This window comes from Hemibagrus wyckioides, linkage group LG13, assembly GCF_019097595.1.
Source record: "Hemibagrus wyckioides isolate EC202008001 linkage group LG13, SWU_Hwy_1.0, whole genome shotgun sequence".
In the NCBI taxonomy this organism is placed as follows: domain Eukaryota; kingdom Metazoa; phylum Chordata; class Actinopteri; order Siluriformes; family Bagridae; genus Hemibagrus; species Hemibagrus wyckioides.
The window spans coordinates 12,379,796-12,523,974 of NC_080722.1; the positions used below are offsets into that span (position 1 = coordinate 12,379,796).

At 37.9% G+C, this 144,179-nt stretch overlaps 7 protein-coding genes and 1 long non-coding RNA gene across 14 annotated transcripts in view; 3 read left to right on the top strand and 5 right to left on the bottom strand.

Moving 5' to 3' along the window:
- Positions 1 to 4,327: 4,327 nt before the first annotated feature.
- Positions 4,328 to 6,149, bottom strand: nog3 (noggin 3). Its single transcript, XM_058405618.1, has one exon. The coding sequence runs from the start codon at positions 5,685 to 5,687 to the stop codon at positions 5,007 to 5,009; it is 681 nt and encodes a 226-aa protein (XP_058261601.1). The 5' UTR covers positions 5,688 to 6,149; the 3' UTR covers positions 4,328 to 5,006.
- A 1,588-nt stretch (positions 6,150 to 7,737) lies between these two features.
- On the bottom strand, positions 7,738 to 71,949 carry ankfn1 (ankyrin repeat and fibronectin type III domain containing 1). Of its 4 annotated transcripts, none has more exons than XM_058406580.1 (24): positions 71,300 to 71,949; positions 70,197 to 70,321; positions 69,858 to 70,004; positions 67,401 to 67,633; positions 59,891 to 60,120; positions 46,445 to 46,482; positions 36,687 to 36,815; positions 35,092 to 35,284; positions 34,059 to 34,269; positions 28,606 to 28,800; positions 26,750 to 26,863; positions 26,412 to 26,509; positions 25,264 to 25,354; positions 23,783 to 23,890; positions 19,940 to 20,039; positions 19,695 to 19,827; positions 19,280 to 19,396; positions 18,659 to 18,874; positions 18,415 to 18,581; positions 16,201 to 16,351; positions 14,262 to 14,430; positions 13,368 to 13,534; positions 10,999 to 11,209; positions 7,738 to 10,504 (listed from the first exon to the last, which is right to left on the bottom strand). In XM_058406580.1, exons 1-24 carry the CDS (start codon positions 71,393 to 71,395, stop codon positions 9,795 to 9,797), a joined length of 4,149 nt encoding a protein of 1,382 aa, XP_058262563.1. In that variant the 5' UTR covers positions 71,396 to 71,949; the 3' UTR covers positions 7,738 to 9,794. The 4 variants fall into 4 exon arrangements, with proteins under 4 accessions (XP_058262563.1, XP_058262562.1, XP_058262566.1 ...); XM_058406579.1 differs by having other exon boundaries at positions 67,401 to 67,636; XM_058406583.1 differs by lacking the exon at positions 71,300 to 71,949 and adding an exon at positions 71,090 to 71,233 and having other exon boundaries at positions 67,401 to 67,636.
- A 10,101-nt stretch (positions 71,950 to 82,050) lies between these two features.
- Positions 82,051 to 86,175, bottom strand: LOC131363948 (kelch-like protein 10). Its single transcript, XM_058406950.1, has 7 exons — positions 86,027 to 86,175; positions 84,547 to 85,036; positions 83,340 to 83,954; positions 82,965 to 83,114; positions 82,658 to 82,774; positions 82,449 to 82,540; positions 82,051 to 82,245 (listed from the first exon to the last, which is right to left on the bottom strand). The coding sequence occupies exons 1-7, from the start codon at positions 86,164 to 86,166 to the stop codon at positions 82,140 to 82,142; spliced, it is 1,710 nt and encodes a 569-aa protein (XP_058262933.1). The 5' UTR covers positions 86,167 to 86,175; the 3' UTR covers positions 82,051 to 82,139.
- Positions 86,176 to 103,983: 17,808 nt separating this feature from the next.
- Positions 103,984 to 106,976, top strand: si:ch73-256g18.2 (small integral membrane protein 36). Its single transcript, XM_058405645.1, has 2 exons — positions 103,984 to 104,388; positions 106,799 to 106,976. Exon 1 carries the CDS (start codon positions 103,984 to 103,986, stop codon positions 104,284 to 104,286), a length of 303 nt encoding a protein of 100 aa, XP_058261628.1. The 3' UTR covers positions 104,287 to 104,388; positions 106,799 to 106,976.
- A 2,018-nt stretch (positions 106,977 to 108,994) lies between these two features.
- Positions 108,995 to 115,026, bottom strand: hlfb (HLF transcription factor, PAR bZIP family member b). The gene is made up of 4 exons (XM_058406547.1): positions 114,324 to 115,026; positions 113,631 to 113,936; positions 111,819 to 112,033; positions 108,995 to 110,868 (listed from the first exon to the last, which is right to left on the bottom strand). Exons 1-4 carry the CDS (start codon positions 114,430 to 114,432, stop codon positions 110,653 to 110,655), a joined length of 846 nt encoding a protein of 281 aa, XP_058262530.1. The 5' UTR covers positions 114,433 to 115,026; the 3' UTR covers positions 108,995 to 110,652.
- A 157-nt stretch (positions 115,027 to 115,183) lies between these two features.
- LOC131363722 (uncharacterized) lies at positions 115,184 to 128,297 on the top strand. Of its 2 annotated transcripts, none has more exons than XR_009206364.1 (3): positions 115,184 to 115,461; positions 118,159 to 118,273; positions 128,156 to 128,297. It is a non-coding gene; the product is annotated as an uncharacterized LOC131363722 (long non-coding RNA). The 2 variants fall into 2 exon arrangements; XR_009206365.1 differs by having other exon boundaries at positions 118,162 to 118,273.
- Positions 117,575 to 139,784, bottom strand: stxbp4 (syntaxin binding protein 4). 3 transcript variants are annotated; one of them, XM_058406546.1, is made up of 22 exons: positions 139,605 to 139,784; positions 138,439 to 138,512; positions 138,158 to 138,253; positions 138,007 to 138,076; positions 137,715 to 137,789; positions 136,391 to 136,482; positions 135,889 to 135,997; positions 135,406 to 135,538; positions 135,181 to 135,287; positions 134,865 to 135,093; positions 134,121 to 134,199; positions 133,028 to 133,122; positions 132,512 to 132,608; positions 132,258 to 132,370; positions 131,500 to 131,589; positions 131,223 to 131,288; positions 128,096 to 128,272; positions 126,769 to 126,879; positions 126,625 to 126,674; positions 120,879 to 121,021; positions 117,934 to 117,991; positions 117,575 to 117,715 (listed from the first exon to the last, which is right to left on the bottom strand). In XM_058406546.1, the coding sequence occupies exons 1-22, from the start codon at positions 139,664 to 139,666 to the stop codon at positions 117,607 to 117,609; spliced, it is 2,235 nt and encodes a 744-aa protein (XP_058262529.1). In that variant the 5' UTR covers positions 139,667 to 139,784; the 3' UTR covers positions 117,575 to 117,606. The 3 variants fall into 3 exon arrangements, 2 of the variants coding, with proteins under 2 accessions (XP_058262529.1, XP_058262528.1); XM_058406545.1 differs by having other exon boundaries at positions 126,769 to 126,882; positions 139,605 to 139,780; XR_009206363.1 differs by lacking the exons at positions 117,575 to 117,715; positions 117,934 to 117,991; positions 120,879 to 121,021 and adding an exon at positions 127,974 to 128,012 and having other exon boundaries at positions 126,651 to 126,674; positions 126,769 to 126,882.
- A 1,651-nt stretch (positions 139,785 to 141,435) lies between these two features.
- Positions 141,436 to 144,179, top strand: part of LOC131363818 (cytochrome c oxidase assembly protein COX11, mitochondrial) — a 5,142-nt gene continuing 2,398 nt past the window's right edge. Inside the window, exons 1-4 of the mRNA XM_058406721.1 lie at positions 141,436 to 141,555; positions 143,096 to 143,463; positions 143,583 to 143,738; positions 143,914 to 144,039. Of these exons, the coding sequence (XP_058262704.1) occupies positions 143,155 to 143,463; positions 143,583 to 143,738; positions 143,914 to 144,039 (591 nt within the window). The 5' untranslated portion in view covers positions 141,436 to 141,555; positions 143,096 to 143,154. The remainder of the gene's footprint in view (positions 141,556 to 143,095; positions 143,464 to 143,582; positions 143,739 to 143,913; positions 144,040 to 144,179) is intronic.

The window sequence follows — 144,179 nt, forward strand, 5'->3', positions numbered from 1 at the left end:
AATGAACGTCATGAAGAGAACAACAGCAAGCCTTTATTGGTATGCATTTCTTGTCTTTCATCAACAGGATTGTAATTCTTTTTTGACAAGTTTGGATCACTTGCACGAAGCGTATGCTGAGACATGTCAGAGGTGTCAGAGGGCTCCGAGTCAGGATTCCTGAGAGCCAAAGCTATTCTAGCAGCTAGACAAACCACAGAAACACTGAGCTGTCTTGTTTGATTGGTTTTGTTGGCTGTGAAAGACTTGGGGATGAAAAGGGGATTAAAAAGATATATTCTCTTTGAAAACTGTATAAGTAAATTTTATACTGTCTCAATCCATCAAACTGTGACACATGTTTACTTTGAAACACACACAACACAGACTCTACAAGCCAATATTCTTTATGACTGTTCTCTTCTTCCATTACGCCACATGCTGGAAAAGAGCACCGTTCCAGAATGTATAATCAGAAGTTTTCATATAAGGGCATTTTAGAAAGTGGTCTATCATTCTTGTTGAAACACCTAATTTTATACAATTGCAGAGAGACAGAAACTTTCATTTGCACCCACACCCACAATGCGTGCACTCTCTCTCTCTTTCTCTCTTTCTCTCTCTCTCTCTCTCTCTCTCTCTCTCTCTCGCTCTCTCTCTTTAATATAGTACAGACAGCAGATATGCGTGTACACACTTACACATAATACAGAAGTGGCGCCACAGTCTGCTGGGTGCATTTATTATGGATCAGCGCTGCCAATACTTTCAACACCAGTCCAGCCTTCTCCAAACAGCTACAAGCTGATACATGATGGATCTCATTCCACCACAGATGCCTGATGCAGACAGTTCCCATGTCTTCTCTGCCAATCCTGGAGTCCAGAAATCCTTACACTCCAATACCTGAATCATCCAAATGATGAATTCTGGACAGGGAACACAGCAAGTTGAGATTCAGACCTTAGACCCTGACCCAGAGCTTTGGTTTACTGCAGATTTCTCTCCTGAATAAACGTGATTTGTTCCACTACATTATAAATTAAGCTCATATGCCCTTCTCTGAAGTAACCATACATAACCGCTAAAAGCTGGATCTACGAGGCTCCATCCAACTTGCGTTTTAAAGCTTCTTCTGATAAAATGTCAAAAATGATTGTGCAGCAGACAGCTGGCGGCTCTGAGAAATGCTATGAGTGCAGTACAAAATCCGTTGCCAGTGCTGTAGAAATTATCCTAGTGGTACAAAAGGGATAGGTGGAATGATGGCATGCAGCCCACACAGGCCTGGCCATGGGGAGAAAATTACAGGGGGAAGCTGCCAGTTTCTGCTACAATAAGCCAGGCAGAACAAAAGGAGATGCAGCTTGTGGTTCGATTAAGCCAAATTGACTCAAGCAAAAGACGGGGTTTTTTTTATGTGTAGCATAGAAATGGAGAAGAATTCTTGAGTTGATGAAAAATAAATATCCATGATGACACTCTTGCAAAGAAATTTCAGACTGTTTCGTTTCTCTAGCTCGCTGATTGATGCGAAATGATGATGATCTTAATGGTGGCTCTAAGTACAAGTCTGATATGTTCTTTGCAGGTAGCTATGTCACAACATATTCAAACAGCATTAGCTATTTTCTGTGGTGGTTTTACAAAAATGTTTGGGAGAGTAAAATAGTCAGACCCTGTTACATAACTGAGTAAATGTTTTAGCTCTATTTATAAACCATCTTTCACTATGGTAGACATTCATGCCATAAAAAAAAAAAAAGAAAGAAAGAAAATGAAAACACTCTAGAAAAAAATGTTCATCTCTTCCAGCCATTATGAGCTGGGCAATTCAGCCTGGAGAAAACTGTCTTACAGATGAATCAGATGCAGTGTAATTTCATTCACTTCCGCACTGAGCAGTAGGAGATATTTGAGTGACAGAACCATTTTAACACCTGCACACTTCTCTGATTCACTGGAAGAAAATGATAACCTTGCACTTGACTTATCCAAACGGTGACTCACGCCAGTGCTGGTGAACAGGCAGATAAAGCATGTGTCACTGTCAATACAATTCGTCTTGACTGTCAATATAAACTTGTTCAATATAGTCCTACTTAACACATCTGTGCATTCTGGTTGACTGACATTCTGGTTGACATAAATGATTTTTAATAATGTGATTAGATAATAAAAAGCAACCATAACTATAAATACCTCAGTCATACTAATGTAAGTGGTACAAATGCATAAATAGCTCGTTATAAAGAATTGTTTATTATGATGGAGCAGAGTGCCTCTAATTTTTAATAAGAAGGAAAGTAGTTATTATACTAATACACAATAATAGAGGGCCTTATTGAAGCCCAGGAGGCATGCACTGTACACATGCTGCACATCAGTAGTTATTATAATAATCCAGTATTCTGGGTAAAGATCCTAGCTGTTTTAAAGACTCGGAACAGCTTATGTCAGCCTATAGCTTGTGTTGATGCATGTTTGTTCCCAAGACATGCATCAACGTACAGCCTATAATTACTATTTCTTTTTTCTTATTCACCACACAATGCTCTGAAAATGCGACAATTCCACTCTCATAAAGTTGCTGACAAATGAAAAGGCACAATGTTATATAAAAGTTCTGTTTTGCTGAAGCAATGATTTATTTATTTTTTTTTTTTTTGTGGTGTTGGTGGTGAAATTGTCTATTTTCTCCATTACTCAAATAAAAATGATACGTCAGACTAATGATGTAAAGCATGTGTTCTAATTGGCGCGATTTTCTTATTTGGCCAACTTGAAATCTACCCATGATGCAAATGCAAAAGTCGAGTTTCGTCCCAGGTTTATTACAGTTCATTGGTTTTATACAGATTTTGTAAAGGCTTGGCAAAAAGGTGTGAGCTTTGATATTTTAAAAGAAACAATAAAAGAAATAGCAGTCTTTCTCTGTTTTTTTTTTTTTTTTTTTTTTTTAGGCATCCACATTCTGGTATCCACATTCTAGTCTGAAAGATATTTAGTCTAGTTACTAAGCAACAAACACCAGCAATAAGAATCCGTTTTGTTGCCAAGGCGTGGCTGGAAAAATCCAGTGTGAAAGTTTAAAAGCAGTGATTTTTACCACTCTGGCATGGTGAAAGTGAAATTGTGGGTGGCCAAGCAAGCCCTCCTCATGGTTGAGGCCCTGACACCTGATTGTTAGTAATTCCAGATAAATGCCAGTGCCTGGGTGGCATGCTGTGGTTTAATGATACAGAGCTTTCTCTTATATCACCAGGAATGAGATGGTCTACGAGTGTGTGTGTGTGTGTGGGGGGGTGGGGGGTGTATGGTCTCTGAGAATCTATCAGCATTTAGCTTAAAGCTCTAGAACTTAATGATACCATTGTTCAAAGGGATTTTTAATGCTGCCTACTAATGTGGAACAGTGAAATTACAAATGACGAATCAGTAATAGCGCAGTGATCATCAGCAATGGGGAAAGGGGTGTGATTATAATATAACACGCTTATTAAACAGCAGACTGCAACCCTGTGATCTTATTACATGGAGTAGAAAGAAAGGGTGATATTTGTGATGCAGTAAGTGATGAAGAAGAAAAGACATTACAGCTAGTTCGAGCTCCTGATGAGGGCCAACATGCTTTTGCTCATTAATAAAATCAATTTAAAAATAATAATTATATCATATTGTTTATGATGCTAGATTTAGCTAAATATGTTTATAACCCATGAGGCCAGTGCACATTAGCCAGTTTTTTTTTTTTTTTAGGCATCATGTACACAAAGAGGGGCAGTGTTTCTCACTCTGCATGGGGGAAATTTAAAGTCTGTTTTGAAAACTGCCAAACACCCACAGCGCACTAGGCCGTGTAACATAGTCCCGAGCATGTTATGACTACCCTCTCAGACGACTATCAATATGTCAAACTTGCAACAAATCACTCAACAGCATAGTTTCATCACTTCTCAATCTGTAAGCATGGAAAAAAAATTAAGCTTATCATGAGACTAATATTATTTTTAGGCCTTACATTGTTTTGACAGTAATCCCCACTAATTTTGAAATAAAGTTTAACAACGGCATGGTAGCCTTCCTTCAGCTTGTCGAATAAGAATCTTTAAAGTTAATCGATAGAGAAAGAAACTTCAGTGTCTTCATTCTTCAGCAGGGTCAAGTTGTTATTTTCATGCCAGTAGACTTTAGGTTTCAGACAGAGCAAGAATGTTTTTACATGTGATCATTCATCCACTATGTGTTTCAGGCGCCACACAGATTAAATGAAAGAATCTGAAAATGAAGGTCTTTAACTTTTAATCCTTTTACAAAGACCCTTCAGACTGTCTGAGGACTGATGGCGTCTGTGGGGGGAAAAAAAACCCTGAAGTCACTGATATACTCCTTCTTAGGCGTAAGAATTACATCCTAACACCTAGACATATGTCACTTGCTCAGTAGCTTTGACATAATAGTTGAGCCAGGGTAAATAATATAAAAACTAGACATGAGATTTCACATGGCATTTACAGAAATGAACAAATGAACAGACAAAGAAACAAACAAACAAAACAAAAAAAAAAACAATAATGCAGTTTAAGTGGTTTTATTTCAAATGACTTTGGACTACATGGAAATAAAGAATAAATAGGTGTTTCTCTTAATTTACAGGTTTATGATTACTCTATTGCCACTTTATATTCACAGCTGTAACAATCAAGCTGTAACAATTACACCGTAATTCATACTTTATTTGAGGTCTATAAAAAAACTTATATATTTTTTCCGAATAATGGAAAAAAAAGCTTACAGTTCCTTCAGTAAAAATGTCCTTTAATTTTTCGCAGCGCGAAATTTTTCTCCACATAAATACATTAACCCAGAGTATGCTCAACAAATACAGTAGACGCTGGATATAAGTAAATACTGACCTCTTTTACAAGGTATAAACAAAAAAAATGTTAAAATAACACCACATATACATCGCAGAGACATTCCTACACTTCGGGCAGTGCTTGAGAGACAGGTTAAGAGAGACAGGTTCAGTTCGGACAGGAGCACTTGCACTCGGATATGACTGGGTACTGCACGGGGATCCATGTGCACTTGGATGGGCGCCGGGTAATGCAGTGCCAGCGCAGCAGCGTGAAGTGCACAGACTTGGAAGGTTTACACGTCATGCCCTCGGGCACTGAACACGAGCGCTTTGTCAAGCAGCTGCCCACTTTGATATAGCGCGGCCAGAAGCGGCTGCCCAAGTCCTGCCACGCGTACACCACCGGGCAAAAGGCGTACGACCACAGCCACAACTGGAGGCGTCTACGCAGCTTCTTGTATTTCTTGACGTCGTGCGCCGTGTCGAAGTCCAAAGCGCGGATCTCTTTGGGCATCGTACGCTGCTGAAATTGCTGCTTGGTCACTTCAGTGTCCACGGCCGGGTCTTCGCGTTTCTCATCGGGTGACACGACGGACATGAAGCGCGCGTCAAAGTGCGTGCCCAGCATGCTGCGCAGCTCCGTCTCATTCAGGTCGCGCTCTTTAGGGTCGAGCAAGGGATCGGGGTCTTCCTTGATCACCTTGACAGGCAGGCTGTCGCTAGGGATAGGACGGAGGTAGTGCATTGATGTGAGGTGCTGACAAGAGCCGCCTTCTATCCGGAAGCCGAGAGAGAAAAATAGCACGCAAATGGCCAGAAAGTGAGGCACGTTATCCATGTTATCCATTTGATTTGGCGCGCGAGGGTATCTCGGGTGTTAATCCTGGAGAGTCTGGCGCGAACGTCCACACGTGCAAAGCGCCAAACTCCGGATCCTGATTATAAAACACTATTAAACAGTGTCCTGCTTGAGAAGTTCGGGTTGCTGAACGGTCCGCTCCACACGATTAGTCGATTTCGCAGTAAGACACGTGAGAAGTGCGCATCCACCAAGTCGCCTAGTTGAAGGTCATGCCAGGCGCCAGTGCAGTAGTAAGCGCATGGCTCCGTCACACGGCGCGCGGTCGGCGCTCAGCTCCTCGTTGCTGCGTCCGCGTGTCTCCGCACCGCCCCGGATACGCATGGTGCTTCCTTGCGTTGTGTCGTCCAGCGCCCAACTGAGAGTCGCCATGGCTCGTCCGATTTATGCTCGCCGTTTGTGATGTAACGCAAAAAGCGTAGTGTGAATGCCGGGGGTTTTGCCAGGGCTCCCCCGGCGCCTCCTTCTCTCAGAGGGAGGGGTGGACGGGATTATAGAAGGAGGTGTGGTGTGTGTGTGTGTGTGTGTATATATATATATATATATATATATATATATATATATGTGTGTGTGTGTGTGTTTGGGGGGTAATATCGCGCGGAGGGTGCATGCGCAAATCTCAGCCTGTCCCGATGTGACATGAGGGTCTCATTTAATTTGTATTTTCCTTACCAACATGCATGGCAGGGCCATCATGCATTTATTAACTGATCCATTCACATTTTACCCCCCCCCTTTTTTTACAACCGTCTGAATTGACTAAATATACTTCAACACAACACTTCTGCCTGTGGTCTCAGTTTTAATTCCGCAAGACTGAGCAGCTGAAAGAACAGCAAAAGCAGCAATAGCCATGAGGGCATGCAGGGTTAAAAAGACTCTGTGTTGGGAACTCTTTTAGGCGGTGTTTCCGATATTCTGTATTCCCCTTTAATGTCTAAATTGACCTTGGAGTAATTTTCTGGCCTAATACTGTGACAATATACGTCCGGCGCCAGTAGGATGTGAGGTCTTACTCGAGACAAAGGAAATGGGGTGAAATTATGTTTCCAAGATAAGAGTGCCAACCAACTGTAGTGACAGGGGGTTTTGGTGGCCCCCAGCCCTGAGGCATATACTGCAAAATTGTTGGAACTAGTTTGGACAAGAATCAAAAGTCCATCAATGGAGAAAGACATATTATACAGGTTGATTATACACTTCAACTGCCAAAGTTTGACATTATCAGTGTCTTTAAAAAGTAAATGTACTTCATTGTCTCATTAGATGATGTAATAATCCTAATGTGAAAAAGAATTCTCATGATTATAACTGTATTTTTTCCACCATAAACATCTATACATGAATATAATGATGGACTGGATCATTTTACAGTCCAGCTGTACAGTGGGTCATTAAACTGTTTCTGTTAAGGATCAAACCATGCATTATTAGTTGGACATAAATTCATCACTGGCCACTCATTTGCATATTATGTGTTTTGAATTATTTCATTAGCAGGCCGATTTACCTCTTGGCTTATATCAAAACTATCAGAATAAAGAAGCTTTGAAATTTAGTCGCAATGAGTATCACTGGTTTTGAACACTCCACGCAAAGTGCTCAGTGCACTCAATCTTTCTGATGGATCAAATGGCCCTCCCAGGTTGAGGCACAAATATTCCTGATTCTTTCATGATCCAGCTAGATAAAAATGTAATTTGTTTTTTGTTTAATTCCTCACTGAGACCTTTGATGATCTAACAGGAGACCAATTTGAACGCTCGATTTAAGAGCTATGGTTTCACTGTAGCTGGCTTAAGGTCAGTTCATTTTTAAATGCAAACATATACACAGTCTCTCTCTCTCTCTCTCTCTCTGTCTCTACCTCCTGGCCTCTTTTCTTTTCCATTTGCGTTTGGACACTCAGTGTTTTTTCCATCTGATATCACTGAATCCATCAGTAGTAGATACATCACGCCATCACCCCAAACTAATTTCAACTAGATTACACCAGAAATATTGTGCCAGGGATTGTAAAAAAAAAAAAAAGGTCCAGTTTATTTATATTTTTTATTAGGCCATAATACATTTAGAGGTACCAACATTCATAAATCAACTCTTAGTCAAGAAAACAACTTTAATGCAAAGTAATGTTAAGAGTTAGAGATATTATCTTTTTTTAAGTGATGTCAGACAAAGAACAATTCATAGCATACCTACAATGGATTGGTGATTTATTTCTGTTTCATAAACACATCTGCCACATGGTTAGATTCAGCTGCGTTGCAAAAAGCTAATGAGTAACGATAGATTCAGGGATAAAAGACAATAATTGTCAAAAATACAATACACAAATATATTATTTGGATCAATAAATGCATAATTCAAAAAATATACAGATATGATGCTTTTTCGATGCTTTTGGCTTGCTGTGTGCACAGTATAAAGGTATCAGGACAAAGACACATCACTGAACCTTCTCTGGAATGACAATTGTTTAAACAAAATTAATTGCATTGAATTTTTTACTTAAATGCTTCACTCTTTAGAGAACAGGGAGAACACATACAGACACACACACAGACACACACACTCACATGATAAAGTAGTGCATTTCATCATTAGTTCAACTGACATCACTGTACAGAAATTGGGGGGTGAAGCAATTTCAATATCTTTAAACGGACAGAGTTGCAGTAGAAATAATTTTTTAAGGAAACAGTGGTGCAAATACACATTCGTAATACACTGCAACATCAACAAGTCATAACAGTGCAACAGACAAATTCACAAGCTGCCCTTGCTGTCTTTTCGGTCCTGACAACCCCTTTTGTGTCCAAATACTTCAATAGTAAGCATAAAGTCAATTCTACATACCATTATTAAAGTGAAACTGCATGAATTAGCCATCCTACATTTACAAATAGATATATTGTGGCTGAATGTATACAAGTCCAATATCAGTGCAGTACTGAGCCCATAGACAGCATCGTTTTGTAAGAATATAATATCTCCATACACATAAAATCTCTATGGCTTTGAAGATACCAGGTGTCAGAGTAATCCTTTATAGTCTACTCCTATAGTCACAAACAAAAAAAAGTGGTGCATACCCTTCATATAAAGTGGAGCAAATGTCCAGAACCAAAATTAAAAGCAACAACAAAAAAAAAGGTCATACTATTTTTTTTTTTTTTTTAACCAGGGCCAACAGGAGATCAAAAATATGAATTATACCTGCATTGCTGCTCAAAAGATGTAAACAGGTGCTCTAAAGTGCCCTTTTTTGTGCCTGTTCATAAAACATGAGTGCTTTTTATTTGTTTTAATGCCAGCAAGTTAGCGAACACCCCCCGAAGACACTTGATCAGACACCTCACACTGTTGACACGTCGGATAATAACAAATGTACACCTCAAATCGGTCAGAGGAGGTAAACACAATGCAAGTCAAGCTGTTAGTAATCGAATACCTCTGCCTGTTCATTAAAGTGGACAAATAAAAAGCTTCCAAATACCCCAATTCATGTTTGTAAAGGATTTTTTTTTATCCACGCTCACCTTCTAGATCTACTGATTTAAGACTCTTTGTAAAGGTGACTTGGTATTTAAAGATTCCTGAACACATGATCATTTTCAATAGCTTACGGGGTATTGAAGCAAAGACTTTTTTTTATTAATATGAACTGTTTGTTTTTCTTGAGCACCATCAAATCATCCCGGAATTCTCTTTATATATCTGACACAGGCATACGTTTATACCTCAGATGCAAGAACTGAATCTGAAAGCTGATTGACTGGGAAAGTACTACTTTTTACCTTTTCACCTAGATCAGTCTATGCAGAGGCAGTTTCAAGTTCAAAGATTAAAGCAGCACTTTATTTCATGTTGCATTAATAGTAAGTATATTAACAGTCATAGCCACAGTTTATGAGTCCTATAGAGTTGACCAGCAACTTGTTTTTTCTTCCTGAACATTCTACTAATGAATTTTCCATATACTACAACATAGAGAGTCTGCATGCCATAACTGCATTCACTTAGAGGCTGTCTGGTGGCAATATATGACAAAAACACATCAACATGACACACAATAACGCAGGATGCTTCATTCTAGAGAGTGCTGCTGAGTATTTCAGAAACCAGCTCATTAGTTTGGTCATCTGAGTCCACTTCCTGAGCTGGCGTCTCTCCTGCTGCAGCTCCACCGTGTGCTTCGTCGTTCTCATCTGGCCATCGAGCGCCGTCTCTGCTTGGGGATGTCTCACTACACGATTCCACAAAGATCCTGCGCACAGTGGGTTTTCTCTCCCTGTTACTGCCCTTCCACTCGTCCATGCTGTAGGAAGGGTGTGGGTAAGAGACAGCGAGCTCTAGGGGCAGGTCCAGCTCGCTCTGTCGGGTGTAAACCCCCTCTGACAGTGAAGGTGTCTGGTTCTCACTCTGGACCCTCAGCCAGCGATGTGTTCCGCTGAAGCAGCTCCTTTGAGGCTGGCTCCTAGACAGCAGCCTGCGCTTGTAACGCGACGTCTTTTCTGATGATCTGCTGGAGTATGACGACAGGGACAGTTCCTCCAGGTCTTTCGTGAAGGATTCAGCCTCCAGTATTGGCTTAGAGCAGGCGCTGGGTTTCAGGTCGTGTATCTGCAGGACGTCAGGGGCGCTGCCGCTCAGCGTGTACACAGCCTGATGGGATAGATCCTGGGCTGAAGAATAAACCAGGTCTAGATCTCGTGGGCTCAGAGCGTCGCTGGAGTCATAGTCGCTGTCTGTCGGGAGGAAAACTTCAGAGCAGCCTTCTTCATCTGAAACCGCCTGAGAGTCTGGAATAAAACGTGAAATTAAAAATAAATAAAAATGTGATAATAATCTTCATTTTCAGTGCACTTAACTATAGAGGCCCGTAAAATACATCACCAAGCAAAAAAACAGCAAAATCAGAAATATGTCAAATGCAACGGGAAAGTCTGCGCTGAACATTCTGGGCTCATTGTGACTGGCTACTGTATGTGTTAGTCTAGGAAACCATGGAAACAGAGAGCTGGAGTTTACAATAATAGGAAATTAAAGCATAAATAAATCAATGTGCTTATTCTTATCAAGGTCATTGGTATGTTATTTAAAATATGTGTATGTGAGCACTGAAAGTCTACCTATACAAAGAATTATCCTCACTATAATAAAAGTGCTTTTCTTTTTTTTCTGAGTTTGCTGTAAAATTTATGCAGAACATAACTTGCATAAAAGTTTCTGGTAAGATGTCTCATAAAAATACTTCATTATGAAACACGACCTCGTGATAATAAACATGTTTTACCCTCTCTAGCTTTTCTTCTCAGCTCAGGTGAGGGAGACGGAGTAGGCAGGTAGTCTGTGTTGGAGGAGATGGAGTCGTACTTCTGTGTTACGGGTTCTGAGCTGGCATCCACCAGCCACGTGATGGGCACACCGCCCAGAGGCTGTTTATAGCGTGCATACTGCAGGGCGTCAGTGATCCAGCGGATATCTCGCCACATCTCATCCATTTGCTGTGAAACAACACCATAATAATGTCATCGTCAAAAGAGAGGTTTTTGCTCGCTGCTCTTCCAGTTGAACTCTGATGGAATAACTGACTCAAGGAGAAAAACATTGTTTCTAATGATGCTTATGTGGCTTACAGTAATACTTAGCTTGACACGTTTTTGAAATCCGAGTTATCTGGAGTTTATAAGTGGAGCGCTGAAACCACATTAAAATGGCAGTCTCTAGTGTTAAGATATCGAGCCATAAATGATTTTTTTTTTTTTTTTTTTTTTTTTTTTTTGTTCTTTACCCTCAATTTACGTCAAAGCAGATTCAACTTTCCAACTTTAATTCAGACATTTACTCAGTGGCACATAAATAACATCTCTAATAAAAATGTCAGCTAAAAAGCTATTAGATATCAAGCGCTTAATTATCTGCCACGAAGACTTTTCGAGATATTAAATTTGAGTGCCTTAGAGTGGTTCTTTGAATCTTTACAGTTTAACAAACCTCAGGCTGGGCTAAAATAAAGTGAGAAGGAGAATGTGTTTTCAATCAGAGCTGTTGACTTCCACATAGTGAATCTCCTCAATTCCCACTTTCATATTTTCCATTCTTGAAACTTACTATGCAATTGTATTTACAAGGAGCTCATTTCAGAATGGGGAGGAAAATGTAGAGCAAAAAAAAAAAAGTCAGGGGAGATGAATAAAAGAAAAAACAAAAAAAAAAAACCCCACCAAAAAACAAAAAGTGCTGCAATTTGAGCTCCTCCTTGCAAATGTCATGTGATATTCAACTTATGGGAATGAGGTCTGACACCAGAGGATGACTGCTTTGGAAAGTATGCTGGTGCTCTAATGACAAAAGGAGGGACTAGAATACAGCAAGTGAAATGAAATGGAAGGGGCAGCTTTCACTGGCGAGAGAGCTCAATTCAACAAATCAGTGTTCATTTTGATGTTGGCTTGAAGATACTACAGCAAAAAGGGGAAAGTTCTCAAAGGATGGTGTAGTTCATACAAGAACATTAGTTTTCTGCTTTTTAGAATAAGGATCTCGGTTTTTGTGGATTTGTTTTTCTATTCCTAACTTAATTCAATATGATTTCTACGCCGTTTAAGATTTTCCAAGCATTTCTTCTTCTTTTTTTTTCTTTTTAAACTGATTTAAAACAAACCCTGTCCAAAACACTGATCCATCATGTACTTATTGCTGACTGGAAATGACTCAGAGATTGCAAAGCTTCCACATATTAAAAGGCTGCACAAGAGTTTGAAAAAGCTATGATGATCAATGACAATTTTCGATGATTTATGACAGATAGCCAATCTGGTAAATGAAGAGATTGAGGTTCCCACTTAAGAAAAGAAATATGTCACGGAATCTTCGTCTGAGAATGACACGATTTGGCTCAAATATTTAAAGTGCATGTTTTTGTGGTCAGTCTGTATTAGTTCCTTGACAGGACCTGACAGTGGAAAAATCCATCTCTCATACCAGAGCAGAACCTTAAGTGCTTTGCGCTAATGTGCCATTTTGACAGATGTGGCCCTTCTTTGCATGCTCCTCTGTGGAACATTAAAATGTTTATGCTAATTGGTGCCACATTGCGTAGCCACACACAGGCCACGCAGTTCCTCGCATTGATTGGTATTCTTTCTCTCTCCTCGCCACTCTCAGGCGGTGTGTAATCTGCGGTCAGTGTGCCACTTTTTTCCACAGCCTCTTGGATCCGACATCACACAAACACTCTTGTGGTTTTGTGGTCAATCTCAATTAATAGTCCAGACCGTGGTGGCGAAGAGGGATTATTTCAGCCCAGTGCACTGAACAGACAGCTCTCTTTCAAGTCCTGTAGTGAGACTCTGTTAAGCTCGTATTGAAAATTCTACACAAGAAAAACAAGCCATTTTACAGTTTATATGTCTAGTAGTTATACTTTACAACATCAATAAACTATTCTAATTGGATTATTAGCTTAAGTTGTTTTTGTAGCTTGACATTTCGCACACTTCGGTGTGTCTGGGAATACGTGTAACGGCCATCACCACTGTGTAACAAATTACGTTTCATCAAATCTCACTGTTGGCGGTGGACTCATAGATGTGTGATAAAAATGATGAAAGACAGTAACTACATCATAATGTGGTGAAGCCCAGTGTGCAATAGAAATACCTGGATATAGTCAAGTATATGTTGGTGTCTTTGTTTGGCAATGGCCATCTCAGTATCTGTAATGGCCTCTCTCACAGCCTGCTGGGTTATCAAGGCATCCAGGTCAAGCACAGAGGACAGGCGGCAGTACAGGCTAATAAACTTCTCCTTATACGCACAGAAGTGAACTGAACATAGGGACATGGAGAGAAAAACAAGAAGCAATTCAGTCACGTTACGTCATGTCATGTTACATCATATATAATAGACAGCTACATCAGAAATCTCAGTTTAAATTGTCAGTCTCATGCTCCAAAAAAAACATCCATACTAAATTATCTTGTGAAGCCTCAAGTACTACAGTTATACATTTACCAAGAACACTGACAATTCTTTGAAAAGTCTTGCCTTTAATGAAAAATCACTTGAATGCATGTATTTAGATATAATCACTTTATACATGTATTTAGATATAATCTGCTCCATGGGATCATATTTCAAATATGATTGTTCAAATAACATCAACCCATCAGCCAAACAAGTGAGCATTCTAAATTACTAGCCTGGCTTTGCACATCAACAAGACTTGCTTCTTCACACAGATTCACAGGCTGATTGAAATAAAAATGATTTAGTGGTGTTTGCACAGATCTGGTTCAATTACAATATCAATTACTTGTTTAACCTTTCATCATTTGTACCCAGTCTGGGGTGGGAGGGGGTATTTGGCTAGCCGCAAAGCAGACTGCTCCCCTGCTGGCGTGTGTATTTGTGGGTCTGTGTGATTTAGTGAGGCTCTGCTGGGAGTGTGATTGGACGCAGAGGAGGGGGGGGGTGCAGGGGAGAAAGGAATCTGTGGATTTTATAAGGCCAACTGAGCTAATATTGTAGAGCTTGAAACAGAAGCCAGTGTACCGAGCTCAAACATTTGAAGAGGGAGGTTGAGGAAGCCCGAGTGGGGTGTGTAGGGATTGGTCTGGCCCGGGGCAGTACACACGGAGTCTGAGGCAGGCAGCAGCAAAAGAAAGGACACATTGTGACCCAACTCGAGCACCTCCTGTGTGTAGAGACGGAAGTGCTTAGCCTGTGGAAGAAACAGACACACAAAGGAACACACACAGTTTTCAGTTTAAGCGAAACAATGACAGTCCATTTTAGGTTAGTGGCCAACAAAAATCAGAGGCAATGTGAATTCACAAAGAGGCAGTTAAAGGATAAGTGCAATTCAGAGATATTCCATTATACATTATTGTTATTATTATTATTATTGCTATTATTATTATTATTATTATTATTATTATATATTCCAGTGATAGGAAACAATGCCAGAAAGTCAGCTTCAGATGAATACTCCACTGTTTTTTTTATTTAATTTCTATTTACCACATCTGGAGTGTATGGGTGATTATCATAGACAGGAATTTTAACACATTACTCTGTGCTGAGAAATGAAACAAAAGGATGTTTACTCAAAACTCACTGATAATGGACGTCTAAGGGCAATAAACAGTTTCGAGAAACATATGTTTTGTAGAATGCGTTCATAATTTATTTAAAAGCATTTGTTAATTAAGATCTAAATCTGCAGAATTAGTCGTTTTTCAGAGGAAAGAACTTGTGTTTATGGGTTACTCGATGTAATTGTGTGCCACAATGACAGCAAAAAAATAATAAAAACGGCGCAAAAAACTCTAATGACTTTTCACTGCATTGTTTCTCTGTGTGAAATTTAGCAAAAAATTTGTTCATGGAATATTACACATTTTGATGAAGTACAAAAACTGTGTTTATGGATGTGGTTATGGGAAATTATAGCTTGTCATATTTGTAATGAACACACCTTTGACTGCTTGTTTGGTTGGTTCAATGCAATGAGCTTTGCTAAACCTTTGCTGCTTTTGAACACATGCCAAACTGCAAGTGCCATACTCTGAGCTCTCCAGTGGCATGAATAGCATGCAGAGTGATGAATTTGGATATGGACACATACCAGCAGGCTTCCATTATAGGACTGTACTAAGTAAACAGATTTTATGTGCTTTTCTCAGTACAAGGACACACACAAATACTTTTCGCTGGTAATCACGATCATATGGTGGACAGACTTTAGATTAAAAATGCTGAAGAATTGTTATAAACTATATACATCTAGAATTGGTGACAGTTTGGGGAATTTGAGCCTTTAAGTACACAACATCTCCCAAGAATTACTCATTGGTCTAGATGCGCCAACAAGAAAATACAGGCAGAGAAAAGACATTACCAAAAAATTCCAAAAGTATGTTGTTGGAAGAGATTTTTTTATGTGCTATGTGCAGCAATAAGTAAACAATGAGACATAATCTGCTGTGCACACTACTTAATAATAAAAAATTCTTCCATTTTTTTGGTAACGACCAGAGGCTACAGCTGTTTCACCTTTTTTTCTAGGCTCAAAAGACTGAGGTCTGTGAAATTTCAGGTCAGAGTTAATCTAGGATTGAAACTAACCACTAAGAGTGAATTCTGCTTTTCAGTTCAACAAATTGGAGTAGAGTTGGGAGTTGTAGTGCAGATTACATGTGTCTCCTGTAACACCATGGCAAGAGATCAAATACTGTAAATGTTGCAACTAAATCATGGATGTTTGGCACCTATGTAGTTCATTATAGGATGTACAAACAAACAAATGTGTCATGTTGCAGTTGATAAGTGCCTTCAGTCATTCATTGTGCAACTCCCAGAAGTGATCAAATACACTATGGTTACTCATCGAAAACTTTAGAATTAGATGTTATTGAAACATATGTGCTCCTGTGGTGTGTATTGATCTTTTAACATACCAGAATAAAGGTCACCTTTTTGTGTTTAGTACCTGGTGCAGAGGTAGATTGATCTGGCGCAGCAGATTCTTAATGGTAGTCTGGAGCTCATAGAAAAGTAAAGGAGTGTTGCAGTCTGCCGCCTGATCTGCTCTTTCCACCTCCTCAGGGCCAGACAGAGTATTCAGCCATTCCCACTCGTCTCTGGGTGGGAAGACATGGCATTCAGTAAAGAGACATAGACACACGGAAAAACGCTATTGACACATCCGTCTCTGCTGCGGTGCCCACTATAGACCGTGCCACTCCACACTCCCATTACATGACGGAGGAGTTTCCAGGAGACAGTGAGCACTTAAGGAGCCACACCAGTTCCTGATATGCACAGCAAAGGCTCAGAGAGGGAGTAAAATGCCACCAACCACTAGACACCCCATTATTTTCAGTCTGAAAGTTCTTAGACAAAATGTGGGAAAGTTCCATTCGTGCCACCCTCACACTGAGCAGGATGCTTTACAGAATTTATAGAAAAGCTGTGTGAGAACATGTGGATGCCTAGAGGGTAAAGGCAGCTCGTTCTTATAATCTCTAACATACAAGGCATTTAACAGTGAGAATAGTACCACTTGGCATCAAAGAGGTGGGAATGTCTGACATTTGAGAAAAGAAAAATACCCTGCCGCTGCTTCTTTGCTCATCTAACGTTTGTGTCTCATCAGCACAGCTAGAGGCTGATAAGCCACAGATGGTGCAATAAGGAGCATTTTGGTGTAGCTCATAATGATAAATAAGTGTCTTGGGGCTAAGCTGGTGGAAAAAAAAAGAGAATTTCTTTGCTCCAGAGATTTTCCTCGAGCCATGAGTGGGCATCATCCTGTGTGAGCCTCCCGCTAGCTTCCACACTCCGGCCCCATAGTAAATTTAGTTTTACTACCACACTGAGCGGCAGGATAATGCTCTCCCTGTCTGGACCTACCTACCGGGGTCAACAACATGACCTGAGATGAAAATAAATAAATAGCTCCTTTACCGAACAAAAACAAACAGGAGTTTTGTTTTGCTCATAAAAAATGACCACGTCAAGAAAGTATGTGCTCCTGCGGTGAGGGGGAGCATTCCACGACAAGCCAGTGCTTTGACATATTTCAATATTTCATCTTTACAGGCACACGCACTCCTCATTTACGCTGTGTACCAATGAGGAACCTGTTTGTCTGGTCCTGCATTATAGAACGTGTACAGCTGGACTTATTCACCAGACATACACATATCTTTCTTGGGTGTGAAAGAAATATTATACTTAATACATGACAGGGTTATTTATTAATCTGATCACAAACTATATGATTTTTTTTTTTATCTGTCTGTTCCGTTTCCAAAAAGAAATGTTTATTATGGCTTATTTTTAGTAAGAACCTTATCAACAAAACAGAAAATGTAGAATTGTGGAAACATGATGTTAATATTGTTCATTATCTTTGTATTAAATATAATCATCAATGCCATTTTATTTCATTATTTTATATCTCTTTTTCCCCCTAAATGTCTTACTTGCCAGCACTTCCAAAGGCCACACACACTACACAATCTTTGACTGAAGGCGAAGGAAGTGGCTTCTCAAATCACACTTTCTCACTGTGTATCATGTGACTTTGCCATTATTTTCTGAGTAAACAAGAAGAGAAAGAGGAGGACAGTGTGGAGGAAATATTGGCTGGGGAGATGAAGGCAGCCAGGATTGTCTGTTTTGCAAAAAGAACTGGAGGCATACAACAAAAAAGTAGTTTTCATATTGTGCCTCGCCAGGAATTGAGCTGTGTTTGATTTTATATCTGCTGTTTTCAGCAACCATGCTAAATAACTTCTTACAGCAGGCATTATTCTTGCGCTTATATTTTGCCCTTGCCGTCCCACACAAACAGATGGACGATAAACTAGACTCGGAGATCTACTGAGCATTTCATCTGATGAATCTGATTTCTCCCAGGACTCTCAGTGGTTGTTTTCTCACCTCTGTTCTTGCTACTAGTCACAGAGGGGTTCAGACTATGTGATTCATTGTTGAGAAAATTCAACATACTTGAAAAATGTGGAGCTTTGGTGAACACTGAGAAAATCATGATGCTGGTAAATTGGTGGCTGCAGTTATGTAGAATGCAGAAGGCTCAAATGGTATCCCAAAAAAAGATGATTAAACTAAATAAATGATACTTAAAAAATACTTATTCAGAATTGAGTATGAAATATGAAAGAAATATGAAGCTGACCTGGAGACGTTCCAGTTGTCCCGTATCTTGAAATGGCAAAGCATGCTGGGTGTTCGTTGTGGGACCAGCACCTTGATCTGATCCACAGAGCTGCTGAGCTTCAAGTAGCCAAGATACAGGCCTGGTGAAAGGCGGTGCTGACTTCGCCGCTGATAGGCCAGGATATCCTGTACATACAATGTAAATATCAGCTCACTCACTCATTAGTAAAAGCTAGGATTCAAATTAGCGAGTCAAGTTGTACCTGTATGGTGATGAGCAGAATGTCCAAGGCGTAGGGCTCTTCAGGGGTGGACAGAGACTTTCTCTGGCTCTGAAGTTTGGATACCTGCATCCACTTCCCACTGAAGAAGGAATAGGAGCTGTCCATCTCCCTGACTGTCACTAGCAGCACATTGCCATGCCGGTCTTTAATGGGCTCATAGTGGACGCGGCCCAGGTTGTGCGTGCCCAGAAGGTTCTGTGAGGACAGAAAGATGCACAGCTGTGATTAAAAAGCATGTACTCTAGATAAAAGCATGTACTCTAGAATATTACAATACTGGCTTAACAGTACTCTTATGTACTCATTGGGTATACAATGCTAACAAAAGAAGTGGGTACAACAGTGCAGTAAGAGTCAGCCCTTAAACATGAGTGGCTTTGGAATAAATAGCCTGAACTGTTAGGGAGCAGCAGCTTTAATTGCCTCATTTCACACAGCCTGTACACACAAACTGCACAGCCGCCTACACATGTGCACCGACCAAAAAAAAAGTTCAAAATTTCTCACTCTTCAGACTCAATTCAATTACTGTGTTGTGAGTCTAGAATTGCATTAGGCTAATTAGATGCTAGAGAGGCTAATTGTCGAGGGCTGGCAGACCTGTAGCTGGCCGGCAGCAACCAGCATCTTCTGCCTGGACTGCAGTGTGGACGAGGACGAGGCGGAAATAGTCATGCTCTGTCTGAGCCATCGGACATCCTCCCACATACAGGAAAGCTGTAAAGCACATGTAAAATTATTGGAGAATCAAATGCGTTATTAATGGAATTTAGTTTCGCTTTGACAGATTTAGAGGAGGAGTCGTATAATCATGATAAATCACTGAGCAGAATGCAATGGCACATGTTAATTTTAAAAATAGAATAAAACTTCGCTGAATATTTGTACGTGTCTGTCATTGAGCAATAATAATCCATGCTTATAAAAATACCAACAAGCGTGCCATTACTTAACTAGAGTCATTCTGCTCCTTCCATTACCCAGGCGTAGCGGTCAGCTGGAGTGTTTGTCATACCTTGGTAAACCACAGAAAGTCCTGCATTAGGGAATTGCTGTAGGAGTCCTCCACCTCCACGATGGGTATCTGATCCTCATTAGTCACCAGCAGACTGTCCTTATGATAAAACACTGCGGCTATGTAGATCCCTCTAGAGCCCAGGCGAGAGCACATAGTCGGTGCATGAGGGATTACCCCGAATGACAGAAGGCAGCAACACATGTCACCATAAGTGCTGATTTAAGCACATAAAGTATACTGACCTTTTGAGAGTTTTGACAAATTTATTGGAGGAATGAAAGAGATGTTTCAGGCTCCTAGAGACAGATTGCTTGCGACTGGGGTTCTGCAGCTTCGACGTGTCTGAGAGGACAAGGTACGTAAGGTCACAGCTCACAAACTCAAACCAGGAACAGACTGAACCGGCACTGCTGCTCCTTTTGAAAGCAAATGCATTTAACTGAACAATAAACAGAGGCATGATGTGTAAGAAGAAGGACTGCGTGGAGCGATGTTATGAAGCTTTTGTGTGCAGTTGTTACAAAAGATGAAAGCAAACGTGTCTGGAGGCCGAAACACAGACAGGATGAGGTGTGCGTGTGTTCCGTGAAACAAAAACGGGTGAAACAGAGGCGCATCGTGTGAGAGTGTGCCTCGGGGCTGCTAAATCGAGAAGGTCAGGAGGGTCATGCCACAGAAAGAAGTATTATCTACAACTTTTGAGCCGCGTATCTCCTGCTTCAAATGCAGTCCTATCAGTGGTCCTTTCAGTGATGCCTATCTTCAGACGACCCTGTTTTCATGAAATTAAGCGTCACGTAATTGCCCCCCGTGTAAACAGTGTGGCAGACTGAACAATTCAGGAGGCTGAGAAGCTGTTTACAGCATGCAAGTGGCCATCAGAAAGACCCAGTCACTACAAGACTAATCACGCTAGCTCTAGTCTCGCTGTCTCCATGGGAGGGGGGCGGACAAGGGGGAACTTTCCATTTATACACCGCTATTAACCCGCATATGGACTCATGTGTAACACAAGCCCCAAAAGAGCTTCATTATGTCTATGATTTTGTTGTAATAATTAAAACAAGAGAACTGACAAGGACATTTATTTCAACGGCTTGATTTATTTGCTTTAACATAAAGGACAGAACATATACCATCCTGAGTCTCCTATGGTATGGTACTTATCCATATGTGAGACTGCAGGCTTTATGTCCAGCAAAGCTGTAATGAATTAGCACAGGGGAAGCTCACAGTAAGCACGGCTACCGCCGCCACTGTTGAACGTGCTGATAACTCAGCCGCTGAATTTGTATTTCTCGCTCTGGAGGTTAAATGACTTTGACAACTGGATTATACGACATGAGTGCACTGGCCTCCTGTGCCGCCAAACTGTCACCCCAAATAAATATAGAAATGCTTTTTCATTTATGAAAAAAAAAATAAAAAAAAAACGGATAGTTTGATTAATGACTTGGCAATCCATCTGTCTGCTGTACGCACTGTGTGTAACCATGAAGAGGTGAGTGTGAACGTGTGTAAGCCGAGAGGAGTACTGCTGCTAGCATTTCTCCATTTTCGAAGTAATTTAGTGGAGGCCAGAACAGGCTTTTTTTTCAACATATGTGAAGCTCGCAAGCTCATCCATAACGGCCAGTGCAAGACTTTCCAGGCGCCTGCTCGCAGTAGCAGCTTACAGCTGAGGAGGCGTGTGTGTGTGTGTGTGTGCATGTGTGTGTGTGTGTGGGTGTCACTGTGTCTCATGTGGAACACAGAGAGCTGTGTGTAATGCACACACCCCTCGTTCTGTGAGCACCCTCTCAGCTCCGCATATACACATCATAAATTAAGATAACCTCCCCTTAAATGAGCAGCATTTTTTTTGCCGTGGTTTTTATAGTGGTGGCATTGTACCAGAGCTGATTAATTTTGCAGATTTATTTTCAAACACCATCTCTCCAAAAATAAACTGAGTAAATACAGCAACGTCTTCCAGCATGTGTGCTTGCGAGCACAGAACACACACCCGCACACACGCACACACACACACACAGCTCAGTGAGACAAACAGACATGAGAGAGTACTATGTCTCGAGCACTCAAAATCAGACAACTCTAAAAGCTTAATTCTACTTGAAGCGTGAACGTAAGAGGGGGTTTTCTGTCAGACGTAGTGGGAGGCGATTTTCTGTTTTTCTACATTTTAGTGCAAATCCTTAAACATCACGAATCGCGATGGGGGGAAAAACACTTACCATAAACAACTCTCAAATAGACTTTTTCTTCTAGAATCAATTATCCAGTATAATGTTGTTTGAGACTCTGGCAGCCATCCCCCCTGACATCATTGACTCATGTGTTGACTCATAAACAGATGAGTGATGCAGACTTTTTTTTTTTTTCTCACTCTCCCCCCCACCAGTGGCAGCCCACATAGCTGCCTAATGAAGTTGGTGTTTGTGAGCTCTGAGCTACTGTCAGCACAGTGAACAACACTCCTCTATGCCCTTCTTGACGACTTCTGGATTAGGGAGTGGGCGACTGGCCAAAGCTGGCACTGCGCTTCTCACGTATAGACAGCATCCAGCCTCCCTAATCTGGAAAGGTGTCTGCGCTCTGATTTACAAAGCTACAGTATGCAAGCCTAGCCGCATAAACGCATGCAAACCAAAATGGATAAATGCATTAAAAGATTATTTATGTACACAATCTCCTGAACTCTCTTCTTGTCTCCCCCGGCAGGTCTGCTCGAAGGCTGAGAGAGCACATTCACACTACTCGGGATGCCTAAAGCGCAGAGTGAAAACATTTTTAGCACGCTTCATTTTTCCACTTTAATACCGAGTTAATCTACCGAAAGAAGTGGGGCTTAAAGAGAAACGAGAGGAAGACGAGGAGACAGAGAGCGGCCCTTGTTAGTGTGCAGAGAGAACTCCGAAAAAAGAGAGCGAGAGTCTTATGAGGGTTATAAAGAAGAGATGAAAAACACAATAAAAAAGAAGAAAGGAATGGTGGAGAGCAACAAAAAGCTGGGAGAAAAACACACTTGATGAGCATGAGGTCATTTCTGCATTCACCATTTGAGCTCTTCAAACTAATGTCACTCCTCGTATAGCTGCAGTGTAATCAAAACACAACAGAGAGGACGTGTATCTGTGCAACCACAATTTTCTGGAACAGTGTGGGAGAGCAGGCATTGTAAAGCAAACTACAGCCAGCACTGGCTTATTTTCTCCTCAGTGCAAAAGACTGGCTTGAAAATATTCATCATTATGAAACAATGCAAAATCTGAGCCAAAATTTCAAAAAACTCCATTTAGAATAACTTCTGTACTTGCGGGTTACCTATACATTAATGATTTGAAATCCTGTAAGTCATATTTTGCGACTTTATTAACCTTTTATAAAATTCTGTAACCAACAAGTCTGTGGGTCTAGACTCATATCCCTTAGTAATGGTAACTACACTCCTTTTCTTATTACTTTCACACTAGTAACTGAATGATTCACTGCAGTCGCAATAAATATTACGCTAAATAAATAACTGAAACGAAGCTGAAAACTTACAGGGTTAACCAGGTTTTAATGCTAACTGAGGCTCAGATATCTAACTATTTGATAAATATAAAGAAAATCCTTATACCTCGTTTGAGCATCCTTCAAACCGGCTTGTTATATATTTTTGAAATAAAGCTTTTGGTTTTATCACCTACACTAACTTAAACTCTGACTTCTAACAAGTTAAAAGCAAAAAAAAAAAAAAAACAAAACCAAACATTATTCATAAAAAATTAGATCAATAAAATATATGCGATACTAAAGCACACACTGAGACCACACAAAAAGAGCAACTCCTGGCTCAGTCCTGAGACAGAAACACAAAACTATTAAATAATCAATACCAGCAATTATGACAAAGAAAAATAAAAGATGTTCATACACCACAGCACACACAATGTGGAGAGAGTGAGTGAGTCAGTGGAGAGAGAGAGAGAGAGAGAGAGAGAGAAGCTAGAGAACAGGAGAGAGTACAGCAAGAGCTCTGCATATGTACTATAAGCAAGAGTCTTTAGGAGAGTACTGTGTGTGTGTGTGTGTGTTTGTACCTCCACAGCTGTAGTGTTGGTGTGTGGCGCGGACTTGCTGGAGCAGTCTCTCCATGGCCTCAATGTGCCCTCTCCGTCGGGACTCTCTACCATCGCACTCCTTCCAGTCTGACACACACACACACACACACACACACACACACACACAAGTTCATATTACACCTCAGAGATTTTGTTATTCTGCCCTCTGAAAACCATCTGCCCTTAATATAAACGTAGTGTTTAAAATCCACACTACCACAAAAACGTTAAATATTCAGTCAGGAATTTATGTGTGTAATTAAAAAAAAAAGAGTTCGTTTATTTTGGGTAATATATTTCGTGTTAATCAAAAAAAATGAACAATATACAAAAAATGCAATGCAAACTGCAGATCTGATGCCTGCTTACTCAGTCATTAATACACAAATGAAGTAAAGCAAATGCAGAGACAGCATCTTGTCCACTAACACTATGAAAGGCTCTTTCTGAATTAGTACATGCAAATGAGGCACCCTGCACACAAGCCCCTGTGAATCTGTTTAAAGCCTGGCTAAAAGTGGATCATCCAAAACAAAATTAGCATAATGCCTGATTATTTGAGTAACTGGATTAAAAATATTAGGAGAAACATCTGAGCTGAAACAACACATTTGCAGAGAAACACATGGAATATATTACTGTATATACATATTATTATATACATATAAATACATACATTTTACTATCTATCTCTCTCACTAGCTATATATATATATATATATATCTGTCACTTTATACACAAGAACAATTATCATTTGTTGTATAAATGGAGAGATTGATTGGACTTGAAGTGGACTTACACCTCATGACAAATTCATGTGAACGTAACACGTCAGACCACCAAATCAGATTTGCCAAGCAATGTTTAAAACTCGACGAGCCCCTTGAGATTTGCAGCCCACATTTTAGAAACAGTACTTTATGAGACAAATGACTACGCATATGTGCAGTGCAAACAACATTAAACACTTCTTTTTTTTTTTATCATTAAGCATTAGAGATCATGTTTTCACAGAAGGTCCTGGATAAAAAACTGCAGGGATACAAAACATTCCATTTATACAGCCAAATCTTAACACTCTTCGAGTCTGGGTGAACTTTATAATGACTTGTTTGTCATCCGCTGATTCAAAGCTAGCCAGCTCTAATAGCAATGACAGATTTTTTTATTGAGTGCAGCTTTTAAAGAAGCACCTTGAGGCCAGACACGATGAATAGCAAAAGCAGTGTGAAGCATGTAAGTCGTGACAGTCATAAAATGGCATGAGGTTCTATATTCAAGGATATATAGCAACATCCTATGAAATCAGTCCTCTTTTCTCTATAATAATTATAAATGCAACAATCTAAAACTGTGTTGCATTCACGCAGACACTCTCCATCGTATCGGAGTTCATTGTGACTGTCTATGATGTCTGCACTGAGAGATATATCACAGCAATAAACAAGTATTCACTTACTGGATGGAACAGCACAAGGGGGTTGAGAGACCTGTGGTGACCCCCAGCCCTTCATGTTATAGGCAGATATCCGAACATAGTATTGCCTTCCCTGCAACACACACAAACAAACAAAATTAGTTTTCTTCAACTGCAATACATATACATTATTGAAGCTTTCTCATCAAAATCACAGAATTTGTAAATGGCTCTAGACACTGCTAATTAGATTAATTTCTATAAGCAAATTTTCACAAATTTATACCTAATTCAGTCATACCTACGTACATCCCAGCCGCTAGCTAGGTGTCTTCTATCGCATACCAGCTACAACTCCTGAAGGCTGAAGGCTAGTGCATGCTTGAGTCTTATTAATAGGAAAGAGAGGAAATGTTCACTCTGATCTGCAGATGGCTCTGACACACTTGCAGTCTCCCATAAACAGCTGTCCTGCTCGGTAGTGTTCATTATAGCAGCTGGATTTCAATTTCGATAAAAAATAAATAATAGCTGAATCATATTTTAGTCATTTGAGACCATATTGAGAGCTCTCAAGTTTAAAAGATACATAATTATTTACACAGACTGTATAACAAATTATACAAGTAATTAAGTTTAATTTTCTGAGTTGACCTGACCATTATTAAAATGATTTAGGTATCTGAGGTTGCCAGGTTTTTCTTGAGCACATGTGTCTTATACAGCTTTTTTCATTAGGGTTACTTTTAAACACAAAAACACCTCATTTAAGCCTAAAATAGAAAATACAGACTGTTTAAGCAGACTGCATTTAAATTAAGCTGCATGTTGAAACTGAACAGGCCACAAAAAATGATTTTTCATACTACGGGTAATTGCTCACTCAATTTTTGTGTCTATGAAATACTAAATGGCAGTCATGAGATTGTACACTCTAAAAATTGAGGGTTGTTCCACATTACGGTAACCCTTATGTTGGATAAATATTTGTGTCAGCTTTGCTGCTACAGTATGTCACTGAATACAAAATATTGATACAGATACTGACAAGTGAGAACTGATAGTTGAGAGGCAAGGTGTCTGTAAATTCATTTATACATCTAAGAAATCGGCGGTATTTTTAACTAGAAAGGATACAGTATACACAAGGACAAGTAGTAACAGGTATACACTTTCTTTCTTTCACTTACCGTTGTAAGGCCTGTTATTGTGCATTTAAGACACTGTAGATTTTCAAGGATCAGCTCTCCAGCTAATAAAGAGAAGTCCTTCAGACAGCTCCACTCCACTGCCAGGAATCCATATAAAAGAACAGAAAACCAGTGAGAACGGATTAAAAATGGAACAAATGGAAAGTTGCATCAACAGATTCAGCAATGTGTTGAAGAGCACTATGGGTAATTGTGTATACATTTGCTAAAAAAAATATCTATACAATATAAGGAGAAAAATATCTCTTATCAGTCTGCTAGGAGTGCTGCTTTGTGTCGTTGCCACAGATTCAGGATGCCAAAGAGGGAATTCTCACCTTTATATCTGGTGACCACAGCTGAATTGATGCTGGATGGCTCCTGAAATGTGACGGTGAGAGATGTGCTGCTGCTCACAGTCAAACGCACGGCTGTCGGAGGCTCTGGAACCTCTGAGAGAGCCAAATGTCAAATAAGAAACAGATTACAAAATCGTCATCCATTATATCTTATGGAAGGATTGTTCTGTTAGAAAAAATAATCAACCATGGAGTGGTGTGATGAATGAAGCGAATGGGCGTTAACAATTGAAAAGCCGATTATTTTCCAATAACTGCACATAAACCGACGTGTTTTCTCGTACGATAGCAATTTACCAAAGTTAACCTTTTTTGTACTACCTGCAATGTCATACTTGTTACTCATTTATAGTTTAAAATTGTTGAATGTCCACAAAACAAGTTTGTATCATTTGTTAAATTATAAAAGCTACAAACCATCAATCTCTCTCTCTCTCTCTCTCTCTCTCTCTCAGATCTCAAAGATCATATGATCAAAAACAGCTTGTCAGGTTAAGAAGAGACTAGAAAACCCAAAGTCCTCTGTCCTGAAGATGCCCCTGTGGTGGAAAACTTACTGAATCTTACAGTAAGTTCCTTAAAACACATCCTTACAGAAAGCTTTTACAGTTTATGCTTTTAAAGTTGTATAAATTCTAAAATCACATATTTAGACTATGTGAAAGTCCCTGTGTTACTATAAACAAGAACATATAAGAGTAAGCTCATTTTCGACGAAGCTGACACTGTTGGCTGAAACAATGTTTTAGGAAATTAATCAGTATGGAGAATTTAACAGTGGTGTGGTATTAAGTCATTTAATACTCATCAGCTCAGTTGTGTTATTTGCAGGATTTATTGTTGGGATCTATGCTCAGGAAAACATGCAAACTGATCTCTGCTATGCAAACCTTACAAAATGATCATGGATACTGTAGGTAACTCTGCAACAGGGACCCTATTTTGCTGGAAACTAAATTTCTAAAAGTAAAAAAATGCAAACGTACGACTATTGATTGTGTTTTTCTCTTAACTGATTATGGCGGCAAATAGCAAGGACATGAACTAGGCTGCCATTTTCCATTTGAAAAATAAAATGACTTTTGTCAATGGAAAAAAAATTGTTGATTCATATGCTTTCAAAAACTACAGTTCACAGTGACGTTTGTGTGCGGTATTATACAAGCTAATTTGGGAATTACCGAAAAGAACACAGGAATACCTATGCTGTATAAAAGATTATAGTCCTCTCTTCTTCCTCAGCATCTTCATCTGATCTCTTTCTATCTGCTGAGCTATTTGTAACCAAGGGCATACAGCGCTACAAACGATACCATTCTGCTCATCTGAAGCACTCTTTCCTAGTTTCCTTTGAGAACCTTTCAGCAATCTTTAAGAGGGTCTGTGCCATAGCTTGCTTGATTTGTAATAGCTGCCATGGCAGGCATTTACACGGAGAGGACCACAAAAGCAGGCTGATATAACAAGCATTCAATGTGCCATGAAAGTGTTTCATACCATCACGGTACAGAGGCCATTCAAGGGAATTAGATTGTTTCTGGATAGCAAGAGAATATGCTATTAATATGCTGTTGCACAAATATGCTATAGCCGCAATTCAAAATGAGCCAAGGCATACAAATGAAAGTACAAATATAAGGGTGGATAAAATCCTGGGTCAGTGATATTCAACAGTTTGAATCATTAGGGCTAATCATAATCCATATACCAGAGAATGTCTGGGTTTGTGTGTCACTATCCTTGTCAGGTTCTTTAAAAACATACTGTGGAGCTCTGTTATTAAAGGTTCGAGGTTTATATTCACTTGTAAAAGAGAATGCGAGTAAAGCACTCACGTGCATGCTCGAATCCAGTACGCATGCGTTTGTACAGCTTGCATCTCCACTCCCAGGCCTTGAGCTGCTTCTCCTTGTCTGACGTCTCCAGACTGAGGCTCTCTCTCATCACCTGTGTGGAGAGCTCGCTCGCTCGCCTCTGAGCTTCCTGCACCAGCGCTGAGAGATGTGCCTCACGGCTCTCTTGACTCACAACTGAAAAAGAAATGACAACTCAATCAAAGCACTGGTCTGGATTAAACTGATATAATAATCTCAGTGCATCTAACTCATCATTTATTTCACCTCTGTGTCTACTTATCATGTTTTCTTTAGGGTGTGATTTATTTTTTTTATACTTTATTTTTTACACAAGCACATACAAAAGAACAAAAACAAAAGAACAGCACCTCATCAGACAACAGTTAAACTTTTCTATGGTTGTTATAAGGTGCTGACCATTTCCAAAATCCACAATTATTCATTGTATCAACAGTTAGACACATTTGGTCTTCAGTTTATGTGTAGGGTCTGCCAAAACAAATCCCATCTAAGTTATTACTACAGAAATTATAAAATATTAAAATGAGCATATTAATGAAGCTGGAAATAGCATCACAGATGTGCTTTATAGAAAATGAATCAACAGATTCTGACCAATCAGATTTGAGAGTGCTGTGATACAGGACGAATTCCTTAGGTATCTACCTATTAGACTATGGCAAAAGGCTTTCTTTCTTACCTTCACTATTTTAACCAATGGTTTGTCTTAATCAGTTTGCAAAATTCAGCACAAAAAATGTAAAAATTCACTCACAAGGATTCGATGAGAGGTTAGGGGTTGACAATGAGGCAAGGTAATTGATGTTAGCTGTCAAAATATGAACAGAAACATCCAACTGTCTGTGTATTGTGTCAGGCAAGACAGCGATGAAGTTCTAGCACATCACTCAAAGTAAGAAGGTGCCACATCTGGAGGCTAACCAGACTAACAAATGCCAGGGCTCTGCACCTTTTCTCTACAGGAAGAGTTTTAGAAAAGAAGAATGAACCAGAACTGCATCCAAAACTGGGTCTGAATGTCACTGTCTACTGGGATCATTAGCAGAGGAGACAAATATTAATCAGCTAAAAAAAGATACGAATCCGATCCACAAGCATTACATGTTGGCTGTTGATATACTGTATAGTACATATGCACTATAAAAGAAAGGATTTTCTCCTGGCTGCAAAGAAGGGAAAAGATGACATGTCCAGGTTTATACAAGAACAATACAAAGATATTGTTTTCTTGGTATTAGGTTTAAAAAGCCTAGGAAGCTGGAGTAGAGGAACAAAATCTGTCATGATCTGGTGCTCCTGAAACAGAGAGAGTCTTTGGCTTGGCAGTGCTCCGAGTAATGCATAATACCCTGAAAGATGCACTTTGTGCAACTTTAAAACTTTAGTCTAAAACAAATCAGTGTTCATATAGAGATACGCTATAATAAGGTATATCTAATAAGATATTTTGATTTAGTTTTACATAAGATCAGGGTCAGATTATAATACTCAGAAATTCTCCGAGTGGTTTTCACAACACAATAAGAAAAAGCTCATTGAATTGAATGGTTCCACACAACGGAATTGTGTAACAGTGAACATGATGAGTTTGTATTTTTAAAGCCCCGAATAAAATTTAACCTGAATAAAATTCACATCTGAGCTGAAAATCAAACCCATAGTGTTGGTGTTGTGCAATCGATACACCGCCACAGCACTAATCAGCCACGCATGCTGTAATTGCCTAAATTTAATCCTATAGTTATATCCTATCAGTGGCAACATCCTCATGAGATTTCATTATGTATTTGGTTTACGTTAATACTACAATCGATCACTCTCACTCTACACCATTTAATCCATTAATTACTGATCCAAATTAAGTTTAGTATATGCTATGAAATCACATTTTGTTGAGAAACGTAATATTTTTATGTAAATTATAAGTATTGTATTTTCATAAATGACCACATATTCCTTTTTCCTTTTTTGTGCATAGCCACCAACTTTGAAAACACCATGCCAGACACCCATGAATTTAATGGCCGGCTTCCCAAGGACAGCCAGTTTCCTCTGAGGACAAATCCAACTTGCAGACTTTCCAGTCACTCTCATATGGGATGAACATAATCTGAATAGTTCTCAGACAGCAAGTCAGAATCTTATCCAAATACTTAAAAGCACTCTTAAAATGGGGTCAATTTGTCCCTTCATAAAAATTGCAGGAGAGGATTAAGTAAAAGTGGAAACTACTACACTACTTCAGATCGAATAAACATCTCAGATGAGTCAACAAGTCAAACAAGCCTGCAATCTACTTTCAGTGAAACAAAAATAACTAGAAAATGCTGGTAGGGCAAATCAAGTTATTAAAACATACAGAAATACATTGGATCCTGGGGTCGAGTCTAATTTAAAGTATTAAGGGCCAAATTGTTGTCCTGAGGTATCGGACAAAAACACAGCTCAGAGGACCAGAACATGATTAGCTAATCCATCATCTACAGTAAACATGCTTATTAGGAAAAAAACCCAATGTTTTATGAATCCCTAGAGTGCTGATAAAATCCTTAAAATCTTTGTCACATAGATCAGATTAAGAGACTGCATATGAAGGAGGAACAAAGCCATTATTTCTCCATTAATCACCACAATGCTGCAGGCTGTCAAAGCTGGTGTCAGTGTGGTAGTATTCAAAGTCGTTTAGGGGTGGTGAGCTAAAAAATATGGACATACTTGGCGGTAAGCTGAAACACACGGCACTGTGTTTGGCCGTATAGATTTGTCATGGTAAAATGAACGCTGCCTGGCCAGTGCTTCTCATAGACTGAATACTACTGCATGGTCTTTCAGAGCCTTAGTCATAGACCATGACAGCAAAATAAACAAATAAATACATGGCCGAAGAAACCCTCTTTCACTGTGGCTGTTCTGCTTGGCCCAAACCCCTCGAGACGAGAGCTCTCCAGGAGAAATGATAAAGTAAGTGTTGTCTTCTCTGAAAAAAAAAAAAAAAAAAGTTGCTGGGGAGAGGAGGTGGGGTAATAAAATGAACCAGCCCTACTTGGGGGTCCATGGTGCAGTGAAAAAGCCAGCAATATTAGCAGCCTTGAGGTGCAATTTCCTGTTCTATGAAGATTGACATCTGGCCACTATGTGTGGTTAATTGAACAAACTATAAATTTAAGCGGCAACTATGCCAATATTGGCTTGTCTTACACAGTTGGCATTGTCGAGAAGCAGGGATCGCCCTAAATATAGACATTATGGCAGCGCACTGAAGGCCATAAACATGCTTTAACTTCAACCTACACCTGGACCTCCAAACTTTAAGGCGTCTCACTGATTGATTTACTTGGCACTTCTGGCCTGACATAAATATAATGCAGAAAGCCCAGAAGGGGAAAATGCGGCAATGTTTATTTTCTGTTTGTTTACAAGGATCGAATTGTGCCACGGTGAAATGTTTTGAAATTTAACTGCCACCTGGGTACAATAAATCACTTAGTATAATTGCCCTGGGTTACATGCATCATTGGAAAAGTTAAACCATTAAATGACAAACCTTGTTAAGATTTTTCAGGAGGATGCTGTGCGATGTGTCCCCCTGCCACCCTAATGTCCAGACGGCAGCACAGTGCTCTCTGTCTGGTCTCAGACAACATTTGGCTTTTTCTTGCTCCCACGGATTCAAGCGCTTGCTTCTCGTGAGGCTTTTTTCCTTTCAGAGGCATAGGAGGTAAGAAACACCTGTTTCTATTGCCAACTGCTTGCGGAGATGAATATGCTATTGATTATTGGACGGCCCTGGGTGCAGAACAGAGCTGTTGCTGTCTGTCTGTACACTACATTCTGTTTATTGCTCTCTGTGTTCAATATGTGCACTTTGAGTTTCATAACCGTGAAGATTTAAAGTCGTTTCATGCACCCTTCGGATCTTTTCTGGTTTAATGAATTCTTTCACTGTAGCTTTAGTGAAGAGAAGCGAAGCAATGTTTATAACAGGTTGAATGTTTCTGTTGTCCATTGCTTATGCACTTACAAGGATCAAACCGTTCAGACTGATCAAATATCAGATTTGAACTGATTTCTTCCATCTGTTTTGAAGGCTACTGGGGAAAAAAAAAGTTCCCAGCTTGTTTTTAAATCAAGCATTGTAGTCATGATCAAAATGGTTGTGACAGACATCATCTGATTTGTCATTTTATAACACGGCTATGACTGCTTATGACAGGTGTCATGGAAAAGTTGACTTATTTGAGTGTTGAGCCGCTTGCTGCACAAGCCTCTAAAGCAAAGTGTGAGAAAACATCACACTGCCTCCCTCTATGTATACCTGTTTTCACTGTAAACGGCTTGTCACATTAGTGAGGCCTGCTTTTGGTCTCAACATTAAAAAACAACATTTTGACACAAGACAAATCTCCTCATGATGATGAATTACTGCAATAAGCCCTCAATCTCTAAATGCTTTAGTGGTTTTTATGCAACCCCGTGATCCTCACTGAAGTCTACAAATCTAGATCTAGACACTAAATCTGTTTGGGATTTTAACTCGAATTTATTTGTAATCTTAAAAACACAAAATCCACCAAAACAGAGATCAAAAATCAAAGATCTACACTGCAGAGTCTACAGTGAATCTCCAAATCTGAGCGTCTCACAGGGATCCTCCACACTCAGACATTAAATATGCTAAAACTGCAATGTGCTTAATGATTTTAGTAAATGAGCTGTGCTTAACAATCTGTAATTTTATTATTCTTGTGAAAATAGAGTAGGTAGAACACAATGGCATTTATTAGGTGAAGAAATGTCAAAGATCTCAAACATAAAGGACACTAATCGGTTTTTACTGCTAGCTCCGTAAAACAAAACAGCAAGGGATTCTTTTATGTCAGCATTTTTCATTGATGTTCAATACCACATCCATGTCAAATTCAATGTAGAAGTTGTGGAGACATCAAATGATGGACTCAAAGCTCCAGAATGCAATGCAGCTATACGATGTAGTTGCACACAGAAATATTTTGAGTACTCATACATGAGAAGGTGAGTATAGCTGGACAGACTGAGGAAGTGTTGTTGCATCACTCTCTTTTTAAGTATTAAGTAAAGGCTAATTCTCACTGGCATCACTATCAATATGGTAGTTGAATGGCATTGTGGGTAAAACAGGAAATGGTTAAGCAAAGTAAAAACAGACCAGAGGAAAGAGGTTTAAACTAAATAAATCAAATTAGAATTTCATTACAAAATAAAAATGCCACTAAAGAGCCCATGTTAATAATAAAGATTAATATCCAAGTGGTTCACGGCAGTGTATTCCTTTAAAACTATTCCACCATGTCTGATCATCAACAGGCAAAAATAAAATGTACACTGTACACATTATTTTACTGTAGGCTTATCAGCCATGCAGGAGTACTCACAATGTGGGCTCTCCCTGGCGCCTGCTTTGAGCAGCAACTTAGCTATTGGCACATTGTTGGTCATGATGGAGATGTCGAGCGGGGTCAGGCCTTCGCTGTTGGGTGTATTGAGATCCAGTTCATCCGCTGTGTACTGGAACAGAAGGATCTGTACAGCATCCAGGTCTTGCTGTTCCACAGCCTCGAACAGAGCTTCACTGCTCTGAATATTCTACAAGTACAGAGTCCGAAAGAAAGCTTAACACATCTGATATTTCCTCTATATTTATATTATAACAAAATATAGCGCAATCCACTTCCAGTGCTGTCTCATAAACATGACACCATTTTTGACCTATAGTAGTAGAAAATGGTGTCACTTACTGGCAGCAGTATCATCAATAGAGATAAACAAAGATGCGTTACGAATTAATCAAATACAGTGAGTTTGTGCTATGAGCAGACATGCATTACTCTTTTAATTAAATGTTATTATCATTAGTTCCAAATTTATGTGCACCCTTCATGAAAACAAGCAAGAAGCAACTTACAGATTTCTTATTTTACCATATTTTATATAAAAACCATATAAATCATATAAAAATGTCTATTTCAAATCAATATTTCAAATTGAATGAATAATGTACATCATTGTGTAATGTTTATTTCAGACACATTTTCTTTTCTAAAGTTGACTGCGTGATAAGTGGACATAAATGTCTGTGCATTACATAATATAGGAATTCAGTGCATTTTCATTATGTATGGGAGCTCGGTTATGGATGAATGTAAACTGAAGGTCACACTGTGAACACTTAGTAGATTGCAAAGAAACTGTTGCTATCAAATGTGTGAAAAGGCCATTTCTGGCAGCTCTGAACCTGACACTCAATAGTCAGTGACATTTGCAAATGGAGTAACATTTTAGTATTCACTTTCTATGTGCTGAGCTGCACCTACTACAAACAAACAAACAAATAAGTAAATATAACTTATAATTTAATAATAAACAAACAACAAGCAAATTCATGCTTGTTCATGTTACGTTGCTCACCGAGGCTTTGCGGATGCGATCCGAGCGGCCAAAGAAGTAAGCATCCTCAAAGGACGAGTGACTGCCCTTGAACTTTTCGGACAAGTTGCGGTAAAGGCGCTTGGCTGCACTGGGGGAGGCGGGAGCAGCCCCCTTCTTACTGTGGCTCAGCTGGAGGTTCTGCATTTGCTGGGTCATATTAACACCGAAGCTCCTAGAGGAAGGGGAAGACAAAAACACATTTTATTGGGAGCACCATTACTGGTAGACTAAAGTGTCCTGTTGACTGCAGCAAAGTGATTCAAAGCATGTAACCTATCTAATGAATTAACTGCCTTTTTCTGTTTAGTGGAAATTTTGTTTAGCCCTTAAAAAGTTCACTTTTAGTATATGCCAGTGTTTATATAAGCTTGACTGAAAAAAGTAATTGAGCTTGTAGCCATCACATTGCTTCTCATTCTTGTCACGCTTGTTCCTTAGTTCATATAATGACAAGAGTAATCTGTTTTATTTCCATTAGGAAACCATCATGTAATAGCTCAGTGTCAAAACAGTATCACATCCAGTCTTTTAACATTACCATCAGTCGCCTTCTCCCTTCAAAGGAAGTTTTTATTATATTTATATTTATATATTTATATTTGATATTATTCATCTAATTAGTTCTGAGCTTGAATATACTGTGAAATGCTATGAAACAGCCTTGTTGTATGAAATATCCCCTCTGACCTAATAAAGGAAGAACTTAATTCATCTTGCTAAAAAGAATTAAAAAAAAGACATTAAATGAAAGCCAGTATGTGTATGATTATATTAGTTCTGTAGTGAATGAGCAATGTTATGTAACATCACAGACACACAAATGCACACATACACAGACAGACAGACAGACAGACAGACACACACACACACACACACAGAGAGAGAGGAACACAAGCTTAACGAAAGGACATCATTCAAAAAAATCAAGGTTTTAAACATCATTCACAAAAAAAGGCGGCTTCACAGTTGAATGGCCTGGGAACACGCTGTCCTATGATAAAAGTGGTGTGATTATATGAGAAACTGAAGACCGTAATAATAGAGAAAAAAATCATTCTAAAACAAAATAATAAAACGCTCATCATTACGCAAATAAGAAAATGAATTGCACATCCGAGTGATTTCATCCAAACTGTCCATCGTTAAGATTGACATTTTCCCTCGAGAGCCATTGAACCACTGTGTTCTGGGTGATATTTCTCACCCAGCAGGCTATAATCCATTTAGACATGACATTACAGCAGTATGCCATTTTTCATTGCTTGTACCAAGTTTCTGTAAGAACGCCCACGCAGCGCTAATAATACACGCTCTACAGTGCAGGAGCACAGCCTCTGACACCAGCAAGTGATTTAGTGAATGCCTTGAGAGTTCTTCTTTCCTCCATGCCATGTCTGAGGCTGACTTTTTCCTATCACCCAACTTCGTTAATCAAAATCCGAAAGCCAGAAGAACACCTAGTGGGTGTCGAGTGACACCATGGATCATACCTGAGTTAGATAAGGTCAGTCAATTCAAAAAGTGTCACAGGAAACCGAAGGCAGGGAGGAGTGAGGAGGTTAGAGAGTACTCACCTGTCAAGGCTCTGTGAGCTCCCTGGAGAAACGCTGAAGAAGAGAAGCGGACGAAAGTCCTTGATCAGTGCGGCATCTCTCTGCCTTTGGTTGAGTCTCTGAGCCAGGCGGGAAATCTTACTCTCGGATCTGACAAGACAGCAAGGAGAGAAGTGCAGGTCAGCCTCTCGGATGTTCAGGCTTCAAGAAGAGCCAAGCGGCCCTGAAGACCCTGTTCCTCAAAGTCAACAGGGAACACCTGGTGGTCACTAACACTCTCCTATCCATGCGCATCTCGCCAGAGAGCTGGCTGGCTAATGCGCAGAGACAGGAGCATGGAGAGGAGAGATGGTGGGGGGAGGGAGAGTGAGCGAGAGAAAGGAAGGAAGAGGAAAAATAGAGAAAAGGAGGGAGGGGAGGAGAGGGGCATTCTGTCAGCACTAGGATGAGTAGCGCAGAGACAACAAAAGCACTCAGGCATTTACAGCAAGGTCCCACTGAGCATGCTCACAGCACGCAGTGGCAAGAGGGGGTGGTCGTGAAGAGAAGAGAACCTGTTGTTCTTCCTCTCATCACTCGTGTTCTCTGCAGTGTCACTTATCTGCAAAAACAGGCATCAAACCTCCTAAAAAGCAGTACAGTGGCTGTCACTGAAACCTGAGACAGATCCATAGGTCACTGGCACCAAATAACACACACATACATACACACACACACAAGCAGTGTGCTTTCCCCCCAAATAGATATACGACATGTACACTAATGAACTCGAACTTGAAGATGTTCAGTTCTTTACATTTAAGATAGAAATTACCGGATGATTTAGCGGGAAACTTTCGATTTGTTGCTCATCATTTTGTTATTCTACATAGTCTGTATGCTATGCTTTCAGAAAAAGAGTAAAATCTCAAACTGCTCATCATATAACACAATGCTTTTAATTCTGAATACCAAATGGCCCAAAGCGGTCTGTTTTCCAGACAGTGTACTTAGTGATCCTGTGCACAAAGCATGGGCTAATTTTTATTGTTTTCAGTGGCAACTGGAAAATTACAGGTTCTTTCCCTTTATGTGATGTTTTGAATCGTATGTGACAGTTCTGATGTGTTATAAGAGTAGAATTACAAATAAAGATCAACTAAATCAATAAACAATTATAGTGACAAAGTCAAGAGCTGAACCAAGCCTATGGGAAGAAGGTAAATGACACTCCCAATTATTTATTGCAGCATATCGCTCCATGTTCTAATGTTTCCTGGTTTTTCCAGCTCACATGGAAGCCAATGTAATATGGATAGGTTATCATTACTAGTAATCGTACTCAATTCATCCTCTGGTGCTTAAAGCCTACACACCTAATCAAGACCAGCAGTGATAATATCATAGGCAGGACCATCAGAGGACCATGTTTCATAACACCTAGAACTACTAGAGATAGAAAAAAGACCATATTTGCCAGTTAACTGATAAAGTGACATATATTCCCCCTCAGTTTTCTTATCACTTATGAAAAACATATCGACAAACATATGGACAGGAGAGCAATTATCAGTGAAACCAGATATACTCCAAGTATCACCTTCCATGACAAAATGAAAAGGAACACCATTATAACACTGAGGCATACATTCAGTCATCAGTCACACTGCTATATTTTATGTACAAAACACTTCCTGTAGAAACTTAATGACTGTTGTTCACTGTATTGTTTGCTGTACTTGCAAGCTATGACTTTGTGTTCACTAAACTGTGACCCTGCCTGGACACAACAATGAATGGGCAACAATTACTATATTAAAAACTTTGCTATAAACGTTTTATATTTTAAGGTTCGTATTTAAGGTATTTTGTTTCATGAATTTTTGAGAATTTTATTATGAGAATTATGAGAATTGAGAATTTTATTATGAGGATGAATATATTTCCTAAAAGAATCCTCAATAACGCAGTACCTGAATTTTGCCAAAAGTCAGCTACAAGTAGAATCATGTGTGCTGACAGAGGATGAGGTCGTAACTGCTATATACACCATCTGCCAGATCACCATTTGTAAAATATTGTGGTGGCTCCTCAATGTGTTGGACTTGTTTTGCCACTAGTGTTAAGAAAACTGATGATACATTTCCATTAAGTAGCAGTATATTTTCTCCCGAACTTGAGTGAGTCTGCAAGGACGTCAACACACGTATGATATCAGACAATAAAAAAGACATCATCAACATCATCTACCCTTCTACGACTTTGTTACAGATTGCACGAATTGTTATTTCCTTAGAATAAACACTTGTTTAAAATGATGTTCAAGAACATGAAACACAAATAAATTAAGGAGGATAATCACAGAGCAACTCTGCAGCTTCTGCAGGCTTTTTAATACCAAGATAAGTGACAGCTTTTCATTCTTTTTTTTTTTTATCTTAACGCAAACCGTGTCACATTGTTTTTAAACACAGCAGTCCTCTGGCTCTCAACCAGTCAGTCCAAAACCTTATCTTTATGTGTCCTAGTCGAGCAGATGAACCATAACATGTCAAGATCCGCATGCACATTCTAATGATATTGTTCATTTGCATAATTATATTCAGCAACTGCTAATTCATTCAGTCTAGCTATATGCTTCATTTTCTGGTCAGACTGGCATGTGCTTCATGACAACAATACAGTTTACTCAGTAGGATCGAAGCGAAAGCAAAAAAATATGCAAAATGAATATCTTGGATCAATCAAGAATGATGCAGAGATGCAAGATGCAGGCAAAAATTTTAATGAGAACATCAAACATAGCGAACAAGCTTCATTTAATGGTGAAGAGCAATGGTGAACATTGAAGAGGCTGGACTCTGATGACATGGGGGGATAGCCTTTTCACTCAGAAACAATACGTCTATCATTTAAATATAATTTTTCAAGCATGAGGTCCATGAAAAAAAGAACAAAGCTGTTTCCATAGCGGCAGCTTTAAAAGCATCTTTGCTTGTGGATACTCACAAGGCACAAGCGTAATGAACTGTGACACTGATAGCTCTGTGAGAAGGCCATATCACCAGGGTCTATATTCATTATCTCTCCTACCAGTGGATGTGCTTGTCAGACGTTTATACAGGAAACGAATGCAGGACAACTACAGTTTCTTAGAATGACAAGTGCAGCACACTACAACAAATACAAAGAATTAATGCATCCAGAGAGCAGAATTACAGGAAACCAAGTAAACCAACTGCACCTGTTAAATGAGACTGAAATTGACCATGGCACTAGCATGTGAATAAATACATTATATATTTATTAAAGTATATAGCTAACATTAAATATGTCTTTCTGAAATACAAAATGTACAATTGGGCAGTATATACTGTATTAATTTAGAATATTAGCCACTATTCCTAATCAGTAAATGGTGGATCAGGCAATGTTAGTGTCTAAACACAGTTCTTAGTTTGGTGCATTTCTGCTCTATGCAAAGCTAAATATTGTAGTCCCAAGGCATGCACATAAGCACACAAGCTACTATTTCTAACATCTAGGATTTTGATAAGAGGGAGGTAAAAAGACAGAACATGACAGATGATGGATAGAATATAATATATGACGTGTACACTATGTTATATGACACAGTGTAGATAGTAACTACAGCAATGTCAGTAGTAATCCAGTTGAACTAAAAAACACATTTTGGACAATTATAGTGGTTCATATGCTTTATTTTTGTTGTGAGAACTTGTTTTTACTCTACAGGCATTTTCCTCTAGGTCTAATCTCATAACTATTTTGTTTTACAGTAACAACATATTTAAAGTACATATAAAGGTATTTATTTGAAATAGTATCACAAAACCTTGTGGATTTAAAATCTCTTTACCGCTTTATACATTCAAAGCCTTAATCTTAAGCCACAATTTAACAGGCAACAAAATGACAATTTATAACCTCAAGCACCCCCGTTAATCTATGAAACTGCTGCACATATATTACTAAAAAAAATATCAAGCCCCTTGAATCCAATGTAAAATAAGGCTACAATGTCAACCATTTAGAAAAGTATCTCTGCATTGTGATTTACTTTTTCAGTGTTTTAGGTTTTGCTTTTATTTTATTTTACTTTATTCATTCATGAACTTATTATAAACCTTGAGTGTTTTTAAAACTACCTGAAACCAGCTATGTACACAGTGCTGTGTGGTGCAGCGATATCAGATTTCATTCTGGTATAAAACTCTACCCAGCAATAGAAGCCTGTGCATTCCAAAGTAATGTTTTTAAAAAACCTATGGAAAAAATCACCAGTCTAAAATGGCACAGCCCATAACAATAAAACCTTCAGGTATATGAGACTGCCATCTTTGACACCCACTAAAAACCTGAGCAACTATATTTTCAAGGACAGCAGTACAACAGCTAACTTCAGCTCCAGGTGCAGTTTCCAGCCCAGTGCAAAGACTCACTCACACCTAGCAACAATTTTTGAGTTAGTTTACCTGCATAACATGTCTCTAGAGAATTAGAAGAAACTAGAGTTTCTTGCCCTTCTTACCCCTGTTTGCCAGTGCCTGCTGCTGAAAAACGTCCCCACAACATAATGCTGCCATCACCATGCTTCACCGGAAGGATGGTATTCTCAGGGTGATGAGCACTGGGTTTCAGCTAAATGTAACACTCTGTGCCAAGGCCAGAAAGTTCAGTTTTAGGCTCATCAGATTAAAAATGAACATTTGTTCTTATATTTGCTGAGTATCCATACATCCATATCCAAAATATCCAACATTCCTTTAGGCAAACTGTAAACATATTTACTTTTTACAGTAATGGCTCTCTTCTCAGCAAACTTTAATAATGCCGAGCTTTGATGAGTGTCTGTCCTACAGTTGTCCTGTAATCAGTTTTTACCATTTGAGCTGTGGATCTCCAGCTCCTTCAAAATTACTTTTTTTCCTCTTGATTGCTTCCCTAAATATTGTTTCCTTTATTGACTACTGGTGGACATCTCGACAGCTCTTGAGGCTGTGGTTGTGTCATATTCATTCAATTTTTGCAAGAAAAGGTGTATATATACAGTGGAAATTCATTCTGGAGGCGAGTTCCTAAATTTGTATTGCGAAACGAATTTTCCCATAAGAAATAATGTAAATGCAGATAATCCATTCCAGCCACCATTGGTAATATTACCAATATGAAGCGTATGTAAACCGTATGGCTGCAATGAACTGACCCAAGCCAAGAATTCCATATCAAGGGTCCTCACAGGAAGTTGTGCCACCAAGCTTGGGCTAAAAATAGAACAGACAACCCACAGCAACAATTGGTCTCCAATTTTTCCATATTTACAATTTTGCAAACTATCCTGTTTTTCCCCACTTTAGAAATGATGGGCTATTTTGTATGGATACAGATCATATATAAATCTTTAAACAGCAGGAGGTGTGAATGCTTAAGCAAGTCACAGTAATGGCATTACATTGTATAACAAGGAATGATGCAAATGCAAAGTTTGGAAAACCAAAACTTTTATTGCTTAGAGTGAGATATTTCCCTTCTTGGCATCTCAGCAGCCTTCTGATTTGTTCTGTTTTCTAATTCAAACTACTTCCACATACCGACTCACATTTTCTACAAATGATTTCACGCTGATAAAGTGTCAACAAATGCAATCAAGGAAAACAAAAATGGTAATTCACTTTGCTTCCAGCTGCCTAAACTTAGTTTCTGAGTGGAAAGGTTCCCCTCTGCAACACACCTTTGTACGGCACACTGTGCTGAAATGAAAGCCGAGGAACTTGATTATGTGTTCCTGAGGCTTAAATGCAGCTTGCATTGAGTTGATCTCCATGGCAACACCACTAGTGCCATATTTCTTAAAGGCTATCAGGGGCTCGTCTAGCTGCAGGCACTGCGATCTGTCACGATGGGGGAAAAGTGTTCAAAGCTGCTCGCCTCTGCAGTGCCATTAAACCTGCATCTGCAAACAGGCTTTTGCTAAAAACCAACACACACACAGACAAATAACTACTTGGACAGGGTACCAAAAGCCAGGCCAAAATCACATCCTCCATAGATGGCACTGCCTGAGCATTCCTATGGGGACCACAACTGTAACTTGCAAAAAAAATAAATTCATAAATTCATAAAAATCTGAATGATGGAATGTCTCAGAATAGTGTCCGGTATTCAAACAGAGGGTTTGTTCACAGCTGTGACACATCTCTCTGACATTAAAATACTAGCATCAGCCAAGGTCATCTGATAACTGCCTCCTGTTTCCTCATATGACTTCTGTAAAAAATTTCACCCGAACATAGACCAGTGCCTGCAGCTGACCTGAAGGGGGTATGTGTCGGAATTCAACCATTAAAAAAGCTCCATTTCAGCTTCTCCCAAATTATATACTACTTTATTTAACCTATTCTATATTCTTTTCATTCTTCTCTTGGTCATGACCAGCAGTCACAGTGCAGAAAACCTGCATTCACCAGTTACAACGTTTCTAAGCACAGGCAATCATGATACACTACTGAAGGCATTATTAAGCATAGCAAGCAAAGTTTCAAGGCTTCACACATGTATGCAGACACACAGCACATCTTTTTTAATAAAATGCATTTAATTTTAGGCTACGCCCACGTTGCATAACATGCACATAATTTCATGCAAAGTCAAAGCTTAAATAAAGACTCCATTCAGGGGGAAATGTCAGAATGATAGATTTTTGGCTTTCATCTGATTATGGACTGCTATGGATGACAGAATAAAGTTATATAACATACGTATTGAATATCCTTGGGTCTAGTATCTTAATATAGCATGTTGGAAAGTTGGAGCTTACTATCTATCTATCTATCTATCTATCTATCTATCTATCTATCTATCTATCTATCTATCTATCTATCCATCCATCCATCCATCCATCCATCCATCCATCCATCCATCTATCTATCTATCTATCCTCTAACAAGCCTTTAGTAACAAGCCTTTAAAGTTAAAGATCACTTCCAGAACAAAAATCTACACATAATTTACTCACCACCTTGTCATCCAAGATGTTCATGTCTTTCTTGCTTCAGTCGTAAAGGAATTATGTTTTTTGAGGAAAACATTTCAGGATTTTTCTCAATATAGTGGACTTAAATGGTGCCCGTGAGTTTTAAACTTCCAAAATGCAGTTTAAATGCAGCTTCAAGGCGCTCTAAACGATCCCAGCCGAGGAAGAAGGGTCTTATGTAGCGAAACGATCGTCATTTTCTAAGAAAAATAAAATATTGTATACTTTATCCAAAAAAGCCCCTCTAGCCCTAGCTCTGGGGTGCGCATCCGGAATGCTACGTACTACGTGATCACGTCGGAAGGTCATGCGTGACGTAGGCGGAACTACAGTGTGGAGAAGGAGGACCGCTCCGAAGTTGTTGCGTGTGGAATGACACACAGTTAAACAAAGTTAAACAAACAAAAATGACACAAAGACATAGAACTTTGTGTCATTCCACAAGAAAGTAAATTATTTGTAAATTGTTCTGGAAGTGAATTTCTCCTTTAAGAATGGCTTGTCAAGGTTGTCATGTACAGGAAACATGGCAAGCACATCACACAAAACACTGTTGTCAAACTAAGAGTAAAAGTTGGGAGACAACTCTATGTGTGTTTACATTTCCCATATGTATTGATACTCTGCATTTTGCTTAAATCTAAAGCCCACACAAAAACCCATTCAAACAATATGCTATGTTTTTATGCTTTCTTTAACAAATACAGTCAGCAGTTTCAAGCATACTGTATCAGTGCTGATTTAATCAAATGCAATGCATTGATATTTAGAACAACATTCGCTAGCAATATCCTTCCATCACAATTTTTTTTTTAAATAATGTTTTGTTCAGACATTTTTTGAACCAGTGCTTAACCTACTAAGAAAAAAAAGAAAGAAAGAAAGGGTTAGGGGTTAGAAAGAAGAAAAATCACAAGCACCCAGCAGCAGGGCCCCTTTTTTGTGCCTCCCAGACTAATGCCCTTGTTGACTTCTGCTAGCCATCCTCCTCTAGACAGGGCTGCAGTTCTTTCCATATTTAAAATAATGGTTTTAATAGTGCTTAATTTTAAACCCGACCCTCACTGATAGTCTTCCAGAACTTTGGCCTAGATTTGCTTCGATAGCTCCTTGCTCTTCTGTAACAAACTCTGGGGCCTCCCAAAAGCAGGTGTACTTAGAGTGAGATAACATGACACTTTGCAGGCAGGCCAACTCCATTCAACTAATGATGCAACTTCTGACAAATTTACAATTTTGAACATTTCCTATACATACTTGTATAGGAAAATACAAGTCTATTCATTTCGTGGACTATTTTATATAGATTTGTGACATTTTCATAATCCCAATAAAGTCCATTTCAGTTCCAGAATGTAACCAGCGCAACGTTCAAAGGAAGTGAATAATTGTACAAGGCACTGTATGAATTCTTGTTTGTTTAATATTTTAAAAGATTTTTTTTTTAAGTATTGTTTACTGCTACAGCTTTGTTTCTTAAAGATTTCTAAACTCAAAGCTCAGAAGTTTTCCAGAAGCTCAGCATACAGAGATAGCCAGTGCTGCCAATTAGCTTCTAATCAGGCAATAAGTCTCTCTGTCTGGGCTCAACCTCACCTTACTGACTGTGCCATTGACTGCTAATGCTTGACCTCCCTGCCTACGCAAGATAATAGCTAACAGAGGTTCATTGATAGAAAAGAATGAACCGCTTGTGGACTGATTTCTTGCCACTAGTCCCCTGGTGCACATTGGTTAGATGACAATTGTTGTTTTAACCTTATTGATAAGATAAACATTAGAGCTGTTCCCAGTGGACATCCTTTAAATGACTCCGTTAATCAAGTTAGACATCCTTCTCTGAGGTAGAAATGGTTCCATTGTGACTTTACTAGAAATGGTTTCATTGTGTCTTTGGACAATTTTCTGTAGACACACTGAACAAAGCGGCAAAGAATATGGCAGAAACGAAAAAGCGAATCTTTATAAACATAAAAACTACTGCAAGCACAATTTCATCTTACAGCATTATCCAAATATTCAAGTTAAGTCACTTTTTCATAGGGCTTTCATTTTTTCTTTCAGTTTTGATATTAATTAACGCAGACTCACACAGACAAATATACTGTTCATAAGCGCTTTTCTTAATGGAGAAAAAAACAAAGACAAAGAAGTACAGAAAGGAAGAGATCATTTACCTTAAAACTGCAGTGTACAAATAAAATGTTTCTATATAGAACAAACGACAAGAATAAGACAGAAGAAATGGAAGAAGGAACCAGGAACAGAAAGGTGATGATGGATATTATTTTAGATGTTGTAAAACATCTAAAACTTGAAGAAGAATACAGTTGCCATATTATTAACTACATTTTCCTATATGCTAATGGGAAAAAAATCTACTACAAAGTCCACGAAACACCTATTAAATTCCAAAAAAAATTAATTAATTCTCTCGTCTCCTTTCTTTAGTCACAGGTTATGTGTTGAATAATAATATATGCAAGACCATGTCTATATTAATTCATACAGAGCTTTATACATTCATGGTAGATTTTAATTGACTACCCATATTGACAGCCTTAAAACATTTCTTACAGTCTAGTTTATTTGCCATTATTAAACACCCCATATCCTGAAACTTTCGCAACGGAATGAGCTTTATCTTTGCTCTTTCAACAAAGCTCTTTTAATAATGCATTTGGTTGTTTTCCCAAGTGATCCTCATGGGTATTACAGGGCTTTAGAGAGTAAATTAAAAACTTACTTTTTATGGGTTTCGTATCTTCCAGTTTCCCCAAGGCTCTGCAAAAGGAAAGGACAAATAATAACAGTTTGGACACCAAGGCAATTGATATTTGTAAAAGTCTCTCAGTCTCTCTCTCTCTCTCTCTCTCTCTCTCTCTCTCTATATATATATATATATATACAGCTCTGGAAAAAAATAAGAGACCACTGACCAATCTCCAAATTGACCAATCACTCTATTGAAAACCTCTGGAATGTCATCAAGAGGAAGATGGATGGTCACAAACCATCAAGCAAAGCTGAGCTGTTTTGCAAAAAGAGTGGTATAAAGATCCCCAACAGCAATGTGAGAAACTGATGGAGAGCATGGAGCCAAAACACATGCAAATCGGGGTTATTCCAGCAAATACTGATTTCTTAATGTTATTTAGCCAAAGCATTAACACAATTTGTTTACAAATTATTTGCATTTTGTTTTATTTGAGTTATTAAAGCTCTGCAAATACTACATGATCTTGGCTTATGTTGATGTGTTGTCATTTCCTTTAAATATACACTCTAAATAACAATAGTTATATTTTGAATTATATTTTGTCAGCAGTTCACAAAAAATGAAACAAAACTGTTCATCTCACCAATACATGCACCTGTAAGAAAAAAAAAAACATAAGAAACGGATTATTTTGCAGTGGTCTCTTATTTTTTTTCCAGAGCTGTATATATATTTTATGTATGTACAGGACCCATCATTCTTTGTGATTAGAGTGACATCACCACATCAGCTGCAGTGCAGTGCAGCTATGCTCTGGGTAGAGTCACAAGTACAACACAATCATGTGCATTAGATTTTTCTAATTACAGTAATGCAATTGCCACTGATTCAACTTTTTAATTAATGGCATTTTAAAAACGCTTCATTTTAATAGACACTTCACAACAGTTCATCCTCGAATGTGTCTCAGTATACTTAAGAAAGGCAGCTGCACTGTTGTTATAGCAACCTTCAAATAATGATGTTAGGAAAATTCCCTTCCTTGTGGATCAGCCGTAAACTCTTATGTAAAGTCGTTGCCGCATGTTGCACCCATCATATGAGTTAGACAAAGATTTGGGTTTTGATGGATGTATCCTTGTATCTGTCTAGCCAAAAATATGCTTAAGGAAACGTTCATTTAAATCTGATGGTTGCAAAAGCCATACATAAATATGTGGACTCACACTTTTAGTGCAAACATCTGTGCATTTCAGAACGCTACCATTTTTCCGCATGAACAGAAATCACTGTTGAGTGAACAATAAGGGACAGCTATTGAACCAGACCAGAGTAAATACAGCACATACAGATCAATTATTTTCAGATCATAGTGCAACACATGAAGCAAACAGGTCTTACCTGCACAGCATACATTCACAAAACAAAAAATATATATATAAATGATAAAAAGCCAAGTGATAGGTCTTGCACTCAGATAGGTTCTAGGAAATGTTAAGAAGTCCTTAGGTGCTTAGATGGACTTTTGAGTCATGCATTTACGTGTACACACTCACGCACATACTACTTCTAAAAGAGCGTTTGCTAAAAGGTGAACACTGCCTGCTGAAATCTCTCATTTTATCTTGACAAGCAGACAAAAGATGTTTGACTTGCTCAAGGTTCCCTCAGATGATGTGATATATTGGAGACTGATACACAATGCTGCTCAAACTGTGCAGAAATCAGTTTCCTCTGAATGAAAACACTGACAGCCTTGCTTAGGTAGTGTACATAATGTTCTACTCTGAGCTTTATAATGTCTAGAGCTTAATTATTTTTATTTACCAAATGTGAGCACCAATTTTCTCGGGCCCTATTAAGGGCGTTATATTTTTGGTCAAGACTTTATGAGTACAGCTAAGGACAATGCATTCTACTGACAGCTAAAAAAAAAACCCAAATCATATGTGTAGAATAAAGTTACCTATTTGTACCAGTGTTTTTTATTTTATACATGTTAATTATAATTTCAATAATTGTAACATTCTTAATTTATTATAATTTACACTGCAATCCGAAACCATCTCATGATTATACATTCAAAACGAATGAAATGAAACACTGAATGATGTTTAAATCTGTACAGGAAGATACACCAAGCTGAGCAGCCGCTTTCTGAGGCTTTGCAGTGTGTAATAGACACTGTAGCTTCTGGCATCTTTGAGATTTCACTTAAATGTCACAGTGAGGATGCTGTTGTCTGGAACATGGCAGAGCGTTGAACTTGTCTGTGAATCTTCTTTTATGTCTGTAGACCCCTTCACCAAACACAACGCTTCTAGGAAAACAGCTGTCCATCCCCATAGGACTGCTCGGTAATTGCTTTAGTCAGGAAAGCCTCCTGTACAACGAGTGTCATTCCAAGTATAGCACTTTTAACACTTATGTTCTATATTTATATCAATATCACTTTTATACATAGTAAACTGCAGTTTGCAGATTCTTCACTCCATCCACTGTCTGTACTGCTTAACTACATGTAGCCTATTCCAGGGATTTCAGGGCACAAGGTGGTGGAGACCCTGTATGGGGTGATGCACATCGCAGGGCACAATCGCACACACACACTCACACTCTTGTGCAAAGTCCACTTCAGGTCATTCCACAGGTTTTCATTAGGATTTAGATCTGGGCTCTGACTGGGCCATGGAAAGCCAATTCTTTGTTGACTTGAATTTGTGCTCTGGGCAATGGAAGGTGGGTTTATTTTTTCTGTTTAACAGAGGCCTGCAGGTTTTGTGCCACAATAGATTGGTATTTGGAGTTATCCATGAATCCGACTACTAGAGCCCCAGTCCCAGGAGAAGAGAAGCAGTCCAACAGAATGATGCTTCCACCACCATGCTTCACTGTGGTTATGGTGCTCTTTGCATGATATTCTTCAGATGCTCTTTGTTTATTTTTTTTTATTTTCAAACATATCTTTTGTAAAATGGTTCAAAAAATTCTTCTGATGTTACCATTTGATTTGATAGACATTACAAAGAGTGACTCTGTGCTCAATAAAAAATGAAACTTTATAAAGTCCTTGTCTCAAAATATCACGAGACTGACTTATTTCATGTGTTATTTTAGTTGTTCTTTCACATGAATGGAGCAAATAAGTACATGCTTTGTAAGCGCTCTGTAGACCATGGCTTCACGAGTGAGACGAAATCAAGAAATACAGAAATAAATTATCTTTATATGGGATTCATTTACTTCAGTGGATGATGAATACTTCTGAATAAGGTGAATGGGATTCATTCATTCTGAACACAGTCACATGCTCCATTTGAAAAGGGTGTGCAAACTTAGTTTTACTCTTTGTCTTTTTTCTCATAGACCTTTTCCATTTCTCCTATTTGGTTGTTATCTATATCAAGAGCTAAGATCTAAGATCTAGTTTCATCATTTCATCATAAAATGCTGCAGTCTTAAAAGTGGTGTGTAGATTGTTTATATCCACTGTATAGGGCATGTCTATAGGGATATATTTTCCAATCCAAACCAATCCATAATTTATTGACTGACACAAAGCTGTTTCATTGAAACCAGGTCTTAAAGACTGTCACCTACACAACTTCGATGTTTTGCATAACCTGCAGAGAGTTACCATCACATCAATAGTAGATATCTTCAGATAAATCGATTAAAAGGGGAAAAAAATATGATGGGTGAATCCCTAACAACAGTAACTAGAGTAAGGAAGATAATATTTTTATTTGCAGTGGCTAAATGAGCATGACTAAATGTCTGCAGGAATATTGTTCCAACACCTCCTAATTTATTTTTGCTCATATTTGATGTTCATTAAATGATCCTGCTTCAGCTTTAATAACATTTGAGGTGCCCTTTCATAAGATTACATAAGGTATATTTCCCCTATGTCTTCATGTGATGTCTAACAAGCGTGACTCCAGGGTAATTCTGGAGGAAACTGCATGAAGGATTTATGAGTTCTTGTTAAGTCCTTTATACAGAGGCCTGCATAATTACTGGCTCCCTTCACGAAAAAGAACAATCATTATTTTAACACGTCATAGGTGATATTTTGAGACAAGTACTTTGAATAGCAATATAATGATAATTCAGTGAAAAAAAAACATGATGTCTAACAAATTCAGGGGCACCTGTAGGAGGATCTTGGTTAACTCTGCCGTGCAAAACACTTTGAGCTTTGTTATATTCCTGGATCTGCTCATACAGGTCTGTTTCTCTCTTAAGTTCAGACAACAAGGTTTCAGTAGTGCTCAACTCTGGAGTCTGAGCTCATCTTTCCCAAACGCTACTTTTGTGTTTTGTGTAATGGTGTGTATGAGCAAAAGGATTGGATTTAGTCTCATTTCACCACAACACACAATGACAACCGTAGTTGCGTATAATGACACTTGGTGAAGTTTGCTTTGTTGAAGTTGTTGCATTTTATAAGAAGCTTTCAGGAAGGGTTTCTTCCTTGCAAAGCTTAGAAACAGCTGTACTTCATTATGAAAGTGACATTTAACGGTTGATTCTGAAACTTGAAAACCACACGCAGCAATTAAACTCCACATTTTTTTCCTTTCTTCACCATCCTCCTCACTATGTGAGGGAATAATGTGCTCACTGGTCCAATTCCACACAAATTTCTAACTAAACAAGTGAAGCCTTTTGTTATGGTCCTAATTGTGCTTAATGGCATTTTAGCTGCTTATGCATTATCCATTGCCTGAGTTTGCATGTCAGGTTTTCCAAAGGTTTTCCAAAGGTAACAGATTTTACTTGTACTTAACATCGTGCTTAATATTTTCTGGGTTCCTGGTTGCTGGGTTCTTGGTTGTGGTTTAAAATCAAATGTCCCTGGAGACATATGGAGTGTGGCTGTAGGAACTTGTATTCATCCAGCCACAAGAGCATTAGTGAAGTCAGGCACAAGCGAGATGGCTTTGGGGGCAGTCAGTGTATCCCAGTGGTGTTCGGGTGGTTGAGGAGTTGTTCAAATGGTTTGTTAAAAATTACGTTAGATATAGTAAGAATGGTTATTGCGAGAATGGAGTTGCGAATGAGAACATTTTATATAAGTCATTGGTTGCATCTTGAAGTGTGCAAGCATCTACAAATACAATATAAACTAAAGCAAAACACTACATTCACCTCCCGTAACAACAGGTATTTTTACGCCTACACTTTCCCTTCATACAACGGCAGTTAGGTCAGACTCAGCCACAGCTGTGCACACTGAGGCTTGATAATAAATGGCATAAGCAAACACTCACAATGAAGGCTCACATGCTGCCTGAGACAAAGTTAAAGGATTCACCGTACTGAAATATCTGCTCTTCATAACACACATTTGGGATTAGGGGGCTCCTAAGTAAATTAGTGTCCCCATTTCCCCTCATAAACATGTCATGTAAAATCCTCAGCAATCCCTCCTTTCACATCACAGCCTAGAGTCTTCTGCAGTTCCACAATAACAGTTCCTTTCAGTATAAAAAAAAGTTAACAGAACTCACTTGCTCACTATTAAAAACAAACACAACTACATCATCACCATATCTGTGGATGCATATAATATAATTCATGTTTGATTCTGATATAAAGACAGAATGCTACTGCTTGCTTAAATGAGGCTACTGCATCTTGATCCTGTCTTATCAGCTTAACTGATCATATTCATAGTACAAGGCTGGGATTAAGTCAAATCAGTGAAGCCTGGCTGAACTAAACTGAACTGAAATAACCTCATTCCACAGATTAGGCTACGGCCAGCTTCGAGCCGACTGCCGAGACAGTCCAGGGCTCCTAGAACTTCTCACTTCACTGTGCTAATTTAAACAAGGGTTTTATTTTTCTATTTGTCAGTGGGCTAAACTGTAGCATGGTTGTTAAACCTCTCCCAGACCTAATTAAGAGAGCAATGCTAGCATTCATAGGTGAGCTCGCACTGCTGGACCAGGAGGAGGTGGGGGGCTGCGTTGATGCCTCTGGCAGCACGGCCTGGCAGCTTCCAGCCTGTATGGCTGCAATATTAAGTGACTGCTGAAATTCATAGCTTGCATAGCTGTTTTATAAGTGTAGGCGACAACCTGATTGTATACGGAGCAATCAAGAGATTTCATTGCAGTGCAACACATTAGCAAATTGTCATAATTAATCAGGGTGTTGTCATACCGATAGCCCCTAAGCTTGTGTTGTGGATTTTCTTTCTTTAAACATGCCATTAAACATTGCGGAGTTCACGCAGGTGTCAACACCCATTTATACTGGTGTAGACTGGTGTGATCGTTCAGTGATGACAGTCTCAAAACAATAACATCAAAAGTAGATCTTGCAAATTTGCAATATTGCTTTCCCAGTAGGAATAGTGCTGTGAAAAACATTTAACTCCTGCTGTGAGAAGCAATAAAGATCACGGTGCATAAGCAGGCTGTGCCTGATGGGATGTTCAAATGTTAATGGATACATTTCTCTTGTATAAAGGCCACTGTTTAAAAATACATGGAGCAAAAAGAAAGAATAACTCTAGGCTTAGTATTAAAGCTTAAAAAAAGGCAGATATTAATACAGTCTCAGCCTTAAGTAAGGTCTCTATAGAGTTCAGAGCTTAGTAATATGCTCTGCCTGAGGCTTTATATTCTTTTTAATGTACTGAAAATTTTCACAGACATGAAAAGTGTGTCTGAAAGGAAAAACTGTCATAATCTCTTTCTCATTACTCCGACTGTTAAGATGCATTGGTGCAACGTGGCTCTAAAATCGTGCTGTTCTTTTCTCCTGTCACCTTGGGCCAGACAAGTTTCAGCTAGTGAGCAGTGAGAGGGCAAGCTTGCCCCCTTATGGTCTTTCCAAGAAATAAATTTTACACTGAGTGTATAAACCCTCACAAATCAAACTAGTCCACATTCTCCAAAAAGCAAACACATTTAAAATGTTGCTTACAGATTAACAGCAGAGGGTTTTCACCCGCATTAGAGTTGTGAAAAAAAATCTTGGTGGCATGGTTGAGTGATTCACTACAGCTCACCTAGAAACCACCGTGGATGAAAGAGGAGAGGAGAGGAGACATTAGAGAGGAGACATTGGAGTGGAGAGGAGAGGAGACATTAGAGAGGAGACATTGGAGTGGAGAGGAGAGGAGAGGTGAGGAGACATTAGAGAGGAGACATTGGAGAGGAGAGGAGAGGAGAGGAGAGGAGACATTAGAGAGGAGACATTGGAGTGGAGAGGAGAGGAGACATTAGAGAGGAGAGGAGAGGAGAGGAGAGGAGAGGAGACATTAGAGAGGAGACATTGGAGTGGAGAGGAGAGGAGAGGTGAGGAGACATTAGAGAGGAGACATTGGAGAGGAGAGGAGAGGAGAGGAGAGGAGAGGAGAGAAGACTTTAGAGAGGAGAGGAGAGGAGAGGAGAGGAGAGGAGAGGAGAGGAGAGGAGACATTAGAGAGGAGACATTGGAGTGGAGAGGAGAGGAGACATTAGAGAGGAGACATTGGAGTGGAGAGGAGAGGAGAGGAGACATTAGAGAGGAGACATTGGAGTGGAGAGGAGAGGAGAGGAGAGGAGACATTAGAGAGGAGACATTGGAGTGGAGAGGAGAGGAGAGGAGAGGAGACATTAGAGAGGAGACATTGGAGTGGAGAGGAGAGGAGTGGAGAGGAGAGGAGAGGAGAGGAGAGGAGACATTAGAGAGGAGACATTGGAGTGGAGAGGAGACATTAGAGAGGAGACACTGGAGTGGAGAGGAGAGGAGAGGAGACATTAGAGAGGAGACATTGGAGTGGAGAGGAGAGGAGAGGAGAGGAGAGGAGACATTAGAGAGGAGACATTGGAGTGGAGAGGAGAGGAGAGGAGAGGAGAGGAGACATTAGAGAGGAGACATTGGAGTGGAGAGGAGAGGAGAGGTGAGGAGACATTAGAGAGGAGACATTGGAGTGGAGAGGAGAGGAGAGGAGAGGAGAGGAGAGGAGAGGAGTGGAGAGGAGAGGAGAGGAGAGGAGAGGAGAGGAGAGGAGAGGAGAGGAGAGGAGAGGAGAGGAGACATGGAAGAGGAGAGAACATGTGGGAAAGGAGAGGAGAAGAGAGAAGTGCCTAAAAAACCTTGGCAGGGATGCAGAGCTTGTGTTGGCTGGAGGTCAGGGCAAGGAGTAGTAGATACTCTGAGTAACCACTGCTAGTGAACATAAAGCACACTAAGTAAATTATTGGAGAAATGCAAGCTAAGACAGTGAAACAACTTGAGGAGAGAGTGACAATTCCTGAAAATCACACAGGCAGGAGCTTTGTAAATTAGTCAGTACTTTCATATCTATTAGAAAACATTACTATGCTTTGATACTATATGCTGCAGATAACTGATACTAATATGCTACAGTACGACAATGTTATACACTTATATATCAATATTATAAAAGACTGATTTTTGTCTATGTTCAGATGCTCTCTCTCTCTTTAAATATATATATATATATATGGATGAGTAGTAGAAATGAACGAGAACTATTTTAAGGTTCACGTTACAACTTATAAGCCTGCTTTTTCCAAGGTTCAGTTTCTAAATCAATAAGATTTTGTTGGCCAAAGCACATCTGCAAGTATCAGTATAATGAAACAGTTTTCTCAGAGCTGGAATGGAATAACTGGATTTCATGCTCTCTGTCTCAAACCATTCCAGTGTTTCAGTGTTTTCCTAAAGCACCTCCAGCAAAAAGCAAAAGACCATATCCAAGCTCCATAGCAACAAGGTGGACTAAGGGCAATAAATCACTGCATTGTCTATAGCACCGCATATTACCTCTGTGTATGTGGTGTCATTCACCTCAACACTTTTCTCTACAATTAGCCGTGACACTGATGTGATTGTATTCAAAACTGCCCTGAGGGCATGGCCGAACCATAACATAGACTTTACAAAAACAATAACAAGGTGCAGATATGTTAGCTTAAATAACAAATGGAGCACAGCCTAATAACTGAGGAGAGAATGGCTCTTATTGTGTCGCTCAATATCTCAATATTGCTCTCAATATTCCACAGCAGGTGAGAGCCATAACCAGGCTATTTCATTACAGGGTCTTGGAGCCCCCGCTAATAAATAATACACGGATAGACAGTCGCACAGCGTGGAGACCTTGTCGAAATACACAATTTAAATAGAATTGAAATTTCAAAGATTTTACTTTTCACAGTGGTGTTGGCCATTACAAAGGAGCTCTCCTGTGCCAATTTCCATTGACTCAATCATAAGAGGTAGGTGGAAAATGCTGGAATATCTACCACTGTGTTTTCTCCAGCCCTGCAGTTATACAGCCTGACAGCTCATCCAGAACAGTATTCAGAGAATGGCAAACAAAACTGAGGTAGTGGTCTGTGCTAGATTTACCTTTTTTTTATTCACATCACTTCTCAGAAATCCTGCTCTTTGGCAGAGGCACAGGAATGAGTCACGCCACTCTATTACGACACACTTCATGATGTAGAGTAAGAAAAGTGAAGGACATTGGCAGCATCAGGAAACTAAATATCTCGTATGACAACTGCGTAAATATGCAATTACCAAGTGTATATTTTTGGAGACTCTACAGCATTCTGATCCTACTATAAGAAAAAGTCAAGCATTGACTTACAATAAAAAGGATTTTCCAGACTAGGAAATCATGTCCAGCTGCTCTGTAAATTCTTATTCACTCTTTCGTAATATGCTCCTCTAACCAGTTGAGTGTTGCGATTTCATCGGGCCTATCTCTGGGGACATTATGCTTTCCTGAGACATGCGCTGGGTGTAAATGTCCCATTTCCATTTGCCTGTAAATTTATTCAGGCAATTATCTAATCAACCAATCATGTGGATCTGAGGAATATGAGGCTAACAGAGTGTACAGGTTCACCATAACTGGTAGACGATGATGTTCATATCTTCATCTGTCCAGTTTTGGTCAGTTGATGTGGTCTTCTGCTATTGTAGGACATCCACTCCGTGATACGTCATGCTGTGCATTCTGAGATACTTTTCTTTGTGGCGGTAAAGAGTGGTTATTTAAGATACCATAGCCTCCTTTTCAGCTTGAACCACTCAGGTCATTCCCCTGTCCTCCCTCACCAACAAGGCTTGTCCAAACTGCTGCTTAGCAGATGTTGTTGGCATCGTTCGATGTAAATTCTACTGACTGTTATGCGTGTTTATAAAATATTTGAACCAACCCAACACAAAGGGAACATCTCTGAGATCGTCTGTGTGTCACTGAAATCATATTATTTCTTATTATGCTGTATGATGTGAACATTAAACAAAGATTTTATGCACTGTGCTCACATGTGAAGAAATCACACTTAGGGCACATACACACACTCATTCACTCACACAATCACACACTACAGGCAATTTAGAGACTCCAATCAGCCTAGAAGCATGTCTTTGCACTGTGGGAGGAAACCGAAGCACCCGGAAGAAACCCACCAAGCACGGGGAGAACATGCAAACTCCACACACACAGTGAGCGGGAGCGAGACTCGAACCCAGGATGCTGGGGGTGTGAGGCGAATATGCTTATTTCCAAATTATTTTGGTAAAATTTTTTCAGGTGAGGTGTTAAAGGAGGTTTGGAAAATGGTAAAAACCCATTAATTCTCATCATTTGGTGCTGCTCAGCTACAGTGACATTGGTGATAAACTAGTCACAAAACGTTAAGGATATTTGGCTTTTGGGTGAAATTTATGGAAAATGTAAAAAGTTCACACTACAGTGATATTATATCATGAAAGTAGGGCATTTAAGTAGAAGCATGCAATGGTGATTTCCTCATCTCAAACAATTTATTGAAACAAAAGCCAACAACAGTGGTGGGTATACCACAACAAAAATGTCAATGTCTCAATAATTTGTCATGTGCCCTTGACCATCAATTACAGCTTGACAACGACGTCTCATGCTGTTCACAAGTCGACTTATTGTCTGCTGAGGCATGGCATTCTACTCTTCTTGAAGGGCGGCCCTCAGGTCATTGAGGATCTGGGGTGCAGGGTCACGAGCCTCTACACAGTGACTCAGCTGATCCCATAAGTTTTCTATGGGATTCAGGTCTGGAGAAAGTGCAGGCCACTCCATTTGAGGTACCCCAGCCTTCAGCAGCCGTTCCCTAATGATGCGACCTCGATGACCTGGAGCATTGTCGTCCATGAAGATGAAATTAGGCCTGTGTTGTTCATGCAGGGGCACAATGACTGGATTAATGATGTTATTCAGGTAGTATTGGCTTGTCACTGTACCATTCACAAGATGTAGGGCAGTTCTGTATTGAGTAGACACACCTGCCCAGACTGTAACACCACCACAACAGTGGCTGATACATAGCACTCTCCTTGACGTCTCCAACATCGTTGGCGGCCATCATTTCTGCTCAACGTGAATCGACTTTCATCAGAGAACAGCACTGTGGCCCACTGGTCCCTCGTCCAGCATAAATGCTCCCTGGCCCAACGCCTGTGCCTGGTGGTGTGGTCAGGTACCCTTGCAGGTCATCTAGCATGCAGACCACGCTGATGTAAACGGTTTCGAATGGTCTGACGTGACACTTGGGTGCCTCTCACCTCCCTTAAATGTGCCTGGAGTTGAGTGGCATTCATCATCCGGTTAGAGAACAGCAAGTTATGCAAAAAGTACTGAAACACTGAACAGTTGGATATGTGCATTCAAAAGTGTAGAAAAGGTCAAATTAAGTTCACCTGTAAAGGTTATAGTTCATTTTAGATGCATCTCCTTAGCCATATCCTTAACTTTTTGTGAGTAGTGTATGTGTTCCTGGCTAGTGACTACAAAAAGAGTACCTGTCTATGAAACCAGATGACTGAAACCACAGCTCACCCACACTTTATTGCACATTAGACACTAAAATTCTATACAAACTGGACTGTTTACAAACACTTGTTCTTAAATTACATGTTTTAGCATACATGCACAAACTATTTCAATCTCACACTGTTTTGCATTTTACACCTACAGTCTTATTACACTACTCATACTGCTGTTATTGTACATATTGTACATATTGTACATGCTGTTTTTCTACCTAACTTTCTGTGAAGTTTACATGTTTATATTCATGTTTACATCTATCTTCAGCTTATTTGCACCTTGAATATATTTGTATATTAATAGAATTCACTGTTTACACTTACTCAGATATATATCCATTCAGAAGTTCAATTTATTTTTCACTAGTTTATTTATATCTATTTATTATAAGTATACTACGGGTACCGTCAAAAATCAAAAACTGTAAGTACAATGTTAATACTGACGAGAGAAGAGACATCCTCTGTATGTCTGCACATATGGTGGTATTGACAATAAAGAAAACCTTGAACCTTGAACCTTGAACCTTGAATGACTGGAAAATAGAATGAAACTGAAATAAGCTTTAATGAAACAAGTTGACAATCATCACATCCTGACCAGTTCACTTGGAAAAAAGAAAACAAAATGCCTTTAGGCTTTAAGCACTGTCTAATAAACCTGAAAAAAGCCTTTTTCACGAGTATAATGATATGCCTGTCTCACCTTGCAGAGTTGCTTTTATCTGCATCTTTTGTGCATTTGAATGTGCACAATAACACCCATTTATTAAAGCATTATTAAAGAGGTCTACGTCTTCCAGCAATTTAAAATTCAACATAATATTAGTTGCTTTGAACGCCTAATATACTGCAGACTGAACCATACTAGAGTAACCCAATCTACTAAATATTCGCCCGTAGGCTGGGAAAAAAACATTAGCCTAGTTTTTTCTAGGAAATGGATATTATAGGTACATCTCGAATTAAGGCAAATAGATGCAGATAGGACTCATCTTCTCTAAAAGTACAGGACATTGAGGCCATTCCACAGTATTCGGCAAAGTAGTCCTCAAAGCACCGAGCACTGACTCACTAGTGTGGGAAGTCAACTGAGTGTACTGTGTTTAAGGGTAAAAATGACTAGTGTTGTTATAAAACTCCAAGTTTTAGTGGCTATGTAAGAGTAAGAGAACACCACAGAAAGTACAAAAACCCCTAAAGACAAGAAATCAATATCCTTTGACAAAGGAGTATGAGCTTATAGCTGTATTTTACACGTTTCTTGGAACATATGATATAGCGTAAATATATCAGTCATAGGAAACTGGCAGGAAATTGAATACTATCACATATTGTGTGGAGTCTGCTGTGGTGGAGTGGCTGTGTTCCAATTCATTCTGGTTACCAGAATAAGACAGACATTTACAATTGTCTCTCTTTTTCTCAAATTTATTCATTAGCCAGTCACTTCCTTTATGAAAACTTTTGCCGTTCTTAATAGAAGCCGCACACACACACACACACACACACACACACACACAAGCAGACACTTATATCCTTTCTCTCTCTTCATCTTCTTCTTCTCTCTCTCTTTCTCTCTCTCTCTCTCTCTCAGCCCTGGGTAGAGTCACTCCTACTCACGTGGATGTTCCTGAGTTTCTTCTTTCCTCTCTCCAGGCGGCTCAGCAGCGTGTCGGGCTCTGTGGGCGTCTGCTGCAGCAGGCTGTCATCCACCGACACACACTTCCTGAGTGCCACTCTGTCCCCCCACAGCTCTGCGCCAGGTTTCACAGACCTCAAAGGTTTAGGGACGCGTTTCACCTGCGATGCACCAGCCGTCTCTCCTCGCTCATATTCACGCAGCACTGAGCCTGAGAGAAGAAAACAGACACCTCAGGTGATAAGTGACACCCAGAGTAAGGAGGGGTGGGGGGGGGTGCATCAGAGAGAAGCTCGAGTGAGCATAGGAAACATCAGGAAATAGGATAATTATTACTTTCACTCATGGGGAAGCTCATAATAAACTAGCTGTCAAAACGACCACTTGACTCATTTCCTGTCTTAGTCCTGATCATTTCTAAGCCACCCTTTAATAATTCAGTCTGCATGCTGCTACTTCCTTCTGACAGTCATTTCATTCTCCTGAGCTTACACTAATAATTTTATTGCAGGGATGAAAGCATGCATCTGGTGCACAACAAACAAGTGTTTACTCCGAGACTCCGAAGTTAAAGAACAAGAAAAAGGCAGAGAATAAAGAGGCTCACACTGTTCTCCATAGCTAAGGTGGAGGTAAAAAAAAAAAAAAAAAAGCTGCAGATTTAAATAAATAAATAAATAAAAATTCATACACAAAAAAACATAACTTGTATTACAATACAACAAATAGTTTTTTTTTTGTCTTGCATTAATAAAAGCAATAGCTTTTGTTTAACTAAATTTAATTAAATACACATCAAGAAAATGAAATACAATTATATTTTCCTCATGGGGACCATTCGAATATTCCTGTCAAGTTCTGCAGCATAATATATTGACAAAAATCACACACACACACACACACACACACACACACACACTTATTGTCCTGGTGTGGATCATACACTGAAATAATAAATGAAGCAGCAAATTAAATGCTGTGCCTACTCCAAAACTGAACCCTAACCTTAAACCTCTCTTGGTTTTCAAAAAAATAGTTTTTTGTAAAACTCTCTCAGACACACACACACACACACACACAAAGTACCAGTACACCTCCGGGTGACCAGGTGTCTTGTTTCTTCTTATTCATTCCCGCCAGCTGCAAAGCTGCAGTAGATCAAGTTCATCCTTGTGACTATCTAGTCAGCTAGTACTGAGTCACTGGAAGCCTCAGAGTGTCTAATCAGCCCAGCAATTAAAACTTCATGAGAATTTTGCATGTATTGTCTTCCGGAGAGACGCTGTTATGGGAACACGAATGACCTCTGAGACAGAGCTCAGTGATGAGACAGTGCGGTAATTGAGAAAAAGAAAGCTAAAGTAAAAACTAAGCAGATTCCCTTCACAATGAAGCTCAGATGTGGCATTACCGGCATTTGTTTAGTCCACTTTTCTCCGGCTTGTGTATGAACATTCCTTTTTTTACTGCCTCTTTGTACTTTTGTTCAATGCTGGGAACTGTGCCAGTGAGGGAGGCTTGTGGTACACAGTCATAGTTTAGAGAGTATGTTTGGAGCGTCTCTCCTGTGGTTCATCGCTATGGTGACTTTGATGGCGATTGCAGGGGGAAAAGAGGCAGAGCTGTGGATCCATATCATGTGTCCCATTGTGCTGGATCAAGTTGCTTCGCTGGAGTAGGATTCCTGTTGAGTGCTAGTGTGCAGAGCTGTGTCATTATTTTCTCATTAAGAACATGCATCTTCTTGCACCATCTGGTTTGTTGGATTAACTGTAAGCTGCTCTGTATTTCTGCTTCCGACAGCAATGGCACTTCATACAACAGCTTCATATTTATTTGTTGTTATTAGTCGTGATCTCCAGTTTAATGTCTAGTTTACGTTTGTGCCACATTACTCATTCACTCTAGCCACAAAGGGTATTTCTTAACTGTTGCAAAATCATTGCAATGTTATTATCTATTTAATTACCATATGGGAGATATTATATAATTCTCTGTTGTATATTGCTGCTTAAGATTTGATTCTAAATTAATTTAACGCTACAGTGTGTAGGATTCCGTGATTATTGAGTCAGGGGACATAATATGGATATTATGATAATATGGTGTTTCTAAGCCGTGTTAGACACCCTGACCATCCTGAGATAGTAGTTCACAGTCAGTGATGTTGTACGATCTGAGGTGTGGGGTCAGATGTAATCATGCCCCAACCTATGGCTGAAAAAACATCTGTGTCCAAAATAACAGCCAACCAATCAGGTGAGAGAAAGACATTTTTCTTACTGAACAGACAGGACATGTATTTGCCCTCTAGTTCAGTGGAAAGCTAGCGAATGATAGTCTTCTGATTTATTCTCACTGCGGAGTCTCTATTGTTTCCCAGTCTCAAAAATGTATCCGCTAAAGAATTAAAGCGGATAACAATTAGTCTGGTATGTAATAGCACTTTTCTACCTTCTACTAAAGAGAGTGCAATTACAAAATGTTACACCCATTAGATTTAATGCCTTAGCTTGCTTTTTTGTTATCTATCCTTGAATCAATCGTGTTCTGACCAATAAACTCAAAATAATCACTAACAACTGACCACATGTTTACCTGTCTAAGCCATGCTCTGCCCTCAGACACATGCATTTCAAATCTTTCAGACTTAACTCTAATCCAATACATACACCAAAATACAATATAATTTACTATCAACCACATTCAAGCCTAACTAAGCCACATACTAGCTTAGAAATTACTCACTAAATGCAATAGTTATGACACATTTACTAGACTAAAGTGTTTGACTAAAACTCTCTTTGGCATACTAACACTATTTTAAATTACAATACACAGAGTGATCATATGGTGGGCATTGGTGGCTCAGTGGTTGGTTTCTCGCCTATCATGCAGAAGGCCTGGGTTCAATGCCCAAACCCTAGCCATTGGATGCAGTGACGGTCCCAAGCCCAGATAATATGGGAGGGTTGCGTCAGGAAGGGCATCCAGCGTAAAACCTGTGCCAAGTTGTTGTGCAGACCAGTGACCAGTTGGTCCGCTGTGGTGACCCCTCACACACAGGGAGCTGCTGAAAGATCAATAACAACAACACAGAGTGATCATGTGCTTTCAAAATGAAGGTAATATAATATAATCAGGTATGGGGGACACAGGGGCTTAGTGGTTTGCATCTGACTTGCACCTTTAAAGACTGGAAGTTTCGAGTTTGTATGTTCTCCCTGAGCTTTGGGGGAAGTAGTTCTGGCTACTCCAGTTTCCTCCCCCGAGTCCAAAGACATGCGTTGTAGGCTGATTGGCATCTCAATATTGTCCAAAGTGTGTGAGTGTGTTTGCATTTGTGCCCTGTGATGGGTTGGCACCCCGTAGAGGGTGTCCTCTGCTTTGTGACCCAAGTGTCCTGGGATAGGCTCCAGGCTATCTGAAACCGTGTGCAGAAAATAGATTTATAGATGGATAGATGGATTCAGTGGTGTGTTTCTAATCAAAATAAAAATTCTTCAAAGTTTAAATGATCCATAAACCATACCATAAGTCTAAAAGGGAATTCTGCGAGGAAGCCTTTGTTCATGCTGTCTCTGTCTACTCAGTGCAGCCAAGATCAAGTAAGAACAATTCAAGCCCAAACACACTTGCATTCCTAAGTCCAAAAAAGTATTCTAATAAAGTGCATGTAATACTTCTGCGATTCGTCATCATCGTAATATTCATCGTCCAAAAGAGACCATAAAGAAGGTGGTTTTATAGCTGCCTGCCTACTCATACAATAAGCATCAGCTGATCAAATCCTGCTATTGAGTAAGCCATTAAGAGTGCTCCTCTCACTTACACCCCAGGGCTTTAGGCTGTTGTAGAAAAGCAAGCAGATGAAAAAAAATTAAAGAAAGAAATAAACAAATGTTCGTATTAAATATGTATTATGGTATGAATAATAATCCAACACATGGTGCAATAGTATCATCTAATACACATTATTATTTTGTGATGAGATACATCTAATAAGCAATTTACACACATAAAAAAAGAGCAAACCCCAAAAGCTCATAATCTCAAAACACAACACAGTTTGTAAAGTATGAGACTAAATAAAAGTACTCATCGGAAAAGACTGTGGCAAAAAAACAGAAATATCTTCATGCCCTGATCTTATGTCTGACACTCGTACAATTGTACTACAGATTCACTTCATTGAACGCTGTTAAATCGTAGGAGATTAACAGCAAGGTGTCAGCAGCCATTCTACCTGATGCCATGGGTTTGTGTGGTTAATCATGCCTGCACACTGTGAATGATAAAAGACATTTTTATAGAAGAATGTAAGCCAGAGGAAGAATCATCAGGCCATCTATTGCCCTGCAGCGTTTCCTTGTGCCGACATGATTAAATGGAACTCAAGAGGGTTGCGAGATGAGAAACTGAATAGTTCAGTCTGAAACCATCTCTTCAGGAATGTTAACACAGCTTCCACCCTTTCCTGTGCACAAGCACAAATGCTACAGTGCCCTCTACAGGATAAGTACAGAACGGCGAGTGAATAGAAAAGAAACACTCCAATCATTGGACTGATAATCCAGTCTGTTCAGAATGAGGCAGAGGGTCATAATATCACGATATAACATATCAGGGAATCCTAAAAGTGCTTTATACTGCAAGAGCAGAGGAAGTGAGCCTCTCAAGTCTGTCTCTCATACAAGCATTGCATCTGCTGGCAATGTAAGCATGAATACAGCAGACATATCTGGACAGATTAGTGTCCAGAGATGCTCTGAACTGTAGATGCTCATTTTTCCAGCCTGTTCATTGTAACCATGCATGCAGTGGTGTTACTGGAAAGGGATCACTGCTTGCATGGCATGCCCAGCTACTATGCCCCTGAAATCCAACCTCATTTCATGAGTTTGTCAAGTCTCACTGCAGCAGCCCTTTTGCTGACTCAATTAAATGGTGCTTTATTTATTAATCTCTTTCTTCATATTTCTCTCTCTCTCTCTCTCTCTCTCTCTTCAGACACAGATGTTGGCATGCAATAATGTAGAATCACATGTTTTGTGTTTTGTATATCATTTCAATCTGGAACCTTGTTTTCAGTTTATCACTAACCTATTGATCTGTAATCAAAGCTGAAATGTAATAGAAACAGTAGTAGAATAGAATAGAATAGAATAGAATAGAATAGAATAGAATAGAATAGAATAGAATAGAATATAGAACTGAACAAATGCATTAGTGTATTACAGAATAGCTGGGTATATTTGCCAGTACATGGACAGCTGGAAAAAAGAGATAGTAAAGGAACAATGGAATAAACTAATCATTTTTGACAGCCTAAGCCACTCTACATTAGCTTCACACAGTGCTTATCAGATACTGATTATATCTTAAAACCTTCACACTGAGCCACAAACCCCGAAGAGGATGTAGTAGTTCTACTCCCGCCTACTGCATTACATTACACAGAGTAGCAAGAGAGCCAATACCCACAGGCCTCCTTCATAAAATGTTGTTTCTAATGCTAATGCAGCAGGTCCAGAGTGTTAAAGCTCTCTCAGAAAATCCACAACACTTAACATTGTATAAGTTTAAAATGAGCATTAAAAAAGCTGCAGGGCTGTGCTGATCCTGCAGAGGGAACACACTGTTCCAGGTTACAAATAATTACATTATGGCAACATCGCCAGATGCCTACAGGTTTTGTTTTGTTAAAAGCATCGATGCATCTGCATAAGTCCTCGTGTGCAGTATAGACTATAATGTACGCATTAGAACCTTCATTACCGTTATGTTGACAAAGTCACTTCCTGCCTCGCTGTTCCACCCATAATGAGCGAGATAAAAGCTCTCTCTGCTGAACATGGGAGGACTGAAGTGGAGGCGACCAAGCTGCTCTCGGCCCATTGCTGCTAGCCGCTGTTGTTTTAGTTGACAGCTTCTTGACAAATGAATTGCTCATTAAGCCATCAGCAAGCTCTGACACAGCAATTGTTACAGCACTAATTAACAACGTCTGCAGGTGGCTGCTGCAAGTACAGTGTGCAATTAGGAGCCATTTCCTTGTCCAACTAAGGCACTAATGACAGGGTCACCTCTGCTGATTGGGAGTTTAACTGCAAGCATTCTTGGCCTGGTTTCCACCATGCTATAATAAAGCTGCTGGTACACACCTCCACAAAGGCTTGACATGCATGTCTACGCTAACAGGCCATGCATAAATCTCCACATCATTATAAGCAGCTTTCTCTCTGTTTGCACAGTTGAGGATACTGCCAATACTGCCAGGAGATTGCAGTTTTGAATTTTACATCCCAGTCATTTAGTACACACCCACGCTCTTACACACTAATGCACATATACATTCAACATATTCAATACCCTAGGCAAGATCCCTTTTCTCTAGACTGTTTAGTTCCCATGACTGAGGTACTCTCTCACACACTAATTTGTTTGCATGCTTCAAATCAAGTGTCCATAATCACCAAATATATTTCTTTACATTAGCTGTATATGCTCATCAGTTCACCAGCAGGTGCACATTTTTATTTCATTGCACATGTAGCTGTATTAGTTATTGGTGTTTGATGAGGCTATTATGCATCATTTTTATTCTGTATTTATGGTGATGGTAATCATTATAAAAATCATCATTTTTATTATCCTAATAGTAAAACTATCGTTTTTTATGTGTGTTAATTAATACTTTGTCACATAAGCCAAGGACCAACCCTGTAAACATTTAAATTCCACTCCACCCTGAAATTTGCCAATAAGCCTTAATCTCTGTGAGCTATATCCCCCTAGTGGGTGATGGTGATACTGCAGGTTGGGGAAACAACATTGATCATTTGTTATAAATTCTACAAACATTCCACAACTCATTCTTTCCAGAAATGAATTTCAGATGGACAGACTAGTAGTAGGGGCATAATAATGACTGCGTGAATCTGAAATGAGAAAAAATAAATTCTACAAATTATTCAATAACATTAAAATAGTACAGATTCAGAAGAAAAATTTGCTTCAGATTCTTCCAATACAAGTTTCTAATAGTTATTTAAAACCACAAGACCTGTGATATCTCAGAAAAGTGACATACTGTGATATATCTCCCATACTATTTTTTTTCTATTTGCAATTAGGGTTGATTCTGATCTGTTGTGGGCTGCCTGAAATTTCATGGATAGTTGTGCGAGAAAAAAAGTATTTCAAATATTTGTATTAATCCATAGCATGTCCACCGTGTTAGTCCTATGAGTTGACACAGATGGTCAAAGTGCCATTGGTACAAATCTGGAGGAATGGGAGCTTATAAATAGTATCATTAATAACTATTATATAATATAATTAGGTACCTTTGCTAATAATTTGTACCTCTGAACTAATAGTATAACCAAAGATGTTCATCTAACCAGTAAAGACACAGTAAAGAGTAAAAGAGCTCTGATGGGAAAGGTGCATTTTTCTAATGGGTGCCCAGGTTGTGGCATACAGTACCTGAAGCGTTCCAGTGAAGGCCTCCAGGGCTGGCAGCAAGGCGGCGTCGCTTTCTTACACTCGCATTGTCCTGATATGAGTGTGTGCCTGGCTTCAGAGCTGGAGTTGAGGAGGTCTGCAGGCCCAAAGGGGACTGAGGGGTCACACAATCTGGCACAGTGGGGGAAGGTGGCACATGACAGCTTTCCCTTTCTGGGGAGTGGTTCAGATAGATAGACTTCCTCTCAGGGGGCCTGCTAAAGACACACAGTTTACATGATTTTAGTCATTTTAGTCAACTATGGAATATGATGGTAGCTAGATAGAAAGACAAGATCAGAAAAAATATATATAGAAAATAAATTAGCCTAGTCAATGCAGTCAGATAAGGGTCTGACATAATACATGTTTAAACAGTGGTAAGCAGTCATATTAAAAAATTTACATTAACATACAAATAATAAGAGTTTCCCACAACACCCAATATCTATACCAATAAAGCTGCTAAAAACCACGATGAAAAAATACTTTATGCAACTTTGCTCAGATGTTTCATACAAATGTAGTTTAAAAAATAGACATTTTACATTTGAATCTGAACAATTTTACCCAGAAAGATAAAAAATCTCAAATTCCTGGTCCGTCTAATGTACCTGCTAACTGGGAGTGTATAACTTTGGCTTTTCCAAGATCCTCTCTTGTATGACTTCTTCCTTTTTCTTCGGAGTAAAAACTCAACCAGACGCTCCACTGTAAACATGCTGCCTGTGTAGCTGTGGTTCCTTCATTCATCACCTCATGAAAATTAGTTCATGAAGATTTTTCATAACACTCCTCCATGTAGTCTATATTCACCATCTCTATGAGGTGCCGGCATGTTTGTTAAGAACTCCCTGGGTTGTATAGTCACAGTTAAAACACTGGGTGGTAAAAAGCCCCTGGTTAAATGCAGCAGTAGTGCTCCCTAGTGTTCCACGTCCATCATAAATATTGAATTTCACCTGCAGCTAAAGTGTGCCAACAAAGAACACACAAAAGCCACGTCAGTCAATCAAGAGTCAAGTGTTGCGTGTATCTGATTGTTAGTGAGCCGGCTCCCGATTGCCTGAAGCGAGATATGCGAGGTTTCCACAGTATGCTTTTGTTTCCATTAAGAGATGCAATACCACCTATAAGGTAGATTATTCTTTCCACTGTATCCCATAAACAGCTCAGTAGTGGTCTCCTAGAATTCTCTTTCAATTCTCTTTGCCCTTCCAAAAGTCCTCAACATGAATTTGTGGAAGAGTTGCTTAGATTCCTCAAACAGATATGCTTTGTTTAGTGTGCACTCCTCCAGTCACTAAAACTGGCAAGGTTAGCATTTAAAAGGGAACACATTATGTACCAGGTTCATTGAAAATTTCTCCATATGAGTTCAGAAACACAGCTTTCATAGGATATTATCGTTTTAAGCACATAAAGAACCAGTTATCTTAGCTGCTAACACATTTAAGCAGTGCTGCTATATTCTAAATTTCAAAATAACACTCTATTATATTATGAAAATACATCCCAAGGTACTTTACATCACAAGATATTTTTCAAATAAATAATACTGATGGTGAAATATACTGATTGGTGACAAAACATAAAGGGAAAAAAATTGATAATTACCTATGCCTCTCTTTCTTAGAGAATACTAATTAGGGAACTGATGTCTTGCAATATGAGATCTTTAATACAATCTTTGCGACGTTCTTCAATTTAAAAAATGTTCTAAAAATATGTTCATTCCTCTTCAGTAACCCCTTTATGCAGGTCAGAGTAATCGTATCCCAGGAAGACTTGCCATGAGGCAGGAGTACACCCTGGTTGGAATGCCTGTCTATCGCTGGGCACTACACACATATATATTCATACCCTGCTATACACCTTGGGCAATTTTAACGTAGAAAAAGTAGACAGTCTGCCTTCTGGAGTGTTTGGGAGGTGGGATTTTATTCACTAAAACTGATATGCAATTGAAACGTTCTGGTCATTTGAAATCCACTTTTGTTCGAGGACTAGCTGATCTATTTTAGCTGTTAGCACCCAGTTTGCTCAGAACTGACACGGATTAACACAATACACTACACCAAACGCCACTACAAGAGTCATGACCATGCTACTGTTTCACATTCCAACAAAAAAGCTCACAAAGTGCCTCTGAATTCCTTCATATGGACTCAGTAATGACATCTAGTGGACACACATAATACTGTATCAATGTATCAGCAGAATGGACATTTTGTTTGTTTAAATAAATAATAAATGATGACATTAAAAACACCATGCCATTCATAAATCAGGGTAAATGATGTGACTAGAAAACAGAGCAGAAAAGCAAACCAAAGTAGAAAACCAAAGATCATTCAGTCTTGCAAGATACTAATAGACGGTTTGACAACTTACTCTATGAGGTAAACATGATTTATGTACATTCTGCAGGTCCATTACCTGGTTTCAGCATCTCCAGAGTCACTATCAGTAGACAGTGGTGAGGCAGAGCAGGTAGAGTCCAAGCTCCTGGGCAGCATTGTTGATGGCATACACAGCCATGACTCGAGATCCATGAATTTTGAGTAACTCAGCATCTCTAAAACACTGCACGTGTCATTTAAAAAAAATATATTAAATAAGAAAGCAGACCAAAATCCTCCAAGATAAGATATGTGAACATTCCTGAAGTGAAAAATGATGTTCAGAATCAATCCTAGCTCATTGTTTAGCATTTGATCTACAAATACAACTGAAGCAGCATTCATTAAGAGAGGTTACAGAAAACAGGGATCCCACCTGTCCTCTCCTATGCCTGGGATTTCATCTTTCTCATCCGCAGTGTGGAACACACAGGATGCTCGCGATTCCCGAGGAAACAACAGGCATGTCTTGTCCGTCTCATATGCCATGTTGAGCCATCTCTGCACCAGAAGAAGAAAAAGAAGAACACTATGGGACTTTTCCTGCTTTCAGTATCACCTCTTAGGTACTTCCTGGATTTATATATAACCACAGAGTTAATGCACCTAACTGTGCATGTTACCGTGTAAAGGAACATGCTGTTTATTGACGAGTGACACAGCTTCATATCTTCAACAGTGTGGAAGTCCAAAAATGAAAATTGTTATGTACAATTTACACAGAAATGAGGTACAGTATATGGGACAGTCTTTAAGCATTTTTGTCTATGACTCAAAGGACGTAAAAGAAGGAAAGGAAGTCAGTGTGAACATAAAACAGCACCAAGGCAAAGAAAATGTAAAATAATAATAATAATAATAATAATAATAATAATAATAATAATAATTTAATTTTAAATTGAAACTCACTTAAACAGCTCCAAAACATTCCCAGAAAAGGAGGAAGAGATACTCTCTCTCTCTCTCTCTCTCTCTCTCAGACACACACACACACACACACACACACACACCTCTTTCTCTCTGTGTGTGTGTGTGATGTTATCATATGCATGTTCCCCATTCATCCATCTTTAACTCGCTCGTCCCTCAGGATTAGCTTCGTGCTTCTCGCTGGTTTTATTTCTGACAAAAAGCACACCACTACATTCTGTCCTAACTTTTGTTTTGTTTATTTATTCTATCCATAACAGCTGTCGCTTTAAAAAAAAAAAAACACAAACATTTCTCGTTCTCGTAGCTTTCATCCTTCGTGAAGCTAACTTAGGCTACCTCCTTTGTTCTCCACTGCGGCTTTGAAGACTTTTCCTCTAACTTCAAACATCTGCATTCAGTTCCCGTAAAGCCTGGTGCTAGGCTGAGCTTCCCGTTAGCCACTGCTCATCATTCACATGAAGCACAAAAAAAGAAGCAAAAGCGAAATAAAACGCCGTGTTTGTTTAAGTCAACGCTGAAAAGCGTTTAAGACTGGACAAAACTCACCAAGTAGGGTCCCTGTTCGGCATCAGGAAGTGACCCAATCTCTGCACCCTCTGTCATCTGGCACTTATTCTTCGCACCGAAAATAAAACTTTCCATGCCTTAGTGAAGCATCTCATACGGGGCGCTCATATTCCGCACTCCGGCTTGTTTTTTTGGGGGGGAGCTTTTCCGAAATGTCGATTTCGTTTAAGAAATTTCAGCGAGAGCACAAGCTTCAAAGAGGACGGACGCCGGAGGGAGGACAGCTTTGGACAGGAAATATTTCTGTAGTTGCTGAGGGAAAAGCTGCAGTAATTAGGCCGCGGAGTAAGATAAACAATGCATCTTCATCTCTGCAATCAGAGTGCTGCTTTTCACTGTACTAGCTGTCTTTTAAACCATTTCAGATCATGAATTGATAAAGCTGTAAATGGTTAATAACGGTCTGAAGAAACGTAATAACCATCTTTCAGCTCCACATTACAGATTCAGCCTGGCAGAGATGATGTATAATGTCTAAGTGGGGGGAAAAATGTGAACTGTCTACGATGTAATGGAAACAATTTCCTATTTACAGACCAAAAGAAGCAATCATACATCACTGGCAAAAGTATAACACACATGATCAGATCTATATTAACACTAACAGTGAGCAAATTTGATTTATTTTATTTTATTTTTTTGCCAGCTGGTAAGATATTCATCTTCCTTACGCTTACTTGACTAAACTGATCAGAATATTTTTGAGATTTTATAGTTGCCTTCTGTGTGCTGTGTTGAATGTACCGTTCATCGCTTTCCAGTTCTTGGCCTTTGTTTGGGCAGCTGGAAGCTGGTCAGACTGAGCTGGATTTTTCAGCAGGGAAACCATGTTTACCTTAGCCATTGGTATTTTGTTCTATGTATCATCTTTTTGTGCTATGCAACAAGCTCGGATGAAAACCATGGTGGTTCTCGAAGGACAAGTCTTTTCATTCATTAGTATATAACTGTCATTTGGAAAAATTAGGATGCTGTACTGGTGGACACATGTAAATTACGTAATTGGACCACAAAACAAATTTGCAATGTACTTTGAAGAGAAAGAATATACATGTGCTTATTTCTCCCTAGCTATAATCTGGGGGTGTTAGCTCTTGGCAGGAGATCAATGGTGCAGTCATAGGGCCGACGATGAGGAAGGGAGAAGACTCTGATCTTGCTGAAAATGCCAGGTCGTGATAGTCAGATAGCATGGAGCTAATATCTGGTAGGGGTTCATCAGAGGTTCATCTCTCTGTATACGAACAACTGTACCTCCAGTCACCAGTCTGTCAAATTACTGAAGTTTGCAGATGACACCACCCTCATTGGACTCATCTCTGAAGGGGATGAGTCTGCCTACAGGAGGAAGATTGACCGTCTGGTGTCCTGGTGCAACCAGAACAAATTGGAGCTCAACGCTGTGAAAACAGTAGAGATGGTGGGAGACTTCAGGAAGAACCCTGCCCCACTCACCCCTATCATCCTGTGTGACTCACCAGTCAGTACTGTTGACTCCTTCTGCTTCCTGGGAACCATCACCCGGGACCTCAAGTGGGAGTTACATATCAACACACTGATTAAAAAATCTCAACAGCGGATGTACTTCCTGAGAGAGTCAAAGAAGTTTAACCTTCCAAGGACAATGATGGTGCACTTCTACACCAGCATTATTGAGTCTATACTCACCTCCTCCATCACCTTTTGGTACGCTGCTTCCACTGCTAAGGACAAAAGTAGACTGCAGAGGGTCATTCACTCTGCTAAGAAGGTGATTGGCTGCAATCTGCCTCCTCTCCAGGACCTTCCAGGACCCTGGAGCGGGCAGTTAAGATTGTAGCCGACCCCTCTCACCCTGGACATCATTTTGAGGCACTCCCCTCTGGCAGAAGACTGCGGTCCATCAAGACTAAAACTTCACGCCACAAAAACAGTTTCTTTCCATCCTCTACTGGCCTCATTAACAACATCCAGGGCCCTACATGGTCACTTACTCACCACTCTGAACAATAACAATCAACTTCACTTTTCTTATTCTTATTTTAATTTTCTTGTTTTCTAAACTGTTGCTATATCTCGACATTTATACATAGCCTTATAGCTTCTACTTTGTGTGTAAAATTATGCTTCTTCTTCCTTATTACTTATTTATTTACTATGCTCCAGCACACTAAGACAAATTCCTTGTATATGTAAATCCTACAGTACTTGGCAATAAAAGTGATTCTGATCTGATTCTGATTCTGATTGGGTGTGAAGTCTGGGGTTTTGAGTCTAGTCAGTGGGTATGGCAGTGGATTCCCTACTACAGGACTCGGCCACTGGTCCATTCCATATGCGGATTGTGTTTCTGCAGCCTTGGGAGTCCGAGCATTATAGGCGCTTGAGGCGAAGGAATTATCAGAAACATCATGCACTCATGGTAGTGTTCTGCGATGGTCAAACGCACGGGTTCGGTGCACCGTGAGACTCTATGCAAACGTGACCATCCGTACCTAGAGAGCAGATAGCAAGGGAATGGTCAGCAACAGAACACAGTCCAATAATCCCAAATCCAGTGAACAGGGCAATACAGGGTAGGCAGAATCAGCAACAGAACAGAGTCCAATAATCCAAAATCCAGTGAACAGAGCAATACAGGACAGGCAGAATCAGCAACAGAGCACAGTCCAATAATCCAAAATCCAGCAAACAGAGCAATGCAGAGTAGGCAGAATTGGCAACAAAGGAAAAGGCAGAGACAAACCAGACAGGCAGGAATGGGGCAGAAATCAGCATGAGGAACAGGCAGACAGAAACTGAAGTGAAGGTGGGAAGACAAATCAGGAGCACAAGGCAGGCTGAAGAGACCATCTGGCAAGGACAAAGAGCTTAAGGTGTGCTTATATAACACCACAGGGTACAAATTGGTGGCTGCCCCGGAAGTGCTTTCCCAAGATGGCGCCAACCCAGAAGTGGCGTTCCTAAACCGGAAGTGCATTTCACACATGCTGACAGAGGAGTTTGATTGATTTCCAAACAGTTCATTTGATTGATTTTCTTTTTTACTTCAGCGTAACATTACATGTCTTAATATGTGTCCTAACTGTATTAGAAAAATACTGTAGATGATTAATCTTTAATCAGTGAGGAGTACTCAGTAATAGTACTGAGCAGTTGGACAGTTTAATCTGTTTAATGTTTGAGTAATACATTAAAGTACAGAAAAATATTCAGTAGTGTTTAGGCAGTTAAAATACTGTTTATATACTGTTAAAATACTGTTTATATACTGTTAAAATACTGTTTATATACTGTTAAAATACTGTTAAAATACTGTTTATATACTGTTAAAATACTGTTTATATACTGTTAAAATACTGTTAAAATACTGTTTATATACTGTTAAAATACTGTTAAAATACTGTTTATATACTGTTAAAATACTGTTTATATACTGTTAAAATACTGTTAAAATACTGTTTATATACTGTTAAAATACTGTTTATATACTGTTAAAATACTGTTAAAATACTGTTTATATACTGTTAAAATACTGTTTATATACTGTTTATATACTGTTAAAATACTGTTAAAATACTGTTTATATACTGTTAAAATACTGTTTATATACTGTTAAAATACTGTTTATATACTGTTAAAATACTGTTTATATACTGTTTATATACTGTTAAAATACTGTTTATATACTGTTAAAATACTGTTAAAATACTGTTTATATACTGTTAAAATACTGTTAAAATACTGTTAAAATACTGTTTATATACTGTTAAAATACTGTTTATATACTGTTAAAATACTGTTTATATACTGTTTATATACTGTTAAAATACTGTTTATATACTGTTAAAATACTGTTTATATACTGTTAAAATACTGTTAAAATACTGTTTATATACTGTTAAAATACTGTTTATATACTGTTAAAATACTGTTTATATACTGTTTATATACTGTTAAAATACTGTTTATATACTGTTAAAATACTGTTTATATACTGTTTATATACTGTTAAAATACTGTTTATATACTGTTAAAATACTGTTAAAATACTGTTTATATACTGTTAAAATACTGTTTATATACTGTTAAAATACTGTTAAAATACTGTTTATATACTGTTAAAATACTGTTAAAATACTGTTTATATGCTGTTAATATACTGTTTATATACTGTTAAAATACTGTTTTTATACTGTTTATATACTGTTAAAATACTGTTTATATACTGTTTATATACTGTTAAAATACTGTTTATATACTGTTAAAATACTGTTTATATACTGTTAAAATACTGTTTATATACTGTTAAAATACTGTTAAAATACTGTTTATATACTGTTAAAATACTGTTTATATACTGTTAAAATACTGTTTATATACTGTTTATATACTGTTAAAATACTGTTTATATACTGTTAAAATACTGTTTATATACTGTTAAAATACTGTTTATATACTGTTAAAATACTGTTTATATACTGTTAAAATACTGTTAAAATACTGTTTATATACTGTTAAAATACTGTTTATATACTGTTAAAATACTGTTAAAATACTGTTTATATACTGTTAAAATACTGTTAAAATCCTGTTAAAATACTGTTAAAATACTGTTTATATACTGTTAAAATACTGTTTATATACTGTTAAAATACTGTTAAAATACTGTTTATATACTGTTAAAATACTGTTTATATACTGTTAAAATACTGTTAAAATACTGTTTATATACTGTTAAAATACTGTTTATATACTGTTAAAATACTGTTAAAATACTGTTTATATACTGTTAAAATACTGTTTATATACTGTTAAAATACTGTTTATATACTGTTAAAATACTGTTAAAATACTGTTTATATACTGTTAAAATACTGTTTATATACTGTTAAAATACTGTTTATATACTGTTAAAATACTGTTAAAATACTGTTTATATACTGTTAAAATACTGTTTATATACTGTTAAAATACTGTTAAAATACTGTTAAAATACTGTTTATATACTGTTAAAATACTGTTTATATACTGTTAAAATACTGTTAAAATACTGTTTATATACTGTTAAAATACTGTTTATATACTGTTAAAATACTGTTAAAATACTGTTTATATACTGTTAAAATTCTGTTAAAATACTGTTTATATACTGTTAAAATACTGTTTATATACTGTTAAAATACTGTTAAAATCCTGTTAAAATACTGTTAAAATACTGTTTATATACTGTTAAAATTCTGTTAAAATACTGTTTATATACTGTTAAAATACTGTTTATATACTGTTTATATACTGTTAAAATACTGTTAAAATACTGCTTATATACTGTTAAAATACTTTTTATATACTGTTAAAATACTGTTTATATACTGTTTATATACTGTTAAAATACTGTTTATATACTGTTAAAATACTGTTAAAATACTGTTTATATACTGTTAAAATACTGTTTATATACTGTTAAAATACTGTTAAAATACTGTTTATATACTGTTAAAATACTGTTCATATACTGTTAAAATACTGTTTATATACTGTTAAAATACTGTTTATATACTGTTTATATACTGTTAAAATACTGTTTATATACTGTTAAAATACTGTTTATATACTGTTTATATACTGTTAAAATACTGTTTATATACTGTTAAAATACTGTTTATATACTGTTAAAATACTGTTCATATACTGTTAAAATACTGTTTATATACTGTTAAAATACTGTTTATATACTGTTAAAATACTGTTAAAATACTGTTTATATACTGTTAAAATACTGTTTATATACTGTTAAAATACTGTTAAAATACTGTTTATATACTGTTAAAATACTGTTTATATACTGTTAAAATACTGTTAAAATACTGTTTATATACTGTTAAAATACTGTTTATATACTGTTAAAATACTGTTAAAATACTGTTTATATACTGTTAAAATACTGTTTATATACTGTTAAAATACTGTTAAAATACTGTTTATATACTGTTAAAATACTGTTTATATACTGTTAAAATACTGTTAAAATACTGTTAAAATACTGTTAAAATACTGTTTATATACTGTTAAAATACTGTTTATATACTGTTAAAATACTGTTTTTATACTGTTTATATACTGTTAAAATACTGTTTATATACTGTTAAAATACTGTTTATATACTGTTAAAATACTGTTAAAATACTGTTTATATACTGTTAAAATACTGTTTATATACTGTTAAAATACTGTTAAAATACTGTTTATATACTGTTAAAATACTGTTTATATACTGTTAAAATACTGTTAAAATACTGTTTATATACTGTTAAAATACTGTTCATATACTGTTAAAATACTGTTTACATACTGTTAAAATACTGTTTATATACTGTTAAAATACTGTTTATATACTGTTAAAATACTGTTAAAATACTGTTTATATACTGTTAAAATTCTGTTAAAATACTGTTTATATACTGTTAAAATACTGTTAAAATACTGTTAAAATACTGTTTATATACTGTTAAAATACTGTTTTTATACTGTTTATATACTGTTAAAATACTGTTTATATACTGTTAAAATACTGTTTATATACTGTTAAAATACTGTTAAAATCCTGTTAAAATACTGTTAAAATACTGTTTATATACTGTTAAAATACTGTTAAAATACTGTTTATATACTGTTAAAATACTGTTTATATACTGTTAAAATACTGTTAAAATACTGTTTATATACTGTTAAAATACTGTTTATATACTGTTAAAATTCTGTTAAAATACTGTTTATATACTGTTAAAATACTGTTTATATACTGTTAAAATACTGTTAAAATACTGCTTATATACTGTTAAAATACTTTTTATATACTGTTAAAATACTGTTTATATACTGTTTATATACTGTTAAAATACTGTTTATATACTGTTAAAATACTGTTTATATACTGTTTATATACTGTTAAAATACTGTTTATATACTGTTAAAATACTGTTTTTATACTGTTTATATACTGTTAAAATACTGTTTATATACTGTTAAAATACTGTTTATATACTGTTAAAATACTGTTAAAATACTGTTTATATACTGTTAAAATACTGTTAAAATACTGTTTATATACTGTTAAAATACTGTTAAAATACTGTTTATATACTGTTAAAATACTGTTTATATACTGTTAAAATACTGTTAAAATACTGTTAAAATACTGTTTATATACTGTTAAAATACTGTTAAAATACTGTTAAAATACTGTTTATATACTGTTAAAATACTGTTAAAATACTGTTTATATACTGTTAAAATACTGTTAAAATACTGTTAAAATACTGTTTATATACTGTTAAAATACTGTTTATATACTGTTTATATACTGTTAAAATACTGTTTATATACTGTTAAAATACTGTTTATATACTGTTTATATACTGTTAAAATACTGTTTATATACTGTTAAAATACTGTTTTTATACTGTTTATATACTGTTAAAATACTGTTTATATACTGTTAAAATACTGTTTATATACTGTTCTATAGTGCAATGGACTCTATGCACATCCACTGCCTACGTATTTCTGCTAAAATCTCAGTGGTACGCAAGCTTCCGGTTTAGCGTTCTCCGATAGCATTGTGGTCTTTCTGCAATTTTTTTTTGATTAACTAGCAATTACAAATAATTGTTTTATATTAACTGTAGTAACAGAACATTTTATTATATTATATGAAAATATAACGTTTTATTAATGAGTTCCAGAAGCTTTAAGTGCCTTCGGCATGAAGGTGCAGTGTCTGTGTATTGCTGGGTTTAATTCTGTGGTCTTTAATCAAAGGATTAAAGGTTAGACAAGATACTTGCTGCAGGGGATGGATTAATTTGAGTAAATATGTTGATTAATTGTAAGCATTTTTAATAAAGTGTCTGTAAATAAATAGCTTTGATACAGTGTTCCGGGAAAAATGTAAATATAAGTAACTTTAATAGTGTTTCTGTAAACATGTAAATATAAATAACTTTGATAGCATTTCTATAAACATGTAAATATAAATAACTTTGATAGCATTTCTATAAACATGTAAATATAAATAACTAACAGTGTTTCTGTAAACATGTAAATATAAATAACTTTAATAGCATTTCTGTAAACATGTAAATATAAATAACTAACAGTGTTTCTGTAAACATGTAAATATAAATAACTTTGATAGCGTTTCTATAAACATGTAAATATAAATAACTTTAATAGCGTTTCTGTAAACATGTAAATATAAATAACTTTAATACTGGTTTTGTAAACGTAAATATATAACTTTAATAGTGTTTCTGTAAACATGTAAATATATAACTTTAATAGTGTTTCTGTAAACATGTAAAAATAAATAACTTTAATAGCGTTTCTGTAAACATGTAAATATAAATAACTTTGATACAGCATTTCTGTAAACATGTAAATATAAATAACTTTAATACTGTTTTTGTAAACATGTAAATATATAACTTTAATAGTGTTTCTGTAAACATGTAAATATAAATAACTTTAATAGTGTTTCTGTAAACATGTAAAAATAAATAACTTTGATAGCGTTTCTGTAAGCATGTAAATATAAATAACTAACAGTGTTTCTGTAAACATGTAAATATATAACTTTAATAGTGTTTCTGTAAACATGTAAATATAAATAACTTTAATAGTGTTTCTGTAAACATGTAAAAATAAATAACTTTAATAGCGTTTCTGTAAGCATGTAAATATAAATAACAGCATTTCTGTAAACATGTAAATATAAATAACTAACAGTGTTTCTGTAAACATGTAAATATATAACTTTGATAGTGTTTCTGTAAACATTTTTTAAGGACAGTTTTAGGCAATACATTATAATTTCACAACTGATATTTTTTACTACCACACACATATCCATCTCTCTACCTATGTCCTTCTCTCTGTTGCATTAGCTGTGTCTCTGCTAAACTGTCATATCATCGCTGACTCCATTTCCTGTCAGCATCACCGACTACATGTCTCCATCACCTTTCACCTCCATCACCTCCACACTCACCTTTAAACCCAGACTTTCAAACAGTAATTGTAAAATTCTAATTTTAATTCTGTTGTTCTTGGTGTTTGCCCTGGATAAGTCTGTTCACTGTAAAAGAATCAAAATGAGCAAAAAAGAATCATAGTGATGAATGTTGAGAAGATGATAGAGACTGCTCACATCACATAGAAATGTATTTATATATGTATATTATTTCTTCCTGGTTCAAGTTGATCTGAAGTTTTTCAGACAAACTGTTATTGAATAGTAATATACCTGAAGTGGAAAAAAACATCTTCACTTAGATAAAATCCTACACTGCATTCCAGCTTCGTATAAATCAAAGCGAGCACAAGCAGAATAATACTTTACATTACATTAGTTTACATCACAGATGAAAACTAACTGCAAAAGATGAAAGTACATTTTCAGAGCAGACCTCATGTCTGCGAAAAAAAAACCCATCTCTATCTTTCACTTTTCGTATCACGTGGGTAATGTAGCTCTGTGAATCCCATCACCCCACCTCCACCCCACCTCCACCCCACCACCACCCACCTTCTGCTAACACCCGAGCATATTTTTTTACAAATATTTGTAGTGCTAATAATCTTTTCTTTTGTAAACTGACTACATTTTCTATCATTTTAAAATCCTTATGAAGCTGTGTTCAGCAGAGCTCTGCTCTTAGCATGAGGTTGCATAACTGTATTGAAGCTCTGCCGTGTACAATTTACAGTTTGAGTTCATTAAATATTTGAATCATTAGTTTCATTCGATTCACTAAAATTTGAATTAATCCCAACAAAACAGCATTTTTTTTTACAAATATAAAATAGACTATAGTCATATGGTCAGGTGAAATTTATAGATATCTAAAGGGTCCTTTGAATTTTTTTCCTTCTTTTTCCTTCTCTGTAAATCACATGAAACTTTCTGTGATATACAATTTCAAATCACACGGGTTTATTGTACAAGCCTACGTTAAAGGCAAAAATAAAATAAAAATAACACTGGGTCTGTAATGTATTTTTTTTACTGCTCAGCTCAGGACTGTATAATGTTCAAAAGTGTCCAGTGACCAGGTTCACACAGTTTAGTTGAAACAAAACCGCAGGTGACTTTCATGACTGCTGTGCAAATATGTGCTTTGGTTTTTCGTTTGCTTTAGAATTCTAATGGATCTAAAGCCCTGTATTCATTATAAGAAACAATACCAACAACAACAACAACTACTACTACTATTATAATAATAATAATAATTATTATTATTATTATTATTATTATTACTATTATTATAAAAACATTGTTTCAAGCTGATTAAAAATATCTCATAACAAATTTTTTATTTATTTTATTTCATTTTTTTTTTTTTTTTACAAAATTCTGCTGAATAAGTACAGAAAAAAAAGAAAAGATGTATAATCATTTCTGGGCCTAATTAGAAAAGGCAAATTGTACATTTAAATTAATATTTAACTTGTTCAAATCTCTAATAGATTTCCACATTTCCAGCTTTAAGATTTCTAAAGTCATTTAGGAAATATTACTCTTACAATCCACATTCTAGTCATTTGGCTGCATTTCGCTCTTCCCAGGAGATTACGTACAGTAGGTTATTAGATTCATATACGTCATCACCATTTTCATTCCATAAATCAGTTACAGTGTGTGTGTGTGTGTGTGTCTTTAATCATATTAATATTATTATATGATAATATATTATATTATTATAATATATAATATTATTATATAATAAATTAATAAAATTAATTTCACATATTTAAAAATTTATTAATAAAAACTCTGCATCTAGCGAAGACCACGTTCAGTGATGTAGGCAGTGACGTTGGGAAGTCCAGAAACCACACAGCAGCTGACTGCACTGCGGGAAATGTTCATGTCCTTTACTTCAAACCTGCAAGAAATAAAGATTTTGTCACATTCATAATGTTTCTGTTTTTAATTAACATCATAAAATCAGATGTATGCTGGGGTTCTGGTTTACTACAATAAAAAATTACAAGATACACACACACACACACAAACTATGAGTTTCTGCTTTAAAAATCTTAAATCCAGAACCCCAGATCTCTGGACATGACAGTAAACGGCTCGTACCACTTGTCTTTGTACACATCGTAGTACTCGCATGTTGAGGTGGTGCCTTCACTGCTGTTACCACCAATCACATATAAGCGATCGTCCATCACCTGGAAGAAGAAGAAGATGACGATATGATGTAGAGATAGACAGCAGCCGGATTTTATTTAATTCACTCCAGGGTTTGGAGTTGGGTCTAAGTCTTGCATTAATGCCATGTTTGTTACCTCAATGCCAAAATTTCTTCGCTGGTTAAACATGGGGGCAAGAATCCTCCAGGAGTTGGTTTGAGGGTCAAAGGCCTCGATGCTCTGCATACAACTGTCTCCATCAAAACCTCCAACCTGTAAAAGATCAGGCTTTCTCTTAGTCAGTGTGAAGGAATAAATGAATATAAACAGTGCAAATAGAAACACGTCTCCTTCCCATCGCTTACAGAGCAATGGTATAAACTTCATTTATTTCAAATTTTCATTGGATTATTTTCACTTTTAAGGTGTCACCAGATGTGTGTGTGTGTGTGTGTGTTTTTACCGCAAACACTTTGTTGTTCAGCACAGCGACGCCTAAGCCACTCCGACGCATGTGCATCGGCTCGATCAGCGTCCACTGATCATGATGAGGGTCATAACACTCAGCCGTGAGAAGATACTCATTTCCATTGAAGCCTCCACAGATGTAGATCTAAAAAAAAGAAAAAGAAAAGAAAAGAAATCAAGGTTCTGGGTGTCTCCAGTTTCAGCTTTCAGTTCGCCTCAGTGACTGGAACATTATATTAACTGCAGGGTTTGATTTTATTTTTTTTACCCAAAGACCCCTAACCCTCTTTGTTCCAGTGTGCTGTATGAAGACTGGCCTCTGACCACAATTCACTGTGATTGTGTGTTTGTGTGAGAATTGAATGCTTACCTTGCCATTTAAGGTGGCAGCGCTGGCTTCACTTCGCTGCTCATGCATGGACGGGATGAGGCTCCACTGATTGGAGCTTGGATCATAACGTTCGGCCGTGTTAAGCCTCATGTTGCCGTTGGAGCCTCCCATGGCGTAGATGAATCCGTCCAGCACGGCCACGCTTACATAGCTGCGACTGTAGTGCATAGGCGCAGACTCATTCCACGTTCCATCCATAGGATTGAACGTGCACACGCTGCTGGAGCACTCCCCATTGTCAAAGCCACCAATGACGTACACCAAACCATTCAGGAACGCTGTGCCGTGACCCGCTCGAGCTCGCTGTTCTGTGCTGGAGATGCACTTCCAGCTGTCCAGCTTCGAGTCGTAGGTTTCCATAGTGTTCATAGTAGATGTGCCACTCAACCCGCCTATGGCAAACAAGATGGAATACGGAAGCCGTGGGCGGGTAAACGGATCCGAGAGTCTGGTGTGGGGGTCAGTCATGTAGGAGAAGTACATGGCCTTCATGGCACGGGCGATGATGGGCTGACACTCCCACACACTGCTGACAAACTGGTTTTTCTTTATATTTTCCAGGAAGTATTCCGTATCCACCAGAGCCAGCCGCACCTGATGAAAGGTCAGACGTTTCGGTTAGGAAGTGGAACAAAAATTTGGACTCTTGTAGGATGATATGGAAATGGACTTGGATTCATGTCTTGTTTTTTTCACACTGTGTGATTTCAATAAACTTTAAAATTATTACGTGTCAAATTGACAAAGATCACAATAAATTCTCTGACTGAGAGATAACATGTTTATATGATTAAGATCCTCAAACAATAACATGAGTCAACAAAAACAGACTTTTAAAAAACAGGAGGTTTTCAGAATAAGGGGGTTTTCTGAACATGTTTTGTTTATTACTATCACCACTACGTATTTATAGCTGTCCACTGAGTTTGCTGGCTTTCTATTGGTCATTTTAGACAATTGAGAATTTAATCAAACATTTTGTTTCTTTTTTGGCACTAAATTGCTCAGATTATACATCCAAAATCTTAGGTTGTGACCAAATAATCTTACAATGTGAGTTTTTTTCTGAAGTAACAAAGACCTATCACTGGAACCCTAACTGCATGTTTACTGTCTGGTTTCAGTTCTCTTTAAACTTCTACTGAGGATCGGTCAGGATGGTCTAGTTGAGTGTATTGACACTCACCTTCGGCAACAGGTTCACAATGTGCTGCTTTCGGACGCTGGGATTGTACCTGATCCACAGGTCTATAGCTTGGAACACTGTTTTCTCATCCTTGATGTTCAGCTCATCATTCTCCAGGAAGTCACTTAGGTGCTCCACGGTCAGGTCCAGGAGGTTTCCAGACGGTGAAAAAACAACATCCTCAAAGTGATGCAACGCGTACTTGTAAGCCTGATCTCGCAGCTCATAGCACGAGTGAGCATCAGCAAACTGCCAAATCCTTAAGCAGTTATCTGGGCTGAGATGCTCCTGTAAGATTTCACAGCAGGTGTATATGAGATCGTCGATGAGCAGGTAAATGGCCGTGGCCAAGAGAGTCTCCATTTCATCCACGGTGACTTGAATATCCTGCGTGTACATGTAGTGGATTATAAGATCCATGATTTCTGGAGATACATCAGGGATGTTGTACACTCTCTGATCCAGACTGCCCCATCTTGTAAACAGAGCCCTGTGAGATCAGGAAGAGCAGAAAATATATTAGGAATAATAGCTAGGTGTAACCGGTGCAGTCATGACACCCTTGTTTGTGTTGATGATGTTATTAGCTTGAAAGTTACAGCTTTGAGAGCTGATCTTTTTAAGCAGAATACAGACTAAAGCACTAAAGCACCACTGCATAACTCCCTAGGTAAAGATGAAGCGATGGATAAATCCCACTGCACCTATAGTCACACAGCATTATATATTTGCTATATAGCAAAAGTCATTGGGGATGGATTTTTTTCAACAGAGGTACTCTAGTGTCATCTGGTTCTAATCTATGTAAAGAGTGTGTAAAGTGAACAGGAAGTGTATTAAGAGTGATAATTAGTATCATTAATCTCATTATTTAGTTGTTAATAAAGTATGAAGACCAACAACACCAATAAAATTCTACTTCAGACACTATATCGGATTATTCAGCAAGTGCAGAATATCAATAAATAAATAAATAAAGTATATAAAGTATATCAGTATATAAATACTATTCTATGAGGATGAAATGAAGATGATGTAGCCGAATAATTCTAAACTCGAGCTAAATATCAGTGAAAAGATCAAATATTGATATTTTATTTAGCCCAGTTGTCACCTTATCACCTGTCACCAGTACACACACACACACACACACACACACTGGACATGCACTCCTTAAATATTTATAAATCTTAAAGACTTAAATCTTTTAATAAGACTTAAATCGTATTAAGCACTTTAATTCAACATATAGTTTTCACTTTAATTATTTCTTTCGCTTCACGATCAGTGTGTTTTTTATATCGTGTAAAAGTATGGATTTCAGTCAGAGCAATGTGAGGAAAGCAGGGTCAGCGTTAAGAAATCATTCAGGTCACACGTTTTATCTTTCACTTCATCTGCTGTACAGTTTTGCTCATTGGGTAACATTTATAAGATGAAACGTTTCAGTATCGTTTCGTTTTGTTTTGTTTGGTTTTACCTGAAATACGGGCTGTACCCCGAGAGGATAGCCTTGTGGACATTGAAGTCCACCTCGCCCACTCTGATCACGGCGTCACACAGTGACCCGTCCAATCGCATCTCATTCAGGACTCTGAACAGCGACATGCCTCCTCTCATTTCTCTCTCCGTACTCCTACACAACTTTTCTAATCCGTAACTTTCCATATTTTCCATGTAACAAGGCGTGATAAGTAACGTTTATAGTGAGATCCGGGTTTTAAATCGCAGCTATTCCGGAAATAGTATCAGAATCGAGTGAGGTCACAGAATCAGCTTTTTTTTTTTTTTTAGTGCAGCCAGAGAGAATCCTGTTAACATGACGTCATCAAGCTGAGGCCTCGTTTCACAAACATCTCCTCGCACTGTTTGTTTGTTTGTTTGTTTGTTTGTTTGTTTTTTTCTCCCACTAATAAAGCATAGCTGTGAAGTAATAATCAATGAACTAATGGCAATACACACCATAATAGTTAGAAATGAATATATACACTACCAGTCAAAAGTTTGGACACACCTTTTAATTCAATGTTTTTTTTTTGTTTAGGGATTTATTTTCTACATTCTAGAACAATACTGGAGATTTCAAAACTATGAAATAACACACATGGACTTAAGTAATCCATATGTAATGACAACAAACAACAGTCAGTTGTTATTTTAAGACACGAAGGTCAGGTGTTCTGGAATAGTTCTTGCAAGAACAGTATTGTCAAGTGCATTTGCAAAACCCATCAAGCACCATGATGAAACTGGCTCACATGAAGACCATCCCAGTAAAGCAAGACCAAAACTGACCTCTGCTGCAGAGGAGAAGTTCATTTAGAGTTACCAGCCTCAGAAATCACCAATTAACAGCACCTCAGATTAGAGGCGTTATGAAGGCTTTACAGAGCATCAGTAGCAGACATATCTCAATATCAACTGTTCAAAGGACATTATTGTGTATTTCGGCCACCTTCAGCATTGTTTTACAATGTAGAAAGAAGTAAACATCAGGAAAGACCATGGAATTAGAATTAGTGTGTCCAAAATTTTGACTGGTAGTGTAGATAGTAATGAATTTTATGTGTTTAATTGTTGTCCCATCAAACACATTCATTCATTGTCTATACCCACTTTAGCGTCAAGGTGGTCTGCTGGAGCCTATCCCAGCACACACTGCTGGGTGAAAGGCAGGGGTACACCCTGGACAGGTTGCCAGTCCATCACAGGGCCACATATAGACAGACAACCACACACACTCACTGGTACAGTATGGGCAATTTACGCAAGCACAGGGAGAACATGCAAACTCCACACAGAAAGGCCCCTCCCTGTTCAAACCCAGGACCTTCTTGCTGTGAGGCAACAGTGCTAACCACTAAGCCCCCATGCTGCCCCACAGCAAGCACACTTCATTATTATTATTATTATTATTATTATTATTATTATTATTATTATTATTATTATTATTATTATTATTATTATTAAACAAACCAGGAAGCAATACATCCAGGTGAAAGATAGCTGTACTACTGAGATCACCACCATTTGCAACTATAACAGCTTCAACTCTTCTGGGAAGGCTTTCCACAAGGTTTTAGAGTGTGTTTATGGGAATTTTTGACCATTCCTCTGGATGCCTATCTGTAAGGTCAGGCACTCATGATGGACGAGAAGGCTCTAATTCATCCCAAAGGTATTCTATCGCGTTGAGGTGCAGGCCAGTCCCTCCTCCACACCATGTCTTTATGGACCTTGCTTGCAACCATCAAACCCAGACTTCTTGTCAGAACTGGAGTGGGACACACTACAGGGTGGTTCTGAAGTCTTCTCCAATTACCTACACTGTGAGCAATTTTTGTAAATCACACAGTAGGAAAGAGTAAATCAGTAACGGTTATTGATCTGGGTCTGCACTGTCTGTCAAGTCAATTCAAATCCTGAATATTTGTGTGTAAACACAGAGAATCTAGCAGACTATTACCCTCTGCCAGTGTACAAACGCTTTGATGCTAATTTTGTTGCACTTCACCACTCTGTTTGTCTTAGGTAAAAAGGTAAAAGATGGAAGCTGTCAACAGAAGTGCCCTCCCAATGCTGGATAATGATCGACTGAATGACTTGCTATCAGAATTGATGAGAATTGGTGTGAAAACAGACAATAACCTCCAATATGTCACCTCAGATGACGTCAAAGACTTCCTTTCACCAATAGATTGCAGAGGGCAGAGATGTTGACCTAGGCTGTCCTGTTGATGATGGCCCACTTCAAAGAAAAGGAGGAATCACTGTTCCTTTTAGCTGATGTAAGTATCCTTTTTTTCATTTATATAATTGGTAATTGATATAACTGAGAGTTAGAAAAACTGTGTGTGTCTGTGTATTTGTTTATGTCTGTTTAGGTCACAACGGCAGCATGGCCCGGCAGATGTATATATATATATATATATATATATATATATATATATATACACATCTTACCAAGCATGATCAACCTTGATGTAGAAGGAAGTGAAAGCCTGGTCTCTGCATCTGCAACAATTATTATTATTTATTTCATTTATTTATTTATTTTTGTAGGGGATTCAGCTCTACACAGCAAAAAATGGATGCTGGCGGTTGAAGGCAAAGTCTTCTTTCCTGAGTCTGACCTACCAGATATAGCAGCCAAGGCAGCAGCAAAACTTTTAATGACTGAAATTCTTAACCTGTCTAAGATTTCTACTCCAACAGCTGATCTAGGAGAATTGCGGGCCACATCCACGCCAGACGAAAGAGCCACCTGGAAGAAAGCAGGATGTGTGGTAAAAGGAGGGGTTTGGTACAGCCCTAATGGTAAACCCTGTCTACCTAGAAAATTGTTTCCATATTATGCTAAGTTCACTCATGGTCTAGACCATGTGTCAAAAGGAAGGACATATACAGTAACAGTATCTCTAGGTATAGGTTCACTAAGGGCTATACTAATTACTCCCAAAATTTTTGTGAAAAATGTGTTATCTGTGCTACAATGTGGATAGGAGAGTTAAAAACCCACAGAGTGCCAGAATGGCCTTTTCAACATTTACAAATTTCACCAAGTGAAGGTAAACAATATTGCCTAGTCATAGTTGACATGTTTTCTAAATGGGTAGAAGCAACAAGTCAGTGAGTACTTGGGTTTTGATCTAAAACAACATTGTGCCTATCATCCAGCTAGTGGAAAAGCAGTAGAGAGAGAAAATGGCACTCTTAAAAACAAATTAACTAAATGCTGTGCAGAAACAGGCTTATCTTAGGTAAAAGCCCTCCCCATTTTGCTCATGCATATGAGAACTAGGGTAAGATGAAGGGCAAATTTGAGCCCATTCGAGATACAGTTCGGCAGACCTCCCAACACAGATATAGCCCCCCCCCGGAATTCCAAGGAAACTGACGGGTGAATGTGAAGATAAAATGTTGATTCACTGTGCAAACCTGTCTTCTGCTCTGTCTGTAGTACATAAACAGGTGAAAGAGGCCCTTCCAGAGCCCAAGCAGACTGACCTGCATGATCTGAAACCGGGAGATTGGGTCATGGTGAAGGACTACAGAAGGAAAAGCTGGAAAGCAAATAGGTGGCTGGGACCATTCCAGATTCTGCTTACAACACAAACTGCTGTAAAGGTTGTCGAGCGAGCCACGTGGATTCACGCTAGCCACTGCAAACGAGTACCAGAGCCTAAGCGAGATAAGACAGCAAAAAAACGTCTAAGCAGTGTCTTGAAGCCTCGTGAGGTGAGACGAGTGCGTATAGGACATGCCCGCACTCTGAGCACCAACATTCGTCAAGAAAGGCAACAGTTTACTGCACGGGTAGTCAGTTCATGAATCCTGAAGAAATTCAAGCATTATTGTTTCCCAGGGGGACAACAGATGACCTATTTCCGGATGGGCCAGCAGATCCTACATCCACAGGCTATGAGCCACATTTGAATGAAGAAGTGGCGAACAGCATTGAACTTACATCAATCTAAAGGGACTTATTCAAAGCATCATTTAATCAAATAAAAGAAAATGGTATGTAGGCTGAAAACCTAGCACTAGACTGGGCATCACCTGGAATTAAGTATTTTGAACAAAACATGTTTTTTCATTGCTAAATCTCCGAGAGGTCTTTCCCTCACAAAAACAGCAGTATAATTCATTCTATGCCATGCAATGACACAGATATGTATTCACACTAAAGAGTTTTACTGCTTACAACCCAGTATTAAGATGCTGAAGGTGCTGTTGTGCCACCACACATGCCTGATGTTACTTATCCTGTTTTGTACCAAATGTTCTGACTTATTATGACTTATTCTTGCCCTGATTCAATACAGACAACCAACCCCACATTTAAAACACATGTTCGTATGTCTGTCACACAGCAGATGGACACTGATTATAAACTAATCCGTAGGTACAAACTCCAGTTCTGAATGGCCAGCATCCAGTTAGGTGATTTTCCTGCTTTAACTCACATTTTAAACCCAGAAATGCAACTGATGGAGGTGTGCTTGGATGCTGGCTCTGTTGGCCCACAATGGATCACTAGAGAAAACACAGTTGTTCAATATCTCATCAGTTATTTAACATTTTTCTCAGTAAATTCCACTTGCCTTATGAATATTTTATTTAATTAACTGATCATATCTGAGAGTGATACTGCTGAGCCTGGTATAAACTGATATCTACTGATATCTATTCTAATCACTTCTAGTGAGAAAATTCCCATAAAAACACTCCTAAACCTTGTGGAAAGCCTTCCCAGAAGAGTTGAAGCTGTTATAGCTGCAAAGGGCAGGCCAGCTCCTTATTAAATCCTACAGATTAAGAATGGGATGTTTTTAAAGTTCATGTGCATGTAAAGGCAGGCGTCCCAAAACTTTTGGCAATGTGGTGTATTTAACATGATCAGAACAAGACAGATGACCTTTAAAGTCTTTTCATGTTTCATCATAAAATGGACACAATAAAGTCTCCAAAAGTTATTTGATAATTATGTGCAGTATACATTAAAATGTATACTTTTTAATTGAATACCTTAATTCAGTTTGTTAAAGGCTTAAAATTTATAAATTTATACCACAGAGCTGTTGAACTCTTGATTGGGATTGGTCAGAAGGTGTTCAGCATGGCCCTGACAGCGGTTCAGCTTCCAAATGTCTCTTTTTTATGAATGTCTTCTTTCTGATTATTGTTTCTATAAGGACAGTTTATATATAAGTAAAGCATATGAAAAACTCCCATTATTTAAGACTCACCATAAACATGCAGTGATGTAATTCATTAATGAAATAGGTAGAACTATAAGGAGAATGTTTAACATATATGAAAGGAGGTTAGGGTTAGGGTTAGGGTCATTCATTTGGGGTGAACTATGAAATGAAATATGATTATCCTGACAATATCACAGCTGATGTTTATGATTAACTGATTAACATCATTTTTTTAATACTATAATGAACCTCATTGGATGTTATAAAGTCAATAATCAGATGCCAAATTTTCAGTATAAAATGTGATTGGATATTTTTTTACCTTTTATCAGTCTTGGATATGTCAAAGATTAGTAACAACATTGACTCTGCTGCATTGTTAGTTTTTGTGCAGCATCAAATTTTACATTTTTTCTCACTCATTTACTGTTGGTTGCTGTTTTTGCCCCATTGACTGCCATTATAATGACATTTTTTGACTGCACAGCCATGACACTATATAATCATGCCTACTTGATTGTTGCTGGTTTTCCCTGTTGGGAAAAGGTACAATTTGTGATTTTTACTCTTGACGACCAAGTGGCCACATTAACCCTTCACATAGGCCTATCTATGAAATGCTTGTCTTTTCTTGTTGGTAAATCCTACCTTAAAATCCTTTTCCATTTTTTCTGTAAAAAAATCTTCTCTGCATCAGATTTATAAACATGACAATTTATTATGAACCAAAAAGCAACAACGACCTCAAATAACTTGAACATTGGTGCAAGAGTTGAGGATGGATGGAGGACTAATCTATTAAACTTTAGTGTGTGTGTGTTCAGTCTTTCCAGCAGGACTTGCAGCATATCACCTGATGTTCTTTGCAAGTGTGTCCACCACAACAGATGCAGGTGCTGACTGTTCTTTTTTGATTGCACACTTTCTTCGCTTTGATATGAGGGAGGAAATCTTACATTTGTCATGGGAGCACTATAAAAATCCAAGATTTTGATCTTCCCTAACTTCTCTGCAGAACTCAAGAAACGACAGGATCAGTTTAGGTCAGTAAAGGCTGAAATGCAGTAGGTGTCAAATTTAGAATGCTGTATCCCTGTAGACTTCTTCTCTCATTCAACGGGGAATCGCATGACACTCCTGATACCGCTTCCACGTGCTTTACCACCGTGGTTAAGCCCAAACAGTCCAGTGAGATGCCTGCTGCAGAGACAGGTAACTAGCCGACTGATTTGGGACAGTGTCCCACTCGTGGCAGTACATGAGCGAGGTTGTATAGGTGATAGAATCTTTGAGTGACTAGATTGACCATAGTATTAAAGAACTGTCTTGACTCTCTGCTCTACAAATATTTACTGACAATACATCCTTGACTTTTTTATCCTTATATGTGGTCTTTAAATTCTGTTGTTCCCTGTCTTTATGTTTTTCTAATTGTTACAGAGCTCTCTTTGAAAGTTATACAGGGAGAAGGTTTCAGTTGTGTGCTGATGTTCATACTAATTTGTGTTGTTAGATCAGATCAAGCTCCACTTACACTTTTGATTTTGTTTCGAGATAAGATGCTGGATCCTGGAGGGTGGAGATTATCAGAAACAGATTTAAGTGAAGAAAAAAAAAAAATTATCTAATATATTTTTACAGCAGTTTGATTCAGTGGATGTTTTCATCCCGAACATAACGAGGGGCAGTGTTTTCGAACAGTCCACACGGGTTAAGAGACAGACACTGATGTTTTAGTTCTTAACACATACTTAACACATACAATTTGGTAACACTATTTACACTTTATTATTCACGTCTAGCCTGAACAAAAGGAAGTGAAAAAATACTACATTCAGAAAAAAGTACCTTTTTACAATGATTGCTTTCATTAAGTATCTTTCACCTAGCAAAATGAAGAGTGTAGGAAATCTTTTAAAGCACAAAGTGAACCTCAAGGACCAGCATTTTCATTTTTAAAGTTAAGCTTTAGAGGGAAACTGCTTTAAAACTATACACTACAGCTACAGGAACACACAGTGTGGTACCTTTTTCTAAGCATTATATTTTGTCTTATTATGTTTAAATAAAACATGAATACATTGGCTAACACAGGCTTCAGAATCTCTCTGCAAAGAGGAGTGTTTAGTATGTTAGTGGGGACCAGATTTCCACAGGGACTGGACAATCTGACAGTTTTGACCTTGTATGGACTTTTGATCTGCCTCTTATACAGATATTATTTCAAACTAGCCCAAAAACATAAGAACTCAGGGTTATTGTTATGGAAGGTCCTCACAAGGATAGTAAAGCGTGTGTGTGTGTGGTGGTGGTGGGGGGGGGGGTTCCTCCAGGTGGTATTCATGCACATCTAGAGAGGAGTGTGAAGCTGTGAAAGTTTATTGACATTTTTATCAGTTTCTTGGGCACACTGGAGCACATTTTATCTTATTTTATACAACTGAGTAATTGAACGTGTTGAGGGCCTTGCTCAGGGGCCCAGCAGTGGCAGCTTGGTGGACCTGGGATTCAAACTCAACCTTCTGATCAGTATTCCAACACCTTTTTCTTCCCTTTTCAGTGATTTCATCTCAGTACACAAATACGTAATTGTGAGAAACAAATGAGAAATGTTTATGATGTGTTATAAAAAAGACACTTGAGACATGTGTGTATTAAACCAAAAAAATGTATTAACTATTTACAAGCAATGACAAATTGTACACTTAAAGATATTAATATTTTAGATAATATTTGAAAATTTTATACCACAATACTACATTTGTATAACTTAATAGTAAAATCTAAATCTTAAAAATATAATATTTACATATTTACAACAATGCATAATTCAACAATACAAATTATATTTATTTATTAATATAAATTAGGATAATACACATGGTATAAATAAACAACATTAATATTATAAAAATCCTATACATTTAACACAAACTATATGCAAATGCAAAATACAAAAAAAAAAAAAAACAAACTAGATGCCATAACTACTTTAATCATACCACAATTAAAAGGCTGAAATACTTAAATCATTTTTAAAAAAGACAAATGCTGAAATCTAGGGATGAAATACTTACCACACATACTTACCACAGATACTTACCATAGATACTTATCATACATCATGGACATGAGGCGATGAACATGAGGTGATGACTGAGCTTTTTGAACTTACAGCTCTCTCATGTAAATAGAAACCAAGCGAACTGGGAATCGGACGATCCTTCTGATGAAATCCACCTCCCCATCCTGACCCACATGCTGCCGTCTACTCGGAGGGGCTTCTTGATTCCCATCCTCTTCCTCCCTCCTCCTCCTTATGCCCTGGCGTGGGACAGGAATTGTCATCATGGCACGAACATACTCCTGACCAGCCACTATGTGGCGGGGGTTAATCTGGACATGAGGCCGGGGCAGAGGAACAGTTGAATGTTGTGGATCCCCTGAAGGTGGTGGCCTCCTCAAAGGGGATGGACTCCTTACTGGGGATGGTCTCCTCACAGGGAATGGGTTTCTGTGAGGGGATGGGCTCCTCACAGGGAATGGGGTCCTCACACGGGATGGGGTCCTGAGAGGGGATGGGCTCCTCACAGGGAATAGGGTCCTGAGAGATGATGGGCTCCTTACTGGGGATGGTCTCCTCACAGGTGGTGGGGTCATGAGAGGGGATGGGCTCCTCACAGGAAATGGGGTCCTCACATGGGATGGGGTCCTGAGAGGGGATGGGCGCCTCACAGGGAAAGGGGTCCTCACAGGGAATGGGGTCCTGAGAGGGGATGGGCTCCTCACAGGGAATGGGGTCCTCACACGGGATGGGGTCCTGAGAGGGGATGAGCTCCTCACAGGTGACGGCCATGGGGTCCTGAGATGGGATGGGCTCCTCACAGGTGATGGGGATGGGCTCCTGTGAGGGGATGGACTCCTCACAGGTGATGGGGTCCTGAGAGAGGATGGACTCCTCACAGATGATGGGGTCACAGGGAATGGGCTCCTCACAGGGAATGGGGTCCTCACACGGGATGGGGTCCTGAGAGGGGATGGGCTCCTCACAGGGAATGGGGTCCTGAGAGGGGATGAGCTCCTCACAGGGCTCCTGTGAGGGGATGGACTCCTCACAGGTGATGGGGTCCTGAGAGAGGATGGACTCCTCACAGATGATGGGGTCCTGAGAGGGGATGAGCTTCTCACAGGTGATGGTGATGGGGTCCTGAGAGGGGATGGGGTCCTCACAGGTGATGGAGATGGGCTCCTGAGAGGGGATGGGCTCCTCACAGGTGATGGGGTCCATATAGGAGAAAGGCCTCTCATAGGTGGGGATGGGCTTCTATCAGGGGACGGGTTCCTCACTGACACCTCATGTTCACCACCATCTTCACCTTGGTTTTGCTGAGCAGGCCAGTTGTCGTCGTCCTCATAGTCACTGAGCTCTCTGCTGTAGGTGAGCTCATCCTCCGGAAACACAAACGTCTCCCTCCGTGTCCCTGTGTCAAAGAAGATAAACAGACAATGCGACACATTTAAAAACATCTCATAAAAAGAAGCAGAAACCCTTTTTAATAGCACTGTGTATGTTTTGTAAAGCAAGAAAACCTCCCTATCAAAACAAGACATATTTACACAAGTTATATTACTATAATCGTCCTATAACAGTGCAGAAAAACTTTTTTCTTAACAAGTATTTACATTCTGCATTTATAGGAATTACTTACGCTATCACGGCTTCACTGTTACTCACACTGGTCACTAATCTCAATGCTCAAAATGATCTTCCCCAAAATAATGCAGATTAAACTACATTTCTATGACAGTGTGTTTCTTTATCAGTTCCTTACTCACATCCACTTTGAGTCCATTTGTGTCTCCTCTCAAAAATTCGCCCTTTACTGTAAATGACACTACTCATAACTATTTTATTCACCACAGCTAGAAACAAATCCTTGCTGAACAGAAGTGAAACAAACAGCTTGATATTTTTGCCTAAGCTGCACTCTACACTGCCACATTAGCCCCATTTATTTCTACTGATTGGTTTTGTTCAGCTAGCTGCCTTTCCTCACAGCCCCTTCCTCTCTCTGCTTTAACAACTCGACAAACACGGACAATGAAAAATCGTTCAAATAATAAAATAGATCATGTTATTGTACACACTTTAACTTATTCTATTCACTTATTTAAAAAACCTATGAACACTGAAAAGTAAATGCTTAGCTACATGCTAACTAGCCGTCTAGCTAATCTTTGCTAATACTCCTCGGCTTGTCTTAGTAAACTTTAATAAGCGTTAAATAAACATTCCGACTTTTATAAAAAGCTGATTTTAACATATCTGAAAACATTAACACTGTTTATTTCCTCCCTGCTCGTTTCACTGGAGTCTGCCGCTTTGTCCGCTAGCTTTAGCATACTGATCGTGTACATAAAGCGATTAGCCAAATATCGATTAGCCGAACAGAATTTCTCCAAATCATCTAACCAAATAAAACGATATTCCCGATTGCGTTTTTTTTGTAATACCGCGGTGTTTAAAAGACTTTATACTTAAGAGAAAAAGAGAAAAGTCAGTGACTGACCGTTCCAGGGGTCGTACAGTCCGCTCCATCCGGGCTCGGGATCCACATCCTGGTGCTGCTGAAGCGAGGCTGAAGTGAAGTTCATCACTGCTGTAGAGTCGGTGTAAAAGTCAGGTCCAGTAGCGGAGTAAAAAGAAATCCTAAATAGGAGTGTAGAAAAATCACAGAAGATAGTCCAAGGCTTGCGAGCTTCACAACCACAACAGCTTAGTGTTTAAAAGGAAACACAGTTTAAACACAAACATTACGTAAGGTGTTCTGTGACGCTGCAGAGTTAGGCGCATGCGCAGTGATCCCCCTCTCAAAAGAACATGGTCGTCTATCTCTAAATATCTGAGCAAATACTTTTTCACAGCACTGTATATATATATATATATATATATATATATATATATATATATATATATATGAAAAAAAGAGACCACTGCAAAATAATCAGTTTCTTATGTTTTTTTCTTACAGGTGCATGTATTGATGTTTTTTTCTTACAGGTGCATGTATTGATGAGATGAACAGACAATATTTCTCCTGAATTCAAAATATAACTATTGTTATTTAGAATGAATATTTAAAGGAAATGACAACACATCAAAATAACCCAAGATCATGCAGTATTTGCAGAGCTTTAATAACTCAAATAAAACAAAATGCAAAACATTTCCAAACAAATTGTGTTAATGCTTTGGCTAAATAACTTAAATAACTAAATGGCTAAATAACTAAATAAACCTTGTTAATGATTCTATATCGAATGTATTTCATTTTGGGCAGAAATTGTCATTTAAGATAATCACAGTATTTGTTTATAAATGTCTTATTATTAAAATCTGTACCCATTTCTTCCACAGTTTGAATACTACTTTTTGTCCACCATGTGCTTTCTGCTACCTCCAAAAACACCTTTATCAGTTTATCAGTAAAAATATCATTAAAAAAATATTTGAAAAAAAAATTGATCTACTTAGTTATTGTCATTTTTTTCTCGGTCACATAACAAATAGCTGAGGTCAAGTCATTAAGAACAAAAAAAATGTTCTAACGTACAAAAAGGAAAAGGCAAAGATCTACTCCGTTTTTTTTTCTCTCCTCTACAGAGAACTTTGAAGAGTTCTAATTTTCAGAAGAAAGAAAAACAGGCTATTTGGAATCCATATGTGGTGTTTAATGAAAACAGGAGAACAGAAAAACCATAAAGCAAACAAATCCAAAACCCAATCCAGAGGCAGAGTCAGTAAATACAGGCAAGGGTAATCCAAAACACTGAAAGACGATCAGTGGGGCAAATGAAACCAAAAAAATGTTGTTGGAATGTTAAAAGTGCTATTATATTTCTTAATTACCTGGTTTGAGTGTCAGTTTAACATTGAAATAAAATCAATAAATAAAAACTGTGTTCTATGTACCAAAGTCTCAGGAAACAGCATTAAAAAGGATTAAAAATTTAAACAAACGAACAAACCATACAAATGTTTTGAGACCAATGTAATTGTAAACGTAATGTTCTGCACAACTCTGACTTTTATATTTACGTTTTTATTTGAATTACATGCTTTGAATATCCCATATAACATGAATACAACTTATTTATCTACAGCCTATTTCAAGAACTATTTATCTACAGTCTATTACAGCACTCATACATGCTGAATGAGTGCTGTACATTTTCACTGAAACTAAAAGGAGTCCCATCATACAATATTACAGACAACTGTGTCACCATATGGATTATAACACCACTCAAAGAACACAGTAAAACAGTTGAAAGGGAAAATTAGAGTGTGTGTACTATAATTCAGGCAGGTCTCCTCCAGTGCAGTTTTAAGTAAATCACATCAGAAGCTGAATTAATTTTTATGGCTGCTTTCTGCAGTTGATGTGATAAATCATCATGATTTATGAACGATCTTTAAATACGAAATTATAATTTTTTATTTTATTTGCTTCTGTGTTTCGATTAAAATTTGTGTACTATATACTAATTTGTTTTTGTTATTGTATTATTATAATATTGTTACTGCCGAATACTGGTTCCTCTTCTGTGTGATACTGCTGTAGGTAGGTCTTTCAACCATTTATTGTTTTATATTAAACAATTCTTAAAATGTGTGCATGTGTGTGTGTGTGTGTGTGTGTATGTGAGAGAGAGAGAGAGAGAGAGAGTTAATTGGTGTGGAGAATATGAGTATAGAAGTATAGGAGAGAACATGCATGAGATTGTTTAGTTCTAATGTAATATCCTACATTAGAACAATTAGAACAAAATCCTTTTGTGATTTTTCAAAATAAATTAATTGATACACAGATACGTTCCAATAAGAGCATAATCAGTCACTCTGATTTTCTGGAATGTAATATCAAGCTTTATATTATTGTCCATCTAGTGGACTATATAAGCATTACAGTGCCATTATAAACTGCCCAAAAAATTAAAGGAACACTTTGAAAACACAACAGATCTCATAGGCGAAAAATATCATGCTGGATATCTATACTGTCTATTTCTGATTGTTTGGTCAGAGACATTCACACCAGTGGCCTGCTGGGGGTCATTTTGTAGGGCTTTGGCAGTGTTCATCCTGTTCTGCAAAACTAGTGAAAAATAGTCAGAAAAGATGAGTAGGGAAAAAAATATCAGTGGCCTCCACCAGTAAAACTGTTCCTGTTTTGGGGGTCGTCTCGTTGTTGCCCATCTAATGCACATGTTGTTAATTTCATTAACACCAATGCAGCGGAAACTGATTAACAAACCCCTCTGCTACTTAACTGACCAGATCAATATCCCAGGAGTTTAATTGACTCAATGCTACACTCTGATTAAAAAGTGTTCCTTTGGCTGCCCTTCTCTGTCTCCCTTACACAATGTCACCTATAAAAAATGTAAAAAGTGTTCCTTTAATTTTTTTTGAGCAGTGTAAATACCCTGTGTAGAATCTACAGTTTACTCAATATAAACCAACTTAGGATTTTACATATGTACATCTACATGTATCTCAGGTAACCTAAAAAGAAATATAAGATACATTCTGATGTGGTCACTACTTTTATTCTCTCTGGGCTTGTGCAGATTTGATTTTCACTATTTAACACAGAAAGATGAATGATTTAATTGTCCAGAACAACTAGCCTAAAAAAGACAAGACTGAATCATTTCTGTAAACCCTAAAGATGTCTATGGATGTTTTTAATAGGACAGCCTAAAGACTGCTCTGTCTTACGTTCCAGTCCCAATCCTTAAACAGTAGATAACTTCACTTTAATATTACAGACTTAAAGTTAAAACTGTAATGAAAAAAAAAAATTGGTTCCCTTTTATGTTTCGTTTCTTTACTAAGGGTTTTTTTACTAATATTTTTGTCTGGGAGTTTTCCTCACCCTTGCCACTAGCTAGGAAGTCATTTGCATTTATATCCAGATTTCTGTAATGCTACACTGTGATTATGTCTATTGAAGAAAGTGCTATATAAATAAAATTGATCTAAATTTCAGGTTAAGAGGAATATGAGAGAGTGTAAAAATCAGGAAGGCAGAATCAGCAACAGAACACATGAGGGAACAGGTATGAAGAGGCTTTAGTCGAGAGACATGGAAGAATGGGTGGATGTGTAGCACTTGGGGAAGCTTAAGGTGGATAGATACCGGGCTGAGAACTTTGTATATAGAGAACTTTTTTTGGGGATGAAATTTTGGGGGCTGACAAATGCCCGCAAATGTCGGCAGAACACCCTCTAGAAATTCGAGGTGAATTGAGGGCCTCAATCTGACACCATGTCCTGTGGCAAGCCGGGGGAGTCCTGGATGCTCCCACAGATTCCTTGTTGTCTTCTCTTATGGAGGGCCACCTGCTGTTGGAGGATGGACAAAGTGCACGAGCTGCCAGGGTGGCAGAACAGGTGGGAACAATGATGCCACTGGAGTTGTTGCACCTCTCTCTCTATTTACATGCAGAGCACACAGACTGAAACTGATGCAGGGAGGATGTGTTCAGGGGCCAGTTCCACCCTGTCTGGAACATACTGCATGGCAGATTTACCATTCTTGGAAAGAGATGGTGAAATGAAAATGTCCAAAGAAGAGGCCCCAACAAGCTTGCCAGGGATTCAGACCGTTGGCCGCGCCCTCTGACCAGTGCCCCCACTCCTCTAGGGCGAACTTGATAGCCAAAGTTCCCGTTCGCCAATAGGGTAATTCTGTTCGGCTGGCGTCAACAAGAAAAAGGCGCAGGGATGGAGGCGGCTGTCTTTGGCAGACTACTGAGACAGGACGGCCCCAATGCCTAGATCACTTCCACTTTAAACTGACTGGATCTGGGAGGGTCAGGATGGGGGCAAACATCAAGAGGCCCTTGAGTCTGGAAAAGGCCTGCTCGGCTTTGGGATTCCAACAGAACAATCAGAGAGAAGAGGTCAGCCGGTGTAAAGCTGTAGCCACTGATGAAGTTGTGATAAAAATTTGTGAATCCACAAATGATGCCAGCTTTGAGAGATTTCTGGATGTACTGTGCCATGGCCTCCCTCTTGGGTCTGGGCAAAATCATTTGGAACATGTCTGGACCCATGTAATGACTTTAATATTTAAGTATAAATTTAACCTGCTGATTTCCTTCATCTCGAGCTTAAAATGATCCTAATTACAGAAAGGAAAATAAGTGTTCCTAAGGGTACTGGGTTCATGTGTTCTTTAAATCAGAATTGCAAGGAGTCAAATGATCAAAACACAACATATTCTGTTCCTGTGTAAGGCATGTCTCTGTGAAATCAGGAAGTTTATAGAAAGAGCCACCTGCGAATTGTATATGGTGTTTAAATGAATTTAGAATAAGAGTCAGATTAGCACACAAAAGCAGAGAAGAGGATGAAAGAGTTAGACACTATAGGACATCTGTCAGTAATAGTAGTAATAGTAATAGTAATAGTAATGTCAGTAAGAGTATCCAGGACATTGTGCGGTCTTGCAGATGTGGCCCAATTATTTGTTTTGCTTTCTGGGACAATGCGGCACCGGGCATCCTGGAGGTTGGCCTTCAAGGGGGCCATCATGAATGAGTAATTTCTCTGACCCCATCTCTCCTGTCTTCTATTTGTTCTTCTAGAGGTCCAGTGTAATGTTATTGTATCATAGTCATTGTACTTACTTTTCTTAGGATGAGATTGTACTGAATCAGTGTAACCTCTCATTCCAGGATCTAGTTATGAAATTAATTATAAAAAATAAAAAATAAAAGATTGGCATCCCATCCAGAGTAAACTGTCCCACCTTACACCCAGTGTTCCTGAGATTTCAGATCCACCACAACCTTGACCATATTTACACGCGTACACACACACACACAGTTCAGCAAAGTGAGGGTTAATTTATTCAGTCATGGGGTGAAGAGACAGGAACTCCCTCTTGTTCTACTGATTCCTCATTTCAGACTACAGCTACACATTAGAGACCACACCATAAGAGACATGGTAAGTTAATTACTGAGATTACTTTTTAACTATTCTAAAAGGTTGTCCTTAAATGGAGTTTGTCCATAAAGCTTTAAGGACTTAAAATAAAATCAAAATGCTGTAAACGTCTGTAATTCTACAGCCTGAAACATGAGCGGTGAGCATGCAGAGAGGACAAACTCCATCTTAGATCAACATCTGGAGCTGACTGTGGCCACTTGAGGAACAAAGGCCTCCTGCTATCGCTGCACTTTACCATTCAGCATTGTGCCCCTGATGATTGCCATTGCAGTTACAGCCATAGCCTGCAGCTTCAAGTCCCATGGTTTCATTATCTCCATCATGGGGCTGGTGCTGCTTTCCAGCAGTCTGCTGCTGCTGCTTGGCCTTGCTGTTATATGCTGGGCAAGATAATTGACAGACACTCAGCAAGTCAGGGGCAAGTCAGTGCACTCTTGTAGAAAGCCAGAGACCCAGATGATTAAAGGTATATTCTTATTAAGCAAGACAAAGGTCACAAATTATTAAACCAGTGTTTTTTTATTTTATTATTTTGTTTTTCTTGGATTTCAGCCAGAACAGCTGTAAAAACAAATGCACAGATGTTTTGGTAAGACTATTCTGGTGACAGACTATAAACTGCAGAAGTTTTCATTACAAATTTTACATTATGAAGTATATATCAAGAAGCATCATATAAACAGCAATTTTGTACTTTCCCATGCAATATGTATATTTAATATTTTACATATACATTTTATTTGACAGTAATAATTTAGTAGAATGTCTAATTATGCCTAATAATGAATTTAGGACACTCTTATATATAGGAATACCTACACTTTGGTTTATATTCCTAATGGAACAAAACTGAAAATTTAATTTGAACATACTTCTACAAATGACTGGTGTTTTGGTTATAATGTAGAAAAGGGGTCATCCACCTGGTTCCTATCTTCATACATGATTCTGTGCCAATACTAATCCAACACAGCTGATGTAGTTAATCAAGTGAAGTAGATGGATTGAAAACTCTGCAGGAAGGTTGAATTAAATTGGTGATCACTGTCATAAAACCTTTAATATTTCACTTTGCACTTATAGTAAAATATGCTGTGTTATGAAACACAACCATATGAACTCAAGTCCAGGGACCCCAAATCACTCTGCTTCCTTATAAGTCCATTCAATCTACAGTCATTAAGTAATATTTTGTCATATATTCAGTCATATTTACAGCTCTATAAATTATATAGGATATATATAATAAGATTTCTATAAAATCCACACTTAGAAAAACTTATTCTATAGCAAACTCCCAAGTTATTTTCTCACAAAGGAAATCAAATTCATACTCTAATGTACATTAAATATAATGATTGTGTACTGAATATTTGAATTATATTTTAATGCAAATGGTGCTATAAATATGCTATAGCATGTGATTTGTCCAAATTTCTCTTGAAGCATGCAATTGATAAAATTAAAATGGTGGCTAAAGTCATTAAAAGGATCAGGATTTAATCACTGTTTGCAGCAATTCAGGGTTAAAGGATGGAGGAGTAGCACGGAGGATTAAAATCTTTTCACAGCAAAGCTCCATATACACTCTGTCCTGCATGGATGGCCCTGCTGTTGCTCTTTGGGATATTTCAGCAGAGAAGTAAGACAACGGTTAATGGTGCCTACATTTCTCTCAGAGCACTGCGTGAGGAATGAAGCATTGCCATGGGTTTTATGGAGTTATACCTAGAGATTGACCCAGTCACTTTAAACCTGATTATTCTCATTGCCAGCTACGTGATACTGCTTCTGGTCTTCCTGATCTCCTGTGTGCTCTACGACTGCCGAGGCAAAGACCCCTCTAAGGAGTATGATCCGGAGCCTCCAGCTCCACAGCAGCAGCCTTCCAACCAGCTTGTGGCGAACTCTCCACCATCTGGACAGTTTAACGAGCAAAACAACACCGGTGTCAACAGCTATGTGCCACCCACCCCTGATACACGTGAGAAAAGGAGCACACTGGTATAAATAGCCATCAGTTCTCTCGGCTAGGAAAAAAAACTGAGTTAATTTCTTTTCTTTTAATTTTCCAAACTATCAATAATTCCACCACAAGCAAGCTTAGAAGAGGTAAGACATTTTAATATACTTAATATCCTTAAACTGAAAACATCAGGTAAATTGATTAGAGTAGAAAAGATTATACTTTCATTTACAGTTCAGTCGGCAATCAAAATTAGTATGGAGTCCAGAACATTTAAAGCTTTAATGTAGTGTACATAATTTTTAGTTATTTTCCCACAATTTACCATGAAAACCCATTTTCACATTTCTTTTGATTCTTGTTACTGAGACTGTAGCTGTTTTTAGAGAACACATTCGATGCATACTTAAAAAAATGGATGATATTTGACTTGTGATTAGACAGCATTTGCTTGCCATTATGCTGGAAGAGCCATTAGAAGCAGGCAGATTATCTCTAGCTGCATCATATCACTGTTGCGTCAGCTCCCAGGACTGCTCTCGTTAAACACACACACACACACACACACACACACACACATACATCCTCTTTATGCTTTTACAATTGCTATGTAACTACAATATTTTTCCCTCATGATCCAATTTCTTTTGCAGACCTTTTTTTGCAAGCAAGTTATGAACACACACTTCAAATATTACGGAGCTTTTTATGTGATTTTACATGGTGTTCATAAAGTTTTGATCATAAATGCTACCACTGTCTTTAAATCTAATGTGCTTATTCTCATTCTAATGTGCATTCTGGAAAGCTTTATATTTCCAAGCATATGCAGTAAGCATAGAATTGATGCAGCTTTGTTACACTTCAAAATGACAGTCTAGTGCAATATCCAAGAAAACCGCTCTCTAGTGTACATCCCTTTCTGCAGTTTCACACACATGAATAAACAAATGAACGAATGACTCAATCAATCAATCATTATGTAGGACAAATCATGCTTCATGCTATAGTTTTACTACAGAATAAAGCTGACTAGATGGAAATATTTAAAGAACTATGATTAGGTATTATGATTAGGTACTAAGGCTTCTTTTTTTGGTCATGTTTCCTTCTGCTTGACCAGATTTCGAAACTCACATGACACTAAATATCCTAAGCTAGTTGCAGTCATAATGTTTTGGTTCATAAATGCATTCATTTGACCTAAATAGGATGCTTGTTGTAATAACTGGGTCAATATTTCTCCTGCACCAATTCCTGACATATTATTCATAATTTTATGTATATTCTGTTATATCAGTGACAACATAAACTATATTGATAAACGGATGGGAACCCTTGAGCATCACACTCCTGTGTGCTTCATAAAAATCTCATTTCAAAATCATGGGCATTAATAAGGAGCTGTTTTTCCCTTTCGTCCCCTAACAGCCTCCACTCTTCAGAGAAGGCTTTCCATTGGATTTTAGAAAGTGACTGTAGGGATTTGTGCCCATTCAGCCTCAAGAGCTTTAATAATAGGTTGGGTACTGATGTCAGGCGAGTAGGCTTGACACGCAGCTGATGTTCAGTGAGGTTAAAGTGAGAGCTGTGTGGAGATCATTTGAGGTCTTCCACACCAACATTGGCAAGTCATGTCTTTATGGAACTTGCTTTGTGTGTAGGGACTCATTTGGGCCCTTTATTTAATCAACACGGATGTATTGGCAACTTACATTGTTATTGTTTTAAAACACTCTCTGGACTCCCAAAAGGGCAACAACAGCTACAACATTTTGAGTATGCATTACACACAGCAGAAAATAAAATAACATTTCTTTCCTGGTGGAGGAACAGAATTTGGCACAAACAATGACAAGAGCCTTTCCTGATTGGATCAGCAGTGCACGTTAAAAGGTGTTGGAAATGTTTTTCTGGTACACATCTGGACGTCTAATATCCTTGGAAGTCTGGGAGCATAATTTCATGAAAGTAAATATATAATTAAATGTCATAATTTACATTTCTTTTGAATTCAGATAGTTTCCGTAATGTTTTTCTTTTTTTTAGTTAGCACAGCACCAATTTGGGATAATTACTCTATTACGCAATAGAATTTAGTGTCATAAACATGTTGGAGACTCACAGACCCATGATCCTTGTGTCAGCATCGGTTTCCTACTCCCTACTGCCTACTTGCCCAAAGATGTGAATGAGTGCATGACTGTGTAATTAACTGTGATGTCCCACCCAGGATATGGTCTTGGCTTGCACCCAGTACCTCCAGGATAGACTTCTGATCTAACACATCACTGACCAGGATAATGGGGTTACTGAATATGAATGAATAAATGACCATTTTATTGACCACTGAATAAACTGCCTTTCACCTATAACTGCTTTATTAAATGTCTTGTTGGTAACCTTTTTTAAATGCTATATCATCCACATGAACCAGAGTTGGATATTAAAGAAAACTACACAAACATTTAGACATTTAGAGCATTTAGAGCTCCAAACTTACAAACAACAAATAACAAACTGCCATATTAAATGTTAATCTTTTCTCTTTTCTAGGACCATCTATAATCCAGGCCACACAACAAGAATGCTTACAGATTCTAGAAATGGGGTCAGCACAGCTTCTGAGCCCAGAGACGGCAATCATCTGAGAAAAATCCTAAAGAGAAGATGTGGCCAGTGACCTGCACCCTGTTGCTGTCTATGCATATAATATGAACAAATAATAAATAAATCTATGCTAATAAATCTTTTGATCCATATGAGGATAAATTATGTTGCGTGTTTGAGATGTTTCAGTGTCCTACTGATAGGTGTGTAGTGTCCTTAAAGAATACCTAGGGTAGAGATTTTGAATATTAGTAGAACTTTGAACTCAGTTTGCATATCAGAACCAATAACGTGACGACGATTAACAACTTCTCAGACACTCTATTAAATTAGCTCCAAAACATAAGCGAAAATGACAAAAAATATTTTTCGTCAGAAGCAAGGAAATGGGAAAAACAGAAGTAAACTCTTTCATAATTCCTTTTGGGGTTTATAGCCAATGGCCAGTGAACAAATCTGAACATTTTATGCAGTCCGCATTTATACAATTAAGATACATGATTTAATTGTCATTGGTTTTACTAACAAGTTACTTTATAATTCAAGTAACCTCTTAGTAAAACCAGCAGCTAAAATCTAGCATGAATAGTGACTAGAATGTATGTATGTGGCATGTTTAAGAATAAGATACACAGCTAATGGTGATGATTGTGGAAGGCCAGTGTTAGTGACTGTGAGCTGGCTGGTGGATTCTGATGTTGCTTTTTTTCCAAGCATATCCACAAGCAGGCCTGGATCAGCATGGGATTAACAGCAGATCCCATCTGCTACCTCTGCATTTGCAAATGGCTTTATATAACCTCATGTCTATTTGATAAATGCCACAGAAATCCCTGCAGTATGTCGCCTTTGTTAGTGTGGGGTAAATGGTCATCAAGGCTACACCCATAAGATGACTACACAAATAAACATACATCACAGCTGCTCTGATCACATGTCATTAGAGCACAGATGTAACAGTGGACAAGAATCATTAACACTGAAATAGTGAAAGAAAAGAGAGTCAGAGGAACAGAGAATTCAAGGGAGGATATTACAGATTTAAATGGATATATTTTTGTATTTACCTGAAATTTAGATACGAGTATACAATACAGAATAAAGTATACTGTATATTTATGAGTAGGGTTCCACAATGTGACCTAAAGATTTCAGGAGGCAGCTGATTTAGGGTAGTCCAACCTTACAACAGAATTTTGCACAGAAACGTTTACCAATTTGTCAATTTTAACCGTTTAAAGAACCCATTATGTCTGACTGTGTAGAATTTCAAATACAGTCACATTAACCAGTACAACTTATCCTGCCTACACTGTATAAAATTGTTCAAAACTTTGTATTGTATCACACATATATTTATTTATCAAATAAATGGTTTGTCAGCTAATTAGACTTCGACATCTACTTCAATTTGGGACAGTGATGCTTATCAGAGGCATTAAAGATTTTTTGTTCTCTTGACATGATGACGGACTTGAAGAGAACATGGATCATGGAGGTTTGGATCATGTTGACATAAAAATGTGACATTTTAAATCTCTCTACAAACAAGTTAATTTTTGAAAAAAGGATGCTCTCTAGTGGTTTTTTATAGGAAGACCCCAAACCCCAAAATTTTCAAAAAGAATAGTTGCACAGATGCAGTGTAAATGATTTGCTAATTCCTTTACAAAAACTTCATTTACTTTCATCTCTTGCCAATAAATAAATAATATGCATTAGTTTTTATTATAATTTAATATACTGGCTCATTGTTTTTTTTAATCATTTGAATTATTTTTATTGATTTTATTATAATTTTATGATTAATGAATTAATATTTTATTATTATTATTATTATTATTATTATTATTATTATTAATGTGCTTTATTCATATTGAATTATGTTTAATGTATTACGAAATTCAATGAGCATATACTGGAAATAAGCCTGAAATAAAGCCCATGTCTGAAATATTCCTTTAAACAGAGAATAACAGAAAGGAATTTAAACATTGTTGGGGCTTTTTATGCACATTTTACCAATAAAAATGTAAAACAAAATAATAATAATAATAATAATAATAATAATAATAAAAAAACACACAAGATATAAAAGACTGATATTTACAGTCTAATTTACACATAAGATAAGAACACAAGTAGATTTGTTAAGAATTTATTTAATCATGATTGTAGGCAAGAAAACAGGAAAAGGGGGAAAAAGAAGTCAGACAATAAACCAACAATAAAATATTTTTTAAAGCCAATAAATACTCTACTAAAAATAAACATGCTATAAATTCAATTTTATGGCATAAGATCTTTTCACAGTCAACATTCACTGCTTTCAACAGTATTGCAAACACAATGATACCATCTTTCAAAAGAAATCATTTCACCAGCAAGAAACACTGCAGACTGTGTTGATCCTAACAATAGTACAAACAGCAAAAAAGAGGGAAAAAAAAAGACCTTGTTCACCTTTCAGTGATGCATAAAAATAGATTCAGTATGACTAGGAGATAACAAATGGATGTTAAATTCAGAAAAAAAAACCTTTAATGCATTAGATAAACGGATTGGATTATACTTCACTAATGCCCATGCAGAATTCCAGCAAGCTACAGCATTTTGAAATATTTAAAAGCTCTTTTTTCCATGTAGTCAAACACCCTTCAAACACATCTTTAGAGATTCATAGGAAAATACTGTACAAAACAAACCAAAAAAAAAAAAAAAAGCTTTGTAAAACATTTCAGACATTTATACATAGATATTTTCTTTCTTTTGGTCTGGAATAAAGACTGATAGTTTATTCAGAGACAGAAAATCACCACACATTTACATTCTGACCACATTCTGGCTCCAAAAGGCAAGCAGAGTCTTTTCTTAATTTCTTGTTATTAATCAAGTTTCAAACACATTGCCATTCTCTGTGAAATGACCAGTGCTAATAAAACTTGGCAGTGTCATTTACCTTTGTTTCAATAAACAAAACTCTATTCATGTTCAGTACAGAAGCCAAAAAAATTATTGCCACAGGTATAGTGTTCTAATTCATCTCATCGTAAATACTTACAATGAGGGAAAAAAAAAAAAAAAGTAAAGATGGGTATCAAAGACATAAGATTTAACGTATTTGATTAAAGATCAAAATATGGTCTAAGCATTCAAAAAACATGCTGATGTGAGAGGTATGAAGGCTATATATCAACACAAATCCCAACCAGAAATAAACTGGGATAGAAGAAAATGGTGTGTAACAATCATGTAACAGAGTCAAATAGTTTAATAAAAAACTGTCATGTTAAAAAAGCGTACTCATAAATACTCTTTTTCTTTATAGAATTTTTTTTCTATAATTTACTCTGTGTGTGTGAAAACAGCAGGCCATTGCAGAGACACTGAAAATTAGTGTGAGGCCTAAATGTAAATTTTGCTCGCCAGATTTAACACTGGAGTGCTGACTCACTAAACATATAAAGCCTGCAAATTTGTACTTTATTAATAAAAACTGTAACAATGTATCTACTATGATGAACTAAAAATGATTTTTTTCCATACAATTAAGTGCTATAACATTCCTTAAACATATACAGAATACATGAATAAGAAGGAACCATCCCTATAGCATAAAACATCTCTTTATATTTAAAAAATAAAAAAGGCTGGCTAATAAAAATGACACTGAAACATGACCTCACACTAACACAATTCTAAAGTGCCAAGAACAGACAGGGGTGATGGTCAACAGGTTTAAATGATGAAAGGACATTTCACCATTCCATCGTACTTCCTGTTACCCGGACCTGTAGGCCTCACAGAGGGCCGTGCTGAGCTTCATACTTTGCTAGAATATTTTTACAGCGCCCAAGCTCCTTCCGCAGATCAGCCACTTCCTGTCGGAGAGCGGAGTTCTCCTTCTCTAGGAAACCGGCCCGGATGGCAATCTGGTTCTCCTTCAGGCGCCGAGCATCCCGTGACCGCTTGGCAGCCATGTTGTTCTTTCTGCGCCGTGCCCAGTATTTTTCATCCTACACAAATGTATGTGAAAGAAATGAGATGTTGACCTTCCAATTAAACTGACTAACATATGAAAATCTATCAGCGGCCATTTGCTTTGTTTACACTAAGACATTTTGAATGGAATAAGACCGGGCTTACTTTCAAGCATTAAAACAAGCAAATTTATAAAACACAAACAATGTCAGTCTGACAAATGAACCCATATTTTTATGCTGCATACACTTTTCCAATTTAATTGTAATGCTTAAGAAATTGTGCTGCGATTTTTACCATGTCAACATAATTAGCACATTTATTTATATATTATATTTATTGTTGTTTGAAACCACAGGGGTTTTAAGCTCTCACTAGTCTTACTATCTTCGTGCTTGTTCATTTTTATTTTACACTTCTTCTAGATCAAGAATCTCAGCATACTTTATATCACTAAAGTCTTGTATGCATGTATTGCTATTCTTGGTCACCCAATCTGCAAGCAGTTGTAAGCACAATAAAGATAAATTGGTTGTCTCCAAAGCACACAGTGTTCAAGCACAATCCAATACCACTTTTAGGTTTATGTTTTAATGTGACAGTGGTTACTAAAGAATTATCCATCTGTGTGCTGAGGGTTTTTTTTTTTTTTGTTGTTATTATTATTATTTATTTATTTGTGAAGTCATGACTGTGAAATCAGCTTGGAGCAATTTATTACTCTGCAAATCCTTGCATGGATCCACTTTTATTTGGACAAATTAAAATGGCAAATCCTTTAATCCGAACCCCAGAAGAACTAGTGTGCTCTATGAAAAGTAGGACCACATGGGTTTGGCCACCCAAGGATGAATGAATGAACTACTGGGCTTAAGCTTCTTATCAAAAGATGCAAGTGACATGGGAAGTGTCAGTGAGAATAGGGGTAACATTGTGCACACACACACACACACACACACAAAATGAAGTGTAGCCACACTGTTACCTTAATGTCATCAGGAATGAAGACTTTGCGTGCCTTTTTGATGATTGGCTTGGGTTTAAGCTCATCTTCAGAGAACCTGCACTTACGAGGGTCGAATGCTTCCTGGCCTGGCACACTAGACAGAGCCAGGTCTGTTGGGTCAGGCTCATAGCTCATCATCACTTGGATGCTCTCTGGGTCAACTGGGCTAGGAGTGTTGCGTGATGAAGGCATCACTGCAAATAGAATTAATATATTTGATACCAAATTTGTGAAAATGTATGTCTAAACAACATGCATCAAAAACAGAGAGCTCTATAGATAGTATCTAATGACTTTTCAAATGATAGCGCACATATACTGGGATAAGCTTGTAGTGTCGGCACTAATCCACTAAGTGGCAACACAGTACATGCATTGAGCACACATTCGGCAAAAAGCAGGAGCAGTATCAGCTTAAGCAACAGCTGCATGTCAATTACAGGACCTGTTTACCAACCAAGAAAATTAAACACTATTTTGTGGTATTTTTAGCTATTGTTCAAAGCACATGTGGATCAGACATCTTACATTATTTGTGTGTATATATGAAGACCTGCTCAGGCCTGGCCAAACTACTGACCGATACTGGTTAAATACAAACAAACAACCTTCAAGGCAAAAAGATCTAATCTGAAATCATTTATAGTCGTAAAGGACATTTAAATGTCAGCCAGTCTGTACATTTTTAAGCAAAGGACTCAAAGGCAACTGGTGTAACTCAAGTGATGCACACACCTATACCTGTATACCCTTAATCACTACATTATGACTGGGTTTTATATAAGACTAAAGTAAGATTGTAATGTTGCACAGCACAAAGGTTAATCATGTGATCCAAATGACTCCATTTTGGACCCCATACTCATAGGGGAGTAAGTATGGGTTTGTGGTCTTATTTGTTAAATAGAAGTGTGTCACTGAATTACCATCAAACTGATCACAAGCTCAGAGTTGTCCACCTGGAATCGAATAGATCACATTTTGAATGAATTTAATTGTAGGGTCAGACTGAATAAAAGAGATTTAAGTGCTTGAACTGAAAAGCATGCAGTCCACTTGCAGCTGTCATATGTTAAGGCAATTGGCCCGTCACGTTTTCATACACGCTGGCTGACAGAAACATCAGCGTGCACTCCAGGTGCTCACTGTAGCAGCCTGTGTTTAATGTGGATTCTACAAATGACACTGGCTCATTCCAGTTTTAACTTCCATGCAGACACAATCATTATAAGACTCTGGCTTCTGTTCTTTACCCCTAAACTTAACTTGTTTTTACTTCTTTAACCTTCAGTGCAGACTCATGCTTTACTTTCAAACAAAGGCTCACTCTTAAAGGCAAATAAAAAATATGTACAGCACTTCTTAAGAAATGCATCTACTTTTCGCAAAGCTGTACTTTAACGTGTGTTACAAACTTCACACCTGTGTTTTACACTTTCTATGCATTTGTTTAGAATCTAAAAACTGACATCTAATTGTATCATCTTTCTGTTTGATGTTACACTGCTGAGAAAGCCAGGATCATTTTTGTTGTTGGAAATGTGTCTGTGGTTCAGGGTTACACTAGTGGATTGTTAAATGCTATAAGGAAATGATTGCATATTGCTGCCAGCCATTCCTTATTCAGAGGTGTGGACAATGCATGGCAGCTTTAAACAAAACCTAATGCTATGTTGACTCATTGCATGTCAATTATATGCATTAATTAGGTTCATTCTGACATGGTGTATAATAACAGCCAGCATTTGCTGCAGTAATGTTGCTTCTGTTCTGACATAACACTGCTTGTACCTGTTCGTGTGGGACTCTGAAGGCAGTTCTGAGAGACCATGCTTGTGTGGATGGAGGTGCTGACTCTGTTGCTGAGGTCCATGACGGAGACTGGGGTCTGCTGCTGCTGCTGAGGACATTGGCTTTGCTCATGCTGTGGTGGACTGGATGGAATGCCATTTTCAGACAGAAACTCGTCAAGGTCCATGTACTCCAACTGAAAATTATCGCCATCATAAGGCAAGGTCTTATCCCAAAGTACCGGGCCCAGGAAGGCAGACTGCGGCACATTCCTCTCTTCCTCCAACTTCTTCTCCTTGTCATAAACTGCAATGTAAATGAATGATGTAAAACTGAGTTTGACTGCTTTTTTCATGTAGCTGTAATAAGGTTTATTTTTTTTCCCTTTTATGTGTAGGTTAGTTTCTTGGTTTGTGCATCTCTCATTGCGCTGCATGCAGTATTTTATTTGTGGTCAAATCACGAGTTTAACAGGCTGCTGATCTTATTCCTTGACTGACCAAACACAAGGTGCACTTTGCCTTTTCTTGCGGGAGTTAATTAACAATCCCATCAAAAAATATACTAGAAAATTTTGCATCGAGGTCAATATACATGTGCAATTTCGAATGCATGTCAAATAATGTAATTATCTCGCCATGACAGTTTCATTATATTATATATATGAAAAAATGAGACAGAATTTATTTTTACCTTCTTCGTGGTGCCGTGGTAGTTTCATTGGATATTCGAGAAGAGATTTGAGCACTCCGTAAGTTGGAGGAGGTAAAAAAGTTGGGTTCATGGTCAGAGGTCTGGACATGTCAGCTGTATTCCGTGCAAGCAAAAGCAAACAAACAAACAAAAACAAAACCCGAAAGACGAACCGAAGAAAGTGCACGATCCGCTATGCAAAATGCACGAGTCGCGTCGAGCGTGTTGAGAGAATAAACAGGACGGATAGTTAAGATTGTTAGACAGATAAATAGATAGACAGATAGCCTGCTGCTGTAAGCTCCGGGCTCTGCGACCTTAAACTGTTGAGTGGACTGTAATGATCACTTCCATGTGTGAACACTCAAGCGCGTGACGTCAAAGCTCGAGAGGCTGGACCGACTTTCCAGCTGCATGGAAAGTCATGCACACACACAAATCAGGAACAAATGTGACAAGTGACTCGAGCTATACTCTAGATATCGTTGACATTTACAATACTAGATGTATGTGGTTACGACGCAATCAGTGTTTGTAAGAAAAATCGGAAACTCATCTAAGCATGAGTTGAGTTAAAGTCGTGCTCGCGTCCTCTTTTACACTAAACTTGCATATCAAGGCAGAAGTAGAATCAGTGCACACAGGCTTTCATCGTTGTTCAGCACGTTCAGGACAACAACACGGATCCATCGCACAACCGCCTGGCATGCTCCGGGCGCGTGCTGGGAGCGGCAGGTCACGTGATCTGAGCGGCTTGACCTACTTTTGTCCAATTAGAACGCGCGCGCCCGTGCGACTGCCCCTCGCTAGTCACGTTGAAACTCACGCGCTGCTAAGGAGAAGTGTCGCTTTAAATCAGTCTCAGGTTCATTTTCTGCCCAAATCACAAACAAGCAACGATAAGTGTGACGTTTATGATTTTTTTTTTAAACTTTGGTTTGTGGGCAGACGTCTATACGCAAGTGTATGAATTGTGTGAAGTATTTTCCTCTTTAGAAGTTTCCTTGACAACTGGTTGCTAAAGCAATAAATGTGAAAGTAGGTCGTGATGAGAAGCCACTCTGTTTGAAACACGACCAGCCACATGGCTAAACATGTGCAGACTGAGAGCTGCGCTCATCTCTATCTGGCTCAGCAGGTTTGGCTGTTGTTGTTGTTGTTGTTGTTGCTGTTGTTTTACCGTGAGCATGCAACTAGTTAGGTGAGAAGCAGTGTGTCATAACTGAGGAATGAAATGAAATGTAAATAGATAGGGTGGAGTTGAATTGTAGAGAAATTTCTAACCTATGACAAATCAAGTGAAATACTTACCAAACAGTGGCATCAGAACGCTTCAGTGTCTCTAAATATTTTATGCTTTATTCACATAAAAGACAGCTCATCATGCAAACTGTAAAGCATCTGATTTCCTCTCCATTTACTGTAACTTTAGTTTTGAATCTTTTAGGTCACAATTAATCTAAACAATATTTAGATCGTAGCTTTCCCTTATTCAAAAGTCACAGCTGATTTTAATTCATAACCCAAAGGGAAACCTGGAAACGATATATAATATATAGCACAAGACAAGGCAATGTTCAGTGCTTGATTTGAGGAATGTGTCTATTTTGTTGGCAGACCATCTTTAATTTGGGTGAGAGGGATGGTAGAGTATGTGTGATCTCTGTGATTTTCAATTCCTGGAAACAGATATATTTAACAACATGGAGAATGAGAGGGAAAAAAATCAATACGCATGGCCCTGAGCATTTGGTGTATTGAGTTGTGCAGCACACTCCAACTCAGAAATAGCTAGACCCGTTACACTCGGCACAAAAAAGTAAACTGGAAATGATCAGATTTTGTTGTCTGGTGTACTTTATTTCCTTCACAACAAAATCAGAATATGTTCCCAAGTAAAACAGGGAACATATCTAATTAAAGATCTAAACACATGGTTCTACTGTAAATCTGTAAGTAGGCATGTTTTAAATAAATAAAAGCTTTAAGTAAATCAGCACTTAGCAAAGCAAACCTTCAAGACGTGCTTTTCAAAAAAATATCAACATAAGGCTTAGGGTACATCCACACATGGAGCTGTATGTAGGTTCACATGTGTGCTATGCCTCTTTAACAGTTATAAAATCCACATAGGATTACAACAGACGAGTATTGCTTTGCTGTGTTGAGAATATCAGACTGCACAAGAATGAAATATGAAAGTAACTAGCACGGCGTAGTGAGTTATGGACAGTGTTCCATTCTTCTGGAGCAGATATTGAGAGCCAACCTAGAAAAGTCGAATAATAATAAAAACACTTTCCATTGCAGATTTGTTACTAAGCTAACTGTGTACTACGTGTATGCCAGGTAAAGGTAGAATGTATTTAAAGCAGGTTTAATGATCAGGTCTTGGATAAGCTCACTGGACTTTCTTACAGATTTGTCTGGTTATAAGACTGATTGAATTTTCTGAAGAATGGAAATGGTGAATGGGCTAGGTCCAAGACTTGGTGAAGAAAATTGGAAAACAGCGAAGGCCAGAATGGAATAACCGAGGACGTTCTTGAGATGGAAGAAAAAGAGGAAAAAAGGATTCTATAATGTGTGTTTTGGATATGTTTTAAACTTTGGTCCCTTTTCTGGGGGACCAGAATTAAGTATATATAGATTAAGTTCACAAATGTTAAAGTTTTAATTAGGAATAATAACAAACTGAAGGAGATTGTAGACAGTGTTGGATCAGATACTGTGAACAGCCACACTGCTGAGATCTGGCACTTGCTATTAATCTGGCATCACTTCCGAGCTTCAGTATAACTTGGGTATAGATAGACAGCACATATGTAATTGTTGCCAAATGCTCTGAATGAAAGTTGTATCAATATGCACCTCCGCCACTGTGTCTTCTAAAAAGAAAAGACATTCATGTAATGGCCAGACCACTGATTTTGTCTTAATTGTTTAACATAATAGAAGTTGCTAATAATGCTAATCTAAATCTTCAATAGGCAGTATCATGTCTCTCCAGACTGAAAAGGACAACAGGTGGAAGTAGGTTTAGGATTATTTTTATGGTATCTGTACTGCTAATGAGCAGTGCGTCTCGAGTCTGATTTTTCAAATGGCCCAGAAAATCATGGAAATGTGTTCGGATTTTATATTTGCAAAATGAATCAGATTTAAAATGAACCTACATGTAAAGTTATATTTAATGTCATAGCTTTAGTCTCTTTTTTTGTTTGTTTATTTGTTTGTAAAGCAAATAATCCTCAGAAAAAGTGCCATTGTTGTGAGACTGGGTCTAGCCTTTGGACTCTTCTGAGTTCTGTATTGGATTGTTTGAATCTGGTTCACAAAGACCCAAGGAGCTCATCACAGGGTGGGTCCATGATGTTGTCTGAGTCACATGGCTGTGGAAACAAAAAGACAAGTCACTCACACTTCTGGGACACTCTCTTTCTAATTATATTTGAAACAAGCCCCATGTATCATATCTAGTCAATTCGATCAAATTTAAACTCATAAAAATCCATTACATACTGAAAATGGTAAGAAAGGCTGCACATTAAGAAAACAACAAAAAATAATTCACAGGTTAAAAACATAATGTATCCTGTAAGTAACATACTTGATGTAGTATTTGGCTCCATTTGCAGTATATGCTTCATCCCAGCCATAGGGTAAACCTTAAAGAAGACAACATAATGGCGTCCTTATGATTCCATTTGTTTTAAAGCTGAAATCCGTTTATATGTGCCACACTTTTACTAAGTTGCAAGAGTGATCAGTCTGTCACATGTAAAAGCACATGCATCATCCATCTCAAAGTTAACGTTACTCTATTTGGTGTCAGCAGGTGAAGGCACGGTGGCACTCCATGTGCAATTCAAAACAACAGCCCTCCTAGTGGAAAGCACTCAGCTGAAACGTGAGCATCGCTCTCTAAGAGGTCACATGCAGCCCAGCGTGTGAGACACGTTTTCCTTTTTTTTTTCCCTCTTCCTCCCCCGCCATTCTTTTCACCTGATCCTTCAGCTCCTGGCTGATTATCTGTCCTCCCCTCCCACACTTCTACTGCCTCATCATCCTCTCTCATCAATCTATCTACTCTTCTTTGCTGCTTTTCCTGCCCTTGCCTCATTCAAAACTAAAGACTATGTGAATTAGAAGCCTTAAAGTAAATAAATGAACAGGGAACAAAAAATGCTACACTATAATCACACCATATTTGAGACAAAGGGAGTGCTAAAAATACAATTATCTTTCTTTCACTTTTGCATATAAAAACATTTTATAATAGGTACCCGTGTAATCTACACTTGCTGTCCACTTTAATAGTAACACGTGCACCTGATAATTTATACAGTTATCCAGTCAGCCAGCCATGTGGCAGCAGCACTATGCATAAAATCATACAGCCCATGAGCTTCAGTTAATGTTCCCATTAAAAAACAGAAAGAAGGAAATCTCTCTGACTTTGTACATGGCGAGGTTGTTGGTGCCAGATGAGCCGGTTTGAGTATTTCCAGGTTTGTCACACACAACAGTCCCTGGAATTTACACTGGTATACTAATATCATCAGTAACAATTGTCATTATATTATGTAAGGAGCCAACACCTTTTGATTTTTTGACTCTCATGTTTACTTTCATATTTAAAGTAGCTTTTTTATTTCTGAATTTGAGGAAATCATACCTTTTTCATTACCAAAGTTTTTTTAGATGAGCATTTACACTTGTACAGTACTTGAATAAGAATTATTTGTAATTCTACCAAATCAGCAATATAATTATGACTTATGACTGATTATATTTTGGGGAAGAGTGAAAAGTCACTTGATTCTTAAAAATAATCCGGTGATACATGCAATTTATGCATTCAGTTTGAATACATGAATTTTTGTTGACATTAAGAGTTTGATCCTGAGCTCAGGTTATAGTCTGTGAGGAGTTTCTGTGAATGTTCTCAGTGTTTCCATGTGAGTTGGCTTTCCAATCTCCTCCCAAAAACATGCGAGTTGGTGGATAAGATACAATAAATTGCCCCTAGGTGTGTATAAGGGTGTGAATGTGTGTGCAAGTGGCATCCTGAGATATCCTGGTTTCTTATCCATAGTGTATTCCTGCCTCAAGTCCAGTGTTTCTATGATGTGCTTCAGAATGAAGCAACTACTGAAATCAAGTGAGTGAATGAGAACAGTCTTTGACCATTTAAAAAGAGGCAAACTTCTGTTTGGACAAGCATGTATATGAGTTTGGCTCTGCTGTTCCATTCATCAACATTTAGATGTTCCTAATTCTATTCCTGGATATGATCCACCCTACAGACTTTCATGCCAACACACTTGGCTATAATTTCTATATGCTCCTAAAGACTGTGATTAACTGTACCAGGTGTGATAGATTAAGTAGGAACCAAACAGCTCAAAGGTGGTAGATCTTCTCAGACCAGCCAAGTACATCAGCATAGACATTAAATCCCCATTATTCATGGAAATATGCTATTTTAAGCACAGTGTTTCAACAATCGTACATGCCATATGTCAAATGCACCTACTAACTTTGCCTATGTAATTAATCTCAGTCACTGTATAATGGTATGAGTTCTATGGAAAAGAAAGACAGTTTAACACAAAATAACCCAAATAGAGTGTCTATTATTCCATATGCTACTTTATTCTTCATGATTCGGCTTAAAAAAATATCAATGGAGCAATTCATTTTTAGAAGTTCACATATTAACCAAAATTAGGTCATGATGACAACAAACATTTAAAAACAACATTTCTCTTCAAACCTAAACACTTCTGCAAAATTTACTGTACTTTATTAGGGAACTAACCAAACACAGTGCTTTTCCTCATTGAGAAATAATTAGTAAACTAGCCTACTGACTGATTCAAGGTGTGTAAATAAAACGCAAATTTCTGTCACCAAATAGGCTTTGCTTTAATAAGCCCCCTTCTGTTTCAATTTGACACTGTTGTCTGTGTCTTTGTATGGCGCCTGCTCCCTGCAGAGTGCTGCGTGACATCCAATGCTTTTGAAGAACCTGACAATTGCCTTTTCAGAGATTTGTATCCAGGCAACGACTGCAGCGCTGAGGCAAATCAGACCCGATGGGCGTATTGTACCAGGAAATGCACCTTAGATTGTGCTTCCTTATTGGATTGACCTAATTCTTTTCACACTATACACCAAAACCAGATTATGAGAATTTTCCCTGATTAGTTTATTCTATACTCTAATATGGTCTTTAAATGTGGTACATTGAAAAGGTAATTTGACCAATGCATTCAGTATCCCCAATAACATATGATTATGAGTGAAAATAAAAGATTGGACCAGATGATAGATGACAAGCAGCATACCTTTGTATCTGTAATATTTTTAATATCTAAATCTTAATATTCTACATTTTACAAGTTTATTCTTGTAAAAAAAATCTTGTGAAAATATTTCAAGACATGAAATATGACATCTTTAGCACACCATACATATTCTGCTAGTTTTGTATTGTTTTCTTTCCTTTTAGAATACTTTTAAGCTTTTAATTACTATCAAGTCACTTACAGTCCACTTCTATGATGGCTTGAACTGTGTGAATGAGCTCTTGAGCCTCCAGAGCAAGCGTGGAGGCCGTTCCAGACATTTCCCTCCCACTTTGTGTAGCCAGAGTTTGAGAGAGTGTAGCCATCTTTGGCTCACTTTCAGAACTGCAAAACACAAAAAAGTATACAGCAGCAGAATTATGTACTTATTTCCAATTCAGTAAAACATTAGGAATTCCTACGAGATTGTTATCATAGTAGTTTGTACTGTTCCTGATTTCAGTTATGGCTCCTTCAGAAGTGGAGAACACAAAAGGTGTATGGTTGTCCAGAAGATTAGGTATTCTATTTCAGAGTTGGTGTATAAATGAAACAATAGTTACTGCTTTATGCATATCAGTATCACCTTATTACCCTTGCTATGGGTTTTACATCAATACAAATTGTGCTCAAATATAAAATATCATTTGTTTCATATTCTGTCCTTTTCTGTTCAGACAGAGCATTCAGGGTCTCAGTAGATCCAGAGCTTATCCTGGGAATACTGAGCACCAGACAGGAATACATCCTGTCCATTGCAGGGTGCCATGAACACATACTCACAAACTTATTCACACCTATGGGCAATTTAGCATTGCCAATTCACTTACCAGCATGGGTTTGGGATGTGGGAGGGAAATCGGTTACCAGGAGGAAACCCATGTGGACAAGTGGAGAGCATGTGAAGCTCAGCAGATAGTAACCTATAATATTGTGTAGAATTACATCCAGGTTGCTGATTGAGCCAGAGACCTTGGAGCTGCACAAACAATGCAGATAAATATAAACCTCACTGGCTGCCCAGCACAGAGCTTCTATCCAAGATTTAAAAAAAAAAATGCATATATAAATACCTACTAAGAAGAAATGATTAAATCAATGTAGAATGTATGGAATTATTAGTTATGGTGGATTTCTAATGTAAATATGCTATAACCGTGGATATATACAGTTCACTGTGACCTGCTTCAGGCTTTCCTTCATCCATTCTTTTTTCTCTGAGCCTTTGTACGTCAATCTCAAACGCCGTTGTTGGGGGAAAAAAAAACTGTCAATTTTTTTGTATTATGTTTTTTCTTTATAAAAGCTATACAGAAATGACCTTCCTTTGACCTGAAAGGAACAAAAGCACACAGACCAGGCAGCATGAATGCTACAATGCATTGTCCAGCATGACACCTAACACAGAAAGTGTTACTGGGGAAGGGGCTTCATGTACTCAGGCCCACTGACACAGATAGAGAGTTATGAAACATAAAAATATTGCACAATCGCCACACTTTCAGGACAGCTTGCGAAATACTTCTTACCAATTGTAAGTTGGTTGTTTAAATGCATTACAGGCATATGTTACATTCTGTGAAGCTCTGAAACTTATTACATATTGTCTTGCTAAGGTTTTTTAAAATTATTTATTAGTTTTCTTTTATTTCATTGATTTACTCTCATTATTTTTCACCTGAAACATATACTAATATACATCTTTCCTAGCAAACAATTCACTTTCTCACTTTTCAAACAACCATACACACATTCTCATTATTTCAAGCATTCACACAATCTGGTGTCACCCAGAAGAGAATAGCTTCCCTTTTGAGTCCTCTCAACGTTTCTTCCTCATGTTGTCTCAAGGAGTTTTTCTGTGCCACTGTCGCCTCTCGGTTGCTCATTATGGATCTAAATCTACATCCAGATCCCTGAAAAGCCGCTTTGTGACAATGTCTGTCATTAAAAGTTAGCTATGCTATGCAAAGAAACTGACTTGAAGTGATTGCTCTCTGTAATATTTACTGTATGTTGTGCATCATTATACACATTTACAGATTGTATCTAATTATGATACAGTGACATCATCAACCAACCCTACAGCTCCTTTTTCTATTAGGAAATATAATAGCATTTTGTTTTGTATCAAAGAGCAAACTGCAGACCTATTTTGTCTTTACAAACATATCCCATTCTCCTGAACACAATAATGCACAGGGACACATCAACCATTGATTCAGGAGAGATGTTCATTATATATCTGTGGTTTGTGGCTTTTTTTCTTTCTTTTTTTTTCAAATATTTGCAATGCAACTTAGTTATTTGTGCTTTTTTATGAATCAGTGAAATTGCAAACAGGATTTTACTAGCAGTGAAGACACATGCAATTATTTTCTATGATAGCTGTATTCATGTTTGACGCACATGAATCAAATAGGGCTTTGACTGAATGTGATCTGATTATGTCAAATGAGGCATTTTGGGGATAAAGCTGTGGAAAGGTCTGCAGTAATTTTCAGTGATCACAAAATCCTGGAGGAAATGAATAAAAAAGTTGTTAAGACTTCGAGATAGGTATAAAGGTGATATAAGATGTTTTATAAACTTTTTCATACCTCATGTCAGATTATATACACTACTCACAAAAAGTTAAGGATATTTGACTTTTGGGTGAAATTTATGGAAAATGTAAAAAGTTCACACTACAGTGATATTATATCATGAAAGTAGGGCATTTAAGTGGAAGCATGCAATGGTGATTTCCTCATCTCAAACAATTTATTGAAACAAAAGCCAACATTAGTGGTGGGTATACCACAACAAAAAATATCAATGACTCAATAATTTGTCATGTGCCCTTGACCATCAATTACAGCTTGACAACGACGTCTCATGCTGTTCACAAGTCGACTTATTGTCTGCTGAAGCATGGCATTCCACTCTTCTTGAAGGGCGGCCCTCAGGTCATTGAGGATCTGGGGTGCAGGGTAACGAGCCTCTACACGGCGACTCAGCTGATCCCATAGGTTTTCTATGGGATTCAGGTCTGGAGAAAGTGCAGGCCACTCCATTTGAGGTACCCCAGCCTCCAGCAGCCATTCCCTAATGATGTGACATTGATGAGCTGGAGCATTGTCGTCCATGAAGATGAAATTAGGCCTGTGTTGTTCATGCAGGGGCACAATGACTGGATTAATGATGTTATTCATGTAGTATTGGCTTGTCACTGTACCATTCACAAGATGTAGGGCAGTTCTGTATTGAGTAGACACACCTGCCCAGACTGTAACACCACCACAACAGTGGCTGATACATAGCACTCTCCTTGACGTCTCCAACATCGTTGGCGGCCATCATTTCTGCTCAACGTGAATCGGCTTTCATCAGAGAACAGCACTGAGGCCCACTGGTCCCTCATCTAGTGTAAATGGTCCCTGGCCCAACGCCTGTGCCTGGTGGTGGTCAGGTACCATTGCAGGTCGTCTAGCATGCAGACCATGCTGATGTAAACGGTTTCGAATGGTCTGACGTGACACTTGGGTCCCTTAAATGTGCCTGGAGTTGAGTGGCATTCATCATCCGGTTCCGCAGGGCACTGTTCACAATGAAGCAGATATCAATGTGGGATGTGGCCAAAGGACGCCCACTTCTGTGCCTTTCTGTGACTCTTCCAGTCTCTCTGTATCTCTGTCGCAACCTGCTGATGACACTCTGTGACACTCTAAGCTCAGTGGCCACTTCCCTCTGAGAACATCCTGTTTGAAGCCTTGAAATTGGGAGGTACCTTTGATCAATTGTTAGGTGTGGTCTTGGTCTCATGATGTCAAAATGTGAACAGCATGATGAAGAGGACTTTTTAAATACCAATTCTAATTGAACCAGAAAATTTATTGGTCGATTCATGGATCAAACACCAGTTGTGAATTTTGCCGTTAAGCACCTTGATAGAGAACAGCAAGTTATGCAAAAAGTACTGAAACACTGAACAGTTGGACATGTGCATTCAAAAGTGTAGAGAAGGTCAAATTAAGTTCACCTGTAAAGGTTATAGTGCATCCTGAGATTTCACTCGAAAGTCGAATATCCTTAACTTTTTGTAAGTAGTGTGTATATATATACATACAGCTCTGGAAAAAAATAAGAGACCACTGCCCAATCTCCAGATATGAACCCTATTGAAAACCTCTGGAATGTCATCAAGAGGAAGATTGATGGTCACAAACCATCAAGCAAAGTTGAGCTGTTTGCTTTTTTGCAAAAAGAGTGGTATAAAATTACCCAACAGCAATGTGAGAAACTGGTGGAGAGCATGGAGCCAAAACACATGCAAATCGGGGTTATTCCACAAAATAATGATTTCTTAATGTTATTTAGCCAAAGCATTAACACAATTTGTTTACAAATTATTTGCATTTTGTTTTATTTGAGTTATTAAAGCTCTGCAATCAGCGTACGTCATGTCTCTTGGAACCTGTTAACGGCATAGGGTGGAGTATGACTGTACACACCGATCAGACATACTGTAGCATTATGAGTACTGAAAGGAGAAAGTGAATAACACTGATTATCCCCACATCACGGCACCTGTTAGTGGGTGGGATATATTAGGCAGGAAATGAACATTTACTCCTTAAAGTTGATGTTAGAAGCAGGAAAAAGGGCCAGGGTAAGGATTTGAGCGAGTTTGACAAGGGCCAAATTGTGATGGCTAGACAACTGGATCAGAGCATCTCCAAATCTTCAGCTCTTGTGGGGTGTTCTTGGTCTGCAGTGGTCAGTATCTATCAAAAATGGTCCAAGGAAGGAACAGTGGTGAACTGGCAACAGGGTCATGGGTGGCCAAGGCTCACTGATGCACTTGGGAAGCGGAGGCTGGCCCGTGCTTTCCTATCCAACAAACAATCTTCTGTTGCTCAATTTGCTGAAGAAGTTAATGCTGGTTCTGATAGAAAGGTGTCAGAATACACAGTGTATCACAGTTTGTTGCATATGGGGCTACATAGCCGCAGACCAGTCAGAGTGCTCATGTTGACCCCTTTGCACCGCCAAAAGTGCCAACAATGGGCATGTGAGCATGAGAACTGGACAACGGAGAAATGGAAGAAGGTGGCCTGGTCTGATGAATCACGTTTTCATTTACATAACCTGGATGGCAGGGTGCGTCACTTACCTGGGGAACACATGGCACCAGGATGCACTATGGGAAGAAGACAAGCCAGTGGAGGCAGTGTCATGCTTGGGCAGTGTTATGTTGGGAAACCTTGGGTCCTGCTATCCATGTGGATGTTACTTTGACATGTACCACCTACCTAAGCATTGTTGCAGACCATGTATACCCTTTCATGGAAACAGTATTCTCTGATGGCTGTGGCCTCTTTCAGCAGGATACTGCACCATGCCACAAAACAAAAATTGTTCAGGAATGGTTTGATGAGCACAACAACGAGTTTGAGGTATTGGCTTGGCCTCCAAATTCCCCCAGATCTCAGTCCAATCGAGCATCTGTGGGAGGACTTAAAGAATTCTGTGTCCTGTGTCAGGGTTTAGTTTAGAATCTGGACAACAAATTTTCAAAAGAGCCCCAGTCTTACATTATAGTTATTTTACTATATTTTATTTTACATTATTTACTTTTCCCAACAGACCTTTGTGTAAATAAGTTTTATATTGTTTATTTGTGAAACTTCTAGTAAAGTATTAAAAAATAAGATATTACCTCAAGTAGCATTTGGTAAAATTAAATATAATCTCCACAAAGGTTATAATTGTAGACAGAATTGCAGAGAATTCAAGCCCCATCTGCATACTTTTAAATTCTATTTCTGTAAGCAGTGCTATTATTGCTAGTTTTGTACCATAATATGTACCATATTGACTTCTGTTTCTAAACTTTATTTAGCTTTGGATAACATGCATCTCCAGCTGTTGCTTAAAAATGAAGGTGAAAATAAGCTCTCTCTTACCTATAAGACTTGGAAGATCCTTGATTCTCTGTTAGGAAGTCTTGGATGCCCTGGCAAAAAAGATCGCAGTTAATAATTATTATAAGTATTATTCAGCACAGGGAAATTTGAATATGATTGCACATGTTTTACATTTCTACATACCTCCACAAAGTGTAGAAGTTTGCCTGTAGAAATTTCAAAGCCTTTCTTTGCAACTTCACTTTTCCGCAATTGACACTCGAGCAAAGCAATCCGTTTCTTCAAATCCTGATCCTCCTGTGTCAAATATTGAAGTTACTAGAAGGTATTAATATTAACAGTCATCTAAAACCTTTTAGTTTTAAACAATCCAGTCTGCAACCCTGGAAAAATACAATCCCATCAGTCTTGACGTGTTTTCTCATGGTGTTTTCTTTTTCCTTTTTATTTGCCTCCATGAGCATAAATTGCATCAAATCTTTACATATCTACATTCTGGATTACACTGAAAAATTCAGAATTGACACTTTCTAATTGAAAAAAAATTGCTGCTTGTTCATTCTTTCTTTTGTCATTAAGTGAACTATGTTGTTGTTATACTTCAAATCTGAACTGGCCAAGCTCTAGTCTTTTCAGAACAGTGAATTGGTTCTTTAATGCTCTTTATTCACAGTTATTTTATGGATACGGATACATTACACAAATGTGTTGCTTATGTGTGGTGTCCAGTGTGAATCCTAGGTAATAGTATAATGGGAATATTCAATATAAATGGTAGGGGATTTGGGATAAAATTCTGAACATTATCAAAAGTGGGCATGCAGAATATTGTAGGATTTTTTTTTACGGAGCACTGTTGAAGGAAATGGTGGTTGAAGGAGTTTACAGAAGTCAAGGAACTAGAATGTGAAGTGCTATCACAGTCTACATGCATAAAGTTTCAACAAAACCCATTGACATTTTGTTCCTTCCTGCACTTCTTTTCCGAATGGTAAAGCCCAAAGGCAAATTCTACAATCTAGCAGTACTGCTACATCTTATTTCTTGTTGGATATTCACTTTTGGACAATTTTCACTACTATATATTAAATTTATTTTACTGTATTTTTTTCTTATTATTTTTTGTGGTGTTTCCCAGGTCTGAATGCAGGTAAGCTCTTCAGAGACATGAAGCATGTCATTTTTTTCCCACTTTCCACTTACACTTTCCATTTGGAGAAAATTGTGATCTCACAAATACAATAACATAAATGAGATTCTTCTGTGACCTGTGGGGCTGCTAACCAGATTTTTCTTCATTCACCCACGTCACACAGCTAGATCACACTAAAAGCCTTCACTGCACTTCAGCCCAGTTACTGAATAATACAAAGCAAACAGTGACCTACTTTTCACAGTACAGGAGAGAGGGAAAACCTGAGCTGGATCTGAGCAGGGAACAGGAAGTGGGAGTTAGAGGAGTGGGCTAATGCCTTTAGCTGGGAGACTAGCTTTTTTTCCTGGACTCTACCTTGGGTTGGTCTGACTTTTCTGCTCTCTGAGACTTCATCTCTGCTATCTCTTCCTCCAGGAGGTGGATGACCTCTTCGTAGTCCATCTCTATCCCCCGTGCCTGCTTCTGCGCAGCCTCAGCCAGCTGGACCTGGGTCTGCAGAGATCTTCTCTCATCCACAGCCGCTTTTGCCTCCTGCAGCAGCACAGTAAGAGTCAGAACGATGCTGCTGGGAATGCACAGAGTATGGTGCTGAGGGGTTATTCCCCCAACACAGCACACTCAGCACGCTGCCTCACTCTCTCAGACTCTCCACATGCTCCCAGCATGACCAAGCACTGCTCTAGATCAGCTACAATTCAAACTTTTTGTATATAGAGCCTAACTCTTTGGTTTGTAGAAATGTGTTGATTTTATTTATTGAGAGGGTGTGGGCAGAGATGGAAAGAAAACTATTAATGCATACCAGTGCAATGAATATATTCCCAAACAGCGCTTAAAGCAGGAATGCTACAAGACTTGTTCAATTATACAGCACTGAAGTGCCACATTGCTGAGTAATGAACAGGTAATACTGAGTCATTTTTCTGGTCCTTCAATTTCCTTTTGAATCAGCTCATGCTAATCTGATGCACATGCCACCCTTACAGACAAACACATACACCTTTACGGATTCAGCTCACATTTGTAGCTTGTGTAAATCGTTTAAATATCTGTCTGTAAATATGGCTTCATTTTAATGCAATCAGCAATAATAAAGACTTTTCTATAGTACATAATTAAAATGTTGTACAGTCCAGGTCAATACAGGGCTGGTCAATAACCCTGTGACCAATGTTTTGAAAAGATGCACCATTTTTAAGACTATTTGTACACATATATACAGATATCCACAAGTGAACAAGGAAGATCTCATTTCACAAATTATCCCTGTGCACAAGATATTTGCTATTAAAGAACTACATTAAGGGCAGGAAAGATCTCTGCAAAACTTATGCAGAAGCTGCCAACAAGTCCAAATAAACCATAAACTCCAGTACACCAACCTTTTACACAGTCACGGGTCTCTACTGCATATTTATTTTTATACAACACATTGCTTTTCCACGATAATACCATGCAACTCTTTAGTAAAACTACTACATGGATATACAATTCAACATACACAGACTAGTTAGTATTCAGAACCTTCAATACTGATGTTTATAACTATTGGCTATTACAAGTATGCCATAGCAAACATTCCCATTATGTTATAGTTATAGCTAGGACCATGAAATACATTTGTAATTGCAGTTCTCAAGTTATATACAATATACAAAAGGAACAGTTTATTTGACATCACAAAGAATCAAATGGAGACACCTCATTCCTGAACTGCATGCCCATTCTCACATGGGTCACAGCTCACCCCACACTCACACACACACGCACACTCACACACAAATATACACACACAAACACCTTTCAGTGCTCAGGGGCCCTGGTGCAATGCGTGGATGGCACACTCATCTCCAAAGGGAAAGCTTAAAAGCCTGCTGCTCCTCTGCTGGGCAGCCTGTCTGCCTACCTGTTACTCTAATGGCATATATAGCACAGAGAGCGTGGGTGGGGGTGAAGAGAGCAGAACGGATTCAGAGAGGCAGATCCAGGTTTGAAAGAAGCACAGGCTTTTAAAATAAATCTTCACTTCCTCAAGGCTGGGCTTTCAGCGCTCCCTCATGGTTGCTTTCTCTCTCAGCTTCGGGAAGTAATGGAGCTCAGTGTGGTGCTGAGATCACAAATCCGTCACTGTGTTCAGCATGACAAAAGTGCAAAGGCAGATTGCTTTGACCCAGTCACATGGTCATGAGGGCACACAGCTTGGATTGGTCCTACCGTTCAAAAGTTTGACATTATCGGTTCATTGCATTCAGCACACATTATTTTATTCACTCAAAACTTCCTATACAATTAAAATAAACATGACACCACATGTTACTTTAGATATCTCATTTACAATCTGTCTACTAGACATTATTATTATTATTATTATTATTATTATTATTATTATTATTATTGTTGTTGTTAGTGTTTTTTAATTCTATTATTATTTTTTATTTATTTTTTTTCTATTATGAATGCAATAAACTATTTGCACTTTTAATTAATTGTTTTTTTTATACCTGTAAGCGTTTAGAAATATTGTAATATTCATATAATAATACAATAAAACTGTATTTTTATCTCTACTTGCAACATATTTATCTTTATATTAAAAAGAACAGTCATCCCTTAAAAATACCTTTAAATCTTTAAATGGCAATAAAAATACAAAAAAAAAAAAATGGAAACATGAAATGCACTGAAATATTACTGGCAACAGCAGAAGGATACGAAAAAATACAAAAGAAACACATAAATCTCTTTTTTGGACCAAGTGACTGTGAAAATGAATAACGTGGTACATAAATTACCCACTTAGCTACATTTATACGTCTTCTCTTCATTGGTGGATTTCAATAACATTCCAACAAGAGCTTCAATATGTATGTGACAAAATAAACTCCCACAAACATCTGACCGAAAGTCTTACATAGCTTTGCTCAATAACTCTCCGTTTTTCCATCAGTCATTAATAAAATCTTCTGGTGTTGATAAATAATGATGTTTAATTACTGTTGACATACTAATGAATTTGATTTATGTAACAGATTGAACTGATAACGCCACTTGGAGATGACTCCATTTTCATGACTCACTGAAGAGAACTATTTCTACACACAAGCTCCAATCTTTACAGTGCCCTACACACTCCAACTCCCACATACAGTGGGTGGTACATGCCTCCTGAACCCAGGACAGCTTATTCCCTCATACACACAATGCTAGATTGGAGCATCTAAGTACAGTGTGAATGAGGCATGATATAAGCAAAAACTATAGTCAAAGCATTACACAGAAATATGTCAAAAATATTGTGTACACATACTTTGTATCTTCCGTGCTAGCCACCTCACATGAAGCTGATATTTTTAAACAGAACAGGATTTACTGTAGAACACCAAGGCAGTTGGAGGACAGCTCCCTCTAGGGGCACTTTGGAAACTTTGTGCCATGTAAATATAACCAGGAAATAATCTGATGAGAAGCAACACACACTCACCTGCTTGATTTTATTTAGCTCCTGCTGCATTTCCTGACACAGGGTCTCAGACTCAGCCAACCTATCCTGTTGGGGTTAAACTTGAATTTAATGAGTAATCTGTGAATAGTTATAGACTTTAAAGGAAAAAAAAATCCATCCTGAACCACTTGCATATCTTTATAATTTACTTGCTTCTCAGTGGCATGCAAGATTTTTCCATTAAATATGGTAAGAATCTGCAGAAGACTGCACAAACCAACTGCATGTTTACACAAACTTATACTATAAATTTCACCTGCAGACTCTTTATTTCTCTTAAGGCTTCAATGTGATCTTTTCTTATTCGCTCCATCTCGTCCAGGTCATCGGAGTCAGATGTTGATACCTCAGAGAAGACAGAGGAACATATTAAAGGAAGTCCACCATGTTTGAACTGATTGTATATCAGTGCTACATGTCATTAGCTACACTTGCTGGGCCCCTGATCAAGGCCCTTAACCTTCTACTGCTCAGTGGCATAAATGAGATAAATGCTCTGTATAAGGACATTTATCAAATGTCATAAATGTCAATATTTTTTGCCCTATTTCTCATCATTTTAGTCATTTTCAATTCCAACCCTAGTTGGAATAGTTAGTTAATAGTTAATAGTTAATTAGTTAATAGTTAATAATTAGTTAATTAGTTAATAGTTAATAGTTAATTAGTTAATAGTTAGTTAATAGCTAGTTCTCCCCTTATGCACAATAACTATTAACCAAGTTTTAATAAACGCTTCCTACAACTCTGTATCTGAACACATGTGGAGGAGACATGAATATTATACATTTGCTTACAGACATCTACAATTAGATTAGTGTCACTCAATCCGCAGGGAAGAGACAGCGACTTCTTACCCAAAGAGAAAATAACATTAGAATAGATTTCCCAACCTAGTCAGCCGTACCAGTTATGCTCCATACATATTGTTATAAGCTGAAAAGCTTTAATATTTTCATATCTATTGGAACACAAAATGTTAGATAGTAAAATTTGTTGTATAAAAAAATCTACCTGCTGGTTTGATGAAGAGTCAGTCAGATCATCAGAAGTGATTATGGATGTTTGCTGTCGCACACCTGATTTGTTCGTCAACTTCAAGAAATCCTTTGTCAGAGTTTCAAAATCTGATTTACAGCGAAACAAATCTAATTACATCCCATAGTCTAATGTTTATGTAGTGCCTTGCATTTAAATGATCACAAGTTTTCATTTTAATTTGCTATGACTTGCAGAATAGGGCTAATGATAAATCCGAGATTTCTCACCTCCACATGCCACTGTTCCCCCTTGGTCCACCTGGAGTCTCTCTCTCAGTATCTGGAGCTGAGACTCAGTCAGTTTTAAACCCAAAACCTCCAGTGCCTGGGAATATAACAACTGTCCTGTTACAAAAACTAATTTCATTCCTTCCTTCTCAACTCTTTTTTTTCACATTCCCATCAATTTTTTCAACATTTAGTTTTTTTAAGTATAAAAATAAAACTACTTTAAATGAAACTTAGTGAAATAAGCAGACAAAAATGTCATGGCCTAGTGTGACTGAACAGGGTGAAAGCTGCTGAACAGCTGCTATCACATTTTCCCATTACTGCACAGCAAGAGCATACTAATGACATGTATCAACTTTATAGCATCCAGCAGAGTCATTAATTTGTTTCCACATGATACACAGCAGTAATGGCTCAGTGTAATTGAGAGCATGGGTTTGCAGAGTGAAATGTTATTGTCTGCTGGTTAGTTCACCAGCATTTGGCCCAGCTTACATGAGGTAAGGAACAAACCTGCTCCAGCTTCTCCAGTTTGATTCGGCAGCTAGATGTGATGGAGGAAGCCTTCGGCTGAGTGACAGTGACTGTGGTGGTGAACTTACAGGCATCTGAAGATGAAACAAGATGAAAAGTATATATATATGGATATTCAATCCTAATGCCATTGATGCCATGATGGCATTCTAATGCCATGTTAACTATGCCTTGAAAACTACAGTATTGTAAGTGTGTTTTAGTCTCTCATCATTTGACAAAATGTAAATGATTTTATTTTTATTGCTCTGAGCAGCCAGCGGCACAAAGCACTTCTTTACAGAGATATGAGAGATTGCTGAGTAACAGCAATCAATGTCCTTTAAATATCTGTCTCTCCAGTTATATCAGAAATCAAGAAAAGGGTCTAGCTAACCACACTGACATCAATACTCTAACAATAGCCTGGAAAAATATACATTATAGTGTATTTTAGTGATCAATGTTTCTAGTGATTAATTCAGGGTTTGATTAATATAATATGTGCACAAAATGAACTGAATGTTCTGCCCATTTTATAAAACTGGCATAAAACTGACTCCAATTTTCCAGATTAATCCTCCACTGATTACACAGGCTTTTTAGGACTTACAAATATGTTCTGTCCAGCATTCTCCACCCTGTATGCCTTGTGTAATGTAAGTCCCTCAGGTAAAGAGGTGTCAAACAAAAACTCGGTCATACCATTCCTCAGTTGCACAGTTTGTGTCTGACCTGAACTGACCTCAGGTTATTTTTGTCTTATCCTGGAGGATTATACTGAAATAAATTGTTAATAACTTCCATTTTAGTCTTCTCATATTAAAAATGCTATAACCTGCTGACTGGATTATCGTTCATAATAAACACTCATCAGTGCATTCTGAAGGCTTGTTCTAGATGAAAGGTAATCCAAGTTATGCATAGGTAATATCTCCTGCTCCAGAGTATATAATGTTCAGATTTTTAAAAAATTATTATTATTAATGCTATTCCGAAACATCGGTTAGAATGCGAACATTCAAGCATAAATATATAGAGCTAATCCATTTCCTATTCAAGTGAAATGTTTGGTTGATACATTGCTAAGTACCAGAGTTTTCCACTGTGGTGCAGGCACTGTCAGTGGTAGTGACTGAAGGAAGCTCTGGTTTTACTGGTACTGCTCGTACCTACAACAGAGAGAGAGAGAGAGAGAGCATGAGACATAGGTCTTAAAGAATTTAACTGTTAGCCAACCTTCCTAGAGGAGGCTACAGAAGCTGATGACCAGCCTAAACGGAATATCTCTTATTAGCTGTGATGAAAACAGCCGCACTGGCTTTTTGAAGAAGGGACTGAAGACCCCTGGCCTGAACATATCATAATAATTTGTTATTTCTATGATCATTATCCTCACCAGGTACGGTACTGTCAACAGTTTTGTGCACTGTATTATTTTAAATAAGCATTTTGTCTAAGATGAGTATTTTATGACTTCTGCATTTATTATTTAGCAAATAAAAGACATTTCCAAACATAACTTTTCCATCAAGAATTTACTGTTGCAGAAAAATGTCAGTAAAAAAGGTAACAAGTTACACAGTATACCAATTCTTCAAGAGTTGTCACACCAGATGCTGAATCTGTTACTGTTTTTTGCTCTTTATAGTAAATTTCCTTTTAGGTAAAAATGTGTAGTGTCATTATTTTTGAAAGTATCTGTTCTTTACAACATTTCTTGAGTTGCAGAGTATTATCAATAAATGATTAACAAATGTCCAGTTTAATTAAAGTCCTCAAGGGGAATGGGATTCTTTGTTCTGTCAAATCTACATATCCAACCCCCATGTCTTACCTGAGTAAGTTTAACAGAAGGCAGAGTCTCACTTCCAGAGATATGGGTAGGATTAATTTTGGGCATTAATCCTCCTGGCATAGTTACAGCTACTCCCCCAAGGGCCAGTGGTCTGAGCTGGGAACCTGCAGTCGATAGGGGCTGCAGGGAAATGGGGCTGTGTGGACCACTGCTGGAGCCAGAGGAAGACCTCCGTCTGATAAACGCTATTTCCACCGTTGGGTCAGGTCTTTGTGGACGTCACATGCAAACAACTTTAAACACTTTGCAGTATCCAGACACAAATATGAGTATGAACATTGCAAAAATGTCTTACCTGAGCTTTGTTCTGGTTAATATGCTTTTGGCCTCCTCATATGTAACTCCAATTAAGGATTCTTTATTGATTGATACGAGTTGATCTCCTGCTTTTAGTCTTCCATCCTTACATGAAAAAAAAAGCAATTATGAATTTTATTACTCAAAGTGATATGTATGTTATTACTCATTTTCTGACGTGTATAATAATCTAAAATCTAAGGCGAGTGGTGTGGTGTTTCACCCTTTGGCAGTCTCCTCCTGGCATGATCTCCTGAATGAACACCATTGGCCCTTCTGCACGGTTTGCTCCACCTTTAATGACCAAGCCTAGTCCTGTTCCCTTTGCAACACATATCAGCTGAATCATGCAGTCGCTGGGGGAAGAGAGAGAAAAAAAAGAACGACAATTGTGACCAATATAATTACTTACAAGCGGATTCATTTTTCTGGCCTGAACTAATCTTTTGCAGGATTTTCCACCTTTGCAGGACAAACATCTGTCATGGCAGGAACACAGCTTTTCGAAAACACTCTATGATTAACTTAGCAGTCTATTCATTAATACCTGGGATAGTTTTGAGATCTTACAGTTAACAGTTGAAAAACATACAACAAAGAAGTAACACAAGGAAATGCAAATAAATGAAAACAGAAAACAATAAAGTTAGCTTATTTCACATGTAATGATTAATATTAATGCAAATTTCCACTGTACAGATCTTACCAGCAGACCTGTGGAGTAATTGGGTTTGTGCTACAGTCTTTTGGGCTCAAGATCTGCGGACTTGTTGATCTGGATGATGATGACGATGATGCCGTGTCAGTCAATTTACCTTAAAAAGCAATGCATAATTAGTAATAAATTGACATTCTGTGCTTTTATTGACAAATACAACAACAACAACAACCACAAGCCTTCTATAATCTGACAGGATGTAAGTTGTTTGCTCTTTCCTTTGGCTGTAGTTGAGTGCACTGCAGGAGGTACACAGGTTTGGCCCAGAGGGATTAAATGCCTTGTTGAAGGGCACAGTGGCAGAGGTAAAGGAAAGGTCACTTAAATCTGAAGCTGTGTGGTGCGTCATGTTGTCTACTTAGCACAGTGATACTAAGTGTAGTTTTAGTCTAACGGTGAATGAAGACTCTTTCTTGGTTAAGAACTTTAAAAGCAAAACTTATTTTCATCAGTTATTCCAAAATGTTCTAGATAAGCATAATGAGAATACCTGTGGAGAGAAGAGTAGGAGAAATCCTGCCCACTCCTGTGCTTGTATTGCTGTTAGAGCCATATTTCTCCATGAGCTCAGCAAACTCTTTCCTAAGGACATACACATGGTTGATCTTTCATAACCGCTACATTCATTTTTCTTTTTCTTTTTACAATGGTCACAGAGGTCATGTCCGAATGGAGCAGTTACATGTTCTGAAGAAAGCAGTCCACATCAGCATCAGATGTTTTTACTTACAGCTCATCTCAAAGCATTTGCAGCTCATGTCTACTTACAGCCCACCTCAAAACTAAAGAATGGTGCGCTTTCTAATCTGATGTCAAATTGTATTACATAAAATCTATGGCAGAAGTTTAAAATAAAGCTTTAAACAGTGTAAATTAGTATTCATTGTGTGATTTGATCACAGTTGTTTCAGCACAAACTTATACTTATTTGAGAATAGCTCTGACTAATCACATTGTTTTCTTTCATAAAACACTCAAATAAACAGAACAGTAAATATAACTTATGATTTCAAAACTAAAAGAAATGAATGACTGACTGTATGAATGAAAGCATGAATGAATCAAACAATGAAATGTATAACACATAAACTTTACAACACAATATAGTTGTATGTGAGTAAATCACTGACCAGGCAAGCATACAGTTTGAAACAGAGACATTTTAATGATCAGTTGTCCATTAGAAGAAATGTTCCTCTTCATAGGATAGGGATTGTTCTTATTCTGCACAGGTGGCATCTGATTGACCGGTGGCCCTAATATGTCAAGATGCATCCAGCTCTAGCTGACTGTGTGCCACAGAGAGTCTCAGTGCCCAGCACAATGCCAGCTCAATTAAATCAACTGAACATCAGCAGATCCGGACAGATGTCCTTGATAGCAAAGTCTGATTGTTATACAGCAGTACACTAGAATATTATCTGACACTGGGTGTGTGCTCAGGAACATTTTCCCAATAAAGCAACAGCTCGTAAGAGGGAAGAATCGAAAGAAAATGCTACAACAGTCTTAATTAAACGTAAGTCTTTAATGGACTTAATGTATTAAGACTATTTTTAAACTTATAAAAAATGAAGAGGCTGTGTTCTCAACCACTAACAGGATTACTGTAGATGATGACCTAAAAAACTCACATTTCACAATCCAATTCATTTTGTTTTTATTTTTTAGTTATGATTTGCCCAAATCATAAATGATCTCAAACTCACCTAACAGAACTTTGGCTCTAAACCAGAAAAAAAACACATTCATGTTTATAACATGGACCAAGGATTTAGATAAATGAAATAAATCATTAAAAGCATGAAGCATACCTGGACTCCTCATCACGGGCGATCAGAAGAGACATGTGATTTGTGGCTGATGCCATGCGAAGAATCTCCACTGCCCTGACAAAACACAGCACAAGGCTTTCCTTCATTCCCAAATACAGTATATAAATAATATCATTAATCTTTGTAATTACTGTAATTACTGAATTAATTACTGATTAAGATATAAGTTGTGCAGTATTTTAAAGAATATATATGAGCAGAAATTCTTCATGCATGATGTTCATATTCATCAATATTGCATTAATCATCTTCAATTTATTCAAATTTATACCTTTCATTTGTAACACCTGCTAAATTCATGTTGTTGACATCTAAAATGAGGTCGCCTGCTTTAAGTCGTCCTGGCAAAAATAAAATAAACAAATTAGTTATTTCAATTATTTTTCTTTCAAGTATGCTATGGGTGTTAAAGTCCGACATACCGTCCTGTGCTGCAATGCCACCCGGTAACACTCGCTTAATGAAAATCCCAAATTCTTCACCACTCAGCTCTCTGTAACCTCCAATAATCTTCACCCCTGACAGACAAAAGCAAAGGTATGGGACACCTCTTTGTAATTACTGTTCTCATCGATGTAATTACCTTAGAACTAATGTGAATCATAGAACTGAGAAACAAAATGTGTTCATTCTCTATTTAATCAACTACTAAACTGATGGCCAAATAAATGATTGAGCTTTTTGAAACTGTTTTAGTTCTCACCAAGTCCTTGTCTGCAGTCAGAGAATTCCAGTCTTTGCACAGCACGGTTGATGCCGTGGGGACCCATGATTGTCCTGAAAAACAGCTTTTAGTGGTTATCCTCGAAATACATTTGCACAATGTGGAGCAAAAAGATGGAAAATGAGTCAAAAAGCTAACTTAAAATTTCAAACAGCATGGGGTTTTAAATAGAGTTGACTGATTGCTCTGGAATTGAGAATCACTACTGATTCATGATTTAAGGAAGATAAATGCTCATATTGAAAAAGTGTGCCTCCAATCTGTCAAACAAGAATCTGATTTGTGTTGAATTTAATCCCGATCATAACAGTCAGAAACACTATTCTGTATGCTATGAACGCTGTAGGCTGTCGATGGTGGTGCTTTAAAAACAAATATGAAATACAGATCTTTAAATGTTTTTAATGTTGTGTGTAAGCATTGTAAACCAATTTCATTTTAATGCTGTGTACTTATTGGTGTGAGTGAATCACGAAACATAGCATTGCATATATTGCAAGTTTGGATAAACTGTGCTGGAAATAAACTCCAAAGCTAAGATGGTATGATCAGTGTTTGACCTGCTGTGTTTGAACTCTCCCTCAGGTGAACTGTTCCCTCCTCCAAATGCAACACATACATTCTAGTTTAATCTCAGCGATAGAATCAGCACATGCGACTGCGCTTGCTGTAACAGATTGTGTTGCAGGAGATGAAGCATTAAAACTGATCACTTAACTAAGCCACGTTGGGTTACACACTGAGGAACCATGCTGCATACATGTCTAGAATGCATCAGTTCAATCCTGCAAAATTACACCACTGTGGATTTCTGTCCCAAAATACCTTGTCCTTATGTAGAAATGAGTACAAACAGATTGTGACTGCACTCTGCTTTGAATTATTGTAGGTATTCGGAATCAAACAATGTGTGTGCATGCTTAAATCCTACTTCAACTCCATAAACACTGCAAATCCTCTTTACCTACACATGCTCTGCTAACCTAACCCTCACAGTCATTCACAGTCAACCACACTGCAACATTCTCAACCCTACCAAAGAAGATTACAATTATATCATGAGGCAGGAGCAATATTAGACTCAAAGACATCCACGGCTTTGCCAAAACTAAAGGCATTCTATGTTAAAAACAAGCACAACCTACCAGTAGAGCAGGGATAGTCCGTCAAAGTGCTCTGCCTCCACTGACTCTGGAAGCAGTGGCATTGCACGTCCAAAAACAGTGGATGAAATATTATAGAGGCAACCTCATCACCAGGTCGGGGGGATGACAGTTCAAATCAGGACGGTCCAAGATGACCGAGACGTAGCAATCTAGACAGACAGCTACAGACACGCGCCTACCTATCCACTAATCTCCCCTGATACCCAGCAGTCACATGGTGTGCTTTACCTCCACTGCCACACTGCTGACAATGTGGCTCTCTCTGCAACTATAACTAAGCAGGAAACAAATATCAGGCTGGGAATGTTAAGAGAGTATTTATTGGTCAAACACATCTATGAGACAGACATTAAATATATCAAACTGTCTTATGATAAAAATTGCATCTAAGCTGGAATAACAGATAAACATGTATGTACAACTATAGATATGCATTTCTACATATTTATTACATTTGTTTTTAATAATTATTCTGTAAGTCATCCATTAATTTTATTGGAGTTTATTGGAGTTTAATTTAAATCTATTTAGTTATCTTTAATGATATTTACATATTTATTTCTGAGGTCTGTGGATTTTTTATTTTGTAATTACCATTTGTGTTTAAAAATGTGCATCATCATTCAGCAAACCTGGAGCATATATCAAAACACTTACTGTAAAACTGTCACAAATAAACATCTAAATATAGTAAATAAGTGCAGATATACTGTACATGTGTATTTCTATATTAAAGGTCTGTTTTAACTGATGTTTCATTATTTTTTTTTTTATGTCTAGTATAGACAGCATTGTGGTCCAGCAAGCTGTGATGCTGCTTCACACCTCCAAGGTCACTGGTTCGATCCTGATCTTACTATCTGGGCTGTTTCTGTACATGTTCTTTCTGTGTTTGTGTGGGTTTTCTCCACATGCAATTTCTTCCAAAAGCATATCAATATGTGAACTGGTTATCTGTTCTAGGTGTGAATGTGGGTGTACATGGTGCCCTGTGATGACCTCACCCCTGTGCTCACTGTTCCTAGGATTGGCTCTGAATGCACCTGACCAGGATAAAGGATTTAATGAAGGTAAAAATCGATTTTTAATCAGTAACATTTTTACATATTTACACATATATTGTAGTGATAGTGATGTAACAATAAATAGATATCTAATAAATAGGTACATGTCTTTTGAATAGATTTCAATAAATTAATACATCTATACATGTATATCTGTACTTACCATTTGCACTGTCACCTGTTACATATAAAATTGCATATCAAGGCTCATTTCTCTTATTCGTGCCCCCCCCCTTTTAAATTGTAATTTATATGCTGTATTTATTTGCTTCTTATATATCTTGTAGTTTTTGGTCTTAATATTGCACTAGTAACTTCTGGTCAGTTATCACATTACCCTGTGTATACTGACTATATGTAAGATATACAGTGTGCAATATACAACCTGTCTTTGTGTTACTGTCTCTATTGCTGCTGGATATCTGGGATCAATAAAGTATCTATCTATCTATCTATCTATCTATCTATCTATCTATCTATCTATCTACCTAACTGAAAAGGTTCAACATAGGTCACCCAGTTGACTTGCTCACGGAAAATACAGTAAGTTCAACTCTAAACAGTCTTAGTAAACACAGAACAGACATTTACATATGAATTTATTCATTTATTATCTATCTCACATAACTGTACCCTCAGGAGAGCTGAACTGCGTCTCTCTATCAACCCTAGCGGCGAATTTATTCTGTGTCATTTTATTTCCTAACACCAGGTGGCGGTATTCATGCACATCTTGGAGCAAAAATGGTTTCTCGGAACTACTGCTACAGCATTTTGTTTTCGGCGGAGTAGTAATTTAGTGGGACCAGTTCACCTCATACATGGTGCAGGCTTTTAGTTGTCTACCCCGCTGTCATTTGATTTAGGTAAGACTTTTGTGTTGTATTAGTATTATTATAAAGGGTTACACCTGTTACATTACTCCTCCACACTGCTTTAACTCTGATTTATATGGTAACTGGAAGGACACAGCGTGTTCAAATGAACATGTTAAACTAGCTGGCTATCTAGTTAGCTAGATGCCCTTACATCCATCAGTGTTCAGGACAAGGATGTTGTATATGCAGATTAATTGTCATGTGAAATGAATGGGTTTAACCCAAACCTCAGTCGGCCTATTAATATAAAAATATAAACTTGGCTCTAATGTGTGATATCTGTGGAGAGTTCAGAGATCTTTGTCGATCAAATATAGGCAAACCACTATATTCCACATTAAAGCAATGTATATGAAGCAAATATGTATTAAGGGGATCTGTGGAATTTATTTTACAATTAGAAGAGTCCCTGGCTACAAAGTTTAAATACCACTCGCAGATTATGATTACATTTACCTGAAGATGACCAGATGACCAACTGTCCAGATATTGACCACTTCTGGCAAATATCAGCTTATACTTAAGTATTATCGTTAATATTATTATAAATATGAGCTCTGTATAAATAGTCAGAAGTGCTGGATTGACCTCATTTTGAAAGAACATAAGTTTAAATATTATATATTACTGTACAGACTTTATTATGGTGTAATCAGTGTTCACATGATATCTCAGCACATTTTAAGCACATTGTTGATGTTTTCATGGTTACTAATGCATCTTATTCATGTAAGCGTTCTTTCAGTGAAAAGTAATTAGACATACACTTATATTGTCAAAAGTTTTGGAACACCCCTACAAATCATTGAATTCAGGGGTTGGGCTTGGCCCTTTAGTTCCAGTAAAAGGAACTCTTAATGCTTCATTTTGGACAATTTCATGCTCCCAACATTGTGGGAACAGTTTGGGGATGACGCCTTCCTGTTCCAACATGAAGTTGGTCCACACCAGTGCACCAAGCAAGGTCCATAAAGACATGGATGAGCGAGTTTGGTGTGGAGGAATTTCACAGAGTCCTGACCTCAACCTGATAGAACGTCTTTGAGATGAATTAAAGTGGAGACTGTGAGCCAGGCCTTCTCGTCCAACATCAGTGCCTAACCTCACAAATGTTCTTCTAGAGGAATGGATCAAAAACATAAACACACTCCTAAACCTTATGGAAAGCTTTCCCAGAAGAGTTGAAGCTGTTATAGCTGCAAAGGGCAGGCCAACTCCATATTACATTCACGTGCATGTAAAGGCAGACGTCCCAATTTTGGAATGGCTCTGAATCTCGTGCTAATTCATCCCAAAGGTGTTCTATCAGGTTGAGGACAGGACTCTGTTCAGGCCAGTCAAGTTCCTCCACACCAAACTCGCTCTTACATGTGTTTATGGACCTGAATTCAATGATTTGGAGGGGTGACCCAAAACCTTTGGCAATGTAACGTACTAGTTCTTAATAATCAATATACAATTTCTCTTTCTATATAACACTGTTATTTTAATCATAATAATGATTTCAATATACTATTTTGTGCTTCAGGTGCTACAACCTGGTGAAAAAAGCTGTCCTGAAGAGTAGTTCCTCTAGACCTGGAGGGAATGTTACTGTCCTCTGCACTCCGTGGGTGCTGTGTAAAGCACTACATACAGCAAGCATTTTGTAATGCACAGAAATGTGTTAAAAACCTGAATGTCAGAGGACTAGCATCCTCCAGCAGTCAGCTGTTTGTCAGAAGAACCCCTCAGCGCTTTGTAAACCAGACACGAGGGGCTAAAACCCACAAGCAGAGGCAGCAGGAGGAATGGAAGCAAAAAAACAAAACCATCTTGACGTATATTGCAGCAGCTGGGGTTGGAATGATCGGCATGTCATATGCTGCTGTGCCACTCTATAGACTATACTGCCAGGTCAGTGCAAGATGCATGGCTTTAATATTGCAGATTTGTCAGCCATTTGAGTCAAAATAGCCTGATACAGATTTCTTGTTATTGCAGATGGTTGAGAAATGATCTGTTTTGTACCTCAGGCATCTGGACTGGGAGGCACAGCAACGGCGGGACATGATTCAGATTCAGTGGAGACAATGCAGCCGGTTAAGGACCGCATTATTAAAGTCACCTTCAATGCCGACACACACGCCAGCCTCCAGTGGAAATTTCGTCCTCAGCAGTCAGAGATTTATGTGCGATGATGAATTGTTGCTTATAATTAAATTATTATTCAATAAGCCACGTTAAAAATGATTCGTACACATGAGTGTAACAGTCAGCATGGTTTTCAGTTTTAAGGCTTTCTCTAAAGTAATGCAGATTTGCCTCTTCCTTTTATTCTTTCATTCTTTTTTTTCCTTTTCTTAGATTGTGCCAGGAGAGACTGCACTGGCATTTTACACAGCCCAGAATCCCACAGATAAACCTGTGATAGGAATCTCTACGTACAATGTTGTGCCATTTGAAGCTGGCCAGTACTTTAACAAGATTCAGGTAACTGCTTCCAATTTGTCGTTATCTGTATTGTTTTAAGAGGTTTATTTTTATGTTTTACATTACGTCTTTCTACCTTAAAAGAAAGCTCCACCCCAAAACACATGAAATATATTTGTACTGAAATAGTGATGTGCTAT

Excerpts from the sequence above, each read along its gene's own strand:
- nog3 (XM_058405618.1), bottom strand. The coding sequence starts at position 5,687 with ATGGATAACATGGATAACGTGCCTCACTTTCTGGCCATTTGCGTGCTA.
- ankfn1 (XM_058406579.1), bottom strand. The coding sequence starts at position 71,395 with ATGGAAAGTTTTATTTTCGGTGCGAAGAATAAGTGCCAGATGACAGAG. Across the intron at positions 46,483-59,890 it reads AGAAACTCAGGAACATCCAC|AGCCTTGGGGAAACTGGAAG; the intron begins GTGAGTAGGAGT and ends TTCCTTTTGCAG. Across the intron at positions 28,801-34,058 it reads CGCCAGGGAGAGCCCACATT|TTGTGAGTCAAGAGAGCCGT; the intron begins GTGAGTACTCCT and ends TTTCTTTTTCAG.
- LOC131363948 (XM_058406950.1), bottom strand. The coding sequence starts at position 86,166 with ATGAGAGGAGGCATGTCGCTGTTCAGAGTCCTGAATGAGATGCGATTG. Across the intron at positions 83,115-83,339 it reads CTGCCACCTTAAATGGCAAG|ATCTACATCTGTGGAGGCTT; the intron begins GTAAGCATTCAA and ends TCTTTTTTTTAG. Across the intron at positions 82,246-82,448 it reads GATGTGTACAAAGACAAGTG|GTTTGAAGTAAAGGACATGA; the intron begins GTACGAGCCGTT and ends TATTTCTTGCAG.
- si:ch73-256g18.2 (XM_058405645.1), top strand. The coding sequence starts at position 103,984 with ATGGGTTTTATGGAGTTATACCTAGAGATTGACCCAGTCACTTTAAAC.
- hlfb (XM_058406547.1), bottom strand. The coding sequence starts at position 114,432 with ATGTCCAGACCTCTGACCATGAACCCAACTTTTTTACCTCCTCCAACT. Across the intron at positions 113,937-114,323 it reads ACCACGGCACCACGAAGAAG|TTTATGACAAGGAGAAGAAG; the intron begins GTAAAAATAAAT and ends TTTACATTGCAG. Across the intron at positions 112,034-113,630 it reads TCAGAGTCCCACACGAACAG|TGATGCCTTCATCACGCAAC; the intron begins GTACAAGCAGTG and ends TTCTATTTGCAG.
- stxbp4 (XM_058406545.1), bottom strand. The coding sequence starts at position 139,666 with ATGCCACTGCTTCCAGAGTCAGTGGAGGCAGAGCACTTTGACGGACTA. Across the intron at positions 137,790-138,006 it reads GCAGGTGTTACAAATGAAAG|GGCAGTGGAGATTCTTCGCA; the intron begins GTATAAATTTGA and ends GTGTTTTGTCAG. Across the intron at positions 136,483-137,714 it reads GCCCGTGATGAGGAGTCCAG|GAAAGAGTTTGCTGAGCTCA; the intron begins GTATGCTTCATG and ends GTATGTCCTTAG.